Source organism: Mytilus edulis, chromosome 3 (genome assembly GCF_963676685.1).
Source record: "Mytilus edulis chromosome 3, xbMytEdul2.2, whole genome shotgun sequence".
NCBI classification, from domain to species: Eukaryota; Metazoa; Mollusca; class Bivalvia; order Mytilida; family Mytilidae; genus Mytilus; species Mytilus edulis.
In genome coordinates, this window is record NC_092346.1 from 18,391,121 (window position 1) to 18,500,719 (window position 109,599).

The 109,599-nt window shown below is 31.8% G+C and overlaps 2 protein-coding genes across 11 annotated transcripts; one reads left to right on the plus strand and one right to left on the minus strand.

Annotated features, from left to right (window-relative positions):
- Positions 1-1,320: 1,320 nt before the first annotated feature.
- Positions 1,321-24,729, minus strand: LOC139515939 (eukaryotic translation initiation factor 5-like). 2 transcript variants are annotated; one of them, XR_011662874.1, is made up of 13 exons: positions 24,585-24,729; positions 24,341-24,474; positions 23,032-23,257; positions 21,468-21,549; positions 20,969-21,141; positions 20,268-20,384; positions 8,182-8,346; positions 7,109-7,273; positions 6,190-6,354; positions 5,527-5,691; positions 5,160-5,297; positions 2,624-2,907; positions 1,321-2,410 (listed from the first exon to the last, which is right to left on the minus strand). XR_011662874.1 is itself a non-coding variant. In XM_071305710.1 (12 exons), exons 3-12 carry the CDS (start codon positions 23,104-23,106, stop codon positions 2,815-2,817), a joined length of 1,338 nt encoding a protein of 445 aa, XP_071161811.1. In that variant the 5' UTR covers positions 23,107-23,257; positions 24,341-24,474; positions 24,585-24,710; the 3' UTR covers positions 1,321-2,814. The 2 variants fall into 2 exon arrangements, 1 of the variants encoding a protein (XP_071161811.1); XM_071305710.1 differs by having other exon boundaries at positions 1,321-2,907; positions 24,585-24,710.
- Positions 24,730-30,892: 6,163 nt separating this feature from the next.
- On the plus strand, positions 30,893-78,532 carry LOC139515940 (kinesin light chain-like). Of its 9 annotated transcripts, XM_071305711.1 has the most exons (21): positions 30,897-31,191; positions 36,382-36,446; positions 44,829-45,072; positions 47,977-48,210; positions 49,271-49,312; positions 50,448-50,538; positions 51,634-51,862; positions 53,115-53,202; positions 55,870-55,971; positions 56,836-56,919; positions 58,226-58,315; positions 63,119-63,218; positions 63,739-63,788; positions 64,642-64,709; positions 66,225-66,333; positions 68,878-69,027; positions 70,033-70,142; positions 73,015-73,098; positions 74,187-74,247; positions 75,006-78,191; positions 78,266-78,532. In XM_071305711.1, the coding sequence occupies exons 2-20, from the start codon at positions 36,400-36,402 to the stop codon at positions 75,081-75,083; spliced, it is 2,061 nt and encodes a 686-aa protein (XP_071161812.1). In that variant the 5' UTR covers positions 30,897-31,191; positions 36,382-36,399; the 3' UTR covers positions 75,084-78,191; positions 78,266-78,532. The 9 variants fall into 9 exon arrangements, with proteins under 9 accessions (XP_071161817.1, XP_071161812.1, XP_071161815.1 ...); XM_071305714.1 differs by lacking the exons at positions 49,271-49,312; positions 53,115-53,202; positions 58,226-58,315; positions 73,015-73,098 and adding exons at positions 52,735-52,822; positions 58,953-59,042; XM_071305712.1 differs by lacking the exons at positions 49,271-49,312; positions 73,015-73,098.
- The last annotated feature ends 31,067 nt before the right edge of the window (positions 78,533-109,599 follow it).

Consider the following 109,599-nt stretch of genomic DNA (forward strand, 5'->3'; position numbering starts at 1 on the left):
CTTGTCCGTGTGAGATATTGAACATTCGAACAATTCAACTTTAAAGACAGTTTGTGAACATTCGAACAATTCAACTTAAGACAATTTGTGAACATTCAAACAACTAAACTTTAAAGACAGTTTGTGAACATTCGAGCAATTCAACTTTAAAATCAGTTTGTGAACATTCGAACATTTGAACTTTAGAAATCATCTCAACTTTGTAATTACATAATAAAATTATTTAATCAACTACCGACTTCATTACATGTATGTGTCCAATGAAATAAGTGAAGACAACGATCATTTACGAGTCTGGACTGTTCCTCTGGTATCTTTCGCCCCTCCTTTATAGTGATAACAGGGAGGATACAAATGATCAATAATTAAACGTAGCTTTTGTTTGTAGAATCTTAAATATTAGAGTATATTGAAAATTGTTTATTTTAAGGTCTCCTTAGTATAAATATAACATAATATTCTTCAAAAGGGGGGTAAGGGGGAAGGTAGGAAGGCAAAAAAGGGGTTTGTAAAATGAAAATTCTGACCAAGCAAGAGTCAATAATATGACCAGGCTCTAAACTAGACTTAAATTGAAGATTGACTTTGACCTATAAAGGTTTACTTTTATGAATTGTGACTTGGATGGAGAGATGTCTCATTGGCACTCATACCAAAATTGATATTTTACCAAACAAAATGAAGATAGTTAAAAGTGTACATTAAATCTAATTTCTGCGTGCAAAAAAGTAATATTAGATCTTATTTTCTTTTTAAGGCCATACACAACATTCTAAAAGGCCATTTTGAAAATATTATGCGGTCAAGAAACAAATCAAAGCAGTTTACTCCTTGCAGCCATCGTTCTTATGCAGTACCACAATACAATTTTTTAAAGTACCCCCCTAACTTTGAGTAACAAAAGTCATCTTTGTTGATAGTCAGCATATTAGATAATGTGATGAAAATTTGAAAATAAATCCCAAAATAATTGTGTCAAGTTCAAGTTTTAACTGACTAATTGGTTTCAGACATTTTTGGGTAATAATAAGTGAAATAAAGGACACCAAGCTGTGAGAAAATCTAATGCTGAGATCAATTTATTTTTAAGCATGTATGCAGAACTTCTTTCCATTGTAAATTGTGAATGCAAAAGCAAACATTATGGCTTCTTTATTTTAAATGTACTTCTCGCATTAATATCTAAATGTCTTGTTTTTGGTGTTGATGTAGCTTTAGGCTTCAGTAAATTTATTCACTTTGTTAAAGGCATGTGTACCTCTTAATATTATAATACAACACCAAAGATTAAATCAGGTATAATACAACACAAGAGAAATATTCAATCAACAAGTTTATTTTGTTAGTACAACAGATCACAGACATTTAACAAATTATGTTTAAATCAATCTGTCCATTTACCAAATAATAACTGATATATCATGTAAACTGGAATGTACAAAATAACTATGTGATCAGATAAAATTTCTAATTGAATCAGTGAATAAAACTTTTATTAAATTTTGAAATTGATAGTAAATAAAGAAAGAACAGAAAAGTGAAGCTAAAACCATGTATGTGTTCATTCCAGTTTCTCAATTTTTGGTATCACCACTTTTTTTTTTAATAAGGACTTTTTATGCAGATGTACAATGGTTTTAATGTTGTTCAAATTCAAGCATAATTATATATTCCCACCATTAAAAATAACAATTTAAAACCATAACGTCTTAGTTGTTTCTATTTACAATAATGGATACACTGACAAAAAAACATCATCTCAATAATGGTAATTTTGACATTTAAACCAGGTTTGAATATACCATTGAAAATTTATGTTTTTGGTTAAATCTTTATTTAACTTGAACAAGTCATTCTTATATCAAGATTGAGAAATGTCTACTGCCTCAAATTAATCGTCATATGTTCTGTTAAGCTTGAAACTAAGCTAGATAAAACATGTACATGAATTATGAACAATATCTTCTCAACTTGCATGATGAAATCTTTTCAAAGGAAACCTGGAATTAACAGCACAAAAGTACAATCTATTTATCTGTATTGTTAATTTCAATGGTATTTTAAAACAAGTTGTATTTTGACATTGATGATGTATAAAAATTGTCAAATGCTTTGTAATATACAAACATGAGCACACAGAACTGACAATCAGATTAAAAATATTCTGAAACATCTGATTATAAAAAATTCATCATTAGCAATGCAACACAAAAGCAAGATATGAGAAAAAGATCTAAAATAGTCAATCCTGACATACTGGACTGTCAAAGAGTATGATTTTAGAATCGACTTTTCAATGTTGATTTTTGTCTATTTTAAAAACTAAATCTGAAACACATGCTTCAGACAAGAGACTAGGAAAGCAATGAAGAATTCAGCAACTGTAGCAACTATTTTGGCCATACAAGACCTGTTTAAGGGGGTAGACCTTGGTTCAGGGAGATAACTCTATAAATCAGTAATGCGTTTGTAAAAGTCAAGTTTCACCAATGTTTTTTAAGCATTTTCCTGAAACAGAGTGGAAGTAATCTATTCTACCTAGAAGCTTAGAAGATATTTATGAAAGTGGTTGACACAAACATACTGGTGATTTTATGAGTTATCTCCCTTAACCTAGGTCTACCTCCTTAATGTAGCACTTAACAATAACAAAGAAATAATATATCTTTCAGGTTTTTCAAGACCAATATACAATTTTTGATTTGTTGAATACATGTTTATCTACACAAGAAAATATCCTACAAGAGTTTGGGTTATAAGATATCTAAAGTTGTTTCCCTTTACAATTTACAAGTCATCACACAGTTGTGTCCCTTAGATAGCATCAATATCAAAGTCGTCTTCTTCTTGTTCAACTTTCTTTTCTTCTTTCACTTCTCCAACTTTACCAGAATGGGAATACACAACCTGTAACACATAAGATTAACATATTAACTCTAATTTGAAATGTAATATTGACAGTTAAATGCATTTTACAGTACATAATAAGGACAACAGGATTAACAATAATATTGGACAGTACAACAACCTAACAATTGGTGCAATAAACGACTTTGCCAAGTTTATTTTTCGGACTAACCAGTGGTTTAAAATGATTGTCAAAAGTTAGCTGTGACTTTTATTTTAAAAATGTGTATATAGTCTTTTTTTTTTATATTTGAAAATTTTAAATAGCAGTCACCTAATTACATGTTAGTATAAATGGTATGGATGAGATTGTGGGGGTCCACACATTCAGTGGCAGCAAAGGATAACAAGCAACAAAGGTCTGAATCAGTTATATAAAAAAAAAGAGCATTGCTACAACTGTTTACAAAAATTTTAAGAGAACACTTTTGCCACTTTGATCATACAAGTTTAAACTTTAAGAATCCTTCTTTGTTCTGTAGTTTCATTACCACTCTTGAGATACAAATTGTGTGGCTAAAAACAAATTAAAAATTGAATATTCAATCAAGTAATGTAATTTCATGTATCCTTTCTATGCAGACTTTTGCAAAATCATGAAATCAAACATCCATTCAACATACACTCCCCCCTCAAATGACGGATATTAGTATCCATTAAAATAAATGAATCTGTGCTAAATTATTTATATTATACAACAGCACTAGTTTCAAAATTAATCAAAATATATATTTAGTCGAACTCATTTAATGGAGGACAAAACAACCACTTAATACTTCTAATCTTGTTGGTTTTAGTCCACTATTTTTGTCGAGCCTTCGACTTTTGTCGAACAAGCGAGACTAAGCGATCTTACATTCCGTCGTCGTCGGTGTCGTCGTCGGCGGCGTCCACAAATATTCACTCTGTGGTTAAAGTTTTTGAAATTTTAATAACTTTCTTAAACTATACTGAATTTCTACCAAACTTGGACAGAAGCTTGTTTATGATCATAAGAAAGTATCCAGAAGTAAATTTTGTAAAAATAAAATTCCATTTTTTCCGTATTTTACTTATAAATGGACTTAGTTTTTCTGCGAGGAAACATTACATTCACTCTGTGGTTAAAGTTTTTAAAATTTTAATAACTTTCATAAACTATCCTTGATTTGTACCAAACTTGGACAGAAGCTTTTTTATGATCATAAGATAGTATCAAGATGAAAATTTTGTAAAAATAAATTTCCACTTTTCCGTATTTTACTTATAAATGGACTTAGTTTTTCTGCGAGGAAACATTACATTCACTCTGTGGTTAAAGTTTTTAAAATTTTAATAACTTTCATAAACTATCCTTGATTTGTACCAAACTTGGACAGAAGCTTGTTTATGATCATAAGATAGTATCAAATGAAAATTTTGTAAAAATAAATTTCCACTTTTCCGTATTTTACTTATAAATGGACTTAGTTTTTCTGCGAGGAAACATTACATTCACTCTGTGGTTAAAGTTTTTAAAATTTTAATAACTTTCATAAACTATCCTTGATTTGTACCAAACTTGGACAGAAGCTTGTTTATGATCATAAGATAGTATCAAGAAGAAAATTTTGTAAAAATAAATTTCCACTTTTCCGTATTTTACTTATAAATGGACTTAGTTTTTCTGCGAGGAAACATTACATTCACTCTGTGGTTAAAGTTTTTAAAATTTTAATAACTTTCATAAACTATCCTTGATTTGTACCAAACTTGGACAGAAGCTTGTTTATGATCATAAGATAGTATCAAGAAGAAAATTTTGTAAAAATAAATTTCCACTTTTCCGTATTTTACTTATAAATGGACTTAGTTTTTTTGCCAGAAACGAAACATTCACTCTGTGGTTTAAGTTTTTAAAATTTTTATAATGTTCTTAGACTATCCTGGATTTCTACCAAACTTAGACAAAAGCTTGTTTCTGATCATAAGATATTATTCAGAAGCTAAATTTGTAAAAAAAAAATTCACTTTTTCCGTATTTTACTTATAAATGGACTTAGTTTTCCTTCCAGTTAACATTACATACAGTCTGCAGTTAAAGTTTATAAAACATTTATTAGATTCATAAACTATCCTGAATTTTTTACCAAACTTGGAAGCTTCTTTCAATCAAAAGACAGTATCGAGAGGGAAATTTTTATTGATGTTTTTCCTCATTTTTGTTGAGTCTGCCATTAACAGCAGAAGTAGGCGAGACACTGGGTTCCGTGGAACCCTTACAAATTTTTTACCTCTACATTTTCATCATCCTCATCCTCCTCGTCACTATCACTTTCCTCTTCCTCCGCCTCTTTCAACCACCTGATGAATGGCTGAGACTTGTTGTGGATTTCTTCTGCTAATTTCTTGTCAACATATTTTTTAGAAACCTGAAACAATAAAATTTTCCATTACAGTTTTGCATCTTACTTATATCTAGAAACTGATTCCGTTTTCTTATGCTATTGCACTTAAGTGTATGTCATAATTTCAATTCAATAAGATATTGCAACTGCCACAATCACATTAAAGGCTCTAAAACTTTCTGTTGATAAACATATCTATCTTTTCATTTTAAATTCGAAAATAATTATATTCAATATCAACAAATCATTTTACCTTGTCTCCCCAATCAATTAGGACCTTCTCATCAAGAATGTCAAAATCATACAATGTCTTCAGTATGTGTGGCATCTTGGGTAACAAATCATCTTTGTGGACACCAACTAACTGTTCTAATCCTCCCAGCAAGTACTTCTGGGCTTTGTCATTCTCATAACAAAACTGAAAAAAAAACCCACACAAATAACTATTTAAATAAATAGCAGTGGACCATATTTTTTTCGTTTCTTGTCCTGGTTCTAATATAATCCTAATATCTACCACTGAACATCATTGTTCCTTGAACAATTATTTAAATTAATATTAATATAGTCATAGTGTCTTCTATCCAGTGTAGACGTGTTCGTTTTATCAAATATCAAGATACAAACTCTGCATGGCTTTAACTAATATTTTGATAAGGAATGGCCTAGAGATTTGTACATGAAGGCAATTATAAAAACTTTTACATATGAAAAGCATATACATTTAATGGCTACTTTGAACTATCTAAATTTTTGTTCTGTTTTCATCATTCAACGATTTTTTTCTCATGTTAATGTGACCAAACCAGTGATTCACTGAACCAACACTTAACACAGTCCATGGATATTAAAATAAAAGTTTCATTTAACAAAATTCTACAAGACTCCACTCTATATATTGAAACATTTTACATACCTTGAGAAACAAAACTTTATACTGTTTCAGTTGTAGAATAATTTTGTTATTCAATAGAAGTTCAACAAGAACCATGGTAGCCTTATCTTTGACTTCTAGTCTCTCTGCTTCACTGAAAATATCCTTCATAGCTCCCACAACACCCTCACTGCTGTTAATTTTATTCTACAATACAAATAAATGATAATGTTTAGTTGATACTTACAAATTAAATATTTTCAATTGCCTAATATTTATATTAGTTCGTATAACTTTTCTTCCCTTTCTGTTAGTACTTTGAATTAAAATAAAACAAGACCTTTTTTCCATTCATTGAAGAGTAGTTATCAACTACATATTTGTTAAATATGTTCCTAAATTAATTACTCTCAGATGATTTGATTGTGTTTATTTATACCAACCAATAACTTGAATAAGTCTTATTCATTGTCTTCTTGTCAACTTAATTGGTTTCAGAAGGGTCATCACACATAAGATTTTCCATATAAACCTCTTTAACCATTGATATGTTAAATTAATAGACCACCCTAAAAACCTGAGAAGTGTGTTTTAGTTGTTTAAAGAGATGAGATCAAATGGCAACCCTACTTACTCAGAGTTCGCGAAAAGTGGTGGTCCTCAGGATTTTACCACCAAAATTTTGCATAGGACTGACACAATTTTAGTATTTTTCAATAGATTAATAGTGAGGACCAGCAGATTTTCTTCAAGGACCACCAGGGGAAAAAAGACTTCGCGAACTCTGCTCAGTTGCTAGTAAAATTTAAGGTGTGTGATTAATGCTCCAGTCCAATATCTATTTTTTCAGAATGGAACCAAAATTTTTCCTTTCGTGGCATGAAGTATGCTATTTACAAAACTATGATAAACATTAACCTTCCTATTCTTTAGTATTTATATATGTGTGTTTACTTCCTACCTTCACAAAATGATAAAAGATATTGAGTCTTTCCTCAATAGTTTTCTCCAGATCATCAGTAAATGCCATTTGTTTGGCAGCTTCACTGAGTTCCTCCATTCTCTGTTTGACAGCATCTTCACTAAAGTCTTCTCCCCAATCTTCATCATCCTCTTCCTCGTGATTCTAAAATAATGAAAATCATTTTTTCATTCAAGTGATTACAGCATATTTGCATTATAAAGCCTACATGTACCCACAAGATAGTGTGCAGTTAAAAATATATATCTGTACATATATTGCTTACATCTACAGCATTTAGACTCGGGTGGATAGTCTCATGGCAATTTTTCAACATCTACTTGATTTTCATATGTAAGTATGTATTTTTTTTATCTTTATATTTACATCAAAGTTGACAGTTCAATCATCAGATTCATGTAGGGGAATCCAACATAAGTGTCTCATCATTTGTATATTAGGTAGGAAGGGAATTTTTTTAATACAATATTCTTAATATGTTTAATAAAGATATATTTTAACCTTTTAACCCTTTCCTCCATGGAATTTATTTTCTTACATACTTGATTTGCATAGGATTTTTTTAATAAAAAAAAATCATCAGGTTTAAAGTATTAATGCATTGTGAAAATGAATATTTCATCAATGAAATTCAAATCAGATATTCTTATGAATATCCTTTTCATATTGGATGCTAATTTTTATAAGTCTGATGCAGACATTTTGTAGTAAAAGCGTTTCAACTGAGGTACTACACATGCGTCATTATGGAGGAAAGGGTTAACAGTACATTACCAAAAATGTCCTTATGTTAATCATTTTAACAATGTCCTTTTCAAAGTTGAAACTTGTTTAAATATGTCTATACTGCTACCAGCCTTATTAAGTGTTGTCCAGTTATAAAAAGGACTATTGTTAAAAGTGTCGACAAAATAAGCAAGATTTACTTGTAATAGTCTTATATCAGCATTTGGAAAAGAAAGGATAGATTGTGAATGCACAAAATGCAAAATTTCAGTTGTACAGTTCATGTTATTTTGGGCTGACAGCATTGTAAAAAGCTTTCAATTTACCTTAATTACTGGAGCATCGATGATGCCACCACTAGCTCTTTGAGCAGCCATTTGTTCCTGAGTATTAACTTCTGGACTTGCTCTATCATCATCTTTCTCCTTGTCAGATTTTTTACTCTTCTTCTTTTCTTTCTTACTTGCTTTAGTTGGAGTTGCTGCTGGATCCTATAAATATCAATAAAAAAATATAACATCATTTTAACTACAACAGTTTTTTCTTCGTATTTCAGTATATTGTTTCAAATGTCAGAGGACAAGAATATTATCTGTACATGAACATGTAATTGTAAAGCACAAAAGTAATGAAGATTTTATCATCAGTAGGTAAAAACTTAATCAATATGTCAATGATTGAAAATGCTTGTGTGGTAGAAACATCATCCAATCCTTAACCAGGTGCTCCGCAGGGTGCAGCTTTATACGACCGCAGAGGTCGAACCCTGAACAGTTGGGGCAAGTATGGACAAAACATTCAAGCGTGATACAGCTCTGAATTTGGATTGTGATCAAAGTTTTGACATTACATGGTTTTTTTTTTACACAAAACAAATGTCAAGATTTTACAAATCATTTAAAGATTTCTTCTTCAAACTTTTTAAATCTAAAATTAAATAGTTGACACAGCATAGGTTTCTGACACAGAATGAATGTGGTCTAATGAACTTAAAAGTTTTTTTTTTGCCTTTGAGCAATTCACTATGCTGTTGAATATTAATCCTCTCAAAAAAATGTTTGAAGAAATTTTCTTTTTATTTATGAAATCTGAAATGAGAAAAATTTAAACCCCCCCCTTTTTTTCACATCCCCGTTTCCCTTTTTCCAAAACTGATATCAATTCAAATTTCTAATGGAGTTTGCAACAATAACTACTCTTTTAAATACATCATAAAATATTAAAATGTAAAATAAAGTGCTTGTTATCACTGAATGGTAAAGATTGGTTGGTAGTAAAAGTGAATATACATTGTTTATTGTATAAAACAATAAAAAAAACTTCATCAGCAACATTTTATATTGGCAAATTTCCAATGAAGTTATTTACATAAAGTTATTGGCAAATAAAAATAGAAAATGACATCATAGTCATGTCTGGCAAATGTCCAACATACATTATCTAAAAACATTTTAGATAAGATAAGGAAAAAAAGCTTCATCAGCAACATTTTATATTGGCAAATTTCCAATGAAGTTATTTACATTAAGTTATTGGCAAATAAAAATAGAAAATGACATCATAGTCATGTCTCACAAATTTCCAACATATATTATCAACTACTATTCTATACAAAGAAAGATAACTCCAATTGAAAATTAATTGCTATTGCACAATATGGTGCAATTAGATATTTCTTGCTATTGTGCAATACTGTGCAATTGAAAATTTCTTGCTATTGCACAATACTTGATATGGAATCCTGATTTGGACCAACTTGAAAACTGGGCCCATAATCAAAAATCAAAGTACATATTTAGATAACGCATATCAAATAAGCCCAAGAATTTATTTTTTGTTTAAAATCAAACTTAGTTTAGTTTTGGACCCTTTGGACCTTAATGTAGACCAATTTGAAAACTGGACCAAAAATTAAGAATCTACATACACAGTTAGATTTGGCATATCAAAGAACCCATTTATTCAATTTTTGATGAAATCAAACAAAGTTTAATTTTGGACCCCCATTTGGACCAACTTGAAAACTAGGCCAATAATTAAAAATCTAAGTACATTTTTAAATTCAGCATATCAAAGAACCCCAAGGATTCAATTTTTGTTGAAATCAAACTAAGTTTAATTTTGGACCCTTTGGACCTTAATGTATACCAATTTGAAAACGGGACCAAAAATTAAGAATCTACATACATAGTTAGATTCGGCATATCAAAGAACCCCAATTATTCAATTTTTGATGAAATCACACAATGTTCAATTTTGGACCCTTTGGGCCCCTTATTCCTAAACTGTTAGGACCAAAACTCCCAAAATCAATACCAACCTTCCTTTTATGGTCATAAACCTTGTGTTTAAATTTCATAGATTTCTATTTACTTATACTAAAGTTATGGTGCAAAAACCAAAAATAATGCTTATTTGGGGCCCTTTTTGGCCCCTAATTCATAAACTGTTGTGACCTCAACTCCAAAAATCAATACAAACCTTCCTTTTGTGGTCATAAACCTTGTGTTAAAATTTAATTGATTTCTATTTACTTATACTAAAGTTATTGTGCGAAAAACCAAGAATAATGCTTATTTGGGCCCTTGTTTGGCCCTTAATTCCTAAACTGTTGAAACCAAAACTCCCAAAATCAATCCCAACCTTCATTTTGTGGTCATAAACCTTGTGTCAAAATTTCATAGATTTCTATTAACTTAAACTAAAGTTGTGTTAAAATTTCATTGATTTCTATTCACTTTTACTAAAGTTAGAGTGCGAAAACTAAAAGTATTCGGACGACGACCACGCCAACGTGATAGCAATATACGACCAAAAAAATTAAAATTTTTGCGGTCGTATAAAAATTGAACCCAATTTTTTTAATCACATCCCCCTTTCCCTTATTCCAAAACTAATCTCAATTAAAATTTCTAATGGAGTTTGCAACAATAACTACTCATTTAAATACATCATAAAATATTAAGATGTAAAAAAACTGCTTGTTATCACTGAATGGTAAAGATTATTTTAATTTATCAGTTGGTAGTAAAAAGTGAATATACATTGTATATTGTATATAACAAAGATTTAAGTTGATTCTGGACAAAGAAAGATAACTCCAATTAAAAAACAAGAAGTAATTGTAACAGGATGCTGTTACGAAGTCTCCCAAACAAAGCTCCCATAACTCGCCATCTATATGGTCCCATGTTCATTTGATTTGATTTTTTGTCCAATACAAGAAAATATATGGCTTACGGGTGGGGATCTCCACCATTTACAAGTATTCAAACAGGAGGGGGTGGTGGTAACCCCAGAGGTTTACCTACATTTCATTTGATTTGTTTTATTGTCCCATACAAGAATATATGTGGTTTAGGGGTGGGGATGTTGACCGTTTACAAGTTTTCAAACAAGAGGGGGTGGGGTGACCCCCTCGGGACTTCCCTTTTATTTCATTTCATTTGTTTTATTGTCCCCTATAAGAATAAATATGGTTTAGGGGTGGGAATCTGGACCATTTACAAGATAATAGCACATTCTCAAATTGAACGGGGTGGGGTGACCCCCAGGAACTTCCAGTTAATTTCATTTGATTAGTTTTATTGTCACATACAAGAATAGATATGGTTTAGGGGTGGGGATATTGACCGTTTACAAGTTTTCAAACAAGAGGGGGTGGGGTGAGCCCCTAGGGACATCACTTTTATTTCATTTCATTTGTTTTATTGTCCCCTACAAGAATAAATATGGTTTAGGGGTGGGGATCTGGACTGTTTACAAGATAATAGCACATTCTCAAATTGAACGGGGTGGGGATGACCCCCGGGGACTTCCCTTTAATTTCAATTGATTTGTTTTATCGTCCCATTCAAGAATATATATGATTTAGGGGTGGGGATCTGGACCGTTTACAAGATAATAGTACATTCTCAAATTGAACGGGGTGGGGGTGACCCCCAGGAACTTCAATTTAATTTCATTTGATTTGTTTTATTGTCCCATACAAGAATAGATATGGTTTAGGGGTGGGGATGTTGACCGTTTACAAGTTTTCAAACAAGAGGGGGTGGGGTGAGCCCCTAGGGACATCACTTTTATTTCATTTCATTTGTTTTATTGTCCCCTACAAGAATATATATGGTTTAGGGGTGGGGATCTGGACTGTTTACAAGATAATAGCACATTCTCAAATTGAACGGGGTGGGGATGACCCCCGGGGACTTCCCTTTAACTTCATTTGATTTGTTTTATCGTCCCATTCAAGAATATATATGATTTAGGGGTGGGGATCTGCACAGTTTACAAGATAAAAGCATATTCTCAAATTGGAGGGGGTAGGGATGACCCCCCGGGACCCCCCTATATTTCATGTGATTTGTTTTATTGTCACATAATCATTTCTGAAGACTGCATGTATCTATCACTTACAGTTTTCAAGTTATATTCATTTGAAAATTTTATAAAATAAAATCCCATAGGGTTCTATAGTAAACCCTTCCCTCCTTTCTACCCCCCAAAATACCCCTTAATAGACCCCAATGCACAAACGAAACATTGATGGCTCACCTAGACATGTTAGTCTAACATATTGTAAAATCCTAAGTAAATCTGACAAGCCGTTTAGGAGAACCGCTGCGGACAAGTTCATTTTTAAAGTGGCGGAAGAAGAAGAGGAAGAGGAAGAATAACTAGAATTGCCATTGCAAGCAATAGCGGATGTCACCCTTCCCCCTATTGCCACTAAGCGGTCGCCATTTCAAACTTGTTTAACAGTAAATGCACAAATATGCATGGCTATTCATCTTTTTGTAAATTTTCAGTATATTCAGAGCATTTTAAAGTATTTCACATTTATACCGTTTCCATGGCAACGGCAGCCATTTTGAAAATTTCAAAGTCAAAAGTCTCATCTTAACTTGTCAGTTACCAATAATATCAAATTTTATTAAGTTAAAACCATTTTGAGAATTTTTGACATTTTTGCAGTTTCCATGGCAACCGTGGCCACTTTGGAAATTCCAACTTCAAAAGTCATATCTAGACTTGACAGTTAACAATCATATCAAGTTTCATCAATTTTGAAGCATTCTGAAATTTTTGCTCCTGTATCCATGGTAACATAGTAGTTCCAATGTTTATCAAATTCATTCAAAACCTGTATATAATGGACAACTATATTGCATAAAAATTTGATGATTTTAAGTTCAAGCATACCAAAGTTGTTCACCAAACCCAGAAGTTTTTGGAGCATTTTGACCTTTTTGCATTGTTTCCATGGAAACGGCAGACATTTTGGAAATTCCAACGCCAAATTCAACATCTACCAAAGTTGCTCATCGTTATGCTAAAGTTTCAAAAAAATTGGAGCATTTCCATATTTTTGAAATTTTTGGTGTAGTTGCCATGGCAACATAGCAGTTCCAAAATGTGCCAAAATCATCCAAAACCAGTATATAGTGGGCACCTACATTGTATTAAAATCTAAAGATTTTAAGCTTAAGCATTCTCAAATAATTCAAGGAACTCCAAAATTATATTTTTTCACCATTTTTCCGTTTCCATGGTGATGGCAGCCATTTTTTAGTTCCAAAGTTGCACAGACTCTGGGGAGTCAGGGTTCCTTGTTATAGTGCACCATCATTCGGATTGGTACTTTTGGCTCTGAGAAAGCGGGCGGACAAAATTAGGTGGAAGTATAATAATAATAATAATACAGAAAAAGAAACAGAGGAAAAGCAATATGTCACCCGACATTGTCGATCGGGTGACATAACTAGAATTGCCATTGCAAGCAATAGCGGATGTCACCCTTCCCCCTATTGCCACTAAGCGGCAGCCATTTCAAACTTGTTTAACAGTAAATGCACAAATATGCATGGCTATTCATCTTTTTGTAAATGTTCAGTATATTCAGAGCATTTTAAAGTATTTCACATTTATACCGTTTCCATGGCAACGGCAGCCATTTTGAAAATTTTAAAGTCAAAAGTCTCATCTTAACTTGTCAGTTACCAATAATATCAAATTTCATTCAGTTAAAACCATTTTGAGAATTTTTGACATTTTTGCAGTTTCCATGGCAACCGTGGCCATTTTGGAAATTCCAACTTCAAAAGTTATATCTAGACTTGACAGTTAACAATCATATCAAGTTTCACCAATTTTGAAGCATTCTGAAATTTTTGCTCCTGTATCCATGGTAACATAGTAGTTCCAATGATTATCAAAATCATTCAAAACCTGTATATAGTGGACAACTATATTGCATAAAAATTTGATGATTTTAAGTTCAGGCATACCAAAGTTATTCACCAAACCCGGAAGTTTTTGGAGCATTTTGACCTTTTTGCATTGTTTCCATGGAAACGGCAGACATTTTGGAAATTCCAACGCCAAATTCCACATCTACCAAAGTTGCTCATCGTTATGCTAAAGTTTCAAAAAAATTGGAGCATTTCCATATTTTTGAAATTTTTGGTGTAGTTTCCATGGCAACATAGCAGTTCCAAAATGTGCCAAAATCATCCAAAACCTGTATATAGTGGGCACCTACATTGTATTAAAATCTAAAGATTTTAAGCTTAAGCATTCTCAAATAGATCAAGGAACTCCAAAATTTTATTTTTTCACCATTTTTCCGTTTCCATGGTGATGGCAGCCATTTTTTAGTTCCAATTTTGCACAGACTCTGGGGAGTCAGGGTTCCTTGTTATAGTGCACCATCATTCGGATTGGTACTTTTGGCTCTGAGAAAGCGGGCGGACAAAATTAGGTGGAAGTATAATAATAATAATACAGACCAGATGCTCCGCAGGGCGTAGCTTTATACGACCGCAGAGGTTGAACCCTGAACGGTTAGGGCAAGTATGGACACAACATTCAAGCTGGATTCAGCTCTAAATTTGGATTGTGATTAAATAGTTGACACAGCATAGGTTTCTGACACAGAATGAATGTGTTCTAATGAACTTAAAATTTTTGTTTCTCTTAGAGCAATTCACTATGCTGTTGAATATTAATCCTCTCAAAAAAATGTTTGAAGAAATTTTCTTTTTTATTTATGAAATTTCAAATGAGAAAAATTGAACCCAATTTTTTTAATCACATCCCCCTTTCCCTTATTCCAAAACTAATCTCAATTAAAATTTCTAATGGAGTTTGCAACAATAACTACTCATTTAAATACATCATAAAATATTAAGATGTAAAAAAACTGCTTGTTATCACTGAATGCATGGTAAAGATTATTTTAATTTATCAGTTGGTAGTAAAAAGTGAATATACATTGTATATTGTATATAACAAAGATATAAGTTGATTCTGGACAAAGAAAGATAACTCCAATTAAAAAAAAATCTTGCTATTGCACAATATTTTGCAATTAGATATTTCTTGCTTACTATTCTGGACAAAGAAAGATAACTCTAATTAAAAAAAATTTTGATATTTCACAATATTGTGCAATTAGATATTTCTTGCCATTGCGCAATACTGTGCAATTGAAAAGACTTGCTATTGCACAATACTTAATATAATAATTTTAGATCCTGATTTGGACCAACTTGAAAACTGGGCCCATAATAAAAAATCTAAGTACATTTTTGGATTCAGCATATCAAAGAACTTCAAGATTTCAATTTTTGTTAAAATCAGACTAAGTTTAATTTTGGACCCTTTGGACTTTAGTGTAGACCAATTTGAAAACAGGACCAAAAATGAAGAATCTACATACACAGTTAGATTTGGTATATCAAAGAACCCCATTTATTCAATTTTTGATGAAATCAAACAAAGTTTAATTTTGGACCCCGATTTGGACCAACTTGAAAACTGGGCCAATAATCAAGAATCTAAGTACATTTTTAGATTCAGCATATCAAAGAACCTAACTGATTCATTTTTTGTCAAAATCAAACTAAGTTTAATTTTGGACCCTTTGGACCTTAATGTAGACCAATTTGAAAACGGGACCAAAAGTTAAGAATCTACATACACAGTCATGACAGTTAGATTCAGCATATCAAAGAACCCCAATTATTCAATTTTGATGAAATCAAACAAAAGTTTAATTTTGGACCCTTTGGGCCCCTTATTATGTTGGGACCAAAACTCCCAAAATCAAACCCAACCTTTCTTTTATGGTCATAAACCTTGTGTTTAAATTTCATAGATTTCTATTTACTATACTAACGTTATGGTGCGAAAACCAAGAAAAATGCTTATTTGGGTCCCTTTTTGGCCCCTAATTCCTAAACTGTTGGGACCTAAACTCCCAAAATCAATACCAACCTTCCTTTTGTAGTCATTAACATTGTGTTTAAATTTCATTGATTTCTATTTACTTAAACTAATGTTATTGTGCGAAAACCAAGAATAATGCTTATTTGGGCCCTTTTTTGGCCCCTAATTCCTAAACTGTTGAGACCAAAACTCCCAAAATCAATCCCAACCGTTCTTTTGTGGTCATAAACCTTGTGTCAAAATTTCATAGATTTCTATTAACTTAAACTAAAGTTATAGTGCGAAAACCAAGAAAATGCTTATTTGGGCCCTTTTTGGCCCCTAATTCCTAAAATGTTGGGACCAAAACTCCCAAAATCAATACCAACCTTCCTTTTGTGGTCATAAACCTTGTGTTAAAATTTCATAGATTTCCATTCACTTTTACTAAAGTTAGAGTGCGAAAACTAAAAGTATTCGGACGCCGGACGACGACGAGGACGACGACGACGACGACGACGCTGACGCCAACGTGATAGCAATATACGACGAAAATTTTTTCAAAATTTGCGGTCGTATAAAAAAGAAACAGAGGAAAAGCAATATGTCACCCGACATTGTCGATCGGGTGACATAATAAAAATAATAAGAACTGACCAAAAACAATAAGTCTCCAAACTTTGTTTGGGAGACTTAAAAATCTTGCTATTGCACAATATTTTGCAATTAGATATTTCTTGCTTACTATTCTGGACAAAGAAAGATAACTCTAATTAAAAAAAAATTTGCTATTTCACAATATTGTGCAATTAGATATTTCTTGCCATTGCGCAATACTGTGCAATTGAAAAGACTTGCTATTGCACAATACTTAATATAATAATTTTAGATCCTGATTTGGACCAACTTGAAAACTGGGCCCATAATAAAAAATCTAAGTACATTTTTGGATTCAGCATATCAAAGAACCCCAAGATTTCAATTTTTGTTAAAATCAGACTAAGTTTAATTTTGGACCCTTTGGACTTTAGTGTAGACCAATTTGAAAACAGGACCAAAAAGAGGCTGTCACAACGACAGCAAACCGGATTTATTAACATTTATTTGTGTCCTGGCAATATCACAAGAACCATTACTGATGAATGGTGAAAGTGAAAATCGTCAATATCAAATTTGACCTCCATTTTGTCATCAGTATCAACATATTAAAATTTGAAAAGCTTAGATTGAATGGTTCATGAGTAAATGCAACAACCTGAATGGAAACGCCATTTTACAATCTTTCAAGAACCATAACTCCTGAACGGTAAAAGTCAAAATCGTCATTATTGAACTTGACCTCTATTTTGTCATCAGTAACAACATATTAAAATTTCAAAAGCTTTGGTTGAATGGTTCATGAGAAAATGCACGGACACGACGGGAAAAACCATTTTTCAATCTTTCAAGAACCACAACTCCTGAACGGTAAAAGATTGAACTTGACCTCCATTTTGTCATCAGTAACAGCATATTAAAATTTCAGAAGCTTTGGTAGAACAGTTCATGCATAAATGCACGGACACGACTGGAAACTCCATTTTTCAATCTTTCAAGAACCATAACTCCTGAACGGTAAAAGTCAAATTCGTCATTATTGAACTTGACCTCCATTCTTTCATTAGTAACAACATATTAAAATTTGGGAAGCTTTGGTAGAACAGTTCATGCGTAAATGCACGGACAACTCCATTTTTCAATCTTTCAAGAACCATAACTCCTGAGCGGTAAAAGTCAAAATCGCCATTATTGAACCTGACCTTCGTATAGTTGTCAGGAATAACATATCAAAATTTTAAAAGCTTTGGTTAAACGGTTCATGAGTTAATGCACGGACAACATTTGATTGCCGCCCGCCCGCCCGCCCGCCGTACATCCCCAAATCAATAACCGACATTTTTGTCACAAAAATCCGGTTAAAAATGAAGAATCTACATACACAGTTAGATTTGGTATATCAAAGAACCCCATTTATTCAATTTTTGATGAAATCAAACAAAGTTTAATTTTGGACCCCGATTTGGACCAACTTGAAAACTGGGCCAATAATCAAGAATCTAAGTACATTTTTAGATTCAGCATATCAAAGAACCTAACTGATTCATTTTTTGTCAAAATCAAACTAAGTTTAATTTTGGACCCTTTGGACCTTAATGTAGACCAATTTGAAAACGGGACCAAAAGTTAAGAATCTACATACACAGTCATGACAGTTAGATTTGGCATATCAAAGAACCCCAATTATTCAATTTTGATGAAATCAAACAAAGTTTAATTTTGGATCCCTTCAGCCCTTATTCTGTTGGGACCAAAACTCCCAAAATCAATACCAACCTTCCTTTTATGGTCATAAACCTTGTGTTTAAATTTCATAGATTTCTATTTACTGATACTAACGTTATGGTCCGAAAACCAAGAAAAATGCTTATTTGGGTCCCTTTTTGGCCCCTAATTCCTAAACTGTTGGGACCTAAACTCCCAAAATCAATACCAACCTACCTTTTGTAGTCATTTACATTGTGTTTAAATTTCATTGATTTCTATTTACTAAAACTAAAGTTATTGTGTGAAAACCAAGAATAATGCTTATTTGGGCCCTTTTATGGCCCCTAATTCCTAAACTGTTGAAACCAAAACTCCCAAAATCAATCCTAACCGTTCTTTTGTGGTCATAAACCTTGTGTCAAAATTTCATAGATTTCTATTAACTTAAACTAAAGTTATAGTGCGAAAACCAAGAAAATGCTTATTTGGGCCCTTTTTGGCCCCCAATTCCTAAAATGTTGGGATAAAACTCCCAAAATCAATCCCAACCTTCCTTTTGTGGTCATAAACCTTGTGTTAAAATTTCATAGATTTCCATTCACTTTTACTAAAGTTAGAGTGCGAAAACTAAAAGTATTCGGACGACGACGACGCCAACGTGATAGCAATATACGACGAAATTTTTAAAGGAGTATGTTCAGTAAGGTCCTTAAATGGCCCCCTTTTTTAGTGTAAATTTCAAATTCGGATTTATTGACCAATATCACAATAAATTGTAGCTAATACAGTGACTTGATAGGAAATAAGCCATTTTGTTGAAAATTTTATGATTCTACGTTACATTATGACGTCACAAGTTGCACTCATATTGATTTTCACGAAAAAATCAATGAAAATGGGTAAATTTCAATAGATTATTGGACAGGAAACATAGAGCGCATACGTCGACAACAAAGTTCTTTTAAAATAATGTTTGTGAAGACATTTCATATGTTATATTTGAACATTAAGTTTGTCGACGCCTGCGCTCTATGTTTCCTGGGCATTAATTTGGCTGAAATCCCGCTCATTTTGTCAAATTTCACCAAAATCCTTTATCTTGACCTTTTTGGGATGTAAAAATCAACGTCTTAGACTTAAAATTTGACAAAAACAGTTCTGTTTAACTTTCTCACATGTATTTAAGGCAACTTAAAACATTTATTGGCTTGTAACTATGAACTTTATAATTGGGGCCAAATATGGCCCTTACCGAACTTACTCCTTTTGCGGTCGTATAAAAAGGCATAATTATCAAAAAAAATTATTCAAGTTGTGAATATTTTTTAAAACATTTTTTATATCTGAAAGATTCTTCAAGACAAAAATCGGCAATATATCAGTCTCCATAAAGTGAGTTCTCAGTTAGTTCTTTCTATCCTTCCTATCTTGAGGATAATTTCCATACCAGGTGATAATTAATGTCCAAAACAAACATGTAAACAGTTTTCCAATTGTAGTTTTACCATGCTTAAGGGATCTTTCTTGATAAAAGGTGTGAAATTCTCTCAAAATTAAAAGTAAAAATAGTATGCAGTGTGAAGTCTTGCTATATCTGGAATATTTTTATGATAAAGGTGTGATTTTTTTTGTTGGTCAAACTAAAGGTGCAAATAGTATTCCTGTTGTAGTGTTGCTATATCTGTTACATTTACTATGAGAAAGGTGTGATTTTTTATCAAACTGACTGTTTAAATGCTATTCAGGTTGCAGTCTTATAGTGTACTGAGGATAGTGTTCCCCATAATACCTTATAGCACAATGGTGCTATCTAAAGATATTTTGTAATAGAAATCTTATGTATGTGGTGCTATTTTTGAATTCATGATGGTGAATGAAAACATGTGAACGATTTCTTGCTTACCATATCTGGAGGATTCTTGATGATAAATGGTGTTAGTTTATGTCTCATATCAACCATTCCATTATAACCACAGGCAATACATCTTTGTCCTATTGTCTGTTTCTTCTGGGACACACTCTAGAAAGGTACAAGAAAAAATAAATATATATTAAGGTTGATTGCATCATGATACAAGGTCAAAATTAGAATGTCATATTTTCAGCCCCCACTCTTAAACAAACAAAAAGAATTAAATCCTGCAACAAACTAAATAAATTTATTATTTTACCATTTTGCATGTTTTCATCGGATAGCTGTAGTCTGTTTTATATTTTACGGCTAATTAATTTCAAAGTATTGAATTGGTTGATCAGAACTAAACATAATTTTACTTTTCGATACTTTTCCAAACATTAAATTTCTAGAGGTTAAACAGTCTTTGACAGAGAGCGGTTTTCAGAATGAAAAAAAAAGTTACTAAAGCTGGAGTTATATTTCTCAAAGAGAGGTCAGTTGGATCATGGAATCAGCCAACTGTGACTGGTTAGTATATTTCCCTAATGAATATTGATAATTGGCATTTTTATACTTTTCAAAAATAAGAAATATCTTAGCAAACAATTTTTTGTAAGAGTTCTAAATATCAAGCCCTGCAACTTTAATTTCAAATTCGTTTTACAGGGAGTTATTGTGCATTATAAGAAATATCTACTGATACATACCAATACAGTTTCTGGATTATGGCATTCTGGACACAAGACAAACTTCTTAATAAAGATATCCAATAGTTGTTGAAGTCTAGGAGAATCATGTGAGCCATTAACAATGAATCGGTCATTTTTCAAATCAACTTGAGTTTGAGCGCCAAGTTCACATCCAAAAAATTTGGTTGTATCTGAAATACAAATTTGAAACTGACATGAATAACACATTTTTAAATGGAGTTTGTAATTTGATAAATTAAAAATTCCAACATCATGAATGCCAAACATTTTAAATTATTTGATGAGAAACTTATCAAGTAACTAGCAGAACATATTTCTCAACCAAATTCAAGTGCTTCAATTATTTAATAATACAATGTATATTAAGATTCTCTATGAAAATAATAAAATAAAACTTTCCTTTATCAACTCTTTCAGTTGTTATTTTCACTTCAATTTGTAGGCTGTAAAAAAAACCCACTATTTCTCCCGTACTTTTATCATATGTTGTACTTACATGTTGGTGGTCTTGATAAAGCCTTTGCAACTTCAGGCATGTTGACAATAACTGTTTTAATTCCATTCCCTTTCCCTTCGACCTACAAAATAGAAAATATGCATGAATAATTTAATACACAATAAATTGAACAAAAAAATAATTATCAATTACGTTCATTCAATGGTACATACATGTGTATAGAATACAAGGTTTTAACTGAGATATTTTTATTGGTTCTTTAAATTCCTTCAGTCAATTTTATTTCTGGTGCTGACACTTCAAGGAACTATTACTCAATGGTCTAAAACAGATATCCAATAATTGAAGTCAAATTTTTAATTTATTTTCATTTTTAAATATTTTTTTCAATTTGTAAGTACAGAATGCTCAATTTTCAATTTTATAATTTAAAACTTGTTTCTTCATTTTATTTTGTGTACACTACATATGTTATGCTCACTCTTGTACTTATCTTAGTCTATTTTGTGTTTCAATTTCAATAATGAGATATTCATTTGAATCAATCCCATAAAAACTTTTTCATTTGTGTACTTCTTTGGTTGTTTAAGTTTACATTTTAGCACAGTATTGCCATTCACTCAAATCAGTTTTGTATTTGAAAACATTTTACTGTCTGGCCATTCACATCTGCAATATGCTGTTTATTCAGAAACAAAGACCTTTATTTATAATAATACAAAGTGAATGTGACTGAATTTTGATTATATTCATAATAATAATACTTATATTTCCCTTCTTTTTTCTGTAGTGTATTTAAGGGAAATAGAGTTACAACAAGGATAAATTTGATAAGGCAGAGAAAAAAAAGATCGATGTTTCCAGTAACCCGACCGACCCTGTTTTTTAGCCCCGACCCTAACTTTTTTATTGGATCTTCAAAAAAAATAATTAAAAAATTGTATCAACCGACCCCGTTTTTGACACAGGCTTCTGATAGATGACATAATATTTTTTCTCTCTTGCTTCTACTTGCATAGAAAGCCAGTAAAACATTTTATTAATGTCAAAAGGTATTCCAAATAGGTTAAAATCCAAGAAATTTGCACAGCAGGTGCTTCAAAAACATTGCAAATGGCACACTTCCGGTTTTTGAAACTAATTACGGATCCGGACTTGGAAAAACCATGATAATTTTCCAGATTTCATTTACGATGTCAAAAAAAAAAAAGAATTCCGACCTACCGACCCTATTTTTCAAAATGATGTTACCGGAAACATATCTTTTTTTTTAGGCCTAAGAATTATCACAATAAACAAATAAGTTAAAACATTTATTTTCTCAATTGCAAATGTCAGGGTTTGAAATTAGCAGGCGCACTTGCCAATGGCCCCTAAAATTTGGTGTTGGCTACTTGAATATCTGCTTTTCATGTACAGGACTATATATGTGGGCTACAAAATTTAAGCTGTGGGTTACAATTGCCAGTCTTAAATTCAATCCCTGATTGGGCTCTTGTTTATCACAAGAATTTTTTGGGGTTGCAAATATGGTGGAACAATCCTAATTGATAAGTTTTGGTCACGAAAGAGCCTAGAAAAATATACAATCCAGTTTCTTTACCTTGGCTATGATCCTAGGCATCTTATAACGGTAGAACGGGTCATTAATGTCGCTGTTGATGTTGATACTAGCCATAATGATATTAAATCTTTTATACTGTTTTTACCACTCCCCGTATAATATAAATGACAACAAAATCTTTGGAAATTCATAAAACTCAATAAGTGACTAATAGTCCGATTGTGTTCTTGTGGTTCAATTCTTCTCGAGTGCCACGGCAATGGCCCTGAAAAAATAATAAGAAAATGTGTTTCACAAAAGCTGAAATAAGAGTGGTTAGATACAGGTTCGAATAGTATTTTATAATGCAGAGCTCAAATTGTAAATATTGTGCAATAAAGCATCTCCCAGTAAAGGAGCCAGTCTTAACAAAAAGACAAGTCAAGGTTGTAAGAATATTTCAAAGTGCTTTTCTCTTGGCCTAAAAGGGCAATTGACTTATAACTCTGCGATGTCAAAGGGATAAAATTTTACACTGGCCTTATCTCATTCGGAAACATGAATCCTTGTTCAGACATTCAACTATACTTGACGTAAGAGCAGCAAATATCAATTTGAAAGTCTTCAGTACATTGACCATCCTGTAGGGGATACGTAATTCCCACAACTTCATGCACATTAAAAAATTATCAAGATTATCATCCAAAGATACGCCATAACAATCAAGTGGAACAAATTATGAAAATAAAAATTCAAAGACCAGTTTTAAAACTTGTCTCTAGTGATTTGTTTGTAGGAGACCTGATGTTTAGCAAGCCAACTCCATGACAATATACAAATGTACCTTTTACTTTATTCCATGTTTGCCATATGGACACATTCAGTCAAGGTTGTTAAGTTGCCAATCAAAATTGCCATATACATGTAGTATGAAACAATAATTTTATGGAATGTGGAATAAATTGTCGACATTTCCCATGTTTCACACTAACTGTTTTATTTTTACCAAAAGGTTAAAAAAATATTTCAAGTACAGAAATAACAACTCAATTATCATATTAAAATTCCAAACATCTTGATTACTCTTGACAGTGTTGAAAGATTATTAAACAAAATGTTTCAAATATTTAATAACAGGTGTGGTGAGTTGGAAATAAATATTAGAAACTCTGTATTATTCCACAAGGTAAGATAATGTTTTCACAAGGTCTTGCTGTCTGCTACGTGTCAGCCAATCCCATTCCATAATCTGCCCACGTGTTACACAACTGTACAGTATGGCGCAATATTGTGACATCTCACCAACTTTCTGTTTCAATAAAATAATTAAACACATAATAAACTTCATAATTATTTAAAATAAACTTACTGTCTAGGCGCAAAAACTTCATACGACTAATGATTGCTGAGGTAATGAAAATCTGGCGTTTTGCCTGGGAACTAGCAACTCCCAAATATGTCAGCAAAAATTCCGTTAATCTGCTTCCCGTGGAATACCAGAATCTGAAAAACAAAAGAAAACAATGTAAAGTTTGTGTTGACGAATTATGAGTATCAAAGAATAACATATTCCAAAGTTTTAGACGAAAATTTGTTCGTAGACCACAACCGACCTTCAGTGAGTTCTGGTTGCGCTGATAATGAAATTACCCGGATGACGTTGATGTAATGTGTTCGACTGGTATTTATTGGATTATCTATAGAGCTGAGAACACAGTTTTACAGTTGTGGGTACCAGCCATTAAGTCGAAAGAATGTGGTATGATTAAACGAAAGATTTTTTTTGTATCATTTAAGAGGGGGAGGGATGTACGTCACATATCAGGATGCTTTAAGGGCATACGATACAGTTTTGATCCTGTATTTACAAGTTGATGAAAATTTTCATATAGGCTATTTTAAACCTGATCAAATCAAATATGTTAAAAAAAATATACCTTCATGTGCTACTTTTTGAGTAAATTGGAATTCAAATTTCAGATATTTCCTTAAAATACGGATGTGTGGACATATTTTTCCTTTCGATAGAAATACATAACTTTTATGTTTTAAAAGATAAACACGATCTGTTTTTTGTTAAATTATTTGTAATTTGTGTGTTATATAAATATTGCATAAATTTGTACATTTTATTTTTACAAACTTATCAAATGATCATGAATGTAGGAAAAAACCGTAATTTTTGGATGTATATTTATCTAATTTTAAAAAATTGCACTATTTACGTTTTCGTGAAAATTGGTACACATAATCTTCTTCCGTAATCAAACCAAATGTCATTTTTAAAAATAGGGGTCCATGAACTCGTTTTCAAGTTAAATCAGTTTGAATGCTAAAAAATAGCCGAAAACTGCATCTTTTTCCGATAAGTCACCGTTTGACGTCGCGAAAATAACAATTTACGTTAGCAACGTCATTACCTCCCCTGTAACTGTATCGTATGCCCTTAATGCAAAACTTATATGATACAACAATATAGAAGTAAATTATTTTTTATATCGATTCAGGAACCGCTAGTGGGATTCTACGTTATTAATTGTCGCTACTAAAAAACAATTATTTGTATAGTTACAAATCCTTGTAAAACCCCTTAAAATGAATTACAAGTTTGAGTATAATTATGCTGCAGTGGCTATTTTTCATGCAACACGGTTATTATTTCAAAAGCAACTTTGATTCTAACTTTGTTGATTTTGAAGGTATGTGATTGATTTTGTTAGATTGTATCATGTTTAATCAAAATGATATGATATCGGAGATTTTCAACTTTTGTTTTTTACAACATATCCTCGTCTCATTCGTTTTCGTTGTCATTTAGAATGCATTGTGACGTCTCAATTCCCATTGAAAAACGGCATGCATAGTCACGAATTCATATGACATTCGAAAACATATGATCTGTGACAGAGACCGTGATATATAATACAATTATATATGTCGCTGATACAGCCGTTAAATAAATGAGATTTTATTCTTAATGCATACATGTAGCATTATTGTGTGACTGATTTTGAACTATGTACTGATTTGATTTTATTCCTACAAATGAATGGCTCAGTTTTTTATTTTTATTTTTTCAAATTTTGTTTTCACTAGTTTTACTCATAACTGATCAGAAATGTTTTAAATGCTTATTGCCGTGAAAATGTCTCTCAAATATTGTAACTGTTATCTAATTTAAATATATGAGTATTAATTTGATCCTTTTATGTTAACAATCACCATTTCTTTATACTTTTCAAAAGTAAATACCAAAATTCACTCTTATAAAAGAACCGACAAACTATCAAATTCACCGTAATGCGTTTATTGTCGACGCTGGCTAAATAGCTATTGTCTATAAAAATAGTTTTGTTTTAACTTTGCCGGCTTCCAATCAATTGCGATATTTTAATCAGAGCCGGTAAACTGGTATTGCATATATTTTTATATTTTGCCGGTGCCGGAAAATAGCGGCATGCATGCACTCAGGCCGCCTAAAATTTATATTTAACTGTTGTGTCCCAGTGCCTAGCTTGATTTCAAATTCCAACTAAACTCGGAGGCAGAAGAGATGCGAGATGAGATGTGATATGATTGCCAATTGTTGTCACTAAATGACGAACATATGTTAATTCACCGACTGGCTCGTAATGCTGCAAGCTTACTTGAGAAGCAACAACACCCATTTCAAAGTCTTTGGTTTGACCCGGCCTAGAACGAGGCCCCTCATGCGGGGGGGGGGGGGGGGGGTCCTAGTAATCACATAATCACCATTTTTTTGCCAATATAATCACATAATCATTAAATATTTGCTTATCTTTAGTAATCAAATAATCATAAACTAAAAATACAGTCCTAGGTAATCAAATAATCATGAAATATTTGGCTTAATAATCAAATAATCATTAAAAAAAACGGCCAAGTAATCACATAATCAAAAACCCCATGAGGGCCCTCTAGAACCAATGATCTCCCGCACTAGAGGTGAACATACAACCACGAGACCAACCGATTATCGTGTGTGTGTGTCTGTTTCTTCTGAACAATTCAAGGGTTTGGCTTGGTTTTAATTTGTTGCATGCATAATGACATGTCTGGCGATTGAGCTTCTGTACAAATTTAACATGCTTACAAGTGGTATTTTTCCAAAAATACTTTATTATATTCTAGACACCGGTATTTTTGGCATGTAATACCCCTTGTAAGCATGATGCCTTTGTATGATTGTTTAATTCCACCGAATGCTCTTTGTATATCCATCTTAATTAACCAGTCAGAAGTATAATTATAATTAGGTATCATATGGAGTTTCTGCTTGACTGTATAATTTTTGAATGTGTAAGTGGTTCAGCTATATATATAGTTGTTGTTGTAAATACTGTCCAATAATCCTGTTTGTAAAATAAACTGTAAATAGCATAGTAGCAAACTTGAATTGTATGATAGGATGGATTCCTTTAATCAAAGGAAATAACCAATGACCAAGCTGGGCCACATTTCTTACTTCATCAGGCCAAACAGTTAGCCGTATGACAAACTCAAATGCATGACACGAAATTCTAGCACAATCTGATTTCCTGAGATGACTAACAATACCAATAGTATGCTTTTAAAATTATTATAAATTAACAAAAATAACCTTCAATATACTTGTCTATATGCTAGAACAACAATAAATATTTAAAGTTAAAATTCTTTGTTATTTGTACTTCCTATCATAATTTCCTTGGCTGTCAGAGGGTTGCTGCTCACAAGGAAGCTATATAAAACCAAGAGTTCTAAATGGTTAATTTTACGGACGCCATCACGAGTTGGTTGGCCGTTACACAGATGATCGGATATAATCCTTACGTATATATATATATATATATATATATATATATATATATAGTAACTATACACTCCCTTTCCCTTTTCACGAAGGTATCCCACAGAATTAGACTATTAACCGGGTTTGTTATAACATGAGCAACACAACTGGTGCCAGATGTGTGCATGATCTGCATCAGTGCTAAAACTTCCAAAGCATCTGAGATCACCACCAGTACTATTATAGTACTATTATTTAGATATAGGAAGATATGGTTGAGTGCCAATGAGACAACTCTCTAAGTAACAATTTATAAAAATAAATCATTATAGGTCGAGGTACGGCCTTCAACACGGAGCTATGGCTCACACCGAACAGCAAACTATAAAGGGCTGAAATATTAATAATGTAAAACCATTTAAACGAGAAAAATAACGGTCTAATCTATAAAAAAAATTATAAAAATCTATAAAAAAAATATTTGTCTGTTTGTCTTTTTCTTTCTTAGCCATGGCGTTTTCAGATTATTTTTGATATAAATATTACACCGAATTCGCTGGATACATTTGGTCATAAAAATAATTAACAGGGCGTTTAGGTATGTTAAAATGAGACCACAAACAAGCAATGCAAAAAGAAAAGAAACATTTTCACTGAGAAAAGCATACGATCTTGCGCAATGTATAAAATGGATAAGTGTCGAAATCATGTTGGACCATAACTTTGAGTGTCTATAACGGTACAACAATACATTTCAGAAGTTTACAGCCAATTTCATTGAATGTGTAGCTACAGGGAATATATTTGGTTAGCTTGCTTGCCAGCTGAACCGTGAAGTCATTATTAGGTAAGGTATACAACCCTCTTTTTGAAGTAACCTAGTCCTACATACACGATAGATTGGTTATCTGTCTCTATCGGACTAGTCTACTCTTAAAGGATGGTAGTTTACTGTGACCTAAAGATATTACTTTTAGCTATACACTCAATGAAATGGGCTGTAAAATGTTATTACAGATATAGACAATAATCAAATATATTTCCACAGTATTGTGTCTTGTATTGATAGCCACTTGTTGAAGGCCGTACGGTGACCTATAGTTGATAAATTCTGTGTCATTTTGGTCTCTTTTGGAGAGTTGTCTCATTGGCAATTATACCATATTTTCTTTTCTTCTTTTTTTTTTTTTTTTATATTAAAGTACAAAGGATCAATACGTGTACATGGTTGAATTAATCTATAATATATAAGTTCATGAGCTCTAAAACCAAACACGGGATTTTATATTTTTCTGCAATTAAAGCAAAAATTCACACAAGGACAGAATTTGTGTAACAGCATTTTATGTATGGTGACGAAAGCGCTGACTTGATATGCAGTGCATGATACCAAAGATATTATTGTATTATATGTATCTGATGATACATAGATGACTTTCATTTAAAATTCATCTTTTAAATTGTACAATTTTTGTATACCTCGCAGCAACAGCACGACCAACTAACTATACATGATGCCAACAAATTGAAAGAGCTGTTAACACTTGCATCATGCACTAATGTGTACCATCCGGGGACAGTTCCGGTCGGGTTCGTGATGTTTTAGATCTCTACGAAGTGTTCTTGTGAGTGCTATGTGCTATAAAATTTAATCAGAAAATATAATTTAGACCTAAAGTTTTTTGTTCGAATGATCCGTACGGTTTTTAAATATTATTTTCTGACTTTATGGATAACAAAATAAAATAAATTTCTTAATTATTGGCATACCGTAGTAAATGTGAATACATCAAGTTAAACAATGGCTAAGTCGGTTTTGGACAATGACAAAAGTCATAGACGACCCTCGAAGACATAAAATTCTGGTAATTATAATGTATTACTTTTTACAATTATAACTGTAAAAATGTTACAAGGATGTGTATTTACCATACAAATCATTGGTCTCTGCAAAAATTAGAGGAGCCGTTTTTGTTCGAGCTATCGGGTCGATCCGGCCCCACGTCGATCCGGCCCAAGTCGATCCGTCCCACGTCGATCCGGCCCATATATTTGTAAAGTCGATCCGACCCCAATAAAAAATATTTTTTCTTCCGTGGGATAGTATACACGATTCTTACGGGACCACTGGCTGGGGCAACTGATCAAACATATTCTACCTATAGTATTCAAGAAATACGACAGAGCAACTGACTATCATATTTAAAACAAATATAAACAAGTGACACAATACGTTATTATTAACACATAACACTTACAACCACAGATGAAGAAAAAACAAAAACAAAAAAGGAAAGCATAACAACCATACTGTATTTTTCTTTTATTACAAATTAGATGCAAAAGTATAAGTCAAAAACCAAAGTCTCGAAAACGAAAATTCTCAATCCCTTATAGAAGTTAAAAACAATAATTAATTTTATTAATTTTATTTATATTTAGATTTATTAAATTAAGTTTAAACTAGTATAGGTTAATAAGGCGCACCACCTATAAACAAAGATAGTCTATGATGTTACCTGAAAAAAAAATACAATTAATTATTATTTAAATGCAACCAACCAGAAGATCAAACTATAACATGTATAAAAAACTTGTTGATTACGTAACTTTAATTAATCAGGATTTGATTGATTTAAGTGATTACGAGTGGCATTACCTTAGTTCACAATCATCAGATAATTGTTGAATAAACAAACCAATTATATATTAAAATATATCTATAGTTCTTTAACTGGTACTCCAATACTTCACTAACTTCCTGATGTCATCCACCATCGGACACTTTTTGCAAATTCTATTTATACTGTTAAAAATTGTCACAAATTCCCCCAAAATCAATATAGTTTATTCATATTTTATTATGGGGCCGGATCGACGTTGGCCGGATTGACTTGGGGCCGGATCGGTTTGGGGCCGGAACGACCGGATACCTTTTCGATTGATGATTTTACAATAAATGTTCAACGGCATTATTAAATCTTACTGTATTTTTTTTCTTCCAATAACCTCAATTAAGATCTTTTACTTATTTTGTATTCTTGGAACTGAACATTTTACGATGATTATAAATATAACCAGAGATTCTAGTCCTGAGTGATTTTTTTTATAAATTTCAGAATAAAATCTGTCTTTTATCAAAACCAGTTATTCATGAAAACGGCCATGTTACTTGTGTGGGGAGTGAAGTTGTACACATAAACACTATATTTTGCTGTTATAGCTCTACTAAAATTTAAATACACAGACAGACATTATAAATTTAAGCTTTGCTAAAACACCACTGCACATGGCCGAAAACATTGGTGCCGACGTTGATTTGCAACTTAGAATACCCACCAACTGTCAAGTCTGACAGGAAAGTCCAGCTCAACAAGATGTATAGATTTTGTAATTTTTAATAGTAATACATATCTGAAAATTTTAAGGTAATTAACATATTTCAGGACAATATTCTCAATAAGTATTTATTTCTATATCCACTTAGCTTAGACGTTAACTTAAGCATGCTAAGTTGACATGTTATGCCTCCAAGTACAATCGGCTCTAGCCTCTACTATGAAAACCTGTTTTATTTTTAGGGCAATGTAGACTTGTGCAAACCACCCCACCCTTTCAGGCCATGCAGAACAGTATCTGTGGAACTGTAGCTCTAAGGTCCTTATTCTTTTTGATAAGTTGCAGGTGTCAAAAATACCTGAGTGTTCGGGAATCAGGGGTATCAGGTCCGTTCGCGCCCAATACAGTTTCGCACCCTACATGTTCGCATCTCGCAGGTTCACTCCCAGGTCCGTTCGCACCCAATTTTAAATAAAATTCCTGTTGAATAGTTAGAAAATCAAGATTGTTTTTTTAGTTGATTTGATGTAAAAACTGCATGTATTTAGCATGTTTAGCTGGGTATGAGTAAAAACATTGAAGATTTTAAATGAAAAACACAAAAGATTTTAACAGCTTGGCCCTTTTGATCTGAAACAATGAAACAAAAAATCATAGCAATGCACTAGAACCAAAACTTGATTAAAATTTATTCAACACAAAAAAAAAAATATGTTGTCATAGTCTCACTTTATTTTGAAACAATGAAATAAAAGTGAGCAATACACTTAACCAAAACAAGATTAAGATTTATTAAACACACAAAAAAAACCACATTGTCTCAATCTAATTTAGGACAATGATAACAAATACAGTAACACTTACAGTAATACACTTGCCAAAGCTTGATTTATACAAAGTTATCAAACACAAAACCAATAAAAATGGGGCGTGAACGTGTAGGGTTCAAAACTGAAAGGGGGCGAACGTGATAGTGTGCGAACAGACTCGGATTCAGAATTGGGTCAAGGAATCTAGATACCAAGTAAAATCTGCATCATCACAATTTGGCATGAGTGAAAGATATTTAACACATGTAAAAGACAGTTGAACTTGAAATCTAGACTTATCATGCTTATCGACACCTTGTAATGCCTACTAATGGTACTTTTTGTACTTTTATATTCCACTGGGCGGGCATGTTAATCTTTCAGACCTTATTGTTAACAGTGGCCTGGTAATGATGTGGGTTTTCTTTGATTTAATTCATGTGTTCCATCAGGAAGTCATACATCTTTATTTTTGTCAATATTTGGATGAATGAAATCTAGTATGTTAGTATGATCAGGATTACATTATGAGTTAGTAATCAATTGCTTTTTTTTATGCCCCACCTACGATAGTAGAGGGGCATTATGTTTTCTGGTCTGTGCCTCTGTTCGTTCGTTCGTCCGTTTGTTCGTTCGTCCGTCCATTCGTTCGTTCGTCCGACTTCAGGTTAAAGTTTTTGGTCAAGGTAGTTTTTGATGAAGTTGAAGTCCAATCCACTTGAAACTTAGTACACATGTTCCCCATGATATGATCTTTCTAATTTTAATGCCAAATTATAGTTTTGACCCCAATTTCATGGTTAACTGATCATAGATAATGAAAGTGCGAAGTTCAGGTTGAAGTTTTTGGTCAAGGTAGTTTTTGATGAAGTTAAAGTCACAACTACTTGAAACTTAGTACACATGTTCCCTATGATATGATCTTTCTAATTTTAATTCCAAATTAAAGTTTTGACCCAAATTTCACGGTCCACTGAACATGGAAAATTATAGTGCGAGTGGGGCATCCGTGTACTATGGACACATTCTTGTTTAATCATAACTTGGAGATGAAGATGTTTATGGCAAATTCTTTTATCAAATATCATCATACATGCAACATTTTGTATTTTAATGTATATATACTAATCATAATATTTGTGCATCATGAAATAATGATAAAAATACATGACTTCGCACATTTATTCTATTAACTTCATCTAACAGTTCAATTTAATAAAAATAGTAATAAGACACAAACAATATACGAAATTTAAATTAATCTTATAATTAATTGCTTAGAAGAAGCATACTTGAGAAAAACACATTTTAAAATTATTGTCAAATGTTCAAGTATACATCATTTGTACATTGCTGGTACACTAATAATTGCAACACATGCTAATTCATTTCTTACCTTTATTTCCTAACCCTGAATATATATGAAACGATTGTTTAATTTGACTAATCCCTACCTATTGCCTTTACATTTATGTAATAGGTGCCCTAATTTAAAACTTAAAAGTGTAGTTTCCACACAGATCTTTCTAAGAGTGCCCTTTTAAAAGCTGCAGGTAACATTACTTTTGCCTCTGCCTATTCAGTTGAATTCAATCATTAAAGTTTGATGCATAGTGCCTATACATGTACTGTCCAACAAGCATGCTCACTGATAAATGTATCATGTGGATGTTGACATAATTATTTTTTTTCTCTTAATTTTATAACATGTAGAATGGGCCTGATAATGCATAGTACATGTACATTTTTTGGCATTTATCTGATTTTTTTATAAATCATGATCGCTGCATTGCAATTTGGGCAATTATATACACAAATGATATAAACAGGTACATTCAAAATGTTTAAAATACTGCAAAAATTTGCAACAGGTTACATTGTACATGTAGGTTTTGCAAATAAGAAAAGCTTGTATTTCATTAAATTTTGACAATATGCAGCATTTCCTAAAATTCTAATTTATGACACTTGTTCGACAATCGGAATAATAATTGCACACAAACATTTCTGAATTTACAATATTTGAATGCTATTTGCATGTTATTTTGTTCAGCATATACATGTATATCATAAATATGTTTAGATTCTGATATTACAACATGTAGTAGTGAAAGGATACAGAATTCTGTTCATTATACCCCCGCTTTAAAAAAGGGGGGGTATACTGTTTTACCTCTGTCTGTCCGTCCGTCCGTCAGTCCGTCTGTCCGTCCGTCAGTCAGTCCGTCCCATGAAACTTTCGTCACATTTTTCTCAGGAACTACAATACATGGATTTCTGAAATTTGGTTTCAGGGTTTAACTAAGTCAGCTATACCGTGTGATGCGTTTTCAGATTCATCACTCAACAACTTCCTGTTTACCGAACACTATTAATATTATCCACTTGCGGGTTTCGCAGTTTCACTTGTTTTATTTGTCATAATCCAACCTAAATATCTCTGTCCATGCCAATGGAAAGCATCAATTAATTATGATCATTGATGATTTATGATCAGTATATAATCAGTATTTATAAGGGAAACACGACACAGTACCAACTAAAACATGATTGATTTTTGGCCATGGTGAGTCCAACAGTGATACTCAGATAAGAAGAAACTTTATTGTTGTATAACTAAATAATTTATTATTTTAGACTTCAAAACATAGTAGATCAAGAAAATGTCATTTAATTGAAATTTCTCTGAAACATTTGATATAATATGATGCTATATGTACATGCATGTAGTCACGGTTTATACAATATTATAAAATCTGAATTTATGCCTCTTTAGACTCGTAGTATTAATGAAAATGACGAGTCAAGACGGTTTTTCTTGAGTATGAGTATAGGACAGTCTCATGGACTCGGCGCCTTAGTCAGACCTCTGCATGCAGGTTAATCTGATTTTAGAATCTAAATTTTAGAAGTGATGTTTGAGCCATCAAGTTTGACATATTTGTGAATGGGTAGATATCTGTTTTCTAAACATGCTAAAAGGATCTTGTTTTTGATTTCTTTCAAATCTTATTTCTTGGTTGGTTTGGATACAAAAATTTTCAAGGATTGTCGTGATTTTTGTCGACCCTGCAACTTTTGTTGCAGAAAGCTCGACATAGGATAGTGATCCGGCGGCGGCGTTAGCTTACTTCTTAAAAGGTTTATATTTAAGAAGGTGAAAGACCTGGATGCTTCATACTTTGTATATAGATGCCTTATGTTACGAAGTTTCCGTCAGTCACATGTCCAATGTCCTTGACCTCATTTTCATGGTTCAGTGACCACTTGAAAAAAAAGTTCAGAATTTTTGTAATGTTGAATTCTCTCTTATTATAAGTAATAGGATAACTATATTTGGTATGTGCGTACCTTGCAAGGTCCTCATGCCCGTCAGACAGTTTTCACTTGACCTCGACCTTATTTCATGGATCAGTAGACAAGGTTAAGTTTTGGTGGTCAAGTCCATATCTCAGATACTATAAGCAATAGGGCTAGTATATTTGGTGTATGGAAGGACTGGAAGGTGTACATGTCCAACTGGCAGGTGTCATCTGACCTTGACCTCATTTTCATGGTTCAGTGGTTATAGTTAAGTTTTTGTGTTTTGGTCTGTTTTTCTCATACTTTATGCAATAGGTCTACTATATTTGTTGTATGGAATGATTGTAAGTGTACATGTCTAGCGGGCAGATGTCATCTGACCTTGACCACATTTTCATGGTTCAGTGCTGAAAGTTAAGTTTTTAAGTTTTGGTCTTTTTATCTAATATTATATGCCAAAGGTCAACTATATTTGGTGCATGGGAATATATTATGATTTATATGTCAGTCCCGCAGGTTTTATTTGACCATGACCTCAATTGCACGGTTCATTGCACAGTGTTAAGTTTTTGTGTTTTGGTCTATTTTTCTTAAATTATAAGTAGTAGGTCAACTATATTTGTTGTATGGAAGCTTTGTTAGCTGTACATGTCTGCCTGGCATGGTTCATCTGACCTTGACCTCATTTTCATGGTTCATTGGTCTTTGTTAAGCTATCTTGGTTAATGTTAAGTTTATGTGACAGTTGTAATAAAGCTTTATACTTAGGACTATCAACATAATATCAATGATTAGTAAAGAAGGCGAGACATTTCAGTGTGTGCACTCTTGTTTATTATCTTTTCTTAGATGTTGGACATGTTAGAGAGTTAAATAAAAACATCCATATTTATTACAAATTATTGTGAACTTAAGGGTCAATGTTTTAATTTTTTGATTTGAATTGAAATATTTAAGTGTAGGACTGAAGAAAAGTAAGAAAGATAATATTTTTTATAAATTTGTGAAATATTTAGATAAAATTCATATCTTAAAGCATGTTAGCACTGTTTATAGATACATTTTATGTTATTATAGAATGATTATGTTGTTAAATGGTTTGTTCTGTTTGAATGTACATGTACAATGTATCAATGCATGGTTTTAAGTGATTTTGTTAATTTTCAGATTTTAATTGCATGTAGCATGGAGTCGTCAAAAGGTTCACCAGAAGCTGTTACAGAAGACAGGGGGTAAATAACTTTATGTATTTTATTTAACATCAGCACTACGACAGCAGTCTTCATGCTGAACCACAGGCCCAGCAGCCCAGGCTTTTAAAATTTCTCTAGGGCCTGTAAAAATCATCTCTACATGCCAACATAAGTTAATTATAAAATTTTAAAAAATAAGTTTCGAGCCTGTAGATTTCAGAATGTTCAGTGTGAAGACTTACAGCATGAAGAAAAATACTAAAGAATAATGAACAAATTGATAATCATATGATTGTTTTAATCAACTATCACAAAATCTGATATAATAAAGTGGTTGCAGCAACAGGTTTTGAATAAATCCTTACATTCGTTTGGAACAATCATTATGAGAATGGCTCATCTTTCCGGGGATTAATGAGAGGGCTAGGTTTATTACCCATACCTTTTTAGTTTGTTACAGCATGTCTATAAAAGCATGCAAAGCAAACATTTGATCAACTTGCTTGCTATGATTGTTTGGATGTTTGTAAACAACAGGTAGGTAGTCTGTTTCAGTCTGTTTACTATATACTGGAGTAACTGGACTTTGATTGGACAATATTACCATTGATCAGTGTTTGGTTAAGTTTTGAGGTTGAGTATTCTACTAACTATCAAGCAAAGTACATTTTGTACATGTACATTTTTTGTAAGTCAACAATATTTATACATGTCGATAATCGATTGTTTTTATGAGGACTACATTCTGCATGTGTGACAAATATGTTTTATGTGTATGTCATGTACCTAAATTTGATGCTCAAGTTTTCCAGGTTGCACGTCTATTCCTCAATAACTTTACAGGAAGGTTAATGATATTTGCTATACAAAATATTACATGGATACATGTATGTTGCGAGGAGTATTCATTGATTCTCTTGGTACTGATAATTTTAGCAGTAAATTGATAACATGTTTATGACTACCTTCTCCAATGTTAAAACTGATTCTTTTCTTTCTTTTACAAATTTTAGAGACAAAATTCGCCGTTTTAGAATCTAATGCATTATGGGTAATTTAAAAAAAAGCGTAAACAAAACGTTGTGTGATTGGTTAAGAATGCTCTAAACAATGGAAATCCATCCAATGACGTAACATTATTTTCATTTTGGTGTAATAACAATGAGATTACCCATAGTCCTTTATATTATGAAAAGGCGGATTGGTCAGAAATACCTTTGTCATTAAGAGAACCGCTTTGTAAATGGTGAAATTGATGAGTCCTTGTGATTCACATTTACATCTTTTTTAAAAATCATTAACCTTTTTAAACTTTATAAAAATTTTGGAAACTTTAACAATACTTATAAATTGACTTACTTAAGCTTGCCACTGTGGTTAAACTATGGAAATACTTTTCAAAAAATCATGAGATAGCATAATGATACTGAGCAACACTAATACATTTTCTTTGTTTTATTGTTAAGTTGGTTTAGTTTTTTGGCTGTCAATGATCAATGTTACACTTTTACCATGACAGCGCTCAGGCAAGACATAGGGTTCTGTGGTATCCTTTATGCAAATTCATGCCTTATGCCCCACCTTCTATAGGAGAGGGGCATTATATTTTCTGGTCTGTGGTTCTGTTTGTTTGTTCGTCCGTCCATCCATCCATCCATCCTTCTGGCCCGCTTCAGGTTAAAGTTTTGGCTGAAGTAGTTTTTAATGAAGTTGTAGTCCGATCAAATTGAAACTTAGTGTGCATGTTCCCTATGATATGATCTTTTTGATTTAAATGCCAAATTAGAATTTTGACCGCAATTTCATGGTCCACTGAACATAGAAATAATAGTGCCCACTTCAGGGTAAATTAGATTTTTTACCCTTATATAGACAATAATAGTGCATTGGCTTAAAAAAAATCAACGATATAAAACAGGGAAATGCGAGGCTATGCAGAGCTTTTCCCCTATTTCGGGCCGAATTCTTATATCGTTGATATGTCAAGTCAATGCACTATTATTGTCTTTATACTGCAATCTAAAAGAGTACATTTTCAATTGTTGTTAAGTGTGTATATGTTATTATTTGATTTAACTATTGGGAAACTTCCCCCTTTTATAAAAGGCCTCATATCATGCAGGCGGAGAAATGTACAGCACAATGAAATGTACATCTACCTGTTGAAACCTGCAATTTATGATGAACAAGTTTATTTGAGAATGAACTAAAATATCAACAATAAGCATAAAACATAATGATATATAGCTTGCAAACCAAAAATATTAACATGAAGTCAATGCAAGTGAAATATGTTTTTTTTCTTCTAAAAAATGCAAAGGTAACAAGTTTGATTCGTTGTATACATTGGAAACAAGAACAGGTTGAATAGGTCCTATGAATAATTAATTATAATTTCGGCAATTTCTATTTAAATATTCATGAGAAAAAGTGATATCAGGTCAGTGACTGTATATGACATAGAAATATACAGTCAACACATTTTGACTGCTCAAATAGAACGAGTGTAGAATAAAACAGGATCTACTGAACATAGAAAATTATAGTGCGAGTGGGGCATCCGCAGAGGCGGATTTATATAGTTTTTAAGGGGGCCCACTCCCTCCTTTTCTGCGAAAAATTTGGTTGCTTATATAGGGAATCACTGAAGCATGATTGGATCGCGCTCCCTCTTAGGCAGTCAGTGGGCCCCCAAGCTATTCTTTTGAAAGCATTACAAATAGCTTGCCCTTTGTTTTTATTTGGTAATATCAGAGATACTTTTCAACTTGACTCTTTTTGATTTCTTATCATTGCTAATGTAAATTGAGTTATTTCCCATTAATTTGAATCTGTTATAATTAGTTACAAAATCCATGTCAAATCTTACAACATATTTTGGAAAAATCTTTTTTATGTATATTTCAATGTTTATTTCTGTCTTGTCCATAGCAACAGTTCCTCGTAGGATGAATGTTGTGTTTGTCCATGACAACAATTCATGTTAATAAATTACATGTATGTTGACAAATGCCCTTTGGTCGAAGTCATTATGGGATGTTTTGATGATGGGGTGTTATACGGTTTTATGCCTATAAAGGAAGTAGACACAATGGTTATAATGATTGACCCTCTGACCTTGAATACATAAGATATACATACAAAAGATTTATAGAATAAATTATTCAATGGATGACATCATTGATGTTTGGAATCAATATGATTCTTGTAGAAAATCAATACTCTTCTGTATATTCTTGTTTGGCTCCATATTGGTAGAGTCTATTTATAAAGTGGGGAGTCTGGTACTTAATTTCAAGCTTATTGATAAATTTTAACCATTTATGGAGATAATTTAATGATTAGTTGTCTTTTAAATTGACAAGTAATACATTATTTCATGTATTAAAGTTAACCTTAGTGTTATATTTGTCTTTTGACTGGGACTTGTTGATTCTAACAACGCATGAATCCCCTGATTTCTAAAATCAATACAACATTCCAAAATTTCCTAGAATATCTTCTTAATATGGATGCTGCTAGTGTAAAAAAGTAGTAGGTCCTAAAATTACAAATGTCTACGGAAATTATCATGGCGACCGAGACTATGAAGGCATATAGAATGTAAGTGTTCCATTTTTTCATCATTTTTGACTTTTTACAAAGATTTAATCAGTTCTGTGTTTCATAATCATATGTATATATTTTGTCTCATTATGAAGATCATCTTCGAGAATACAAGGGTACATTTGATTCGTACACCAGAGCAGAAAGTCGATACAATACATAATAATGAAGACTATTCAGTAAGGTACAACAAATGTAGATTAAAAATCTGCAACAGATGAAAATAAAACACGGATCAATAAATAAAACTTGTGGCGTCATCTTTTTATGGATGCCGAGGTTGACTCATATTGTTGCTGTTAAAATCTCAGGTAAAAATTATCTACCAACACTTTTTGTTAAATATTTACTTGATTGAGGTTTTTAATTGAGTGGCTTTTTCGGTTTTTTTTTCTTCACCTGGGGTGTTAATGATAAGATGGTTAAAGGATAGATTTCAGGTTATTTACAAGGTATAAATGATGAAGAATTCTTGACGGGATTAAGAAACAGCTGTCTCCATATTGTTGTCACGGTCATGGTTTGTTGATTTTCACATGAACAGTAAAGGTGTTTAAATGGAATATATGTGGAAGAAAGTTATAAATAGTCTTTCTGAAATTGACTGAATACTTGTGTAACAAGGCCAGAATAGTAAGATACTTTCAGAGAATATGCTTTTTTTATACTTTTTTTGCAAACCATTTTCTGTGCAATAATAAATTACTGAGAGCATTGACCAATAGGTCTGAAAACTAGCAAATATTTTAAAATGATTGCTTGTTATATATTCTAAGCGTATAATAACGGTACCGTATATTAAAGATCTTAATCTATCAGATGCTTAATTTTGTACGATTAAAGTATAAATTCTCTGTTCTCATTTGAAAAGTCGTGGTAAATGTTAGGGTAAATGTATACTCAATAAATAATTTCATTTGTTTTAGGTTAATCAGTTATAACCCGAATCTTGACTTTTTTCACTGAAGTTGCTTTTGTGTGTATGTCAGCTGGTCCTAGTTTGCACGGATAAAAATGTCTGTTACCAAATGATAGACTGGGAATCAGTCTGAAAATTATGCAACACCTGTCACCATTGAGGACTTTTATAAATAAAAGTTGCACAAAAAACTACTTTGAAAATTTGAGAATGTGTCTATGCTTTTGGTTGTCAAATACCATAATTCTTATAACCATGATATTAAACATAATACATCTTTTTTGGTAAATTTGCGGTCAAATTTGCATTTACAATTATATATATTTGCAAAAGTTTCATGAGGGCATTGGATTTATCAAACTACATCTTAATATTCTTTTGAGTATAATTACACTTAAGGTTTTTTTCGTGAGTTGGGAGGGGATGGTAATTTAGTTTTTGTGGGTTTGAAGACATTTTATAAAGGTCAAAGGACCAATTTTACTGTTAATATTTTTGTGTACAAATTATCATTGGGGAAACTACATATACATGAATTTATGTTAACCCCATAAAAGATAAGTGTCTCTCAAACTCAAGCACATAATGTGGATTCATCTATTTTTTGGGGTATGCATTTCATTTATTGAAGTTAATTTGGTTTTGATAAGGACTTTATTTTTCATTTTTCCATGTTCTGTTAAAAAATAATTATTTGTTGAAAACTGAATCATTTTGTTACCCATCAAATCCATAAAATTAAGGACCTCTCAATGATAATAATCCACACCTATGTGCTTTCGGTTTTCTTCTATCCTCCATTTTTAGCAAGTTTTATCCATTTGAGGTAAATTTATGTTGTAATGTATATGTAACATATTATAATGTAAATTTGACAGAGTTGTGTAAAAATTCAAGTTCCAATTTATACCTTTAAGGCTTACAACAGCATACCTGCCAACTTTCACGATTTAGGCGTGTACTACACGATTTTGACCCTTAGTCACGATTGCACGATCGTGTTCCTGAAAAACCCTCTAAAACACGATTTGGTGAAAATCTACACGAAAAATATTGTTGTTCCCGATTTTGAACTGTGTCTAATGGAGGAAAATCGTGTTCAGCCAATCAAATTGTGTGTTTCTCATGATCAAATTAATCAGCCAATCAAAAACGTTTTCTCTCAAGATTGTTTTAACATGCTAGATATTGAACTTGTGTTGTATTCCACTGTTTGTTGATGTAAAAACGTGAACATGGCAAATGATTTTTCAACTGCAAGGAGGTTCTTACACAGAATAAGAATAAAAGCATGGCTGATTGACAAACTTCAATGATGCAGTACTACCATGAATATAATAAATAGTAGTTTATTCACTAATGTATTGACATTACATATACACTTGCTGTAACATAATTTCATTTATGTATTCAATCATTTAAAGTATAATGTACTATTCATTATTTTTCACATGGACCCCCACACCCACATCAACTTGAGGAATCCTTTAAATGAGGGACTACCCTTAGTCAAGGGGTCACTCTTGTAAAAAATAAAATAGAAAAATGTAGATTTATTAACTTTAAAATGGGAAATTCTGACATTATATTTGGAACAGCTTTTCTAAATGAAGAGTCCTATTATTTTGAATAATAAAGAAGATATAAGTCCAAGAACATATCAAAATTCTTGGACATGTGTTGACCATATAATACCAGATAGGTCATAAGATGTATAGTTCTTTGGGAAAAGTTTCTTTAAATAATATGCATATGAATGTGTGCTCCATTGTACTTTAAAAGTGGTTTTTAATGTCCTAACATTGAGGGGGGATCCCTATGTGTTGTTCCCAACCTGATAAAGGTCCTTCTTTGTGTATAATTTTAAATTGGAAAAGTCAACAACTATTTAGTATCCTTACACATGAAAATAATTCCTGGTCTTACAGCTACATGTTCATGTTTTCTGCTGATATAATAACTAGAATCATGCAAATAAACTTTAAAAAAAGGGATGTAAGCTCATCTTACAAATCATGCAAATATGACACTTTTTCTAGACTACAAAACAGCACGCGCAAAATAGTCGTTGCAAAGAATTTTAAACTTTGAAATTGTTGTTGCGCGCTAAAACCCCCATGGGCATTTTCAAAAGTTGGCAGGTATGCAACAGATTGAAGGCAATTGCTCAAAAGAAATTCACAAACATCATTTCCAAAAATTACAAAGTTATATAATTATTAACAAAGGATTGATGAAAAAATACAATTATCAAATCAAACTTAGGAAAATGACAATATTCATTGATTGGACCATTAAACTTGTTTTATAGTTTGCATGTAATTAAGCTGGGACATTTCTCTAATCAATACCTGAGTCAGGTGTGGAATGTTTGTCTACATTCCTCTACAAACAGTTCATTGATTGGTAGGTATAATCTATGATGGAGAAACACTTGATGGTAGAAATTGGAAAATTGGACTATTATGACAATAGTCGAAATATACTGTTAAATGTTGATTTGTATTACAGTATATTGTATTTTTGCACTGTGTTCTTGAAGTTTGATTAACGTGTTGATAAAACATTTGTATATGGTAGAATGATGCTGTATTTAAATAGAAGACACATTAATTGAGGCCATGGTTTAATAAAAGAAGAAACTTTAATGATTTTTGCTGATGAAATTCAAGAAAAAAATTTTGATTAATGTTAAATATAATGTCTATAGTTTATAACATAACAAGAATTTATAAATATTATACTGTAAGTGTATTCATAGTAGTTGATATCATCATCATCAGTTATGATAAAATATAAAAGATAATAGTTGGGTTACTGGGCAAAATCTTTTTATGCATAACCTTTGAAAAGGACAGAAGGGCTACTCAGTAATGAACAAAATGGAAAACTTGAGAAGTATTTATATGTTAATAATCCTTAAAAGATAATAGATATAAATTTTCTATAAGTTTGATAAATTCCTTATTTCTTAGATTCAGTATTTTATGAAAATTGTTGTCTTGCATACATTGTACATGTTCGCTTTATTCTTTCTAATCCATATTAAACATGTTAAAGCAATTTAAATATACTGTAGATTAATTAATTTTCGTCGAGTACCAATTTTCATGGATTTCATGGGTACAGGTCAACCACAAACTTAAATGTTCCATGAATGACATATTTGCTAAAGGCTTATATATCTGTAAACTGCATCAAAACCATGTAATAAAATATCCACGAACATGCAAGTTTTCCATAATCAACCAAAATTGGTACCCTCAAAAATAAATGAATCCACAGTATCAATGAAAGTTTTTCCATCTAGCTAAAGATAACATGAAACTTTGTTATTCATGTTATTTACAGGTGGTTTCTTCATAGGTTAAAAATAAAATAAGAAATATTACAAAATATTGTATTGCATTTTTATTGTTGCAAAGTGAAAATTTTGAAAGTTTACAATTAAAAAAATGAATAATTGAAATTATGTACTTGTAAGATATGAAGAAACTTGTAAGCCAGGTTTGATAATTTAAACTTTTATATATATCACAAGAACTAAAATGTTCTATGAGTATCACTATCTTAAACTAGATCTTTGATTATAAGGGTGTTACATTTGAACTTATATACAATGTAGATAACAAGTTGTAAACATTAATCAAGGGTAGTACTTAGTAATTCATGGAAGAAAGAGGATGACTTATAAATCAGCAGTGAGGGTTGTACAAACTTTTTGTAGGGTTGTAGGAAATATGAGAATAAAGTGACCACAACATCAGAGAACATGGTAATATTTGCCATCTTGTTTTTTGTGAAAGAATGTTTACAGTGTCAAAAAGTTGTTGTGGAAATTTGTTTCTGGTTGTTTTAAAAATCGTATGTTATCATGTCATGTTTTCTGCTTTCAGTAAGAAGATTGAAGAAATCGCCAAAATGACGACTGTAACACAAGAAGATATAACTTCTAATACAAAGACAATTATACAAGGTTTAGAAACTCTTAAAAATGAGCACCATCAGATTCTTAATGGATTACTTACCTCCATGAAATCTATAAAACGGGAAAATGGCGACACCAACCTTACCGAAGAAAAAACCAACCGGCTGAAAAAGTCTCTAGAAACAATAGAACTAGGACTTAGTGAGGCACAGGTGAGTGTCTGTGTGACATATTTAGGTTTGATTTACATATTGAAATGTGTGATTAATTGATTGGTGTTTAACACCACTTTCAACACTATTTTGATATTTTGTGGCAGTCAGTTTTTATTGGTGGAGGAAGGTGGAGTGCCTGGACAGATGATTTAAAAAAAAAAAAAGAGATATTGGGTGTACCTCTTTGAGACAGCAACCCAACAACATGAAAATAAAAATTTAAATGACATGGTGGAAACATTCTATACAGCTGGAGAAAATAGTCCTATACTAAATTTACATCCTAGAATTTTATCAGTTTTCAAAAAATAAATGCAGTAAAGAAATTTAATGCAGGGTTTTAGCTAGGATTTTGAGGGCTTTAGTCACTTTTGCGCGATAAAAATCAGCCTTATTTTTTTTATAAAGCAAGGGATCTAGGATGTTTATCAAACTAGCTATACATATATGTCCAAGTCCTTTAAGGACTAGTCTAGGATCTTTGAAGACTTTAGGATTGCTTATGTAGGCAGTTATTGGCAATATTGAATGAATTGACTGATGTGATGCTAAGATATGAAGATAAGAATAGGGATCTGGTAATAAGATCAAAACTTCACTTCAGTTATTTTCAGGGCACACCCCTTAATTATCAACAAAAGTTGGGTGCCTCTATTTTTTAACCACTGTACAAATGAACTTGTAACAACTTTTTCACTTCACAATCATTTATATCCTTGAAAATACGTTTTAATATCTATTTGGAATCAATTTCTTTAATATTGGATAGAAGAATCTGCATCTATACTTAATGTGACGATTCTTATGACTGTAGACTAGATCACGTTTACTTTCGATTTTTAAACAAAATGAAATGAAAACGGGAGGTGACAATTGGATAATAATTTCAGAACAAAACCGGATTCATTTTCGAACTTTAACGCATGCGCAATGCATAGAACAGGAAGCACCTGTTTGCAAGTGAAAATATTTACGTTTTTAATAAAGTTCATTCTTTTTAATCGAAGTTGTCGAAAGTTTTTAATGAATATTTATATAAAGTATGACGACAATACGTTGAACTGACGAAACTACGACAAGCAAACTGCAAATTATGATCGTAAGGGAAATATTGAAAATAAAATAAAGTTGAAATGTCCGGGAAGTTTATCAATTTTGTTCAAATGACGAAAATACAACTGAACTGTGAGAAATGATTAAAATGAAAAGCTGACTGACTGATTTAACTTAAATAGATTATTATGATGATCATTTATGAGGTTTTATAATGATAATTAAGGGATTAGTGACCCATCTGATTGGCGATAGGCGGATTACTTGTCATCACAACTTTTAACACCTTTTTGACGAAATTGATATGAAATATTTTCGTCATTTCTAAAACCTTTTCGTAAAATACGAAAGTGACGAGCGCTAGCTAAATCACTGATTTAATGTACAGTACAAGTTGTATAGATGAACCATCTCCATTTTACATTTAATTCTGGGATACTGTGTAGCCCTGATGATTAAGAACTTTTTTTTTACCTCTATCCTTGTACATACCATCGTTTCCTCAACAGCTTATGAGTTTTTGCCCTTTACTGACCTCTTTATGGTGACCCTCAGCTGATAGATACTGTTGTCATGGTAGTGATAACTATAGGTAAAAAGGTTGTGAAAGTAGAAAAACACTTGATAAGGTTATTCAACTTATTGGTAAAAAAGAAAAATATGATAGGTTGAAACATAACAATTATTGGTTTTTGAAACAAAAGAAGAATACAATCAAAATAATTGGATATAGTATTGATCAGTTATCAACGACTGCCTGTCATCTCTCGAGTTAATCAATGAGATTTTACCTTATACTTTCTTTTATGGCTTTAATCGTACATTAGGAAATTAGAGCCATAAATTGAAGTATATGAAAATGTAGATTTTGTATTGTGAAATGTAATCAGTCAGATTGTGTTGTACAAAGATCCTTTGATATTGAACAAGAAATTTTACTTTGTTGCTAACATGCAGAATGATACCTGATAAGAAATCTGTAGTCTTTACTATTAATCAACAAGCAAACTTATTTCCTGCCCTGAAAGTGAAAACAAATAAGGAATATATATGAGCTGCGTCTGATAGGAAGCGACCTTATGCAATGAATGTAAATACATCTGTTAAAAATATTGTTGAAAAGACCTCAATGGACAGTATGTAACTTTTTGAAAATTGAGTAGAATTACGAACACTACAAAACAGACCAATATTTCATTTAGTATTTAAATGTTCCCCAATCAATCATAGTCTTGTACATGTATACATCCGCTTGCATAAGGTCCATTTCCACCCGACATTGGTCTCTCCATTATTCAAAACCAAAAATGGCTATAATCTTTAATACACAAATGCAATTTTTCATAATTTGAGTCTTAAAAACACTGGACAAAAATAAAGATACATGTATGAAAATAATGTTGACCTTTTCCACATTATTCCTTACATATAAGTAATTTAAATTTATGTCATTTCCGGGAATTAAAAAGATATTTTCAAAAAAACGACAGGTTCTGTATGAAACCCCTGACTTTTTTGCTAAGAGTCTTGAATCATTCAATCAAGACTCAATTAACTGATTAATCTATATCAGTTTGTTTTTATTAGCAAATTTTTTTTCTTGTACAGCACCGCTTGTCTGTTTTTGTGATATATTTTAAAAATTTTATAAATTCCTTGTAAATTGGTGTATGTTCAAACCCTAGTTTGACCAAACTTGGCTAAATAATCAGAAATGATGGCGGCCACAAAACGACAGAAGCAGTCATTGTTCATTTATCATGAAGACATAATTGTAATACTCTGTTAATTATGAAGCTGTTCATCCTATTCTAAAATATCTGGAATAAATGCTTGTTTTGTTTTCAGGTGATGATGGCATTAGCCAACCATTTACAGCATGTAGAGGCAGAAAAACAAAAGTTACGGGCACAAGTGAGAAGACTTTGTCAAGAAAACGCTTGGTTAAGAGACGAATTAGCGAATACACAACAAAAATTACAATTCAGTGAACAAAAAGTAGCAACATTAGAAGAAGAGAAAAAACATTTAGAATTCATGAATGAAATTAAAAAATATGATGGTAATGATCCACAAACACAGGTAAATGGTTTATTTATTTATGGCTTTAAATATATATTGGGTATCACTAGGGCAGATTAGAAATATAATGTGTTTTCAAAACAACATGACAAGCCCCACCCAATTAGGTCATTATTAGGATTTATGAACAAAATCAATACATTTATTTACAAGATTCAATGATTAAATCTAAAAAAAATCTTTAACTAGTTTGGTATTTTAACTGATAAAAAAATTGGTTCACATTGATTTGTGCCAGTTCTGAGGGCTTTTACTTTCAGACATACCCTATAAATGTATTTGAAAGAGGGGTAAATATTCAATTGTACTTTTATCCTTTTACCACACATGTATTAGGAAATTTCATTGAAAACCGGCAACTACCAGATTTTACTATGAATGGTGTCTGACACTTCCCCTCTTTGTAAGAATAATTCTGATAATTATCATGAACTGGCATGCTTCATGTGTATACATATCCAACTATCATGGAAATGTTAATTTTCATATACATTGTACACTTGATTTATTTAACCTAATTGAAAATCGGCAAAACAACAATAGAAAGGTCAGTCTATTTATAGTATAGCTTGTTTAGGGACTGTTGATTTGGTAACAGCAGACGACAATTTTATTAATTGTAAGCATCATGTAAAAGCAGCTACATGTATCAGAAATTCTTAATGGAATTGTTTTGTTTATGAGACTGGTTGAATAATTTATGAATTTGTACATAGACAACACAATTAGGAAAATTATATAAATATAGTGAGGAAATAGATAGAGAAAACAGCCAAAGATAATGTTTTGAAAGTATATATCCAAACATTTAATACTGTGGATTCATTTATTTTCATGGATACCAATTTTCGTACATTGAGGAATGATAATTTTTTGAGTGTATATTTTATCTTGGTTTTCCAAAGTCTACATGCAAGACTATAGAAATTTTGAACTTTTCAATTTTGTGGTTAACCTAGCTATACCCACAAAAATTCGAGCATGTATCCCATAAGTAATAATGAATCCACAGTATTAGGCTTTTTGGTCAGGTAATAAAGTTGCTATTTATTTTAAACAGGACGTAGAGACTTTAATCAAACAAATGAAACAAACGCAGCAGGTATTGTCTCCCTTCCCTGAATCTCTCATCCTTTCAAAACCATTAATGAAAAATATTTAACACATGGCTTACATTGCCAAGATAGGATAGAAAGTATTGACTTAAGGAATATTTATGCCATTCAAAATTTTGATTTATTGAAATTGAAAGAAAATGAAACTTCATGCTTTGATATATTTTGAGAAAAAAATACGGGAAATTTGATTCATATTTTATTTTTGAATGGCTTCATTCTAGAGGAGTAGTGGACATTTATGATGGTGAACAAGATATTAACAACAGGCAAATTTAAAATGCTATTAACATATGAAGTTTGAGGTTTTTTGTGCATGTCAAAAAAAAATAAGATTTATTCTAATCAAGAGAAGAATTCAAAATTTTTTATTGATTTTAAGACTTGTAATATTAAATTGTTATTTTGGGTAAAAAGGCTTATTGTATTGTTAAAGTTTTGTTAAACTTGCAATCTCTTGTTACTAATATTAATAATAATTGAATATAATGATAATATTAGGTACACATATAAATATAGGTTAATTCTTACTGTTCACTATTCGCTTTCCTATCAGCCTTTAATGATAATATGCTGTCATGCTCATAAACTACAATCAATTGTAAAATGCTGTATTTTTTCAGAATTTTTTTTTGAATGAAAATGAAAGTAATGGTATTATGCCACCTATATGTTGTTCAAAGTTAAATATGCATATTATCATAAAAGGGTCTAGTACCTATGATCTTTGATAAATATATTATTTCACTCTCACACTCTTTTCCTCAATGCATAAATCCAACAAATAACATGAATAAGCCCTCATTGAAAATATTGCACATGTCTGAAAGAGAACACTTCCCTTTAACATGTTTAAAGGTAGGTACTGCAAAACTGTCATTTCAACCAAAAGTGAACATAATTGATTGACATTTAAACCTGAAAATCATTGTTGATACACACAAGATAAAATCATTTTTGTTAACAAATCAGTTTTATTACTTTACTTTATGAACAGTCTTCCAGCCAATTTCGAAATGTTGACTGTTTTCAATTGTCATCCAATATAAGAGTTATTTACAGACAATGACAGATGATCTATGGAATTTCTTTGTTGTTTACATATATTTGTTTATATTGCAGTCTGGTACTGAAGAAAAAGAGCAGGACCAGTCTACCCAGTCTTTAGATTTAGGTTTCCCTGATGATGATGAAGATGGTCCACAACCAGAAGGTTTGTTATTCAGCCAAAAAGATAAAAAAAAAAAAAAAAAAAAAAAACAGTCTGGAAATTAGGGCAGGCAGGACCAACAGTTTAGTTTAAACATATTTTATTGTTCAAAATGACTAAAGAATCAGAAACAAGTTTTACAACTTAGTAACGTCTTCTCCAACAGGACATGTCCTGTGAAAGGAGTAGGTCCGGTAAGGGCCGATTTTGGCCCCAAATTTCAGTTTCATCTAACGAGATATTAAGGACACTTTTTAAACACTTAAGTGTCTATTTTAATTGATTCCATTAGATTATGCTAAAGATTTTAACTGATTCAGTCATTAAAAATGCTCTGATTGAAGCTTAAATATGAAAAATCTATCAATTATGCCAAAAAACGTCACTTTTCAGATGGTTTTCGTCAAACCTCAACCTTTATATATGTTATGTATTATCATCAAATACAACTTACATTTCAATATTATGAATGAACACGAATGCGACCACTTTCATTTAAGACGGAAACCGTCTAAAATTTAAATAAAATGCTATAATTGTGAAGATTTCAGTAATTTAGCATCACTTTATGATGCTAGTACACGATATATGTGCATTGTATTGTCAAAAACAGCACATATTTATGTAGCAGAAGCATTCTACTTTCCAAAAAATAGCTAAAAGATTACATTTTCACAATTTTGCAAAACTGCTTAATTGTGGGGCCAAAAAGGGGTCTTACTGAACGTACTCCTTTTGTTGGTCCTGTTGATTTTTGTGAACTTGGAATATGTTCTTCAAGAAAAAATTAATAGATCAGCAATTGTGTTCTGTTTATTCAAAACCCCAATCAATGCCATTACATCAAACCTGCAGTTTACTGTTAGTGGAGAAAATAAAAAAATTATATTCTTACTGCTTTTAAACTTCCGGTTTGTTTCAATGACAACGGATTTATAAGCTCAATGCAAACAAAAAGAGTATAAAGCTTAACAATAAAAAAAAATATATATTGCATGAAAAAGGTAGTTGCGCATTTGTCCTGTCATACAAAAAATATTGAGCAAGAGTCAACTAATGATACAAAATGTCCAGTAAACATTTATCATCACATTTCAGTTCTATCTCCATCTCAACCAAGTGCAATGGCCCAAGCTGCTAGCGGTGGTTATGAAATCCCAGCTCGGCTACGTACCCTTCACAACCTAGTCATCCAGTATGCCTCACAAGGACGATATGAAGTAGCAGTACCCCTATGTAAACAAGCATTAGAAGATTTAGAAAAGACCAGCGGCCATGATCATCCTGATGTAGCTACCATGTTAAACATTTTGGCTCTTGTATACAGGTAAAATTGATGCTTTTAGATTGCAGAAAGTGATTTAGCCATTATGAAAATATTTTGGACATACAGCAAATTCTATGTCAAGATAAAGAAATGAGCAAAAAACTAAATAAGATGCATTGAATTTTTTTTTGATTAAATCACCCTAATAAGATACAGAAAAGTGCAATTTCAACATTTGAAAAGTACATAAGATGCATTGAATAATATCTTAGTTCAAATCACCCTAATGTTCTTTGTACTGTTCATTCACATCAGAAAGGAATTTGTGAAAATCGACCAGTGATTATCCTGTAGGCAGACTGATATGAATATAATACTATTGAATCAGTGTTATTGATTATACAACAGATCACAAGGTTATTACAGCTGGTGCTTTTATACTTCATTCATCAATAAATATATATGTACAGTAAAAATGTGATAAACTTTTACATCAAGAATAGATGCATGTTTGCTTCTGCAGTAGCATTAAAATAAAGGTGTTTGAATTGGAACCCAAAATATTTTTAATGTACTCATGTGTTATGTGGAGATATTCCTGATAAACTGGGCCATCTTGAAATTTGATGGAAACAATGAGGGTTGATGTAAAAACAAATATTTGACACAAAAAAGGTTGTCATTAAATTAGGGTTGACACAAAAATCAGGGTTGAAGCAGAAATAACTTTTTTTGGTAACAAGAAACACATATTTTTTTATTGATCCTTGTATAATAGAAATGCTTTGATTTCTTTTCTTAATTTTGTGAGAGGTGAGGACAGTAATGAAAACTCTAGATTTTCTTGAATTCCAGTACAGTGCAGTTTTATAAAAGATGTAAATAATCTTGTGTTCATCAGTTGATTTTGTTTGCTGCTGCTATTTTTGTAGAGATCAAGGAAAATATAAAGAGGCTGGTAATCTCCTTCACGATGCCTTAAAAATACGGGAAAAAACATTAGGATATGATCATCCTGCAGTGAGTGCATTATTGATATATGAATCTAGGGGAGATAGTTTGATATATGTAGCCAGCAAGAAGGTAAAATATTCAGGGAAAATTCGTAAAAATTACAGAATGCTTTAGAATTACAAATTCACAAAGGTTTTGAGCGAAATTTGTGAAGATTTAAAAAAAAAATTGAATCTCAACCAATTCCATATTAAATTTTCTCTGTTGCTGCACTGGTATAATACATCAGACTCTCTCCCATCTGTTAAACATCAAATTGATATATTAATGTATACAATGTGTGATTTGAAATTTGCAGAGACCAAGGAAAATATAAAGAAGCTGCAAACCTGTTGAACGATGCTTTAGGCATTCGTGAGAAAACGTTAGGAAATGATCATCCAGCAGTGAGTTCTTGTACTGCATGTATAACCCATGGTGGCTCATGTTGTACCCAGTAACAAACATCACCTGTGCATTTCCATTCTCACAAACTCATTAAATTCTGTTCATTTCATTAAGACAGCCATTCTCCTCTGCAAATTCCTATCATTTCAAAATGCAATGCTCTGCAAAATTTTTATTCATGAGGCAAAGAATTTCTGCTTTTTCTCAAAGCTAAGCAAGTTTTTCCTTTCTTTTATATAAAGAATTCGTTATTTATTATAACCTTTTAAAAGTTTCTGTTTATAAAACATTCATTGATCTACACACTTCTTATTTCTGCTATGTAAAGAGCTATAATGTTTTAGTAGTATGCATTCAATAACACTTGCAAGTAATCCACAAATTTCACAGTTCTGAAAGCATTTTAATATCACAGAAAAAGAAAGTTCACTGTTAAAGTATGAAAATGTTCCTCAATTGCAGATTTGCATTCACTTCTTAGAAATATTTTGTTTTGTTAAATAGACACTTGAAACAATAGAAACCTTTGGAAGAAAAGAGTAAAAATGTATTATTTCAAAGACGATAAAAAACCTTATCCTGTAATGGCTATTCCATTAAAATGTATATGGGAGGTTAGGAAGGGACTTTCAAAATATTCCTAAAACCAAAAACCATTTGTTACATAATTTTGCATAATGGTAATTCAGACACACTCCAAAAAGACACATGGTCCACATTCAACAATTAAACTTCCCTTCCTACCCTCCCACATACATTTTAATGGAATAGCCCTTATTTTAAACAATGTACAGGTGGTGTTGAGCTGAATACCTGTTTATTTTGGTGTTGTTTTTTTTTACCAGTAATGAGTTTATAATTTTCTAGTCAATTTTATTTTGAGAAAGATGGGGAAACTAGAGAAGATTATGTAGTTAATTTATGAAATACTCTCTCATGGTTAAATGTGTGCATGAATTTGTAACTAATTGATGTGTAATTTTTAGCTAATTTTGGTTTTTTGTTAAACTATAGGGAGTGGGATAAATAAAAAAAAATAATTTAAAAATGGACTATTGTGTTTTAATTAATTTTTGTCTTTGATGGGTTGCAATAGTTTTCATTTCTTTAAAAACTTTTTATTGTACTGTAAAAAAAATTCTGTTGAATGTATTGTCAAAGCATGAATTATTGTGTTACATGTTTCAGTCTCCTGAAATTAGGGACGACATCAAAAGTTCAATGTAGGATATAAAACTTAATTCACATAGTTTTTTCGCTGACCCCCCCTACCCCCCTACCCCCCTTTTTAACTTAATTTGGGAAAAATTGATTTACCTATATGTATATATGTAAAATCGATTTTAGATTAACAAAACTTGCAGCAATGTTGACTCCCCAACCCCAAACTATTCGATATAAGTTTTTTATCCTACATCGATCTTTTGATGTCGTCCCTTCGCTCTAAAAATATTCATAAAGTTTGTAAAATTTCTAACGGATGTAGCTTTGATAGTTGTTTTGTTGATTAGATACATCATTTTGCTAGTCTTTATTTAAATATATTTTCCTGGTTCACTAAAAAATCCTAGCATGAAAGATGAGGACTTTCGACCTTAAGACTGTAGTAGTATTTATTTCAACAAGAACAAATGTTCAATGTTGTTAATAAAATCTTTGCATTGTGGTGAAAAGGAATGACGGAAATTTGATTTCTGTTTTTTGACAGTTACTTGTTAAGAGTTTAAAACTCCATTTAGAATTTAGTTTAAAAGGGATTAAATATTGTCATACGATACACATTATTATTGTATAGCAATATAATATTTCCCACAGAAAGTAACCAAAAGTAAGCGTGCAATAAATTATAATATTGCACTAGTGCAATAAATCTTCCAAATTCATGACGTCATCAACGATCAAATCTTAGTTTAAACCAGTTTTTACTTTTAAATATTATATTGCTATACAATAAAAGGGTTATTACATGAATATTGGGGAATATTGTCCCTCGTAGAACATATATTGCACTCGCAAGCTCGTGCAATATAAAATTCTACTCGGGACAATATTCCCCAATATTCATGCAATAACCCTATATTATTCAAAAATATTAATATACATGTATATTATAATGGAACAAATACATGCACTGTATATCTTAATACACATAATACTACATAATTTATAAGAGTATATTTTTACCTGTAATTTGTATTGGCCCTCGTAAAATAACATTTACCAAACTATCTTCAGTTGTCATTTCTTTGTTCCTTTTAATACTATGAAATGACCAAACAAAAGAAAATGTTCATCTTTACTCTTGGTTTGTTTAAGTGTCATATCATTTAACTGTGTTCCCTTATGAAAATATTTAAAAAAAAAAATGCAAAGTTATTTACAAATTCAATCAATTTTTTTCAAAGATCTTCAAAAAGTATGCATCGTTTCTTAAATTTAAGATGGAAAAAAATAGAACACAAACAAACATATTCAATTATTGGATAGTGAATTAATAAAAAAAGAAATGCAGTATTCTTGAAATATATTTTTATCTCAGAAATCAGTCCACAAGTTTTTACTGGGATAAACAAGGTTTGAAGCATTTCAATTGCTATATTCTTCCAGCAGAAAATCATATAAATACATTGTTGTTTGAAAGTTGAATATATTTATTGAATTTTCAGGTAGCTGCAACATTAAATAATTTGGCTGTGTTATATGGAAAGAGAGGGAAATATAAAGAAGCAGAACCTCTATGTAAACGTGCTTTAGAAATAAGAGAAAAAGTAAGTATTGAGAATGTAAACAATAGAAAAAAAAAGTATTTTCTGTTTGCCAGGAGCTTTTAAATTCAATAAAATGCAGTCATAACATTTTATTCAAATGATCACCATTTTTCTGTCAGACTGTTAATAAAAATGAAATTTTGCAAAACATTTTATTTTAGTTCATTTTCCTTCCCAAATTGTCTTTATTTAATCTTTTTGCTAAAGGAAGCTTAATTGACAGGTCTTTAGCTATCAGCAAAACTTAATAAAGACATGTTGATGCAGTTCTATTATTTCATCAAATATCCCTTGTAATTTCTCTTTTATTTAATTTTTCTAGTGCAATGCAATAGATTGAACCTAGCTCTTCTTTGTTTAAAAGTGTCATTTTAAGTTACTATTTGATTATAGAATTATTGGGCTTTATTTTTTTACAAAAATATTATTTAACTGTATCTTTTGTTCACAATTGTTCGATCCAGATTTCATTTGAAACATCTTCTAATCATAGTTGGAAAATACAGAATTAAAAGCTTGTTCAACCTCTTTGATTGATTGCTAACTTGAATGTTCCAATGCAACATTATTTATTATGTTCATTTGATAGGATAATACAACAAATTTCAGGAAATCAATTTCATGATTGACATTTGTGTGACCGATTTCATTTCTTGATCTAGATGTTTTCTCTTTAATGGCATATGAATGAATATAACAGTTTTTGAATTTGAAGATTTGAAACCATTAAATAATGAACTGATGTCCTCAAATCTTCAAAGACGATACTATTTTATTAACTCTTATATTGATATTTAGTCAGATAATGAACTTTCATTGGTATGTTTAAACTCTGTGTATTTATATTTAACGTTATATTTACAGGTACTTGGTAAAGATCATCCAGATGTTGCCAAACAGCTTAATAACTTGGCTCTTTTATGTCAAAATCAAGGAAAATATGAAGAGGTAAACATTCCTAAAATAGTTAACATGAGAGCATCAACATAACTTGGGGATTATATTTATTTACCTGAATAACAAAAGATTAAAAGCAAAAGGCACTTCTTATCTTACAAACATATCAGTAATTGATAGTTGTCAATGATGTTTGTTTAGTTAGAGCCTACTGTCTTGTCAACTGAGTAAGAAATGATTATACATAAAACATCAAGTAGGAGAACAGACATACAATTTTTTTTATTTTTTTTTACAGCGGATACTTCTGAGTTTGTAGCCAAAGGTAATATCTTTGGTTAGCTTGCTTGTTAGGTGAACCATGAAGTCATTCACTGTCATTGTTAGCTTAGGTAAACTACCCTACTTTAAGAATAGACTAGTCTGACAGAAAACCAGTCTATCTGTCTGTTGGACTATGCTACTTTGAAAGGAGGGTAGTATACCTGACCTAATAATGACTTCATGGTTCAGCTGACAAGCAAGTTGACCAAAGATATTACCTATTGCTACACCATCAATGGAATCCGCTGTAAAATATGATAATAATCAAGTATTTCATGACATTTTGTGTTAAATGAACCACGAGAGATGTGAGGTATACATCAAAGAGATAGCACCAAGTGACAAGAAATATTGGGGAAAAAAAAACATGTTAAACGTCAGCAAACAGTTTGAACAATAGACATAAGCTTTAATATTCTTTTTTTTTTTTAATTGTTTAGATATCTAAATGACTTATATACAGATTTATTATTACATTTACACATCAACAAATTGTAGGCTGCTCTGTTTCCTAATGAACTAGGTATCTAGTAAACATTTACTTGTACCGATCAATTTAGCCTGTTAGCACTGCATTGTGGGAATAAGGCTTACAGAAGTCGCTCTCATAAATATGTACACTTGATACAGTTGATCTTTCAATATATGATGAGGTCTGTTAAATGTTTGTAAGTCGAATACAAAGTTTCTTAAAAAAAAAAAATAGCTGCCAAGAAAATGTATGAATGTTTAGTATATTAACAGCTCATCTTCATCAAAGATACAATACGGTATATGAAAGATGACAAATGTGGCATAAAATACCAAAATTGTTTAAAAGATATCAAAATAATATTTGGATCTCTTTTATTCACACATGATGATCTGTTTTATTCACAATATGAATTATTTTGAACATGTAGATATCTTTCAGGCTACTGCGACAATAGAACATAAATGCTTTTTTAATTGGAAAACAATTATCTTTGAAAATCAAGTATAAAGTGGGTTAAATTCATTTGTGATGTAAAGGTATTTATTGTGATTTCTCCAGGTAGAACAGTACTATCAAAGAGCTTTAGAAATATATGAAAGTAAATTAGGTCCAGACGATCCAAATGTTGCTAAAACCAAGAATAATTTGGTAAGGATGACAATGTTGTCTTGTGCCTTACCCAAGAGGAACATGTATTTGGATGTTGTAAATTGCATGTAGCTAAATTTTATTTTATTTTGAAATATATTATGTTTTCACACAGTTTTGGGGCTTCCAGCATTATGGGTAAATTTCAGAAATGATCATGGAGTTTATGAGTATGTTTATAGAACGGGTTTTGCCTCATATTTTGGTGAAAAAATCCCTGCTATTAAAAAAAGGAAATGTTTCAGGATCATTACCTACAGACTGAGAAAGCAAGTTGTGGCGTTGTAGATTAAAGCGGATTGTAGTTTGCTTTTTATGTTTAGTTTGCTGTTTGTATGAAGTTATAGAGGATCACATTCTTTATGGAGAAAGTTCAATAATCTCTTTTACCAATCATTAACTCTTAGCTGAAAAACATGGCTGAAAAACAATATGTTTAGAGAAACAATCAGCATATATAAGAATATGGTTTCTGTTAATGTTTCTTTGATGACTTTGGTGTTCTGTGGTTCCCTTAGTAGCAAACCCCATCTCTTGAAAAATTCCACCTGTGTGAAAACATAAACCTGTTTATATGGAATATTTTTTTTTGCTTGGTTTATATGTTGTGTTTGCATGATTTTGGTTGATTTTACAGGTTGAGCATTATTATAGAAGAGCTTTAGAAATTTATTTGAAACGTTTAGGTACAGACGATCCTAATGTTTCTAAAACAAAAAATAATTTGGTAAGGTTTTATTTTAGTTATTTACTCTTTTTGCCTTTGTTATTACTTTCTTTATGTTTTAACTTTATATTTTGTTGTTGGTAAAATACAACCATTCATATATCTGTAATTCAAAGTTTGCAAAAAAAAAAAATTCTTTAAAATTCTCCCAAATAAAAAAATTAAAAAAAAAATTATTTGAAATTTCTGTAAGAGAAATACAAAAATAGAATTAAATTTCAATTTCAATTTCTTAGAGCTAGCTTGCAGTTGAGATTTGTGTTACAGAAAAATTTACCAATCCTTTAAAAAAATGTTTAAAAGACTTCGGAAATAGTTAAGAAAATTGGTTGAGTTTTTCATCTGTCCAAAAGCTAGGATAAGTTGACATTAATTTAGTACAAAAACACTAAGCTAGTATCTATTAGTGGACTGTTTTTAATGCATAAGTGATGAATCATACAAAAAATCTATCCTGATTTTATTTTGACCTCATTATCATCAACATCAATCCTATTTATTGATCATTCCAATAACATACATACACATATAGTAATGCAGCTTTTATAGAGCTTATTATTGGGGAATTGTATGTATAGTGCTTATAATATGAGGGTTTCCTGTAAGGAGAGAAAGCATACATTAGCAACTTTAAAAAAATTCTATCATGTTTCACAATTTTTAATTGCAAGTTCAGTATTCTATGTAAATATTAAATGTTCCATGTACAATTCTCTATGTTTTGTACAATTCTCTATGTTTAATCAAAAGTGAGTACAATGTGATTAAAATATCTTTATAATTCTATATACACTATCAATACATAAACATACGCAGATCTATATAACAGAGATTAGGATGGTATTTTACAATATTAAATACATGTATAAATATTACTGGAAATCTTAAGATATATGATTAGAAAATCTTTAAAATTCTATAAACACTGGAGCAATACATAAACATATGCAGATCTATATACAGTTGTAACAGAAATTAAGATAAATGCATGTATATATTACTGGAAATCTAAAGATAACCCACAAATTACTGAAAGATATATTTTTTTCATGTTTCAGTAGAATATAGTTCCAATTTTGAAATGGAAATTTCAGTTATTTCCCTCGTAGACTAGTTGCATTTCTTGTAATACTGCAGATACATTTACTTTCATGGGTACCTTTATTCCTGGATTAAGGATACATTTGTACTTGCATTTTCTTGCATTTTCTTGGATATAAGATTTTATGGCTTTCTAAAGTCTGCACACATTCCTGTAGAAACTTTTAGATTTGTGGTTCCTTTCTATTAACAAAATCCAGGAAAATTGGTATCCAACAAATAATAATGAGTCCACAGTATTAAACACAAACATTGCATTTATAAATTTTGTTTGTAAAAATTAAGGTTTTGTTTAAAGGGAAAATTCACGATTTTTTACTTATGGTTTAAATATGTTCATTGTGACATAATATATATATTCACAAAGTTTTATCGCTATATGTGCAGTAATAAAGGAGAAATTCAATAATTAATGAAAAAATATTAACTACTTCCTGTAGGTCGTGACGTTTTCTCCTGGTTTTTGCATGCCGGGAATTAAAATACAATCATTAAAAGTCTTGGTTTTTAATCATATTTTAACGTAATCGTAAGCGCGCCGATGACTAATGCTATATCTAATAACCATCCGATAATAAGAAAATAAAACGCACAGACGTGCAGTTGTACACATTCATGAGATAAATGTTCTATATTTCCCGTATATATTTCGATTTATTTTTGTAGAAATTTTTTTTTTTTTTTTTTTGCTTTAATATATGCTTTTTCATACTGATAAAGTGAATAAATTGAAGTATATAACTTTACACTGTTAAGACAATAAATAGGTTTACTCTTATTGACCTTAGACTATCTACGCTATTACTAGGTTTATGCGATGTGTGTATTATTCTCCGACAATACTTGTGAAGGTAAAATGTTATTTGCAGATTGGTAATTAACTTGGCCTCTAGGGCACACCGTGCCAGGTGTGACTGTCTATTCGGATCAGTGGATTATAAGACAGGAGGTCGCGTTTTTAAAATACACAAATTTTCAAGGTGTTGATAAATACAAGTGAATCGCCGTGGAATTATTTAATTATATTTGGTGCTATTATTTTATTTAAATTCAAATAAGTTACTAAACTAAAAATGAACCGGTTAAAGTATGGAAATTAAAATTTAGTTTTCGGAATAAAATGATATATGCACTCTTATCATTTATTTATGTTTTTTTTTTTTTAAAGGAATAATAGAACTAGTTTTACAAAAGCATTTTAAATGTCTTAAATAGGAAAGAAATAAATGTACGGGAACACTAAATTTAGACATTTGAATAATACATTTTTACTTCTAGCGTTCGGCCGTGATTAGATTTTAGCTGAGACTACTATAACACATAGTCTCAGATTTAAGTGAGGTCGGTACATCTTATGAAAAATATAGATTATCTGATAGCAATTGGATTATGGAAGGAGCGCTATGCTGTACAAATAGGCCTACATAAATTTATTACCAATACACTCGAGATCAAAGGTTTTTAATTTTGCAGTTCCAGTTCACTTTTACTCACATATATTTTTTATTTTGATTTGACCGTGCTTGTTTTAATATGACAGTTCTTTTCAGTCCTCTTATCTGGTTATACGGAAGCAAACCTGCACAGTACATTCTGCATTTGTATAGTCTGATATTCTTATTTCACATGTAAAATGAATGAACAATTATTTAAAAAACGGCATTCATTTTGAAATATATCACTGTTTCTAGAGTGAAAATGAAGTCACATATTATGTGACGATATAAACAATAAGATGAATTACTTATAAGAAATAACGGGACCAAAAATTGTATAAAAACGGTAGAATAGGTGCTAAAATATAAATAAAAGTAAAATTAAAAATAGATAACATTGGGATAATCTATACGTGTCGTATTCTTACAACCACTCTTAATTTTATAAATTTATAAAATTTTGTACACAGGCCGTATATTACGGACAGTTTTATATTGGTATAGTATATTTTATAAATTTTACCTGTGCACACCTGGTTCACTCGCGATCACGCACGTGATTCATTGACCTTGTTCATTGTGTATTAAATTAAACAAGCCTGCCAGGAAGTCGACCGTTAATACCTTAATATGTCACATCTACAATACCCCGGTAATGACCGATATAAAGCCATGCTGATTACAAAAAGACAAGTTTTTGAACATAGGTCAAGTTAGGTAAAAACCCAAAATAAGCTAAAAATATACGTTAGAAAAAAGCATTTAAAAAAACATTTACATAAGACATGAATCTCAGTTTATAATAAATATCTCCGGACTTTTTTCACTTTATTGAGACTACTTTAACATTATTATAGCATAATTCCTATGGAATACTTGATACTGTATCTCGGTGCCAAAAATGTAAACTTAATGACGCTAGGCAAGTCATATTAACACTGATTAACGGACATGTCATGCCGTGTACTAGGACTTTGTGGTAATTAGATAGCCGTGGTCATTGGTGTTCAAGATGGCGTCTTGCCGAGAATTAAGAGTCGATTTTAAAAATCAAATAACTCGCTTGTCTAGAGGAATAAAGCTTTAATATTTTGAGAATATGCTTATTTATCTAGGATGAACATAATATCAAATTTTTATTTTTTTGCGAATTTTCCCTTTAATTCTATTGAAAAAAAATGCATTTTCTTTACATGTTTTTTTCCCTCTAGCTCAAAAACTTTATTGTCGAATTTTGTTTAAGTTGTGTTATAAATTGATTCTTACTTGATTTTTTATCATTTTTGACATTAAAAAAAAAATGTTTGTGATAAGTTCAGAGATATTTTATACAAAAATTAGATATTTGAATTAAATTGATTCAAGATCATTTGTCCAAACTTTTTTTGTGAAATGATATTATTTCTGATTTTGAGTAAAGAATTGTTAAATTTGAGATAAAGAGTTTTTAAATAATTGAAGATGGTAACTAAGTTGGAGTACTCCAGGAAAGACAAGTTAAATTGTATGATAATTTTACACACAATTGTACCATTCCAGGCATCAGCTTATTTAAAACAAGGAAAATATAAGTTAGCTGAAGCTTTATATAAAGAAGTACTAACCAGAGCACATGAAAAAGAATTTGGAAAAGTGGACGGTAAGCTTTATGATGAACTAATACATGATATTTAGCATATTTAAGAAACAGTTTCACTTACAGATAGTACATTGTTAACTTGCTTTAAAAGATCTCATAAAGAAGATAAGATTTTATGATTTTCATTTATATGACTACCATAGGTTGGGGCACAGTATTAAATGTTGCAAATATGTTTCGGAGTGCAATAAAAAAAAGTATTTCTGTAACACTCTTATCTTAAGAATATGTATTAAGAATGGGTAGTAAAATCTTTTGGAATTTTAAATCTCAAAGTTATAGATAAATTTTTGTTAAGTATTTGGTACCATTTAATGTAAGAAAATGGGGGAACGTGTCAAAGAGAGAACAACCCAACCAAATGGCAGTAAACAGCCTAAGGCCATCAATGGGTCCTCAACCCAGTGAGAAAATTATGCACCTGGAGATGGACTTCAGCTGGCCCCTAAACAAAAAAGTGTACTACAATGTAGTTCAGTGTAAATAGATGTCTCTTATTTCAACATTTTCTTTATTTCAGGTGATAATAAACCTATATGGATGCAAGCTGAGGAAAGGGAAGAAAATAAGGTAAGCAGAAGTACAACTTTAGATGAGAGGTCAACTGTTGATACAAGTCTTCTAATAGTTTTGATTGTAGATATACCTATGTTATGTTGAGAAGGTTTCTGTTTTAAATGAAATAGAAAAAACATTGTGTGCAATAAAAACACTTTACAAATATAATGCAACTGGATTTACCTTCATTAGGGATGCTCAAAACCTAAACATTTGAAAGTTACTGAATGCATTAATGTCCTGATACCTGATGAACTATATGACCGAAAAGGACCTAAACAGATTGCAAATTTGCCTGAGGGAGTCGGTGCTAAAGTTTCTAAACAATTTCCTAATTAATAAAAAGGGTCATCTATGTAAGTCCTGAGATACTGGCCAAGGACATTGAACACCCTTGTAATTATATATTTAAATGTAGTTGAGGTAATCATATATAGATCAGAAGGAGATAGGTCATTCCAGGTTTAAAGATGATAAATATAGAGAGAAACATATTAGCACTTGTAAATCAAAAGTAGAGATCAACATTATGATTTTAATGATAAACAGGTGATGATTTGATATCAATTCCTAAATGGCCAAAAAAAACACTATTAAAAAGTAAAATAACAACTGAACTCCGAGGAAAATTCAAAGCGGAAAGTTCCTAATCAAATAGCAAAATCAAAAACTCAGATACATCAAACAGATGGATAAAAACTGTCATACTCCTGACTTGGTACATTCTCTTATGTAAATAAAAACAGCAAATATCCTTCGACATGCTGAACGTTTTATGCATATACTACGCACCTGAATACAGGGTTTATTATTGTAGGTAAGATTGAGAACGGTAATATCTAAATTTATTTATGTTATATTTCAGGGAAAATTGAAAGATGGTACACCAATGCCTGAGTATGGTGGTTGGCATAAAACTGCAAAAATAGACAGGTAGGTTAAATTGTTTTCTATGGTCCTTGTTTGTTATTTATCATCTTCATCTCTCTGTTGGGTAGCCTCTGTGGCAGAGTGCCGGAGTGGTCTAAGTATTTACTACTATAATCATTAGCCAGACAACACTCAGGTTGTGAGCTCGAACCCCAGTTGTGCTTGTGTGGACTTCAATCTTTATAGACCACTTTCTAGTTTGTCTGTCACCTGAAAAAACTCTTCAATTATGCATGCCTTTATGACGTCATTTACTAAATGAAAGGGGGCCTGTATTCCCACACTATTAACGTTCATCAAGCGTCTAATTGATCGTCCTTTCGCAGGATAAACTAAATATAATGTTTGTTCCTTAGGTACCTTAGGGCTGTTCCAGAAAATACTATGTCCCCCCCAGGGAAGGCAATTTTTTTAAATATTATGTGGGTGGTTGTATTTGAAATACCAAAATGCAAAGGGAGTGCTGTTCTAATTAAATTTTATTTCTGTGGGTGGTGGGGGTTAAAAAAAAGTGCCGTCCCTGGGGGGGACATAGTATTTTCTGGAACAGCCCTTATCACAATTCCCTTATGATATCCGTGCTGAATATCAATTATAAGAATTTAATTTGCCGAATAATTCGTGCAATATAGCATATTATTTTTCCACCAATCGCTCAACAAAGGAACGGAAGTGATGACCCCTAAACGCATGAATGATTTTCACTGAAACCAAAGTGTTTGACAGATTTGCAACGAACTAAAAAGTTGTCTATTGACTATAGGATTGTCAGTTTTCCGATGAAGGGTGGTGGTTTTTTCTGGGCACTCCAGCTTCCTCCCCCAATAAAATCTGGCCGCCACGAAGTAGCCTAAATACTGTTCTTAAAAGTGGCATTAAAACACCAAATATCAAATCCAATCCTCTCTCTGTTATCGTATGGACTATTCACAGTTTGATATGTCTTCATAGAACATTTTACTTAAAAAATTGAAGATTGATTTTTCCGGATGATGTTGATTTTGTGTGAAGTGTTAGTTACCTGTATTGAATAAAATCAATACTGCCAAACCAAGCATAGAATTGTGATCTAGATTTAGAATGTGAGTCAATATAGAAATACCAGTTTTGATTTGTATGCTGTATCATCAACTCAACAGTTTACAAAAGTTTACGACAACTATGGTACAAGTTTATTACACCATCTCATCATCACTGTAGAACAAATCTCTACTGCATATTCAAAAACAGCCACTGACAATTATTTATTTATTAAAGTGTATCCAATCCAATTGCAAATATTTATTAAACAGGGAGTTAACAGATGAAAACTAATATAGAGCTTTCATTGAAATTTTGTTTCCACCCAGTTTAAACCCTTTCTGTCCGACATGGTATGCTAATGTGATATTTACTATTTGAAGGTGGTAGATGACATGACACTGTCATTTACAAGTCACCGATGAATAAAATAAAAGTACTTCGTTATAAAATCAAAATGCCAAAATTATAGTTGTTATATTTTTTTATTTTTTACAGTCCCACAGTTTCCACAACATTAAAAAATTTGGGCGCTTTATATCGTCGTCAGGGAAAGTATGAAGCTGCCGAAACATTAGAGGAATGTGCAATGCGGTCCAAGAAAAATGTAAGTAGATTGGAATGTTTGTGAATGTTGATATTTATATAATATGAAAACTTTTCTGTATATCTGTGTGGGATTTTGTTCTTTGGCATTTATATTTTTTAATTTTTTGCTTTTTGGAAATCATTTAGAACTTGGGGGGTCATTTTAAAGAGAAAGATTTAAGATTAGAAATTTACTGTGGAGTCATTTATTTTCTTGAATTGAGGAAAACTTACATGATTCGTGGATATTTAATTTTGTGGTTTTGGCAAAGTCTGCATATATTTCTCTAGGAAATTTGTAATTTGTTGAAAATTTAAATTTGTGGTTACCACGAAATCCACGAAAATTGCTATTCAACAAATATTAATAAATCTACAGTAAGCTACTTTTGATCATGCACTCAATGTTCTTCTGATATACAAAAATTCTAATCATGGCAGATCATAAAGCTGCTGAAAAACAATGAGATTTGTCTTCGACTTAAACAGTCCTATTTAAACAACAGTGTTCAACTTCTACCTGAAAGACTTGATAGTTAGATATGATTCCAAAAGTCATATGCCATGAAGAAAAATCAGATGAAAATGTGAAAAATGAAAATCTGATAAAACTTAAATAAATAAAATAAAAAAAAAATAATTTTATAAAGCAGATTCTAAAGGGCTATTCCAGAGAAAAATATATTGGGTGAAGTGTTTGATGGCACTTATATTATTGTTGTATGGGTAGGGTCAGGTTGCAAAGTTCAAATCATGTATGGGTGAAGGTCATAATAAAAGTGCCTTCCAGCACCCCACATAGTTTTTTCTGGATTAGCACTGATAGAGAATTAAAACTTATTGTAGGTTTATTAAGGATTGTATGTTTTTATACAAAGACAGATAAAAAAGTAGAAAATTCCATTTTCATATTTATTTGAAAAAAAATCATTGATTTTACAGACTTTAACCAAGCAAACTGAAAAGCAAAGTATTTCAAATCATAACTTGCATAAAGGCACATATTTCAGATGGCAATGCTCATACAAAGTGATAGAAGAATTTCTTATGGTGAACTTATCAAAATTAAAAGTTTGTACTGATTTTTATGTAGTTGTAAAATATTGTAGTTCATATAAAATGAAAAGGTTAATTAATTTACTGCTTACCCAAAATGCCATTTAATTATTTTCATTGGGGGAAAATGAAGTGAAAAAATATGCAAGAAAGTAAGCATTGTGGTTTTACAGTAAATGTATTTCAGGCCTGAACTGGGATTGATAGAAATTACTTTACATACGTCATTACTTTTTAGCTTGCTGTTTCTTAGCAGTGTTTAGATTTAGGCCATGATAAATAGATAAAGATACATGTATTCCTCACTTTTGAAAATGGGAACTGAATTGAAGTATTTTATGTTGGGCTTTGTTCCATGCCAATAGTACGCCAATAATCAAATGACAAAAATTTCTCAAGTCTCAAAATTGTCTTCCCATAAAAACTATGCTAAATTAAGTTTGATTTTAAGATATGAACTTGAACAGCTAAAGCAATAATGAAAAGGAAAAGTTAGTTGGCAAAATGGAGATTATAAATTTATGCTATATTAAAAAAAAACTTATTGCAATTTAGAGTTTGAAATATTGGAAAGACACATCTTGAAATTTTGGAAGTATGAAAATTGCTAAGATGGGTGTGGATTTGGAATGATAGTCTAGTGAAGTTTTTTATGGCCTCATATTTGTAGATTTTATTTCTACTGATTTATTTACTACATGTTCATTACATTTAGTGATTGAATTGTAAATTATATTTTTTATAAACATTTGTATGTATTATTGCTATGTTCTATTCATAAATGTGGTTGTTTTTTGTTACTGTGGATTCATTATTAGTGGGTACACATTTTTTGTGACAAATAACCTATCAGATGGTATGTTTTAAAAACCCTGAAATCAAATTTGCACAAATATACAATTTTCCCTTTATCTCAAAAATTAATGGCCACGAAAATAAAAGAATCCACAGTATTAAAATTTTAGTTGTTTAAATATATTGATTGTCAATATTTAGCAAGTGATATACTCTTTGAAATTTTGAATGCAAGAATCCTTAAGTTAGTTAGGTCCACCCAACACATGTATCTTGCATTTATTATCACATAAATTCCTCTTTACATCTTTTTGAAATTATGTTGACATATTTTTCTAGTTACTTAACAACTTTTATGGTTATAAAACTTCTTTAAGTTTTCCACCACATAATGAATAACACAAGCATGAGAAGGAGGCTGATTTTGGCATGTGTTTGTTTCTTATTGTATATCTAGATTCTTCCAGAGAGCTGTTTCTTGGCAGAAAAGACGACAAAAATTTGTCTTAACTGAATCCAGATGATTTTCTAATTGTACTGTTTTGTTAACTAATAACTATCTTCTAAGAAGCTTTCTCTGTCTATAAAATGCAAGGCAAGATTAACATTGGGATACTTGAGAAAGGCAAGGTATCGTAACATTGGGGTAGTTTTGAAAGGCAAGGCAAGACATTCGTTTTTATTTCCCTGACACATTTTGGTTTTCTGATAGGCCTTAGATGTTGTCAAACAACAGACCAACTTAACCGACATAGGCAGTGAATATACAAACAACAACCGACGGAGATCGGCCAGCCGAGATAGAGTACTCAAAGGCTCTATGGAAAACATATCTCACAATAATTCTACGGAATACGATGACGTAAGTATCATTCGTTTCCGGTAAGTATAAGTATTGCACAGCCAAAATCTTTTAGATTTAGAAACCCCGTCATTTTTCCACATCCTGCTATTCATTTTGTTTGCTATTAATAATTTTATTTTGTTGCTTTCCTGGAATGATTATCTCCCCTTATTTTTTATTTATTTGGAGGATAGTATTTTTTCACCATTTCGTTATAATTTTATTTTTGTAAAGTTAAATTTGAACTAAATTATTTTTAAATTCTGATTGGTGATTGCTATTTAACGGTGGTCTGTTTGCATGCCCATAACCCTGCATGTTTTTTTAAACTGTTGGAATAAAGGGACCTTAAGTTTAAATATATAATTGGAACATTTTATATTCAAATTATTTTGTACCAAAAAAAAATTTTGTACTGAAAAAAAAAAAAGTAACAGCATCTCATTTCAAACTTGTCCCTGGAATGAAGAAAATGCAATAACAAATTATCATGCTTTTAACTGCGGCTTCAATGAATGAATAAGAAAAGGATTGTTGAGCTAGGTTTTTCATGCGTATGGTTATTTTTGCATGAGTGCAAAGTCTTTACTTCAGCGTGCATGCATCCTGCTAATTTTTCACTTCGATGGTTTTTCTTTCACATTAATAAAGTAAAAGCATTGTATTTAAGTAGTATTGTGACAAGCTGTTAAATTTGTCCTGAACTATATATGTATTTGCACGTGTGATAATCCCGAAATATAGCTTGCTATTTATTAACAGTGACGTAACTTAATCTATGGCTGTGTTGTACTTATACTACCTTAAAGTCGACCTTGTCACAATATTTTTACAAATATTTGGCAGAAATTAAAAAAAAAAAAATGTTTTAAATGTTGAGAGAAAATAAGCTTTGAAAAATGATAATTGCAAACTTTGAGTTTCTTTGGTTTATTTTAAGTTCAAGCAGCTCGGTTGTTTTTTGCATTTTTTTGTCCAAACTTTTGTTTCCATCATTTAAAATATTACCTTCAAATTACGTAGGGCAAATTAAAGAGAAGTGGGTCTTTTTCCAAACTACGAGCCTCGATACGACGTAGCAGTGCAAAACTGGTGCAGAAATTAAAAGGAAAAGGTGACGAGAATTCTGGGAGGTAAGTTGCTATGGTGATGGAGGAATTGTGGGTAACCTACATTGGAAGTCCTTCATCTGTTGCTTTAATCTTGCCTTGCATTTATATATTGTAAACAGTATAAAGTGTTGTAAACACGAGATTTGGTAAGCGGATATCAGTGTAACGTTCCTTTTAATTTGGTGGTTACTTTTTTTATGAACCCTACTCACTTTTAAAGCTTGCAGCTTTATAGAGCAGTTTGTTATTTGTAAAAATCGTTAACAATTGTATTACTGCATATTATAATTGCCTACATTTTACTAAAAATTACTTGTATATGTACTTTTATATTTGCAATGGTAAGGTTATTTTTAGATGTGAAAAAACGTGTTATTTAACAAAACATCTTTTAGAACTAGAAGAATATATACGAAAAATTAAATCTTAAATAATGAAAATAAAAATGTTGAAAATGTCACCAGTTACTAAAGGTCAAGTTGAAGTAATTTTACAGTAGAAATGTCCCACTAATTTGATTCTATGGACAGTTGTACAACTTGTTGGGAATATGCAAAATTTTAAAGGGGTTTATTTTAAAAGGTGTTTTAAATGTTGTGTGGAATGCTTTTTTAACCTGAGACCAACCTTTACATATACAGATAATTTTTTTTTAGATGATTTAATTTTATTTTAATGAACCTAAGATCTTATAGCAAGTTTAATTTTTTGTGTCCAATAGATCAAATTATATCAAAGTTTCTGCATACTTGTGCATGGCACTGTAATTTCTATGCCCCACTTACAATAGTAGAGGAGCATTATGTTTTACGGTCTGTGCATCCGTCCATTCATTTGTTCATTAGTCATCTGTCTGTCCTGCTTTGGGTTAAATGTTTTTCATCAAGGAAGTCGAATCATATACATGTTCCCTATGATATGATCTTCCTAATAAAAATGCCAAATAAGGGTTTTGAATTTTTGCAGTAAAATCTCCAATCTTATAATATTTTTAGTTCACAACTCTTTGTCTTTATTTAGCATATAAAGTTAAGATAACTTTGGGCCACAAAGACTTTACACAATTGATTGATCGTTGATTGTCAAATTGAATTGCATTCACTTATAGTTAAGGCTATCAGGGGCAGATTCAGACATTTTTACAGGGTACTAATTTTAGGTTGGTTGTTGGCTGTCATACAGGTAGAAACTGTTATGGGTTCAGGAGTTATTGTTCCTGATGGATTCTAGAAAAATTATCTTCTTTCTACATCTTAATTGTTATGCCTTTCAATCAGCCGTTTTCAAGTAATTAGGGTTTCCAATTTCCAACACATGGGGATTCCAACATTATGTCCCCAAAAGCATTGATCGGTAAAAAAAAACGAGGGTTCATCCACAGGCTATCTTGCATACGCTTCGGACATTTCAAAAGTAAGAAAATTGCTGGATAAAAGCTTTTTAGATTTTTACGAGGCATTATATTACTGCAACTTGACCTTAATTGTTTTGGCGATTCTGTCAGTTTTGACACATATTTGGTTTTTAATTTTTGTACATTTGAAAATATCATTTTACCAAAGATTTGTTAAAGAAGGTTGTGTTTTTGTAGTGAGCCTGTTTTGGTCTTCACGCTCTCTGATTGCAATAGCAGGTATTACTTTCTATAGACAATATAACACATGCTAATAACTTGCTAGTCGTGTATAACATTAGAACGTCTTGTTTTTCTGGCCTTTAAAAAGTCACCTCAAAATAATTTTCTTCTCTTATCCTTCATATATCCTTTCTTGACGTTTAGGATTTGAAATTTTTCACAAAAGTAGAAATGGTGTGTTATTTTATTTTTGTTTTGGCACTGTTTCTTTGCATAATGCCAATTTTCTTAAAAGTGATTACAGTTGTATTAAAAGAAAACTTATATATGTGTTTTACTGGTTTTGCAAATGAGTATGTTTTTTTCAATCACAATATTTTTGTTGACCTTGATGACTTTTTTAAGGTATTTTGCGAATTTTTAAAAGATTCTGTGGGAATTTTTACTAGCCTGATAAGTTGTTTGTTGGTCTTGGAGTAGGGGGCTTGTAGTAAATGCTGCAGATTGCACACAAACTTAAGATAATGAATGATTTGGTGAAATATATACCGGTACCCTTTTTCATTCTATACATATTAAGTATAAACACTGATAACTTTTTTTTTTAGTGGATTTTTCAGATTTTTTTTATAGGAATATATTAATATTTATTTGGAAATGGAAGGTGGTTGTATTTTGATATGGATTTTGCTATATCATCTTCACTTTTAAAGATATTTACAAGACTAATTTTTTCCCCATGGGCTATATGGATATATCTAAACTAAACTAAAATTAACTCTTGGTAGGTTGATGTTTATTGAATGGGGGTCAAATTTCTACCGGACTTGTAAATGTAATTTCTCTTCAAAACTTAAAAGTTGAATAACAAAGCCCAGATGTTTGATGAAAATCTCTTAAATTTAAATCACACAAAAAGGAAATGAAAATTAAATACTTAAAATTCTTTAATTATTGCTTGCATATTAAAAATGGAGATGAACTATTGAGGTTTCAGGAAATGCTACGTAAAATAAAGCTATCAAATTAAAAAAAAGAGTTGTAATTTTTGCAATAATACAAAAAAAGCAATAATTTCTGAAGTTACAGTTTAAGTAACAAAACATGAATATAAAGAACACTTATTAAAGTGCAAAAAGTAAAATTTTGATCTGCTTTGAATTCATAAACAAGAGAGAAACTTTTTTTTGGTTAGGTTTATCTTGACTATTGATATAGCAAACATAACAAGGATCTGGTTTTACGTAATATAGACCTCTTTTAGATATAGACTTGCATGATGTGATTCCATATTAATATTCTGATTTATTATAACAGTTGGTATTACTATGAACAAAATACCCCTCTACCTCGTTATTGGGGTACAAATGACGGGGATACTAACGATATGTCGGGAAGGAGGTTTGTAATATTGGTTTGTCCCTTGTATCACTAATCCTAAATATACATTTGTATATCTGCACTTGACATTCAGCTTTTCAGACCGCTAGACCATCTACATGTGGATTTTATCAAGCAATGAAATTTTAAAAATAAATTACAATTACAAAATAGAATATGGCTTTTCATTTGTTCCATATTTTATTGATGAAATGAACATTTTTGGATATTCAGATTTAAATTTTGAAAAAATCTGAAAAAAAGTTTGGATGTTTGTCATGTTCAAATTTATATATTGAAAATTAAACTTTTGATATTTATGATTTAAATTTTGAAAAAACAAATGCTTCTTCTAAAAAGTTATATAATACACACTTTGTTGTAGAACTATTTATTTTATGCTTGATAAAATCCAAGATCATGTTTTTCCAGCTTACATAGATCTCGGATAGACAAAATATTTGGTTATAATGTGTATTTCAGATATTTTGTCTAGACTATTTATGCAGATTATAGAAATATTAATTAATTATATGGTTAATTACAGGGTTGTTACTTAAGAAATTAATCTATGAACATGTCAAAATCAGCCTCATAAATCTAGCTTGTGTTGTATTATCTTATTATGAATTGAAATATATATTATATAAGTATAAATGTATTCAATATGAAATATATGGATTGATTATGTTAAATAATAAATATGTATTTAGATTTAGATATTATATGCATTTTTTTTAGAATAATGTTTTGAAAGATGCACACCTAAACATGAACAGTTTCCAACACAAAATGCCTGCACTAAATGCATTCCTTATACACAGAGCAGATTTCATCACAGCATCAACCTGTATAGAATGACCCTGAAAATAACATTTGAAAAACAATTGCATAAATAGAATTTTTTTGAGTAAAAAAACATTATTTTAAAGTAGTAAAGAAAGTTATTTGTTCTGTGGTAAATTGGTCTCGTACAGTGTATCTGATGAAGTGAAATGTAAATTCTAAAATGCTTTTATCTTTTCTTTATGATAGGAGGAAGGCAGTTTGAGTTGTTTATGTTTTCATTGATTTAAAGATAACTTTGATATTGACCTTTGTATTTTCAGTATGAAAAGAGCAAGCTCCATGTCAGTGCTCCCCACAAATAATAAAGAGGAAAAATTAAGTGTAAGTATCCAGATGTGTCGTCCTGAATATGCACTTAATTTGTAGATCGACTTTAAACAGACATCCATCCGTCATTCAAATTATTATGATAAACCTTCCTTGTTTCTGTAACACCCAGTGACAAATAGTTCATATGTAACAAGAAAATAAGTCATCAGTTCCTTAAAGTTAACAAATGTTTGCACCTGTCCTAAGTCAGGAATCTGATGTACAGTAGTTGTCGTCTGTTTATGTAGTTTATATGTGTTTTTTTTTTTAGTATAGATTAAACCGTTGGTTTTCCTGTTTGAATAGTTTTACACTAGTAATTTTTAGGGGCCCTTTATAGCTTGCTATTCGGTGTGAGCCCAGGCTCCATATTGAAGGTTATACCTTTACCTATAAATTATAATGGTTTACTTTTATAAATTGTGACTTGGATGGAGAGTTGTCTCATTGGCACTCATATCACATCTTCCTATATCTATTACTGCTATCCTGATGATTAAAATGGAGTACAGTGTGCTGGCAGGGCTGAGAAGTTTCCTTGCAGAAACTTAAACTTATTGGCTGTAGGCCTCAGTGCACATCAGTTTAACAAATAATATTGTTTGGTTTAAGTGACAACTGCATTAATTTTGGAAAGGTGAACAATAAATTAACTAAAAATATTCGATGAGGCTGAAAATAAGTAGGACAGTATTATACCAAACATACCTGAACTCTTTTAGTAAGTCCATATACAGAAAATAACTTAAACATACTTTGTTTGATTTCAGGAAAGTAGGCGTTCTTATGGTGATTTACGACAAGGACGGACTGCCAGTTCAGATCAACTCATTAATCGACCATTTTGACAACAGCTATAGTTTTAGACTATATGTACAATAATGCAATATTTGACAAGCTTTTTTTTGAGATTTTAATTTGTGGGCATCGTCAGATTTCGTCTTGCCGCTTTCAGATTCAGTTCTTGTAAATATGGCATTTTACGCCATTAATCCAATGTAATTTATTTATTCCATATTTTAACATTATATCTCAGTAATGGTGTCTTATCATAACAAATTTAGATGGGGCAAGGGTAGGCAACTCCGTATTGACAAGAGTTCATTCCAAATGTATCATACAGCGCTTCCATCATTCACTCATTAGAATGCATCATAGTGTGAAAATGTGATAAAATTCAGTACAGTAGATTCAAACAGAAGGTAATTCAGAAAATTTTGTCAATGTCAACTTTGAGCATGATTTCAAATTAAAAAAATACAGTTAAAAAAATTCCATCCATTTTGAGCAACATCAATTGCTTTATAAAAGAGAGAAAGAATTTAAATTGATTGACAATATTATAATTTTTTATTTGAGTCATAAACAGCTTCATTAATGTCAGTAAGCGTAGTTTGTTTAAGGAAACAATGTTGCAGAATTTTCTGAGTTTCTTCTAACTTGCTGTAAAAACAAAATGTATCAAATGTGAAATCATCAATATTTATGAGTGTTGTGGTTTTCAGAATTCATTTTCAGTCTTTCAAATTTTGTGCAAATTCTTTTTAAAACGATTGAATGGAAAAATAGTCTACTGTTATAGAAGAATAGACAATGATTGCTTACATAGATATAAATGATTTCTTCATATTGTATTAGCCTTGGAAAATTCATGAGGTGTATAAATTAAATAAGAGAATGATGTGTTTATTATGTAATAATTAACCATAACACAATTAGACTGGAAATATTATATGCACAGATCAGTTTAAAACTGGATTTTCTTTGACAAGTAATTATTACTCATTTTATTTTATTTTTTGTATGTTCCACATTTTAAATTCTGAAAGGATATATTCCAAAATTCAGAATCACGTTATTGTGTACATACAAAAGCGTTTGAATGAATCATTATCAAGTATTCTATATTAAGCTTCATTAAAATTATTTAAGAGCCAGTTATTAGAATTTCAGAATCTAAAAGATTATGGGTAATTTCATTGTTTACACCCCAAATGAAAATAACATCATGTCATTGGTTGAATTCCCATTGTTGTTGACATTGTTAGCCAATAACAACCTTTTTGGTGTAGAATATTACCCAGAATTCAATAGATTTTGAATAGGTAAATTGTTCATTCCTTTCTCTGTAAATATTGGAAAAATTAGAAATGTTGACATACAAACGTATTTATAAAGATTTTTCTGAAAGTAACAAAAAAGATAAAAATAAAACCGTTGTTAGGCTGTATATGTAGGCTTAGATACTCAGTTCATAAGGATGATCTCATCATAAAATGTAGTCTTGCATCATGTCTAAAAATAAACCAAGGAGTTATTAATGATACCCAGGATTCAAGATCTCAAACTCAGAAAAGATCTTACTACAATAGAAAGTTCAAAAGTTAAAAATATATGTATATATGTTGGCAGTAGTAAATTGGTTATAGTTAGAGAAATTACACTTAAATGATATTTTGGGTTATATAATTAATTTCTACTTGTTCTTTTCCCATACTATTTGCTATTTTTGGTTAATGGTAAAAGCTTTGTGTAATAAGGTATTACGTATGTATTATGATGCTTTACTATTTGACTTCATTCCATGACAAAGTGCTGAATAGGCCAGTTAAAATAAGTTCCATGAGTCTCATCCTTCTACCTTTCTTTTGTCCAGAAACATTATAAATATCATTTTGTTCAATTTTTTGATACAGAATTAGTATATAAAAAAAAGATCCCCATCTACAATTTTTAAAGTGGGAGTGAATGGTGGTAGTTAAGTCCATCATAAGTGAACTTTTGAAAATCTCAGCAGGACATGGTTTGTTATCTTTAATAAGTATGAATTTATGAAACTAGATTTTTCAAGAACAGTGCCCAATATAATAAGTGTCAACAATATTCAGTATAGAGGGACGAGAATCCATGAATTATATTATGTGGCCTTAATGAAATGTACTATATATATTGCATGCCCTAATGTACTACCTATTTTAATTCCTAAATCAACACAGTATTGACTTATTAACTTTAAAGCATTGGAGGTGGAGCCACTGCTGGTAGTACATTAAGTATGGACTGTTTGAAAGATAAGATAATACAAATTTGTTTTTATTTCATATTAGAGATGTTATCTCAATGCTACAATGAAGAAAACACAAATTTTTGTCACAAAGATAGTTATTCTTTCCCCTTGACATATCAGACATGTCAGACATATTGTTACATTGAGCTGACAAATATCATTGAATTTCTCTAAAAGAAAATTTCTTTATCTGATAATCGGATAAGCTTGCATCTATATGGTTCATAACTTCATATTACTTTTCGTTTCTTGTTTTAATGGCAAGCCAATATTTTCACAAATGAATAAAAGTCACCCTGTATTGACAAATAATATTGAAAATATAGATTCTGTTGGCTATGGTAGTCTGATAGATATTCCTTTGAGCTCGCATTGTTAAATAGGGCTCTGACAATGAATTACTTAATGTCAAAATATATGGGTATTAGTGTAATCTAAGTATTTTGACCTTCAATGTTAAAATGATATTTCAGTGGTATTTTTAAACACATTGTATTTGTAGAATAATTTTATTAAGCAAAATGATAAACTTGATGATTGTTTTGTTTGCTGAATTTATGTGATAAAAGTAAAATTGTATAAGGTGCCAATATATTTCTTTTCATTTGTAAGGCATGAAATTTTCATATTTTAAATTCAAATTTTTAAAGATTAGTCAACTTCATTATAATTTGATTGATATTTAGTGATATATTTAGGGTAAATGAATAAATTTTTTTTGTAGAAAATAATTTCATGAAATTATATGTTCTATTCATTAGAATTTTTAGTCAATTCAAATTGAAAGAAAATATCTATAAAACACATTGTAAATGGCAAAAATAGGTCAGAACTGATATTTGTTTATATCAATAGATAAGAATAATTATCTATTAAAGAATTTTCATTTGCATCATCAGAAATGAATTCAAAACAATTGGCTGCAAGCTTGAAAAAGTGGCACTGTACAAATTTATAGAGAAGTTGCAGCATCAGAAATCATTTCAAAACAATTGGCTGCAAGCTTGAAAAAAGTGGCACTGTACAAATTTATAGAGGAGTTTGCCTTTATTATAAGTATGTTAGGTGGATTAAAGTGCTATAGGTTTTATTTGATGGTTTTATGCCTTGTTTGACTGTATGAATGTGTATGAATGCACTGCCTGGTGATAGTATAATTTGTGTCAAGCTTATTGTGTACAAATATGAACAACTTTCCATTGTTAATTTATTAAACAATATGTAAGATGATATAGACTTATCTTTTTTTTACCAGGCGCAGGGGACATAACGTTTTACCATTGTCCCTCTGTACTTCGCACATAAGTTCCTCCAAAACATCTCTACGTCTTAAAATAAATTGGTTTCCATTCCCTAATTTTAGTTTGCCTCAACCAAATTTTATGAAAACTATACATAATGCTTATATTTGGGTATCTTCACTATTATCCTTCTAGAGTTATGGACCTTTACATATGGAAAAATTGCTGCAGTTTTCGTTTCTGTTCTCTGACTAGTTTGCCTCAAAGAAATATGAAACTTATGTACAATGTTTATTACGAAAAACAGATCCAGTTTGATTTCAGGTGGCATCACTTTTACCCTTTAGAGTTATGACACTTTACCAATGGAAAAATTGCAGAATTTCCTCGTTTGTTCTTACTTAAATTTGCTCAAACCAAATATTATGAAACTTATACACAATGTTTATTACAACATAACACAGATCAAATTCAAATTTAGGTTGTGTCACAATTACCCTTCTTGAGCTATGTCCCTCTTTAATAATATATTAAAACTGGGGCATCATCTGTGTCCCATGGACATACATGTATTCCCTATTTTATTATTATAAGCCTTTTTAGTAAAAGTATTCAAAATTGTTTGCACTGATTCTTTTATAATTTCTAGGTTATCTGTACTTGCATCTTTATGTAATGATGAAAGAAATTATATCAATTATTTTTTTATATAATAAAACATTTTCTTTAGCTGCACCTGCATAAGAAGACAGTAATCTCATTAAACGCAATATTCCTGGAATTACTTTTTCTATGAATTCCTTGATAAGAATCCCTTACAAGGAATCTATTGAACCAAGGTGAAAAAGTATTCTGTTTGAAAGTTTTAAAGACACCATCATGATTTGGATGATCTATCTATCTCATACTAATAAATGAACACATGTTTCTTCTACTTGTTAGAGCCACAATCTGATTTCATCACTGAATGGGACTGGAAAGTTATCAAAGATACCAAGCTTATAATTTGGTTGTTAGACTAATGTTTCGCCAACATAAATCGAAACAAAACATACAGTTAAAGGGTCCAATCAAATATGAATTTAAATAGCATTAGAATAGCATTGGAAACCAACAGTCCAAAAAGTTGTGCTTAATAATGCAATATCTTTATGTCTGGAAGTAGAAAACCCATAGTGTTTCGAACAGCTTAACATATCAATGATCTTGTCTTGTAAGCATTCTCACATGTATAATTCTTGCCAGATATTAATGAAAGTTATATCAAAAGTTTATATCAGCTATGACTCGGATATAAAGTTTGATAGTCAGTGCTGATCATCAATTAGAAAGACATGGAACTTGGGAAAAAAATGGATTTGTAATAGCTCTTAAGGGGGCTCGCGGGTCTAAATCAAATTTTTTATTTAATATAGGATTTCACTATATTTTATTCGACAGCAAAAATAGAAAAATTTTTGGTCGTATATTGGTATGACATTGGCTTCGTCGTCTTCGTCGTCCGAAGACATTTGGTTTTCACACTCTAAATTTAGTATAAGTAAAATATAGAAATCTATGAAATTTAAACAATGTTTATGACCATGAAAGGAAGGTTGGGATTGATTTTGGGTGTTTTGGTCCCAACAGTTTAGAAATTAGGGGTCAAAAAGGGCCCAAATAAGCATTTTTCTTGGTTTTCACACAATAACTTAAGTATAAGTAAACAGAACTCTATGAAATTTTAACATAAGGTTTATGACCACAAAAGGAAGGTTGGGATTGATTTTGGGAGTTTTGGTCTCAACAGTTTAGGAATTAGGGGCCAAAAAAAAGGTCCCAAATAAGTATTTTTAGCTCACCTGGCCAAAAGGGCCAAGTGAGCTTTTCTCATCACTTGGCGTCCATCGTCCGTTGTCCGTCGTCCTTAACTTTTACAAAAATCTTCTCCTCTGAAACTACTAGGCCAAATTTAATAAAACATTGCCAAAATAATTATTAGGGTATCTAGTTTTAAAATTGTGTCGGGTGACCCCGCCAACCAACCAAGATGGCAGCCATGGCTAAATATAGGACATAGGGGTAAAATGCAGTTTTTGGCTTATAACTAAAAAAAACAAAGCATTTAGAGCAAATCTGACGGGGTAAAATTGTTTATCAGGTCAAGATCTATCTGCCCTGAAATTTTCAGATGAATTGGACAACCCGTTGTTAGGTAGCTGACCCTGAATTGGTAATTTTAAAGAAGTTTTGCTGTTTTTTAGCTCACCTGGCCTAAAAGGCCAAGTGAGCTTTTCTCATCACTTGGCGTCCGTCGTCGTCCGTCGTCGTCGTTAACTTTTACAAAAATCTTCTCCTCTGAAACTACTGGGCCAAATCAAACCAAACTTGACCACAATCATCATTGGGGTATCTAGTTTAAAAAATGTGTCCGGTGACCCGGCAAACCATCCAAGATGGCCGCCATGGCTAAAAATAGAACATAGGGGTAAAATGCAGTTTTTGGCCTATAACTCAAAAACCAAAGCATTTAGAGCAAATCTGACATGGAGTAGAATTGTTAAACAGGTGAAGATCTATCTGCCCTGAAATTTTCAGATGAATCGGATAACCCGTTGTTGGGTTGCTGCCCCTGAATTAGTAATTTTAAGGAAATTTTGCTGTTTTTGGTTATTATCTTGAATATTGTTATAGATAGAGATAAACAGTAAACAGCAATAATGTTCAGCAAAGTAAGATTTACACATAAGTCAACACAACTGAAATGGTCAGTTGACCCTTTAGGAGTTATTGCCCTTTATAGTCAATTTTTAACCATTTTTCGTAAATCTTAGTAATATTTTACAAAAATCTTCTCTTCTGAAACTACTGGGCCAATTAATCCAAACTTGGCCACAATCATCTTTTGGGTTAGTAGTTTGAAAAATGTGTCCGGTGACCCGGCCATCAAACCAAGATGGCCGCCATGGCTGAAAATAGAACATGGGGTAAAATGCAGTTTTTGGCTTATAACTCAAAACCCAAAGCATTTAGAGCAAATCTGACAAGGGGTAAAATTGTTTATCAGTTCAAGATCTATCTGCCCTGAAATTTTCAGATGAATCGGACAACCCGTTGTTGGGTTGCTGGCCCTGAATTAGTAATTTTAAGGAAATTTTGCTGTTTTTGGTCATTATCTTGAATATTATTATTGATAGAGATAAACTGTAAACAACAATAATGTTCAGCAAAGTAAGATTTACAAATAAGTCAACATGACTGAAATGGTCAATTGACCCCCTTAGGAGTTATTGTTCTTTATAGTCAATTTTTAACAATTTTCATAAAATTTGTAAATTTTTACTAACATTTTCCACTGAAACTAATGGGCCAAGTTCATTATAGATAGAGATAATTTTAAGCAGCAAGAATGTTCAGTAAAGTAAGATGTACAAACACATCACCATCACCAAAACACAATTTTGTCATGAATCCATCTGCTTCCTTTAATATTCACATAGACCAAGGTGAGCGACACAGGCTCTTTAGAGCCTTTAGTTTGGTTATTATCTTGAATATTATTGTAGATAAACTGTAAACAGCAAAAATGTTCAGCAAAGTAAGATTTACAAATAGGTCAACAGGGCCAACATGGTCAGTTGACCCCTTTAGGAGTTATTGCCCTTTATAGTCATTTTTTAACCGTTTTTCGTAAATCTTAGTTATCTTTTACAAAAATCTTCTCCTCTGAAACTACTGGGCCAAATTTAACCAAACTTGGCCACAATCATCATTGGGGTATCTGGTTTAAAAAATTGTGTCCAGTGACCTGGCCAACCAACCAATATGGCTGCCATGGCTAAACATAGAACATAGGGGTAAAATGCAGTTTTTGGCTTATAACTCAAAAACCAAAGAAAGCATTTAGAGCAAATCTGATAGGGGTTAAAATTGTTAATGAGGTCAAGATCTATCTGCTCTAAAATTTTCAGATCCATTGGACAACTGGTTGTTAGGTGGCTGCCCCTGAATTGGTAATTTTAAGGAAATTTTGCAGTTTTTTAAACGACCGCAAAAATTGAAAATTTTTTGGTCGTATATTGGTATCACGTTGGCGTAGTCATCTGCGTCGTCGTCGTCCAAATACTTTAAGTTTTCGCACTCTAACTTTAGTAAAGTGAATAGAAATCTATGAAATTTTAACACAAGGTTTATGAACATAAAAGGAAGGTTGGGATTGATTTTGGTAGTTTTGGTCCCAACATTTTAGGAATTAGGGGCCAAAAAGGGCCTAAATAAGCATTTTCTTGGTTTTCGCACTATAACTTTATTTTAAGTGAATAGAAATCTATGAAATTTTGACACAAGGTTTATGACCACAAAAGAAAGGTAAGAATTGTTTTTGGGAGTTTTGGTTCCAACAGTTTAGGAATTAGGGGCCACAAAAGGGCCCAAATAAGCATTATTCTTGGTTTTCACACAATAACGTTAGTATAAGTAAATAGAAATCAATGAAATTTAAACACAAGGTTTATGACCACAAAAGGAAGGTTGGGATTGATTTTGGGAGTTGATGTCCGAACAGTTTAGGAATTAAGGACCAAAAAGGGGCCCAAATAAGCTTTTTTCTTGGTTTTTATACGACCGCAAAAATTGAAAATTTTTTGGTCGTATATTGGTATCACGTTGGCGTCGTCGTCGTTGTCCGAATACTTTTAGTTTTCGCACTCTAACTTTAGTAAAAGTGACTAGAAATCTATGAAATTTTAACACAAGGTTTATGACCACAAAAGGAAGGTTGGGATTGATTTTGGAAGTTTTGGTCCCAACAGTTAAGGAATAAGGGGCCCAAAGGGTCTGTCATGGTGTGTTATTTGGCATATTTTTGTGTTACTGTTATTTTGAATAAAAATATGTTGTATTTAGAGAAAGAAAATTCAATGTTTGTATTTTGTAAAAAATTTATTAATCTGTTTAATTAATTTTACCTATGCTGTGGCATTAGTACTTGAAATGTCACAGTTTTCTCAAAGCACTTTATTTTGAAATACTAATTGTAATTAGCATATGTCACTTTGAAAGTTTAAGATTTTATCAAAACATTATAGGATTAGGCTTTGTTAATTAATGTTTATTTTTTTGCTAATGAGAGTATTATTAACGTGTCGGGACAAGTTGAGTTATTTCGGATTTTAGTATAAATATTGTTGGGAAATTTTGTAAAGCAGTCATTGTTTCGGAAGCGTAACCTCACACTACTCATGTCATTATACTGGACCTATAAGACTGTCTACCAGTCTACCAGTTGACTGTGTAGTGTGAGACAAAATTTATCTCTGACTCATGATTTAACTTTAGAAAATTATACTTTTGAGAAACTTTTATTTTGAGACTTTTACATTCTGAAATTGAGATTAAGTACATTTTATGATTTAGTAATTTTGGCATTTATTTTGTATTTTACATTTTAAAGAGAAATAGTTTTACTTTGGATTTGTTATTTTGAATTGATACATTGTACTTTAATTAGATTATTATTATTTGGCATTGTTTATTGATTGATTTGTTATCATTCATTTAAATCGTTATCGTTAATTAAATTATGAAAACCTTCCTTGCGTTTTAGCTATGCCTATCAGACCATTAAGTCTAGCGATAGACTGACCCCCTGTCCCTTGGTTCCAGCACATACGAGTTATCTCCCCCTTATCTAACAGTGCTCTCGAGTGGACCTTGGTGACAGATATGGTGGATTGACCCGAGGCATGATACAAAAGAGATTCTGAAACTGCATAGCTAGAATGTAGGTTGTCAAAATTCATTCAAAATTATTTAAAACTTAAATTTCAAAATTGAGACTACAGAAGGAGAAACAATGAGAGGAAGAGAGAACCAGTAGCAGAAGAGACAAGTTGCAGATTCGACAACACATAACTAAAAGATAAGTACATCTTGCTTATAATATTACACTTTAATATTTTTTAGTGAAAAGTATAGATGTATGTTGATTCTTGGTGTAAATCTGTTAACTTTAAATAAATATTTGTTTGTGCAAAAACTTTACAGAAGTTAACATTCAGTTCAGGAGAAACTGTACTTGTGCAAATAATTTTATGCGATCTGGAAATTTGACTCATAGTAGAGAGAATATAACATAAACAAAATACTGACATAAATTACTTTTAGTTTCAGTTTGGTAATTGGAATAGAAATATCATCATGGGTAGAAAAAGAATTTCAAAAGGATGGTGCTGCCAAAAAGACAGATGTGCCAAGCTTTCCAGTGTAATACCAGGAACAGCAAGTTTCCAGTTTACTACAACCATGGAGAGGAACTTTGTAGAAATTGGAATAGAGAACCATCAAGTGAGATGTTTAGTTGACAGTGGAGCTTCCTTTAGCTGTATCAGTCAACATCAGCTGTACCGTCTAAACACCACTACAGCGATACAGAGATCAACGATCAATAGTGCAATAGGTGTCTGTGGAGAAGTGCATGCAATAATTGGTGAAATAGTGCTACAGCTATCTTTTGGACAATACAAAATTAACCAGAAATTCCGTATATTTGAAACACTACATGCAAAAGCTATATTAGGATTAGAATTTTTGAGAGACAATAAAGTGAAAACAGATTTTGAAACATGACTTTAACGATACCGACTCAAAAGAATACAGCAATGAACATTGAACATCAAAATAGTGTTGCTTATGTTACCATAGCAACCTTTCAAGATACTAGTGCAGTTATAGCTTTGGCAGAAACCGTGAATACAGTGATTTTAGAACCTCAGTCAGAAACAATTATACCAGTTAAAATTCCAAAATTTCATATGGGAAGTACAGTAATTTTAGAATCGTGCCATAAGCTACAATCTCGCTTTTCTATAGCTGGGGAAAAAACAGTTTAAAATATTGATGATAACAACATGGGAATTTGCAGACTTTTAAATCCAACAAATCAAACTATCTATTTGGACTCGAAAATACAAATTGCTGTTGGACAACTAGTTGACTTTAGAAATATTCATGCTTTCAAAGAACAAGATGAAGGATTTTTATGCAGTGTTTTAGAAAGTGAAAAATATTCAAACAATAACAGTGATGATATATTAGCTGATTTAGGGATTAATTTAGAGGATACAGATTTGAATTTGGAGCAGCAACAAAAACTTTATAAATTTTTAAGCCAGAACAGAGACATATTTGCCAAGGATTTATCTGAACTTGGTAAAACTGAAATACACTATCATACCATTCATACAAAGGGGGATAAGGTGGTTAGTTTAGCACCTTATCGTCAATCACCACAGATGCGTGCTGAGATCGAGCGACAATTAGATGAGATGGAGAGACATGGTATCATCGAAGAGTCTACATCACCATTCCACAGCCCTGTAGTTCTAGTGAAGAAACAAAATGGCGAATTTCGTTTTTGTGTGGACTTCCGTGTGCTCAACAAGATAACAGAGCCACTTTCATTTGGGATTCCACACATGTCTGACATTTTAGATACATTAGCTGATGCTAAACCTGAGCTATATTCAACTATCGACTTTCGTTCAGGATTCTGGCAGGTACCGTTAGACCCTGCCACAAAATACAAGAGTGCCTTTATCACCCACAAGGGAGTTTACGAGTTTAACAGACTAGCATTTGGTATGATGAATTCACCAATGACATTCCAGTGTTTAATGACCAAAGTACTGAAAAATCTAAATTTTAAGATCGCGTTAGTCTACATAGATGATGTTTTAATTTTTTCGAAGAACTTTGAGGAACATTTACAACATTTACATTTAGTATTTACCAATTTAAGAAGTGACTAATCTAAAATTACATCCGTCAAAATGTAAATTTGCAAAGAAGGAAGTTAAGTATTTAGGACATGTTATTTCTAAAAATGGAATTAAAGTGAACCCAGAAAACACAGAAAAAGTGAACAATTTTCAAACTCCTAAGAATGCAAAACAAGTGAAAAGTTTTCTAGGGATGGCGAACTATTACAGGAAATTTGTAAAGGACTATGCGTGTATTGCTACCCCATTAACATCACTATTGAAGAAAAATATAAAATTTAACTGGACATTGGAATGTCAGAGGGCATTTGATACTCTGAAAAATGCACTTATTTCAGCACCTATTCTAGTGTTTCCAGAATTTGATAAACCATTCATATTATCCACGGATGCATCTGAATATTCAATGGGATATGTGCTAAGTCAGATTCAGAATGGAGTGGAGCATTCCATCGCTTATGGTGGAAGATCTCTGCGTGGTTCTGAACTTAGATGGCATATTACAGAAAAGGAAGCACTAGCTCTAGTGGATGGAATACAGCACTTCAAACATTATTTGGCAAATCAAGAATTCACTGTGTATACCGACAATGTATCTGTTAAGTATCTGCAGAAAATCAAAGACTGTCAAGGTCGTCTAGGAAGATGGAGTTTGCTACTTCAAGGATACAACTTCAAGATTATACACCGTGAAGGCTCTAAGAATACTGCCGATTGTCTATCCAGGCAACAGTACACAAATTCAACAGCGCAAGAATCAACCGATTTGGCAGAACATTTGTACAATATCAATGAAAAAGAGTATACTGAAACTGTGTTTTATTTTATAAAGGAGAGAGTATAGAAAATGTAATCGCGAACATACAAGGAACTGAAATTCAAGAACCGGAACTTATGAATTTATCCAAACATCAAAAAGAGTGTCGTGACTTTGCAGAAATATACCAATATAAGTTTAATAGAGAATTACCAGATGATGCAATTTTAGCGAGAACAATAGTGGCCGAATCGTAAAATTTTGAAATAGAGGACGGAATTTTAAAACATTTTTATTCAAAGAGGTGTAAACAAGTACCACGACATAAGCGTTTAGTGAAACAGATAACTGTTCCTAGAATTTTACGTGATGACGTATTAAGTTCTTACCATGACTGTATTCTAGGCGGTGGTCATCAAGGTTTCGACAGAACGTACTCAGCACTTCGTAATAAGTACTTTTGGCCTTCAATGTATGAGGATATTAGACAATACGTTAAAACATGTGAAGTGTGCCAGCAGTCAAAACGGAATTATGGTGCTAAACGTCCACCTCTTAAACCTCAAATAAGTGAAGACATATTTAGTAGGTGGCATATGGACTTACTTAGTGGTCTACCTACAACTCCAGATAAATTCAAACATGTACTTTTAGTGGTGGACAGCTATTCTAAGTGGAGTGAAATATTCCCTTTAAAAACACAAGAAGCTGGTGAGGTAGCAGGAATACTATACAGGGAGATTATTTCACGATACGGAGCACCTAGAGTTCTCATATCAGATCGCGGCAGGAATTTTACCTCGAACCTTGTAAAAGCATTGTCTGAAATGTTTCAGATTACAAGACACTTAACGAGCTCCTATCATCCGCAAACCAATGGATCTGTTGAAAGAATGAACTCCGTTATTCTCCAATCTATTCGCAGTTATGCTAAAGATCAGCAAGATGACTGGGTTCATCTATTACCAGGAATCATGATGGCATACCGAGCCACTCCAGCAACTCAGTCAACTGATTTCTCACCATTTTTCTTGTTGTTTGGACGAGAGATGTGTCTACCGATAGACACTTCTTTAATACCTAAGGAACATTTGGCCCAAGATCACAGGATATTCTTGGGAAGAATTCTACAAAATTTAGAGAGAACCAGGAAAATTGCGTCAGAGAACATAGAAGTAGCCCAAGAGAGAAATAAACGCCAATACGACAAGAATACACAGGAACCAGAATTTAGACCAACCCAAAGAGTTTGGCTATACTGTACTAAAGTTCCTGTAGGAAAGGCTCCAAAATTACATCGTAAATGGGTAGGTCCATATTATATTACTCTTGTGAACAGATCAAACCACACATATAGAATCAGAAATTGTGGGAACAACAAAGAAGTGAAGTCACTAGTAACTGCTCATAGGTTGAAACCATACTATGACCCTAACACTCGCCCAACTAATCCACCTCAAGAACATGAAAATGATGAAGACGAGTTAGATCCAGACGAAATAGGTCGACAAGATAACAATGACGGACAACAACAAAATCGAAGACAACAAAATGGGGACAACAATGACAGACAACAACAGAACAGAGGACAGCAAAATGGAGACAACAATGACAGACAACAACAGAACAGGGGACAGCAAAATGATAACAACAATGATAGACAACAACCAAACAGAGACCAGAGAATTGGTAACAACAACCAGAACCAACCACGCAATCCACCTGTTGGCAACACCAAACCATCGTGTCAAGATTGTAAACGTGGAAATTGTACTCCATTTAGGGAAGAAAACATTGACCGTCTAATGGCTTCAAATCGAGGTAATGGTACACTATATTACAAAATAGAATTCAAAACAGGACAAAGTGAGTGGCATTTTCCATGCAAAATTCAGACAAATATAGTGCGTCAATTCCATGCAGATAGAACTATGAGCGGGAAAAAGAGAAAAAGACCTCTGAATCAAACCAAGCATAAATTCTTTAATAAATCTGACAAACCAGGAAATGAAAAAAAATAACGAAACTAGTACCAACTCGCAAAAGGAATCTGTTAATGTGCTATCAACCAATAACAACCCTTCTTTGGATTATTCACAACTTGAAAAATTACTGGCAGTGCGTTTTATAAATCAAAGGGCTTATTTTCTTATTCAAACCCGAATAATTCAGAGGTGGCATTCCATTACATCTGTTCGTAACCATGCACATAATTTTCTCAAATACTTTACAACAATATTTGAGGAGAGATTGCTGCAAGAGAAATTGAGCTATCTTAAGGAAAAACACCAGGGAACATTGAAACAAGACTTTAAAAGCTGTGGTAATGGGTATGAATTACATGAAACAAGAGTTGACAATAGTGGAAAAATGGAATTTTTGTTAAGTTGGATGAGCCCAAATATGCCTCCAGAATGGCAGACTTTTGATGAAGTGCCGAATGGGTTCATTGACACTTTCTTAAAAGAGTTAACTAGAGGGTTCCAAAGTGAGATAAATCCATGGTGATTTGTTTTAAACAATTTGTGACTCGTTAGGACACTGTTTGAGACTTGAAAATAATATTTTAGTAGCATGTAAATCTATTTAGTTTTTCTAAAACATTTTTTTTTCGGGGTAGGTAGTTCTAGGACTTAGTGTGAGTGCACGCATACTATTTCTTATTACTACATCTTTTGATTTTGGTTAAAGTGTCTTTTTTTTTTTTTTTTTTTTTGAGATTTACACAAACATATAAAGGTTGAGAGAAGCTAGATAGCAGACAATTATTGTATATATATTTTTCCTACTGGCGCCAGGTTATGTATAGTTTATTGTAGTGTATAAAGATTATTTTATGTGTGAATGTATATATCATGTTTGGGGACAAACATATAAGAGTAGGGGGAATATGTCATGGTGTGTTATTTGGCATATTTTTGGTTACTGTTATTTTGTATAAAAACATGTTGTATTTAGAGTATTTAAAGAAAATTCAATGTTTGTATTTTGTAAAAATTTTATTAATCTGTTTAATTAATTTTACCTATGCTGTGGCATTAGTACTTGAAATGTCACAGTTTTCTCAAAGCACTTTATTTTGAAATACTAATTGTAATTAGCATATGTCACTTTGAAAGTTTAAGATTTTATCAAAACATTATAGGATTAGGCTTTGTTAATTAATGTTTATTTTTTGGTAATGAGAGTATTATTAACGTGTCGGGACAAGTTGAGTTATTTCGGATTTTAGTATAAATATTGTTGGGAAGTTTTGTAAAGCAGTCAGTGTTTCGGAAGCGTAACCTCACACTACTCATGCCATTATACTGGACCTATAAGACTGTCTACCAGTCTACCAGTTGACTGTGTAGTGTGAGACAAAATTTATCTCTGACTCATAATTTAACTTTAGAAAATTATACTTTTGAGAAACTTTTATTTTGAGACTTTTACATTTTGAAATTGAGATTAAGTACATTTTATGATTTAGTAATTTTGGCATTTATTTTATATTTTACATTTTAAAGAGAAATAGTTTTACTTTGGATTTGTTATTTTGAATTGATACTTTGTACTTTAATTAGATTATTATTATTTGGCATTGTTTATTGATTGATTTGTTATCATTCATTTAAATCGTTATCGTTAATTAAATTATGAAAACCTTCCTTGCGTTTTAGCTATACCTATCAGACCATTAAGTCTAGCGATAGACTGACCCCCTGTCCCTTGGTTCCAGCACATACGAGTTATCTCCCCCTTATCTAACAGTGCTCTCGAGTGGACCTTGGTGACAGGTCCAAAATTGAACTTTAATATTTCATCAAAAATTGAATAATTGGGGTTCTTTGATATGCTGAATCTAACTGTGTATGTTAATTCTTAATTTTTGGTCCTGTTTTCAAATTGGTCTACATTAAGGTCCAAAAGGTCCAAAATTAAACTTAGTTTGATTTTAACAAAAATTGAATCCTTGGGGTTCTTTGATATGCTGAATCTAAAAATGTACTTAGATTTTTGATTATTGGCCCAGTTTTCAAGTTGGTCCAAATCGGGGTCCAAAATTAAACTTTGTTTGATTTCATCAAAAATTGAATAATTTGGGTTCTTTGATATGCCAAATCTAACTGTGTATGTAGATTCTTAATTTTTGGTCCCGTTTTCAAATTGGTCTACATTCAAGTCCAAAGGGTCCAAAATTAAACTAAGTTTGATTTTAACAAAAATTGAATTCTTGGGCTGCTTTGATATGCTGAATCTAAACATGTACTTAGATTTTTAATTATGGGCCCAGTTTTCAAGTCGGTCCAAATCAGGATCCAAAATTATTATATTAAGTATTGTGCAATAGCAAGAAATTTTCAATTGAATAGTATTCATCAATAGCAAGAAATCTTCAATTGCACAGTATTGTGCAATAGCAAGAAATTTTCAATTGCACAGTATTGCGCAATAGCAAGAAATCTTCAATTGCACAGTATTGTGCAATAGCAAATATTTTCAATTGCACAGTATTGCACAATAGCAAGAAATATCTAATTGCACAATATTGTGCAATAGCAAGAAATTTTCAATTGGAGTTATCTTTCTTTGACCAGAATAGTAGTTGAATCAACTTAAATCATTGTTTTATACAATATACAATGTATATTTACTTTTACTACCAACTGATAAATTAAAACAATCTTTACCATTCAGTGATTACAAGCACTTTCTTTACATTTTAAAATTTTATAATGTATTTAAATGAGTCGTTATTGTTGCAAACTCCGTTAGAAATTTGAATTGAGATCTGTGTTGGAATAAGGGAAAGGGGGATGTGAAAAAAAAATATGGGAGGGGGGGTCAATTTTTTTCATTTAAGATTTCAGAAATAAAAAGAAAATTTCTTCAAACATTTTTTTGAGAGGATTTATATTCAACAGCATAGTGAATTGCTCAAAGGCAAAAAAAAAATTAAAGTTCATTAGACCACTTTCAAGTTCTGTGTCAAAAACCTATGCTGTGTCAACTATTTAATCACAATCCAAATTTAGAGCTGAATCCAGCTTGAATGTTGTGTCCATACTTGCCCCAACCGTTCAGGGTTCAACCTCTGCGGTCGTATAAAGCTGCGCCTTGTGGAGCATCTGGTTAAACTTTATCATGTTTATGTTAAGGACACTTGATTTGACATAAAGGAGAAGGTTCATAGGCGGCACAAATGCATTAAGATCGCTGAGAGGTCGCCAGCAGGATAGGAAACCTGTAAGATGAGCTTGCATCTGGAAACTCTTAAAGCATTGTGTAACAAGAACTAAAAGGAACAAGAGCGTATTAAAAAAAGACAGCACATAAAGATCGTTTATATCCTGGTTTGCTATGAGTTTATCTACCTCTTATTTTATAAGACGTAATTTTCGTCCCTACCAATATGGAAAGACAGTCGGATACACGCTGATATATTTCTGCTTTAGATGACACAGACAAGGACATTTGGGATTTTTTTAGGGTAAAAACACAACAAGAGAACGAACGCCAATTAAATATACAAATCATTTGTTAATGACAAGTATTGTTTTGATCAGATTGATACAAACAATCTATAATACTAAAATAACGAGGTCCAATTTGTTAGCCGTCATCACGTAAAAACGACGAATCAAAGAATCTATAATACTAAAATAACGAGGTCCAGTTTGTCAGCCGTCATCACGTAAAAACGACGAATCAAAGAATTCAACTTTATATATAACTAATATAGTACAAAGGTGTAGATTAAAAATTACACCACTCCAGGCCCTTTTGTTTTCCACGTAATTAATATTGCCAATAATTAAGAAGTTCCGGGTCGAGTCCGATACCGATACCAATAGTATATTCACCTGTTACCTATTACCTTATCTGTACGTTCCGCATCTGACAGGCGCATAACCAAACGGTGTATTCAGGATTAATATGCTATATACACGGGTCAAAATCACAGGGTTGACACTACTAAATTGTCAAATTGTTACCTATTGTAGTAGTTTAATCAGTAAGACTTTCTAAGCTAACAATACGAATACTAAAAATCTGGACTAAAAATAAGGCGTATAGGTACAGTTTTCAATTTGTTAGCGGGCATGACGTAATACAGCGAATCAAAGAATTCAACTTTATTTATAACTAATATAGGACAATGCTGTTGATGAAAAAATACTCCATTCCAGGACCTTTTGTTTTCCAAAAAAATAATATTACCAATAATTGATAAGTTCCAGTTCGACGGGTTCAAACAGAAAGATTTGAAAGCAGAGAAAACTGTGTATCTTATAATCGGCATGACTTTATCAGATAACAATACTAATACTAAAATAAGGCTTGCGCATAGTTATTTACTTTAATTCAGTCACGGACCTGCGATATCACGGGTGTGTTCTAGTCTTGATAAAAATTATCACTTAGATACATTCAACTTCGTTTCATTTGCACATGAAAAATCTTCTCCTTCGGCGTCTGAGATTCAAAGAACATTTGGCTGGTTGTTATTAAAACTATTGGGCTGGTTGGTAGCCATTTTGCTTGTTTTTATTTGGAATGGTTTTTATTGACGCAACTGGTCTGGGGGAGGGGGGGGACATTAAAAAAAACAAAACTGAACTCCGTGAGAAATTCAAAAAGGAAAAATTATAAGCTCAAACGAATGGATAACAATTGACATGTTTCTGACTTGGTACAGGCATTTTCTTAGTGTAGAAAATGGTGGATTGAACCTGGTTTTGTAGCTACATGTAGCTAAACCTCTTACTTGTATGAAAGCATAAAATTCCATTATATTGACAACGATGTTTGAATAAAACAAATAGACATACATAATATCTGTAAAATGTCAAAATAGAGGTACAGCAGCCAATATTGTGTTATAATCTTAATCACTATAACAACAAACAAATATGTTAGCAAAGAAACACAAAAGGCATATATTTCCACCGCGCTGAAGTACGTCCATTATTCAAAGTTCATTATTCGTTATTCAATAATGAATAATGAAATGGTTCACTATTCACTATTCAATATTAAAAAATGAATAATAAATAATGAAATAGTTTATGTTTCATTATTCAACTTGAAGCGGTGAATAGTGAAATAAATATAAAAAAAATTGACTGTGACACTATTGCTATATACTGATTCGCAATGACCATAAGAGGGTTTACGGAGGACCTAAATGCCACAATACGCATAAAAATGAGAAAATAGCTAGTTTTGAATAATGAAATAGACATTTTGAATAATGGAATGGACTGGTAGGACCCTTCAGCCCCTAATTACAGATATATATTATACCTCAATCGAAGGCTCATTAAGAGAGGAAAAAAAGGTATTAATAGTCAATATGTTCCGCAACGGATATTACAGGAGTAACGAAGGACTTGAATATCGAAATACGCCTGAACATTGAAAAATAGTCAAATTTGAATAATGAAATGGATATTTTGAATAATGGAATGGACTGCTATGACCCTTTAGCCCCTAATTACAGATATATATTATATCTCAATCGAAAGCTTATCAAGAGAGGAACAAAAATAATATAGTCAATTTGTGCCACAACGGCTTTTACAGGAGTAACGAAGGACTTAAATATCGAAATACGCCTGAACATTGAGAAATAGTCAATTTTGAATAATGAAATGGCTATTTAAAATAATGGAATGGACTGCTATGACCCTTCAGCCCCTAATTACAGATATATATTATACCTCAATCGAAAGCTTATCAAGAGAGAAACAAAAGGTATATAGTCAATATGTTCCGCAACGCATATTAGAGGAGAAACGAAGCACTTAAATATCGAATTACGCGTGCAAATTTAGAAATAGCCAGTTTTGAATAATGAAATGGATATTTTGAATAATGGAATGAACTGCTATGACCTTTCAGACCCTGATTACAGATATATATTATACCTCGATTGAAAGCTTATTAATAGAGGAACAAAATGTATATAGTCAATATGTTCCGCAACGGATATTACAGATGTAACCAAGGACTTAAATATCGAAATACGCGTGAACATTGAGAAATAACTTATTTTGAATAATGGAATGGACTGCTGCAACCCGTCAGCTCCTAATAACAGATATATATTATATCTCAATCGAAAGCTTATCAAGAGAGGAACAAAAATAATATAGTCAATTTGTGCCACAACGGATATTACAGGAGTAACGAAGGACTTAAATATCGAAATACGCCTGAACATTGAGAAATAGTCAATTTTGAATAATGAAATGGATATTTTAAATAATGGAATGGACTGCTATGACCCTTCAGCCCCTAATTACAGATATATATTATACCTCAATCGAAAGCTTATCAAGAGAGAAACAAAAGGTATATAGTCAATATGTTCCACAACGCATATTAGAGGAGAAACGAAGCACTTAAATATCGAATTACGCGTGCAAATTAAGAAATAGCCAATTTTGAATAATGAAATGGATATTTTGAATAATGGAATGAACTGCTATGACCCTTCAGACCCTGATTACAGATATATATTATACCTCGATTGAACGCTTATTAATAGAGGAACAAAATGTATATAGTCAATATGTTCCGCAACGAATATTACAGATGTAACCAAGGACTTAAATATCGAAATACGCGTGAACATTGAGAAATAACTTATTTTGAATAATGGAATGGACTGCTGCAACCCGTCAGCTCCTAATAACGGGAAAAAATACACCAAATTAAAGCTTATGGATGGACGAATAAACTGAGTATAATCGATATGTGCTGCAATGACCATTACAGAGGTTACGGAGGACAAAAATGCCAAATACGCGTGAAAACTAAGAAATAGCCAATTTTGAATAATCAAATGGATATTTTGAATAATGGAATGGACTGGTAGGACCCTTCAGCCCCTAATTACAGATATATATTATACCTCAATCGAAGGCTCATTAAGAGAGGAACAAAAGGTATATAGTTAATATGTTCCGCAACGGATATTACAGGAGTAACGAAGGACTTGAATATCGAAATACGCCTGAACATTGAAAAATAGTCAAATTTGAATAATGAAATGGATATTTTGAATAATGGAATGGACTGCTATGACCCTTCAGCCCCTAATTGCAGATATATATTATATCTCAATCGAAAGATTATCAAGAGAGGAACAAAAGGTATATAGTCAATATGTTCCGCAACTCATATTAGAGGAGTAGCGAAGGACTTAAATATCGAAATACGCGTGAACATTGAGAAAAAGTCAATTTTGAATAACGAATGGACTACTGCAACTCATCAGATCCTAATTAAGAAAAAGAAAAAAATACACCAAATTAAAGCTTATGGGTGGAGGAATAAACTGAGTATAATCGATATGTGCCGCAAAGACCATTACAGATGTTACGGAGGACATAAATGCCAAAATACGCGTGAAAATTAAGAAATAGCCAATTTTGAATAATGAAATAGATACTTCGAATAATGGAATGGACTGGTAGGACCCTTCAGCCCCTAATTACAGATATATATTATACCTCAATCGAATGCTTATTAAAAGAGGAACAAAAGGTATATAGTGAATATGTTCCGCAACGGATATTACAGGAGTAACGAAGGACTTAAATATCGAATTACGCGTGCAAATTAAGAAATAGCCAATTTTGAATAGTGAAATGGATATTTTGAATAATGGAAAAAAATATACACCAAATTAAAGCTTCTGGGTGGAGGAATAAACTGAGTATAATCGATATGTGCCGCAATGACCATTACAGAGGTTACGGAGGACATAAATGCCAAAACACTCGTGAAAATTAAGAAATAGTCAATTTTGAATAATGAAATGGATATTTTGAATAATGGATGGACTGGTAGGACCCTTCAGCCCCTAATTACAGATATATATTATACCTCAATCGAAGGCTTATTAAGAGAGGAACAAAAGGTATATAGTCAATATGTTCCGCAACGGATATTACAGGAGTAACGAAGGACTTGAATATCGAAATACGCCTGAACATTGAAAAATAGTCAAATTTTAATAATGAAATGGATATTTTGAATAATAGAATGGACTGCTATGACCCTTCAGCCCCTAATTGCAGATATATATTATATCTCATTCGAAAGATTATCAGAGAGGAACAAAAGGTATATAGTCAATATGTTCCGCAACTCATATTAGAGGAATAGCGAAGGACTTAAATATCGAAATACGCGTGAACATTGAGGAAAAGTCAATTTTGAATAACGAATGGACTACTGCAACTCATCAGATCCTAATTAAGAAAAAAAAATACACCAAATTAAAGCTTATGGGTGGAGGAATAAACTGAGTATAATCGATATGTGCCGCAATGACCATTACAGATGTTACGGAGGACATAAATGCCAAAATACGCGTGAAAATTAAGAAATAGCCAATTTTGAATAATGAAATAGATACTTCGAATAATGGAATGGACTGGTAGGACCCTTCAGCCCCTAATTACAGATATATATTATACCTCAATCGAATGCTTATTAAAAGAGGAACAAAAGTTATATAGTGAATATGTTCCACAACGGATATTACAGGAGTAACGAAGGACTTAAATATCGAATTACGCGTGCAAATTAAGAAATAGCCAATTTTGAATAGTGAAATGGATATTTTGAATAATGGAAAAAAATATACACCAAATTAAAGCTTCTGGGTGGAGGAATAAACTGAGTATAATCGATATGTGCCGCAATGACCATTACAGAGGTTACGGAGGACATAAATGCCAAAACACGCGTGAAAATTAAGAAATAGTCAATTTTGAATAATGAAATGGATATTTTGAATAATGGATGGACTGGTAGGATCCTTCAGCCCCTAATTGCAAATATATATTATACCTCAATCGTAAGCTTATTACGAGAGGAACAAAAAGTATAGAGTCAATATGTTCCGAAACGGATATTACAGGAGTAACAAAGGACTTAAATATCGAAATACGCGTTGACATTGAGAAATAACTTATTTTGAATATGATGGAATGGACTGCTGCAACTCGTCAGCTTCTTATTAAGGAAAACATTATACACCAAATTAAAGCTAATGGATGGAGGAATAAACTGAATATAATCGATATGTACTGCAATGACCATTAGAGAGGTTAAGGAGGACCTAAATGCCAAAATACGCGTGCAAATTAAGAAATAGTCAATTTTGAATAATCTATAATACTAAAATAACGAGGTCCAATTTGTCAGCCGTCATCGGGTAAAAACGACAAATCAAAGAATTCAACTTTATATATAGCTAATATAGGACAATGGTGTAGATTAAAAATTACACCACTCCAGACCCTTTTGTTTTCCACACATAACTAATATTGCCAATTATTAACAAGTTCCGGGTCGATTCCGATACCGATACCAATAGTATATTCATCTGTTACCTATTATCTTATCTGTACGATCCGCATTTGACAGGTGCACCACCAAACGGTGTATTTAGGATTTTACTATATACACGGATCATAATCACAGGGTTGACACTACTAAATTCAATCATTATCAAATTTTTCCCTATTGTAGTATTTTAATTAGTAAGACTTTCTAAGCTAACAATACGAATACTAAAAATCTGGACTTAAAATAAGGCCTATAGTTACAGTTTTCAAATGTATGTGAAGTTAGCAGCCGGTTCGTTATTCGATATTCGATATTCAATATCCAACCGGTTACTAGCAGTAGGTTGGATATTCAAAATTTAGTTGAAAATCATTAAAAAAAAATAATACTTAATAACATTAAAGCATGATTTTCATGAGGACTGATAAGATACGTAGGAAATCGTTAAACTTTCATGACCTCTTCTAACTGCCGTTAATTCTCGTTGTTCGAATATAAACCCTTTTCTAACTGGCATATTTGTCTTTATGTAATATAGATTTTTGCCAATAAAAAAACTTCAAAGATGTACTTTTATATATGATATTTCTTAAATCAAACTGTAAAACCGATCACGCTAGAAACATTTTGGAATATAAATATAAATATTTATGGAAAGCCCAAAAAAGAAATATATAGTGAAAATCTATCTGAGATCGCTTGTTGAGTGTGAGACCCCCCCTGGTCTTTCAATGTCCACAAAATTCGACTAAATCATAGACTCTGTATATATAAAGGTTGTATCAAAAGGATTTCCCCAAAAAATGTCATCTTTTGATATCTACGGAGGGCTTAGATTGTCACTTTTCAGCTAAAAATTGTCAAAATGTCAGGACAAAGGGCACAGGGTAATGGTAAGATCCCTCTGATCTCTCAATCTTTCTTATATTAGATAATAGGTAGATACAAACGTGACTAAAAGGAATTTGGGTACACTTCCTGTCTTCCATGTATACGGAGCGCCCAAAGTGCCAGTTGGATATTCAAAATTAATAGTGAAAATCTACCTGAGACCGCTTAAATGAGGATGAGAAACCCCTGGTCTTTTAATGTCCATAAAATTCATAAAATTCAATAAATTTTGAATATCCAACTGGCACTTTGGGCGCTCCGTATCCTTTTGATACAACCTTTATATATACAGAGTCTATATTCGTCCATTGTACATTGGGAGAACAGGGAGGTCTGACCGTCATTTAAGTGGTCTCAGGTAGGTTTTCACTATATATTTCTGGTTTTTTTTGGGGCTTTCCATATTTTATTTCTATTTATAGTTCTATATGTTTCTAGAGTGATCGGTTTTTGATTTTGTTTTAAGAAATATTAGATATAAAATTTAAAAAATTTGGAGTCGTTTTATTGATAAAAACATATATATCATACAGACAAATATGCAACTTACCAAATAACAGCATTGATCAATAAGGGTTTATATTCGGGACAACGAGAGTTTAAGACAACTTGATGGGGTCATAAGACGATTTCCTGTGTTCGCTCCTTTCAACTATAAAATCATGCTTTTAATGTTATCAAATATTATATTTTTTAATGATTTTCAAATAAATTTGAATATCCAACCGACTGCTAGCAGCCGCTTGGATATTGAATATCGAATAACGAATAACGAACCGGCTGCTAACTTCACATCCATAGTTTTCAATTTGTTGGCGGGTATGACGTAAAACAGCGAATCAAAGAATTCAGCTTTATTCATAACTAATATAGGACAATGCTGTTGATTAAAAAATACTCCATTCCAGGACCTTTTGTTGTCCAAATAATTAATATCACCAATAATTGATAAGTTCCAGGTCGACGGGTTCACACAGAAAGAGTTTGAAAGCAGAAAACTGCGTATCTTATAATCGGCATGACTTTATCAGATGACAATACCAATACTAAAATAAGGCTTACGCATAGTCATATACTTAAATTCAGTCACGGACCCGCGATATCACCGGTGTGTTCTAGTGAAATTGATATTTTGAATAATGGGATGGACTGCTATGACCCTTCAGCCCCTAATATATAGAAATATATTATACCTCAATCAAGCTTTTCAAGAGAGGAACAAAAGGTATATAGTCAATTTTTCCGCAACGCATATTAGAGGAGAAATTAAGGACCTAAATATCGAAATACGCTTGAACATTGAAAAATAGCTTATTTTAAATAATGGAATGGACTGCTGCAACCCTTCAGTCCCTAATCAAAGCAAAATTTATACACCAAATTAAAGCTTATTGATAGAGGAATAAACTGAGTATAAACGATATGTGTCGCAATGAGCATTAGAGGGGTTACGGAGGACCTAAATGCCAAAATACGCGTGAAAATTAAGAAATAGCCAATTTTGAATAATGAAATGGATATTTTGAATAATGGAATGGACTGCTGCGACGCTTTAGCCCCCAATTATAGACAAACCTTATACCTCATTCGAAAGCCTATTACGAGAGGAACAAAATGTATATAGTCAACATGTTCCGCATCGCATATTAGAGGAGTAACGAAGGACCTAAATATCGAAATACGCTTGAACATGAAGAAATAGCTTATTTTGAATAATGGAATGGACTGCTGCAACCCTGCAGTCCATAATCAAGGCAAAATTTATACACCAAATTACGGTTCTTTTACAGTAGCCTCTCTACCAAGATATAACTTTCAGCCGGATTGAGGAACAAGTCTTTGGTTTCGATGTTGATTCGGATCTTACCTGGTTATGTTTTAATTTTCCAATGATAAAATCGAAATTTTTGTCAATTTAAACTATATTCAAAGATCTAATTACAACATTGATAAGATAACCTTTACTAATAAGGCTCGATGAGTTAAAACATAGTGATTTCCGCGCTATAAGTACAATATTACCGTAAAATTTAGAATGTGAAATAATGTTTTTAATAATAAGATTTCTACAGATACAGCCAAATTTTCTAATCATATCTTTGTATCTAATAAATAATTTAGTAAAAGTTTTAAGTAATTTATGGTAACGAAATCCCTGGCATTCCTGAATGATTCACCAGTGATGCATTGATTACATCCGTTAAAATTCAAAACATCACTATACACATGGACATAACGAACGAGATGAGAAATATTAACACCGTATGATGGAGCCAATGGAACATCACGGTTAAAAAAAATATCATCAAGATGTGGTAGGTATTTTTAAATGTATCAACCAAATGTAACAATGACGCGTCTTTACTGAGTTTGGTCATAAACTGAGATTCATAGCAATACAGGAATAAATCTGCTATCAAAGGGGCACAGTTAGTGCCAATAGGAATACCTACTACCTGTCGATACACTTTATCGTCGAAACGTACATATATGTTGTCCAGGAGAAAATTTAAAGCTTTTTTCGCCTTTAATTTATGAAATGATGCACACTTTTGTGAATATCTTTAACAAACTATTGAATGAATTTGCAAATATTTTACACCTTCTTATTTTCTGGTGTGGTCAGAGTTACATGATGTGTCAACTAATCAAAACAGGTGTAAATAAAGAGAATTTTCTTTTAAATGCTCCTCTCAAAGTATTATAAGGAACAATGATATAAAAAAGGGGTGTAAAGATGTCATATATTTCCCCAAAATGTGCTCAAAAGCAGAATTTAAATCCATTGGAGTGATACCTTTTCCGCAACTGTTTACATATATATATCAAAAGATCAAATAAAAATCATTTGTCTTTCGTCTCAATTTTTTTTTAAAATTACGTCAAAAAAATCGTGTGAAAAAAGGGTTCGTAAACATTTGTCCCCGCCGTTTTTTGGAGTCTTTCCCAAGTCAGGAGCCTCTGGCTTTTTGATAGTCTTGTATGTATTTTTTTAAATTTTAGTTCATTTATGTGTACCAATACACAGTTTTATTTGGGGACCAGCTGAATCCCGCCTCCGGTTGCGGGATTTTCTCGCTGTATTGAAGACCCACTGGTGGCCTTCGGCTGTTTTTTGCTCTTTGATAGCGTTGTTTTTTCTTTGATCCCATGTCCTCATTTCCATTCTCGGTGACCTATATTTGTTAATGTCTGTGTCATTTTGGTTTCTTTTAGAGAGTTGTCTCATTGGCAATTAACCACATCTTCTTATTTTTATACTACCAAAATTTTTGGACCTATGAAAAATATGGACTATCGAACAGAAGATAACCCATAAAACGGGTAAAAAATAATCTTGATGTTTTTATAAACCCACTTTGAAGGCTACAGACGTTAAGCACGATATTGCGTCTCAAATGGTAACGTCAAATTTTTACGCTTTACGGCGATTACCGATTATTTGGGATAAGTTTTGTATATAACTTGCATTTTTTTGTTTTGCACATCAATGTGGATACGTTTTATAATGTTTTGTTGTACTGAATATGCATTGAATATTTCCCAATGAAGGTAACGTAAGCAACAAACAACAAAATATATCGTGTTTGGGTAATGCATATATCTTTATGAAATGAGAAGATATATACGGTATGATGAGTGCCAATGAGACTCTCTACCAGAGATCAATTGACATAAAACGTATTAAAGTGCAATGTTTTCCCATTTAGATCCGAAAAGGAGGAGGATATCTACTTTGCTTTAATATAAAAACTTTGTCGAGAATAACAAGTTAAACGGGTCTTGCTTATAAAATTAACTATACTGTCTTTAATAGCGGTACAATTAGATTATGAAATGAAACGATTGTCAGAAAAAAAAGGTTAATTATAATTCATCTCATATGTTTACAAGCTTTGTATGATGTGGAGAGGTATATAGCCACGCTTTAGGCCCAATTTTATTTTCACTTTCAATTCTATACACATGAATCTAATTGCAGAGAAATCAAAAAAATTGCAGTCAGTTTACGCTTCCCAAATTTGTAAATTTGATAAAGATGATTTGTTATCCTCTTGTGATACAAAACTTTTTCACAACTTGAGAACCTCATCTAAATGAACAAACCCAGTCATCTGAATTTTTTTTTATGATGCTTTGTGGTCTTGTTGATAGAATCTGACTATCAAGAAAAATTCTATCTAAGGAACTATATACAGATGATCCACCATAAATAGCGTACCCCGAATCGACAACGTTGAAAACGTACGAAAATCGTCCAGTGGACAAACTTGCAAGACATTTCATTTCTTCGAAAACGAAGTCGTTTTGACTACGCAAGTTATCAAAAAGTATGTAGCTGTTTTGTAAAGTTAAAGCACAATTACGGAAAAGGACTATTTAGCATGCAACTAATCTAAATTTTTAATAAATAACGTCGCAAATGACAATTTATTTGTAAAAAAACGGCGAAATCCGACATTGGACATCTTGCAAGACATTTGCCAGAAGCCGTTGCATTTTTATATGTAATGTGAGTGCTCCAAATATTCGATTTTGATATGGTCTATGTATGCACATATGCGAGCCGAATTTACACAAACGAAATATCATATAATCTTATATTTTAAAACCTATACATTTTGATAACCTAACATCTTCCAAAATCTGACCAATATGAACACTATTTATTTTTGCCAAAAAATAGCGTTGGTCGTACCAGAAACACATATCCAGTAATATTGTTATACTTTATATATGAAGCAGATCATTCATTCGAATTTTCGTGGATATAACACTATTTTGAAGAACACAAACACCCCTGCTAAAATGATTATACGTATAGTCTGTTACGTCTGACACGCATATTTTTGACGTTTTGTCAATATGTTGTCCTTATTTTAGACTAAAGTAAAATATGATAAAATAATTTGTACTTTTTTTTTCGGAATAGTATTTACCTGTCTAGTCTATGGATATAAGTTTTATAAAACTTAACTGTTATGGTTTTATAGAAAAGCTGTTTATTAGTGTGGACTGGTTGATTACACGGTATGGACGCAATTACGTGCGTAACGTCTACATTAGTCATCAGGCTTTCTATAAAATGGATTGTATTGCACAATTACTTTCATATTTGAAAAATCCTCCGTGGTCAAAATGCAGGAGCTACTTAAAATCCGGAGCATCATTACAGGTTTTGTTATGGGTTTCGTGTAGCTAAGTTACAGTTTTCTATGTTGTGTTATGTTGACTGCTGTTTGTCTTTTCGTCAGTTTTCGCTATGGCTGTGTCGGTTTGTTTTCGACCTTTGAATTTGATTGTTCCTTTGGTGTCTTTTGCCTCTCTTTTAAAATATTAAACTCTCCTTGCAGAAGTTCAGACAAGTACTGTACATGGAGGAATTTTTTGCGGAGATAATATTTTGTACAGTTGAAATGAACAATGATAATATATTTTTGCGGAACCAAAGTTATGTAATCAGATCTTCACACCCTTTAAGAGAATCGTGTATCAGTCATGTGCGTGTATGACCGAGTAGAGATCGAAGAGTGGTCAAATGTGGTCACGTAGAGATCGGGTATTTGACGAGTTGGTCTGGGATAAAAAAAAATAATACAAGTCGCAGTGATCTGGACGAGCTCGGGCATTGGTCGAGTTAATCTGGACCACAGATCAAACAGGTTGGCGTTGATCGAGAAATGCTGGGATATTAGTCGACCAAAGGTCCTGATGATCGAGTACTGATCGGTAAAATATGTGTATTCCGACCAAACTCGATCTCTACAGGATCCTTTTCCGATCAATTCGACCGTTACTCGACGAATTCCCGATCTCTTCTCGAGTGAATGGCTTTTCGATCCTTACTCGAATGTTACTCAAAAAACTCTCGGGTAGAAAGTTAGATCGATGACGAGCAAGGTAGACTACCCCGAACATTCGTGGCGATTGAGTCAGACCAGTCTCCCGATCACTTAAAATGTCTTGATCGGGCCTGATCGAGTTGATCTGATCGGCAGTGTGAACCTAGCTTAAGGCTGTTAAATACAGGGGTTCCTAGGTATGCGACCTGGACTACTTAGGCATTTATATACCAGGAAATCTTGATAAAAAATAATTTGTTATCATTAAAAAAAGTGATAATGCATAAAATCCCCTAGTTTTTATTTAAATAAAGTTATATGGGGTCAGCGAAGCTTCAGAAATATTGCTGATCTGATGAGATAAGTCATTTCCAACTGATGTTTACAGTTTTTTCATGTTCAGCTGTTTTACCACTGTCCCTAGGTATGTGTGCAAAGAGTGCGTGTATACATTTTCACATTCTTTTGATGTTCCTATCTCTAAGTTTTTAACTCGGTGGTTGTCGACAATATCTAATTTCATTCATTGTTTTATCATTGGTTCTCTCTTTGAATTGTTTCACATATTGTAATGCTAGATCTTTTTTTATAGACTAACTGTACGTAATAGGTTTTGGTCATCAATATAGATCATACCGTTTTTAAGAGTTGTTTACACCCATGTCCTTTGGTCATGTTTGATTTCTTAATTTTTTTGACAATCAAACCACAATTCCCTAATTATACCTGTACTTTTTTTTCGTTTGTTTTTACTGGAGGAAAAATAGATGCACATAACGAGTTACAGAATCTCAACGTGAGAGATCAATATATTTCATCAATTTATCAAGTCTAAACAGCAAGTTTTTTGTTGAATAGTATGCTTAATGATCATGATTTTTAGATAAACAATGCATAATTTAAAAAAAGGGTACAATTGAAAAATTTTGAAAATCTGAGACCTGGAAATTCTGGAAATCTGAGACAAAACAAAAATGTTTTACTGTTCCTAGTTCTTTTACATTTGTAACATAAAGTCATTCAGTGCCAAAGCAATGATTTATTTCTGTAATATTTTGTCTCTTGATTAAGTTATCTGTGTCTTAACATAGTCATGGGCATCCCTAAAAATCCTAAAACTCCTACCAAAGCGTTACCATTGTCACATCATTTCAGTTACACTCATCTTTGTCATTTTTGTTTGCCTCTATTTTTTCAATGTAGAGAGACATCTTTGTTTTTATTCATATTACCTTTTCTGACGGAAATAGGCATTGTTAACGTTGTTGTTAATGATTTTTTGTTTCCGATTGGAGTATGGTTACAAAAGCAAAAATACTATTCAGTTTCAGAATTTTCAATCTAAAAGTGCTGATAGATTAAAGTTACGCCAATCCGTTTTTCTTCATTTATCCAATGTGTTTGCCTTAAGATTGTTTCTCAAATATTTGTTTCTATTTATCCTTGAAAACCTTTGGTACTAAGCATACCTGATGCAAATATTTTTAAAACATTACAATTTGATTAATAAGCAGTCTAAAGACTATTACTATCTTCTCCACTTATAGTAGAACTGTTTAATCTATCGTTGTTTACTTTAGTTTACCTTATTTGATATTTTGCTCAATAAAGTACCTTCTGAATGGTCTTCATCACCACCATGAGGAAAACCTGAAGACTGTAGACTAATGCTGTTCTTTTTCTCCGGTTCTGGACTGCATAAACAAACAGACATATTAAAATAAGAAACAACTTGCCTCTTATCTTTCATAACACAATTGGTAAAAATTTAAAACAACACGAAATTTTAATGCGACCGAAGAACTTTTCTGGATTTAACTTCATCAGGAACGAATATTTAAAAGCCAAGAATTTATAATAACCTAAACAGTTCAAGAGCTATATGACCGAACAGGACCTAAAAAAGCTTAATTTATCTAAGGTCAACTTTGCCTAAGGGAGTTGTAACCTGTACGAAAAAATCCAGGCGAATTTTACATGGATTCCAGACGGATATTTTAGAGGGAATCCGTTTAAAGTCCACTTTTACACGAAGAATCTTTCTTACATGGATTCCAGGCGGGTTACGGGCGGAATAGAGCCGAAATATGCAAATTTATCCGCCTGTCTTAGAAGGAAAAATTTCCGTCTAATTAAAAGGAACCAGATGCCCCGCAAGGCGCAGCTTTATACGACCGCAGAGGTTGAACCCTGAACGGTTGGGGCAAGTATGGACACAACATTCAAGCTGGATTCAGCTCTAAATTTGGACTGTGATTAATAGTTGACACAGCATAGGTTTCTGACACAGAATGAATGTGGTCTAATGAACTTGAAATTTTTGTTTTGCCTTTAAACAATTCACTATGCTGTTGAATATTAATCCTTTCAAAAAAATTGAAGCAATTTTCTTTCTATTGATGAAATCTGAAATGAGAAAAATTTAACCCCCCCCCCCCCCAATTTTTTTTTCACATCCCCCTTTCCCTTATTCCAAAACTGATATCAATTCAAATTTCTAATGGAGTTTGCAACAATAACTACTCATTTAAATACATCATAAAATATTGAAATGTAAAAAAAAGTGCTTGTTATCACTGAATGCTAAAGATAATTGTTTTAATTTATCAGTTGGTAGTAAAAGTGAATATACATTGTATATTGTATAAAACAATGATTTAAGTTGATTCAACTACTATTCTGGACAAAGAAAGATAACTCAAATTGAAACACTTTTGCTATTGCACAATATTGTGCAATTAGATATTTCTTGCTATTGCGCAATACTGTGCAATTAAAAATACTTGCCATTGCGCAATACTGTGCAATTGAAGATTTCTTTCTATTGCGCAATACTGTGCAATTGAAAATTTCTTGCTATTGCACAATACTGTGCAATTGAAGAGTTCTTGCTATTGCTGAATACTGTGCAATTGAAAATTTCTTGCTATTGCACAATACTTAATATAATAATTTTGGATCCTGATTTGGACCAACTTGAAAACTGGGCCCATAATCAAAAATCTAAGTACATTTTTAGATTCAGCATATCAAAGAACCCCAAGGATTCAATTTTTGTTAAAATCAAACCAAGTTTAATTTTGGACCCTGTGGACCTTAATGTAGACCAATTTGAAAACGGGACCAAAAATTAAGAATCTACATACACAGTTAGATTTGGCATATCAAATAACCCCAATTATTCAATTTTTGATGAAATCAAACAAAGTTTAATTTTGGACCCCGATTTGGACCAACTCGAAAACTGGGCCAATTATCAAAAATCTAAGTACATTTTTAGATTCAGCATATCAAAGAACCCTAAGGATTCAATTTTTGTTTAAATCAAACTAAGTTTAATTTTGGACCCTTTGGACCTTAAAATAGACCAATTTGAAAACGGGACCAAAAATTAAGAATCTACAAACACAGTTAGATTCGGCATATCAAAGAACCCCAATTATTCAATTTTTGATGAAATCAAACAAAGTTCAGTTTTGGACCCTTTGGGCCCCTTATTCCTAAACTGTTGGGACCAAAACTCCCAAAATCAAACCAAACCTTCCTTTAGTGGTCATGAACCTTTTGTTTAAATTTCATAGATTTCTATTTACTTATACTAAATTTATGGTGCGAAAACCAAGAATAATGCTTACTTGGGCCCCTTTTTGGCCCCTTAATCCTAAACTGTTCAGACCTCAACTCCCAAGATCAATCCCAACCTTCCTTTTTTGGTCATACACCTTGTGTCAAAATTTCATTGGTTTCTATTAATTTATACTAAAGTTATTGTGCGAAAACCAAGAATAATGCTTATTTGGGCCCTTTTTTGGCCCCTAATTCCTAAACTGTTTGAATTAAACTCCCAAAATCAATCCCAACCTTCCTTTTGTGGTCATAAACCTTGTGTAAAAATTTCATAGATTTCTATTTACTTAAACTAAAGTTATAGTGCGAAAACCAAGAAAATGCTTATTTGGGCCCTTTCTGGTCCCTTATTCCTAAAATGTAAGGACCAAAACTCCCAAAATCAATCCCAACCTTCCTTTTGTAGTCCCAAACCTTGTGTTAAAATTTCATAGATTTCTATTCATTTTTACTAAAGTTAGAGTGCGAAAACTAAAAGTATTCGGACGACGACGACGCCAACGTCATACCAATATACGACCCAAAAATTTTCAATTTTTGCGGTCGTTAAAAATAAATTGGGAATATGTCCATTGGACACAAATGATCCCTGGCTTGCATATAACATTATATAGGAACATAACTCAATTATGGTCAATATGAAGCTACCCAAATTTGTACTTGATCTGAGTTTTGGGGAAATCAGTATTGTATACAAATTTCATCATATTTTGTGGAGGAAAACTTCAGCCTTTTCTCGCTGCGTTGAAGACCAATTGGTGGCATCCGGCTGTTGTCCACTCTTTGGTTGGGTTGTTGTCTTTTTGACACGTTGCCCATTTTCATTTTC

What these genes read in the sequence shown, in the direction of transcription:
- LOC139515939 (XM_071305710.1), bottom strand. Translation starts at nt 23,106, where the DNA reads ATGGCTAGTATCAACATCAACAGCGACATTAATGACCCGTTCTACCGT. An exon ending in TCAAGAATCCTCCAGATATG is followed by an intron (nt 8,347 to 20,267) that starts GTAAGCAAGAAA and finishes TGATATTTATAG; the next exon opens with GATCCAGCAGCAACTCCAAC. An exon ending in AGGATGATGAAAATGTAGAG is followed by an intron (nt 2,908 to 5,159) that starts GTAAAAAATTTG and finishes TATGTGTTACAG; the next exon opens with GTTGTGTATTCCCATTCTGG.
- LOC139515940 (XM_071305711.1), top strand. Translation starts at nt 36,400, where the DNA reads ATGGAGTCGTCAAAAGGTTCACCAGAAGCTGTTACAGAAGACAGGGG. An exon ending in GTAATGATCCACAAACACAG is followed by an intron (nt 48,211 to 49,270) that starts GTAAATGGTTTA and finishes TATTTTAAACAG; the next exon opens with GACGTAGAGACTTTAATCAA. An exon ending in AGAATTTGGAAAAGTGGACG is followed by an intron (nt 63,219 to 63,738) that starts GTAAGCTTTATG and finishes TCTTTATTTCAG; the next exon opens with GTGATAATAAACCTATATGG.